The 121,896-nt window shown below is 34.5% G+C and overlaps 8 protein-coding genes across 19 annotated transcripts; 4 read left to right on the top strand and 4 right to left on the bottom strand.

Annotated features, from left to right (window-relative positions):
- Positions 1–228: 228 nt before the first annotated feature.
- LOC143919579 (uncharacterized) lies at positions 229–6,874 on the bottom strand. The gene is made up of 6 exons (XM_077441960.1): positions 6,585–6,874; positions 5,418–5,729; positions 4,945–5,341; positions 4,743–4,872; positions 1,496–4,662; positions 229–829 (listed from the first exon to the last, which is right to left on the bottom strand). Exons 1-5 carry the CDS (start codon positions 6,801–6,803, stop codon positions 4,413–4,415), a joined length of 1,308 nt encoding a protein of 435 aa, XP_077298086.1. The 5' UTR covers positions 6,804–6,874; the 3' UTR covers positions 229–829; positions 1,496–4,412.
- Positions 6,875–11,251: 4,377 nt separating this feature from the next.
- Positions 11,252–16,694, top strand: LOC143920259 (integrin beta-PS-like). Its single transcript, XM_077443052.1, has 7 exons — positions 11,252–11,503; positions 11,681–11,837; positions 11,927–12,100; positions 12,321–12,586; positions 14,216–14,735; positions 14,919–16,023; positions 16,264–16,694. Exons 2-7 carry the CDS (start codon positions 11,688–11,690, stop codon positions 16,473–16,475), a joined length of 2,427 nt encoding a protein of 808 aa, XP_077299178.1. The 5' UTR covers positions 11,252–11,503; positions 11,681–11,687; the 3' UTR covers positions 16,476–16,694.
- On the bottom strand, positions 16,573–66,300 carry GckIII (Germinal centre kinase III). 8 transcript variants are annotated; one of them, XM_077443059.1, is made up of 12 exons: positions 65,907–66,051; positions 58,932–59,019; positions 38,014–38,235; positions 22,649–22,865; positions 22,287–22,579; positions 22,006–22,151; positions 21,610–21,919; positions 21,368–21,514; positions 20,660–20,764; positions 20,403–20,575; positions 20,265–20,321; positions 16,573–16,972 (listed from the first exon to the last, which is right to left on the bottom strand). In XM_077443059.1, exons 2-11 carry the CDS (start codon positions 58,950–58,952, stop codon positions 20,309–20,311), a joined length of 1,647 nt encoding a protein of 548 aa, XP_077299185.1. In that variant the 5' UTR covers positions 58,953–59,019; positions 65,907–66,051; the 3' UTR covers positions 16,573–16,972; positions 20,265–20,308. The 8 variants fall into 8 exon arrangements, with proteins under 8 accessions (XP_077299185.1, XP_077299181.1, XP_077299182.1 ...); XM_077443055.1 differs by having other exon boundaries at positions 38,014–38,238; positions 65,907–66,022; XM_077443056.1 differs by having other exon boundaries at positions 38,014–38,238; positions 65,774–66,002.
- A 1,966-nt stretch (positions 66,301–68,266) lies between these two features.
- On the top strand, positions 68,267–73,343 carry LOC143920258 (tubulin glycylase 3A-like). Of its 2 annotated transcripts, XM_077443051.1 has the most exons (8): positions 68,267–69,031; positions 69,107–69,512; positions 69,585–70,025; positions 70,097–70,311; positions 70,386–70,476; positions 70,546–70,716; positions 70,789–71,042; positions 71,119–73,343. In XM_077443051.1, the coding sequence occupies exons 1-8, from the start codon at positions 68,887–68,889 to the stop codon at positions 72,105–72,107; spliced, it is 2,712 nt and encodes a 903-aa protein (XP_077299177.1). In that variant the 5' UTR covers positions 68,267–68,886; the 3' UTR covers positions 72,108–73,343. The 2 variants fall into 2 exon arrangements, with proteins under 2 accessions (XP_077299177.1, XP_077299176.1); XM_077443050.1 differs by having other exon boundaries at positions 68,787–69,512.
- A 282-nt stretch (positions 73,344–73,625) lies between these two features.
- On the top strand, positions 73,626–76,500 carry LOC143920419 (tubulin glycylase 3A-like). Its single transcript, XM_077443304.1, has 3 exons — positions 73,626–74,610; positions 75,251–75,766; positions 76,226–76,500. Exons 1-3 carry the CDS (start codon positions 73,626–73,628, stop codon positions 76,483–76,485), a joined length of 1,761 nt encoding a protein of 586 aa, XP_077299430.1. The 3' UTR covers positions 76,486–76,500.
- Positions 76,474–81,318, bottom strand: Arglu1 (Arginine and glutamate rich 1). Its single transcript, XM_077443062.1, has 5 exons — positions 80,809–81,318; positions 79,285–79,459; positions 79,008–79,208; positions 77,543–77,626; positions 76,474–77,464 (listed from the first exon to the last, which is right to left on the bottom strand). The coding sequence occupies exons 1-5, from the start codon at positions 81,012–81,014 to the stop codon at positions 77,300–77,302; spliced, it is 831 nt and encodes a 276-aa protein (XP_077299188.1). The 5' UTR covers positions 81,015–81,318; the 3' UTR covers positions 76,474–77,299.
- A 799-nt stretch (positions 81,319–82,117) lies between these two features.
- Positions 82,118–85,957, top strand: LOC143920262 (mannose-P-dolichol utilization defect 1 protein homolog). 2 transcript variants are annotated; one of them, XR_013261323.1, is made up of 6 exons: positions 82,118–82,854; positions 83,168–83,285; positions 83,384–83,582; positions 84,596–84,800; positions 84,874–85,263; positions 85,330–85,957. XR_013261323.1 is itself a non-coding variant. In XM_077443064.1 (5 exons), exons 2-5 carry the CDS (start codon positions 83,198–83,200, stop codon positions 85,114–85,116), a joined length of 735 nt encoding a protein of 244 aa, XP_077299190.1. In that variant the 5' UTR covers positions 82,118–82,854; positions 83,168–83,197; the 3' UTR covers positions 85,117–85,457. The 2 variants fall into 2 exon arrangements, 1 of the variants encoding a protein (XP_077299190.1); XM_077443064.1 differs by having other exon boundaries at positions 84,874–85,457.
- LOC143920256 (uncharacterized) lies at positions 85,447–97,170 on the bottom strand. Of its 3 annotated transcripts, XM_077443047.1 has the most exons (17): positions 96,995–97,170; positions 92,401–92,700; positions 92,251–92,327; positions 92,047–92,169; positions 91,745–91,965; positions 89,894–90,034; positions 89,091–89,773; positions 88,736–88,980; positions 88,496–88,665; positions 88,260–88,412; positions 87,697–87,798; positions 87,418–87,627; positions 87,106–87,340; positions 86,551–87,008; positions 86,251–86,478; positions 86,046–86,177; positions 85,447–85,955 (listed from the first exon to the last, which is right to left on the bottom strand). In XM_077443047.1, the coding sequence occupies exons 2-17, from the start codon at positions 92,696–92,698 to the stop codon at positions 85,787–85,789; spliced, it is 3,645 nt and encodes a 1,214-aa protein (XP_077299173.1). In that variant the 5' UTR covers positions 92,699–92,700; positions 96,995–97,170; the 3' UTR covers positions 85,447–85,786. The 3 variants fall into 3 exon arrangements, with proteins under 3 accessions (XP_077299173.1, XP_077299175.1, XP_077299174.1); XM_077443049.1 differs by lacking the exons at positions 91,745–91,965; positions 92,047–92,169; positions 92,251–92,327; positions 92,401–92,700; positions 96,995–97,170 and adding exons at positions 90,378–90,775; positions 91,195–91,508 and having other exon boundaries at positions 87,097–87,340; XM_077443048.1 differs by lacking the exons at positions 91,745–91,965; positions 92,047–92,169; positions 92,251–92,327; positions 92,401–92,700; positions 96,995–97,170 and adding an exon at positions 90,378–91,499 and having other exon boundaries at positions 87,097–87,340.
- Positions 97,171–121,896: the final 24,726 nt, after the last annotated feature.

Below are 121,896 nucleotides of genomic sequence, written 5' to 3'. Positions count from 1 at the left end.
TGAAAGGTTTGTTTTTATTGTGATTCGGCAAATGTCTATTCAGTTTGCTTTTATATAGAAAAGATTTCGAACAAATTTCACATTTATATGGCATTTTGATTTGTACATGTGATGCTACATGAATCGTGAAATATGTTTTGTGACTGTATACTTTTCCACAATAGTCGCATTCAAATGAATGATTTAAATGCCTTTCATTACTATTTGCAACTAATTTAGAAGAAATATCACACTGATAAATTTTATTTTCCAAATTGTGATGCTCTTCCGTAATATAAGGGATTATAATATTTTCCTTAAAATAAATAAAAATGTTAATATAATACAATATACACATTTTACATCATTTCTAAGCAGGTTAAAACATGGAAAACACTATAAAATTACCTATTTTAAAGGAAGTATATCATTAATTTTGAGTCTATTATCAATTCTGACAAATTAGGTTTGCTTTCAAAACTATCTAAATCACTTTTCATATAGGCATCAATGAAGTTATTATCAACATATTCATCATGAACTGAATTAAAAGGAGACTCAGGATTACTACAGTTTTCAAAGCTTTACGTCTTCAGTAATACATTGCTCCACTTTAGTGTTGGCATTTTGTGTCAATCGAAGTCTTCGAAAAGGGTATTTTTTTCCATCTACAAAACATCAATAACTCAATAATATACAAAATAATAATAGTTCAAAATGTTAACATATAACCATCATGTTTGATAGTATTTAATAATATTTTTAAAAGTTAAAAGTTTAACATTTTTTCAATATTTTAAATTCTCCATAGATGAAATAGAGTGGTACATGATGTATAATAATTTTATATCTATATAATTGTAGGCGGGGTACAATGTGTTGACCGTATCCCGGCCTAACGAAACACTGTTGTGCTAGTTTTATAAAGTTTTATTGTTTGCCTATGGTTGTACAAAGGTATGGTATTTGTGGGCAAAAGTATGTCGTTCAGCGGTCTCTGGATATGGTAGAGTGTCGCTGGCTCGGCATTCAGCTATGTTCAGAAGGTCTCTGGATGCGGCAGTGTGTTGCTGGCTCGTTGTTCGGCTATGTTCGGAAGGTCTCTGGATACGGCAGTGTGTTGCTGGCTCGTCCGGCTGGTTGATCTTCCAAGTCCGCGTAGTGTAGTGGTGGCTGGTCAGGAGCTGTATGTTGACTGGTCTGCTGTTGTGTGTCGACGCTTGCTGCTGTGGGTCGACTGGCGTTGTTTGGGTTGTACCTCCTTTTATAGTGTTTCTGGAATCGCCTGACCGATGGTGGTGGTTTGTTGATGCGTAAGAAAGGAATGCACTGTTGTCGAGGCGTAGAATTTTCTGGAACGCTTGATGGAAGTGGTTATTGATGCGTACGAGAGGAATTTGCTTTCGTCGAGGCGTAGTATTTTCTGGAATGCTTGATGCTGTTCCGCTCGATGTATTTTGTTGTTGCGGAATATTCTCGAAGGTTTCGATGACGATGACGACGACGAGATTCCTACATAATAAATCCCATATATACAAAAAAAGTACCAAATATAGGATTTATATTAATCTATTCACATATGTACATACATACATGCATATAACATGAAATGTAAAAAAAGAATCTCTAACCTGCAGTTGACAATTCCAGATACGTTCATGCAACGTATCTAAAGGTCCCAAATACATAAGAAAGCCTCTGAACATAAACACAATCGAAACTCCATTTCAAACGTCTACACTTAGTCAGGTGAAAGACAGGGCTACCAATGATATGTGGAAATGTCATTTGTCAAGTGTTACCAATGACATTTTTACCTAAAAATAACGAATTCTAAAAGTATCTAATCCAAAGTAACTAAACGTTTCGATTGAGAAACGAATACCGATGCGCCCCATAAACATAAAAACAAAAACGTCGAGCATATTTGAAGATTTAAAATCAAAGCAATCCGAGAATTGCGACCAAACTTTTAATGATAGCAACAGAGAAATTTTATTATAAAATTTCTCTGACTAGTAATGGATGTTTCACATTCAAAGATTCAAAAGTAGGGCCAATTATCATAATGTGAAAGATCTTGAAACTCAAATGTTTGCGGAAAAGCAAATTGACGAAAATTAATCAAATGTATCTGCGGAACCATCGCAAAAATTCGTGTTGAAAGAAATGGCTGCTGCTTTCAATTGATTAATCAAGGAATACAAAAATTTGAAGAAATGGACCCAGACGATGAAAGATTTTTAAATGTGAACCGCCGGATTCAAGAAAATCTTGCATGGTACCAAAAAAAATATAGAGAAAATAAACAGGATACGGTTCATTCAAAATTAGTTACATATTTAAAAAAAAATTAGCACTACTTTACCTGAAATTAAAGATGACTGATTGTATTTTATGTAATAAGTACGGATGAAGAGGATGTTAAATTTTTTTAAATTAAAATATCGATTTATTTGGATTATTGTGTTAATAAAAAATAAAATAAATATAATTTTAAAGTATTTTTTGCATGGATTCGACTTAAGACCGAGGTTCAGGAACGTATCTCCATCATAAGTCGAGGAATACCTGTATTACTAGCAATAAGTCAAATGTACATACATAAATATATAAAATACTATGTATATTGCTAACTTATTTTCAAATCTTATTTATTTGTAAAAAAAATTCAATCACTCCACAAAAAAACATTACAAAACATACACATAGTATCACAAACAAACGACTAATTATTATTGATATACTTGAAATGTAAAATCAAGCTTTTTCCAGATTTTAAATAATAAAATTCATAGTATTAACATTACAAATTCAAAGGGAAAAATGTAGATACATACATAAGAATGATATTATTAAGCTTTTAAAAGGAAATAAAAGAAATTCTAATTATACAAAGTATGAAAGGTTCGTATTATTTTTTCCAAGTATGAAACAAAATAAGTTTGAATTACATATGCAATAGTTTAATATATATTGCAATGTGTAAGATTTGGTTGACATTTTAGATTATTTAAAAGTTATAAATACATATTCAACACATCACATTCTCTGAAAGGTCCCACTTATGTTGAGATCTGTAACGATACATATACCGATACAAGTGGTGACACAACTCAGTTGTACCATTTATCAATAATGTTCGCATATAATGTTAATTAAGATTTATGTCGCATAAGAAAATATGCGACATGCATCCAATACATGTCTCACCGTGTGCAGGACCATTATATAAAAATACGAGATTATTTCACATACCAATATCTAAAATATATTCTCATTTTATTTGAGCATTCCATAAGTCGGAAAATCAATCAATCTCTCTCATAAAAATATGACAATTTCTTATATTACGTACACATCAGAAAATATGTATATATTATTATAGATTTTTGCAATGATATTGTAGAATAAAAATTAGGTGATTGGCGCTCGTCAACCGCTGGTGTACCACCTCATCACCTCATCTTGCGTTCGCGCCAAAAAGGCCTTGATGTCTGAACAAGCTGTATACAATAAGCCAATAAGGTCCCGCGATCCATTGACCAATGACCTCTCTGAGTACCCGATGGGTATAAATATTATGGGCGTTTTTGATCCATGCTTTATTCAGAGCTGGCAGGCCGACGGATCAAGAACAATAAACTACCTCTACCACAACTGCTGCGTCTTTCAATCCCATCTCGGAAACCCCTCTACATGTCCACGCTACAATTTTATCGAACTTAATTGACAGCCATAGAAAATTGTTTAAGAAAATAGACAATACTGTTTCTGTTACAAAAATAGTTTCAATCGAAGCTCAAATGTTTACTTATTACCTAAAATATCACAAAATCACAACAATTACTTAATAATGAGATAAAAAAATATGACACATTTGCAAGAAAATTTCGATATAAAAATACAAAGTTCACATCTAAAATTGGCACATTTTCGTATCAATAATTTTTTGGTATTGACCAAAATTAATTTCATAAAATTGACTTCTCACCTTGTAATATATTATCAATCAGTTAAAATTAGCATCTTCAAAAATATTTTTAAATTCATTCTCAATATTCAAATTCTTTTTTCTTGGACCCCTTACAGTACATCAAAATATTATTTTAATACAAATTCCAAAATGTTAGACCTACATACAAAAATAGTATTATTTTCTGATAAATTGCCATCTTGCTATGGAATGATAAGTAATACTGAAATGAATGGTAAACGGATTATTCCGCAAAAAGCGACCTCGCGCAAGTCACTGAAATCTCGATCTCGGAACATCACTCACTCGAGTTCTCGTTAGTACAATATTTCGCTCGATTGATGGAGTTTTTGGGTGCCAGATGTTCCGTGATCGAGATTATAGTGCCGTTTTGCAGAATAATCACCGAACCCTTAAATGGATACATAATAACGAATTGATATAAATTTTTTCACACTTAAGTTCCCAATTCATTCTGATCACAACCATAATTCTGCGTGCAATCGATTGAGATATTATCGAGTTGTAAATGATGTAGCATAGTGACAGGACTAGGTGGCGATGAACATGACAAAACAGTGTGCGCCTCTACCATGATAATAAGCGAATCTCTAGCTTGCGAATAAGATATTCCATGATTGTTAACGACGTGTTCAAACCAGGCAGTCTCTGAATCTAAGGCGATCAAACACCATTTGCACGACAGTCTGAAATTCATTTTATAACCATGTTAAATCAAAAAAAATATTTAAAAATACATCATAAAATATTGCAATAGAATACATACGAGTTAGGTTCATGTCTTGCTTTAACATGTCGTCTGCGATATCCCCAACTGAAGTATATTCGGTTACAAAATGGACATGGGAAGTTGGGCCGCATATCATTTTCATTTAGGTTTATGTCTTTATTTATACCTAAAAATAAGTTAAATGAAGTATTACGCACATCAGACTCAAATAGATGAAAGACAACATCAGCTATAATACCTGAATTTAAACAACAAGTATCTTCTGTATCAAAATTGTTTATAAGAGCACTGGTTAAAGCTGTACTTTGTAATACTGACTCAATTTCGTTTTCAAAATTAGACAAAACATTCTCTTTGTGTTCATGGTCTACATTTTCATTTTCAACAGTAGACAAATTCTCATTTTCTTTATCAATCTTTGGAAAATTCTTAGACTTCAATGCAGTTGACTTATCTATACATTCATCTCTAACTTTATTGCGCTTTGTTTTGGAAATCCTTTTAATTTTACCGTTTGTACGTTTCTTTTTCATCACAACATCTTTGGTCACTAACTTTGAGTTACCTTCATTGGAATTATTACAATTATTTTCATCTTGAATATTACCATCAACGAGTTCTGTTTTCGGAACAACCTATATGTGATGAAAAATAAATATTTAATTTATTCAGATAGAAATTATCGTATCGAGCTAAAAATTTTATATTTACCTCATCCAATATTACATCGACATTCCCGATGCAGCAATTTTCATCATCAGATACAACCTCTTGTTTAATAATTATGGTTTCTATGGTACTTTCAAGTTTATCACAATGCATACTTTCACTTTCAATTTCATCGTCGACATTGTCCGCCATTGATAGACCTCGTATTTGTAGACATTCAGCTGTTTTCACCAAAATCGGGAGATATTCTTCAGTAACGCTCACCTCTCCATTGTACATATATGAAATAATGGCACTCAATGCAGTGAAACTCACATCTTGCAACACAATTATAGGATTTTCAAATGGATTCTCCTGTAAGAATAGAAAAGTTATCAAACACTATATTTTATTTTTCCTTATTCTATAATATAATATAATTCCGGACCCTATGATAAACTAAAAGAAGATCTTATAGATTATGAATATTTTTCCACATTACATATTTATGGAATGTATACATTTAAGTCTGTCACATTAAGTCACATTATATGAAAACTTTCCAACAAAAGCTTTCTTTGTGGTCAAAAGGTATTAGTCAAAGATGCATGGAGATATTTTCGTGTTTGAATGATGTAACTCTTATTCCTTTCGCGACTACGTACCTATGCGAAACAGCATTTTCGTCATTACTTATATTAAAAAACAAGCAAAGGTCATGCCTTTCCATGGAGACTTTAGAAGATACTTTGCGAGTTAGCATTTCTGACATTAAACCCGATTTGTTATGTAAAAACATGCGACCTCATCTATCGTATTAAATTGTTTCATGTGTATAGTTTTTATTTAAAAAAAAAAGTTTTTAAGCAAGTTCCTATAATTTTGTGCTGACTATAAATATGTGTATTATAATTGTAATAATTACTCCCAAATAAACCTTTTAACTAGAAAAAAAAAATTTTTAGGTGCCGGGAATTAATTCTTTCAGATTTAGGGGGTAGTGACATGAAAGTAATTGGGAAGCACTGCGCTAGACCAATCAATCAGGATATTTTTGCGATAGCCCTTCGTATGAAAAAATCACAATCGACTATGTACTAAAGCGAGCGTTAGTATTACTTATTGCACAACATAATGCAATACGCATGTAAGAGAAAGAGTAAGAGCAGCTGTTGTTGCGAATAAAGGTTAGCACTAGTTTTAATTTAGAATTTAGAATAGAAATTGAACCTGGAAGATGGAGGCGAAGAGTGGACTGCAGGCGGCGAGGACGAATTTGTGGGCGCGCAACTGACGACCGGCTGCCGAGATGGTGACGTCTGGAGCCAGCGGAGAGCATTCCAGGGGGGCGTCGGGAGGACCACCGGAGAGTCTGCGCACACACCTGGAGAGCGCGGCTGCCAATCCTGACCATCGCACCACCACTCGCTCTCCACCGCCTCCGAACATCGTTACCGACACCGACACCTCGCACGCACCCCACAACACAACACAACATTCGTTGACACGTGACCTAGCACCGCAATATACGGCCATACACAACATTTCTCACTCTTCTTTTTTTTACATATTTTTTACATAATAAGCGAATACAGATTCCAAAAATAGTCGCATTATGCATAGAATGAACCTCAGCTTGAAATTGGAATGAGCCGGTTGGATCCCACACACAAAATTTTCTAAATTCAAAATGTCATATTCTCAGGCCTGTAGAGTTGGAGTCGGAGTCGTAGAGTGGTGGTTTTTTGGGTTCAGTGATTATTGGTCACAAAGCGCTCGCCCAAAAGTCACTATCTATAACGGAACATCTGGCAGCAGAAAAGTCCATCATACTAACGATAACTATCATGCTAACGAGAACTCGAGTGCCGAATATTCCGTATTCGCGATTTTAATGGCAAAAATTGTCTTTAGGGCGATCGCAATGTGAAATATAGCTACATTCTTGAAATTGAAAAAAGTCCTAACCACACGTGATCTCAGTATAGCACTCCGACTGAGACTTCTACGATGCTACGTTTTCAGCATCCTTCTGTATGGAACAGAAGCATGGACCCTGATGGATGCCACATGTAAGAAACTAGAGGCATTTGAGATGTGGACATACAGAAGGATGCTGAGAATCTCATGAATGGCGCGTCGTACCAATGCCGAGGTGCTTGCCCTGATGGGAAAACATGTCGAAGTGCTCAAAGTGTGAAAAGGCGTAAATTGAAGTACTTCGGACATGTGATGCGGAACGAAAAATACGATCTCCTGCGCCTTATAATCCAGGGGAAAATCGTAGGCCAACGCAGTCGGGGCAGGCGGAAAACATCATGGCTAAAGAATCTTCGGCAGTGGTACGGCCTCAGCACCCGAGCACTATTCCGAGCAGCAATGGACAAAATAAGAATGGGACATCTAGTTGCCGACGTTTTTGGAGGACATGGCACATGAAGAAGAATGTGACTAATAATCCAATTACCGGCTTTTCGGCCGGATTCAGAGTCGTTAAAAATCGAGTGATTTTTAACTCTTTTTCAAAATTTCAAAAATATTTCAATTTCAAAAATATTTGTTACACATTTCTGGTCAAGATTGTGCATCGATTGCGTAACCTACAGGGGCGTTATTGGAGAGGGGCTCGGGTGGGTAGCCCCTCAGACAAAAATTGTCGTTTGCGCGATCGCAATGTGCGTAATAATCCATTTAACGCTTATTATATGTACATATATGCACCACTCTGTATTAATACGTCAGAGATATTCGAAAATGAGCTCATTTGTCGCACGGGTGATGAAATTACGATACCTGGAAATCAATATATTACTCATGGAAAAAAATTACTTAACAAGTCGCAGTCGGATAGTAGAAAAATTTTGGAGTCCGCTTCGTGTTTTTTGTTACCGAATAAATATCATAGAACAGGGAAAACTTAGAAAACATTAGAAAACATTAGAGACCAATTTATACTCGCTCTTTGCTTGAAATATGAATAAAATGTATATAAACAATATATGTATGTATATATGTACATACAGGGCCGGTGCTTCATATTTTTTTTTGTATGTGCGGTTAAATTTTTGGCGCCTTTTCAAAAAAACTTAAAAATGATAGTAATTAAATTTTACCAAAATCGTACATTTATTTATCCTTTGCCAAAATGTTTTCGTCTGGCTTTCATTTTAGCAAAATCCTGCCGGAGGACATCAATGTTAAGGGATTGAGCAATATTATTTTCAACCGATAAATTGCCAAACCATTCAATTTTTCTTCACTCATTGTATATCGCAAATAATTCCTGATTAGTTTTAATTTTGAAAAGATTCTCTCTCACCTTACAAATTATGTATCGTTTTTTGGTTTTTAATTTGCTCCTTCAACCTCTTTAACGTATAGACTTTTTTTTTCACAAAAGTTTTTGAGCTAGTTTTGGCCTTTGATCCTTATATACATATGTATACTCACAGAATTTTATAAAATAGCATTGTTTCTAACTAAATATATGTACATATGTACGTATATAAACAATATTCAATATTCAATGTACGTATATAAACAATATATTTAATATAAAAAAAATAAATAAACAATTTCTGAATTTCCTTCAATAACGTTTTCGTCATTCATGTATACATATGTCTCTCAAATTGTTTTTCCGCGAGTAAGTAATTTTAAAGTAAATTTTCTAACTTTGATAAAAATATTGATTTCAAACGATTCATATCGTACATATGTACATAATATGTTCACAAGGCCAACGCGAGGGTGGGGGGGGAGCTGGGGTAAATTTCCAAGGCTCGGATTTTTTGAGGGGCCCATATTGAGACGTCTAACTGACTTATATTTATATTTTATATTATGCTAAATGTTTATTATTTTTCAATCCACGCATTCTTTGGGTCCATATGAAATCGTACTTGTTATATCATACTTACTTATTCAATTATTTTAAAAAGTAACAAACTACATATTATACGTATTTTTCTAATAGTTCTGTTAGATTTTTCGCATATTAAAAATATATCCATAAGATATTTTTTTGTCATAGGGGCTGAAATTATTTTTCCCAGGGCCCGAGATTCCTCTCGGCGGCCCTGTTTGTTCACGATATTCGCTGAACGAGACCTTTTCTCGTTAACGTATCAGCAAAAGCCAGAAAAACTTTTATTTGAAATATTTTATTGTTATATGTTTATATTACTACTTAAATATTATATTATACTACATATATTGTAAAAGTTTAAAAATCAAAATAAAATGGAATGAAAGATAGTTTCTAAATTTAATTTTATGCACATATTTTCTAACATATTGTTACGTACGCCGCGGATTGAGCGAATTGTACTTAGACCAACGGATATCTGTTATCGGTTAACTAAATGCATGCACTTACTTCCAAAGATTATATCTGGACTCTAAGTGCATTTAGGCTAAACAATGACCGTTATTAGTTATTTCTCAGAATCGATACGGGAAGACCCAATCTCTTGTAGATACATATCCGAATACGTGACTATACAACAGATAAACAGATTAGGCGTCCTGAGAGATCTACCCTTTATAAGGCGGTACGTAGGCGATATAATTCATTCTGGACTTAGCAGTGACACTGCGTGTATCTCCTGAATCATCAATAAATGCTGTGAAACGACTGTTGGCCTTTTACTTGGATCCTCCACCCACCCCTACGCAACAATATATACATATGTACATATGTTCCACTTTTACAAATTTTATTTTATTCACTTTTATGAATAATGAACATAAAACGTGACTATTTTGAATAAAAATTTGTAAATTTAATTTAATTTAACTTTTTATAAAATATATTATTTAAAAAAATTAAGGTGGGGGGGGGGGGGTCTGAAAACAAATCTGCCCATGGACGCCATATATGAGTAATTTATGTGTATTTATGTGTTTATATGTATATGCATGTATAATGTGTGTATGTATATGGATGTATGTATATGGATGTATGTATATGGATGTATGTATATGGATGTATGTATATGGATGTATGTATATGGATGTATGTATATGGATGTATGTATATGGATGTATGTATATGGATGTATGTATATGGATGTATGTATATGGATGTATATATATGGATGTATGTATATGGATGTATGTATTTGTATGTATGTATTTGTATGTGTATGTATTTGTATGTGTATGTATTTGTATGTGTATGTATGTGTATGTATGTATGTGTATATGTATATGTATATGTATATATATATATATATATATATGTATATATATATGTATATATATATATATATATATATATATATATATATATATATATATATATGTATGTGTATATATGTGTATATATGTGTATTTATATATATATTTATGTATGTATGTGTATTTGTGTATGCGTGTAAGTATTTGTGTATATATGGATGGTGTACATATATGTTTATATGTATTTGGTGTACATATATGTTTATATGTCTTTGGCCAGGAAGGCGCATTGGGTTTACCTGTTAGGCCTTCCTGGTATAAATTAAATAAAAATAAAATATACCCTCGGGCCGGGCCTGTATATATGCTATGTAGTTTTGCAAAAGAATCCTATAATAATGCATATTTTTTTGCATACATACCTAATTTAATGAAATTTTGGTACAATTTAAAGGTAAGCTTATGAAATAAATACTCGTGAACATATTTTTAATTACAATAAAACGAAGTCAACGGTTGTATTGTAATCAAAATTATGTTCACACTCGCAGTTCAAATGATATTATATTGCCGACCTTTACATAAATTTGTACATTATAATTAGATTCCATTTGATTAAACCGTCACATTTATAATACAAACAATATATAAATGTATATAATATATTTATAATGCGAGTGTAATGTTTGAGATACTGTGAATTCTTATGACTAACCACTTCCTTTCGATAACTGAGTGACCGACCATACTGACCATACGCGATAAACTTTCAGTGTCCAGGATATTCAGTGGTGATTGTCACATTTTATATATACTTCGTCGTTAATGACTGTGTTTTGTGTTAATAAAACATAAAATTGTATAAATTTTAATAAAATGGTTTGCGGTGAATCTTCAACTTTACACTGAGGAAACTATTCGTTAGCAATTGAAGAAATATTCTTTCATCGTCTAATTCACTATATAAGGCAAGTACTGAATACAACATATTACATTATTAATTGATGATTTTTACGTCGTAATTATTGATCAAAGATAGATCGATGGCAAATTTTCAAATGAAAGAGAACACTCGTAGAAGTTCTGACTCACGTGAAAGGTGCACGTCGCTATAATGAATATAAATTATATTTAATTTTATACAGGATAACAATGCATTGTATTAAAAATATTTCAATGGTTGCGTTGATGGTATGGTGTTTGACAACGCCCATTTTAGCCGATTCAAATGCCGAATGTTCTCTCAAAGAAACTTGTTCGTCCTGTATTCGTACGCCAGGATGTGCTTGGTGTGCCGTTCCGGTAAAATTCTCTTAATTTAATTTATATCTGAACATTTCAAGGCAATTCGTCTTGATAAATTGTATACTTTTATGTTATTGTTATATTAGATTGATCTGAAAATGTCAACGTCTAACGAACCGAACATGCCGAGATGCGCAAATCTGTTGTTTAAGGATGACAATTGGTGTCCACAGGAGCATGTGGTGAATATGAAAATGAAAATGGATATCCTTGAAGACAAAGCTATGACGGCAGGAACTACAACTACTGATGCTGTTCAAGTAAGTGACATATAATTTTACATGCTCAATGCGTATTACATAGGTAAGTATTATGATTGCTTGCTAAGAATAACAAATTTGTTGGCGATAAGCAAAATTCATTGTTTCCTCTTGTGGTTACAAATTAGACCGCTTATATGCAAAGGTAAACTGAATTGTGTTAGGTTTCCGTTTTGCAACCATAGTCGCATCACAACTTTAAATTTAACTTTTTTCACAGATTAGACCACAGCGTTTGAAGGTGTCGTTGAGACAAGGCCAAGAAATATCAATTCCGGTGATGTTCCAACAAGCTAAAGACTATCCGATAGATTTGTACTATTTGATGGATTTGTCAGCGTCAATGAAAGACGATCGCGATAAGCTTTCTGTTCTTGGCAACAAATTGGCCAGTGTTCTTAAGAACATCACGAACAACGTCAGAATGGGTTTTGGCAGCTTCGTCGACAAGCCAGAAATGCCTTTCGTCAACACAATACCGCACAAGTAAGTATTATCATTGTGAGAATTTCACCATCGATCATTTGATGACGACTTCTCCTTATCAAGTTCTGCCTTCATCTCCTGTAGTCCAAGCAATCTCTAACCACCGATTCAATATCCATACGTGTAGCGTTTTTTGATTCCATCTTCATCCTCTTAGGTGTTATTTCAACACTTTTTCTGTTCATACATTGTACATGGGTTTGGTGCAAACGATCGACAAGCGCCAGACAGACTGAACCACAGATTAACTGGATGGCTGCTTTAAACGCAATTCTCGACTTCACGAATGATAGATTGCACATCAGATGACGAGTAACCTTTCGATGGGCACAGATGCAATTATTAAAATGGTAATTATTAAAATTGAGTTGGATCTTTTTGGCGAGTTTTTAATAATTTAATAAGGCAAAATTCGGAACTAAAGTATCAAAAGCACAGAACGTATACAGGGTAGGTATGTCGGGACTTCGGATAGATTTCGCTTAGTGTAAGTGCGAGCAGTGCGCACGCATAAGGTATACGTGTCGTTAATCTGTGGTTCAGTCTGTCTGGCGCTTGTCGATCGTTTGCACCGCATCGTATTATAAGATATACTAGTGTTGTACCCGATGAAATATCATCGCATGGGTGATGGCATATTAATTTATTAAATAATAAAAAATTAAAAGAAATGTATCGGTCCTGTGTTCGATCCGCACGCGGTCGAATTTTTTTCAAATACCTTTTAAACGTATTTAATTTAATATTTATATTTATTTGTTTAATAAGAAAAAAACGGTATAAACTACCTACCTACCTACACATAAACAATATAAAACACCTAGATGGCGCTAAATGCTCAGACACTAATTTGCCTAGAGGAAATATCGGCAGCAAACAGTATATATAGAAGTTTTTTTCTTTCGTAATTATATTGGTACATTTTGTTGGCAGTGGTTTAGTTGTGACGTACACGTACATATGTATGTCGAATCGAAACGACTATTATAGTATGGCGAGAGTCATCGCAGATACACAGACACGGTTCGGTGATTACTAGTCAAATGTGAACCGGTCACAGGACAACTGGTCGCTCTAGATCGGTCACACGTGATCACCCGTCACAATAAAACTGGTCACGAGAATACTGGTCACACCCTAAAATCGGTCAACCAGTTTTCTCGTGACCAGTTTTAGTGTGACGGGTGATCACATGTGACCGATCCAGAGCGACCGGTTGTCCTGTGACTGGTTCACATATGACTAGTAGTCCGTTTACCCACAGACACATAAAATAGCGATATTATATATATGATGATCTAAACATCCCTGGATGACTCGATTTTTTTTATGGATTATGTTCGATGGCTTTCTCATTGGATCCAATTAATCTTAATGACAAATGTATGTGTACATATATGGCCACCAAGTCCGTTATGATTTGAAAACACATTTAACATCAGAAAATTTTTAATTTTCAACAAAGTCTTTCCGGAAACTCCCGAAACCCATTGGATGACAGCACTAGTATACTAAACAATTTCCAACCCAACTTGTAACACTTACACGATACTCCTTTCTTACAATGCACCATTACTGATGAAATACATTGATTAAAAATATATAACATGTTGCATTGCTAATTTTAAGATTGCAAAGTCCGTGCCTGAACTGTGTTAGATCGTACGGTTTCAAAAATCATATGCCTCTGACGGCAGACACCGCATCTTTTTCGGCAAAAGTAAAAGAAACCTCAGTATCAGGCAACATGGATTTCCCTGAAGGGGGTTTCGACGGTTTAATGCAAGCTATTGTGTGCACTAAGGAGATAGGATGGCGCGACAAGGCAAGGAAGCTTCTGGTATTTTCCACAGATGCTACTTCTCACATAGCTGGAGATGGGAAACTAGCTGGGATCGTGGTGCCAAATGATGAAGAATGCCATTTGGATAAATATGGTCTCTACACTCACACATTGGAAACAGATTATCCTTCAGTGTCACAATTGGACAAACAGGCACAGGAACACAATATAAACATCATATTCGCCGTCACCAAAGGCCAACAAGAGATATACAAAACATTGAAAGACAGCATACACGGAGCGGCGTTTGGAGTTTTATCAAAGGATTCCTCTAATATTGTTGATCTAGTGAAATCTGAATATGAGGTAAGGATACTCATGCGAATGACCATTTTAAAATATTGAAAATGGAATCAAAAAAAAATATTGAAAATGGAATTTTTTTCAGTACATTTAATTATTCTAGGATGTTTTTATTATTTTACGTTTTCATTTGTTATAATGTAGTATTATTTAAGATACTTTTTTTTAATTCAGTGGTATTTTCAGAAACTAGTCGATTCCGTTGTATTGAGTGACAATTCAAGTGGATCTGTTGAAATTCAATATTACACTAAATGCGTTGGTAAAACGGTACATAACACAAATGAATGTGGAGGATTGCGAGGTAGACCATTAATCGAATTCAACGCTGTGATAAAAGCTCTGGATTGTTCAAACGACAGACAGCAATGGAACAAAGTCATTCAAATAAAACCGGGAGCACTTAGTGAAAGCTTGACAATAGAACTAGAACTCTTGTGTGAATGTCCATGCGAACAGAAAGGACATCAGGGATTCGAATCCAACTCTCAAAATTGCAACCACAATGGCAATTTAGAGTGTGGAGTATGCAGCTGTGCGTCTGGACGATATGGAAGATATTGCGAATGTGACGGTGACGATGCCAAAACAATGTCAACGAACACTAGCAGCTGCCGACCTGACAATGTAACTACCGAAGATTGCTCTTCTTTTGGGTTCTGCAAGTGTGGAAAATGCGATTGCTTCAAAAGAACATCGGTAGAAGAAGTAATTTATGGAACATACTGCGAATGTGATAACTTTTCGTGTAAGCGAAATGGAGGTCTTCTCTGTTCCGGTCCTGAAAAGGGTAGATGCGATTGTGGTAATTGCGTCTGCCAATCAGGATGGAGCGGTATATCGTGTGAGTGTAGAGAAAATAATGCAACGTGTATTGCACCAGATTCTACCGACGTGTGTTCCAATCATGGCACATGTGCTTGTGGCGTGTGTCAGTGTCAAATGCTAGACAATTTCAGATACTCGGGAAGGTATTGTGAGGAGTGTCCTTCCTGTTCGGAGAATAAATGCGATGAACTGCGGCACTGTGTCGAATGCCAAGTTCACAATACCGGAAAGTACGATAACAACGATTGTAAGATCAAGTGCACCGAATTCCAGACTGAAGTTGTTGAAAGCATTATTGATCCTGATGATGACAAAAACGAGGTCAATGATGAAAAGATTTGCACAGTGCCTGATGACGGAGGTTGTACTATTCTTTTTAAATATAAATATGAAGATGATAATATTTCACTAAAAGTTACAGGACAGAAAACGAAGGACTGCGCTAAGGAAGTGGATATTTTTGGTAAGTTTTTAACTTATTTTTTACCTTTACAATATTTGAACATGTTATATATGCATTTTTATCAATTCTATTTGGTAGTTACACTAGTTTAAGTAGAAGTTTTGTTCAATAAAATCTCAGAATTAACCAAGTAGGACCAAAAATTAAGTAAATTTCATTGAACTTAATAATAGATTATCTATCTATTAACAAGTATGAAATATACATGAAATTATAGTGTTTTTTCTTATACATTTTCAGCTGTAATATGTGGGGTAGTTGGAGGAACAGTTTTTGCTGGATTGGTCATGTTGATAATATGGAAAGTTTGTACGACAATGCACGACAGACGAGAATATGTAAATTTTGAAAAAGAAATGAAAATGGCAAAATTCGACAGAGGAGACAATCCACTATACAAGCCATCGACGTCGACATTTAACAATCCAACTTTCAGAAATACGCAATCTTAAATTATTGTTAAAGTATAAAATAAAATAATATATCAGTAAATAAATTACTTATTGTTGGAGTCAATTTAAAACACTATTAATTTTCATTTTATTTATTAAGTAAGTATAGCTCTGTATAACCAGATATCTATACCAAAGAATATAATAACCTTTTTTAAATTTAAACATACATTAGTTACTATTAAAAATTATAATTTACAAATAAATGATCCATTATCATAACATAATCCTTCAAAGTCATACAAATCTGCAATACTTAACCACATTATCCATATGCTATATTATCAACAATTAAATTCAACAAGATATATTTCCAATTAACATTGAAAAAAAATCAACTATAGTTTTTAAAAGGCAACTCCAAACATAATCAAATAAAATATTTTAAGAACTTTTTAAACATAATGTGAATTCATTAGTAAAAAATTTATATTTGATTTCAATTTACATGCGACATCGATTTCCTGCACTGGTTGTATAAATTTCTTGCGCACATTCTAAAAAAATAAATAATAAATTTTCAATATTGTGTTTTAAGATTTCAAAGCGGGCGTTTCAAGCGTTTTAAAAAAATACTCCCACATATATTTTTGCTTAAAAAAATATAACAGTGTTTTAACAACACAGTGATTTTTGTACACGTTAAAAGCATAACACAAGTGAGAATAATAATTACAACGCAACATAAAACAAGAGTATACTCAAATATAACAAACGTGGAAGAACACATCACTTATTTCAACACATTATATAAAGATAAAACATAAAAAAAAGTAAAATATGACTGTGTTCAAACTCATTTTGTGACCTGGATTCAATTATTATTTCATGCAACAGATTTGAAGAGAAAAGAAATATACATATGGGTCTAAGGAAAATAAAAATATCGATTGTTTTTTATGTACTTACAAAATAAAATGAAATATTAACACTGCAAAAACTCTATATAGCAGTCTTAAAAATCTTTCTTAGGATCGTGCTAATAATTTAGCCGCATCTTATTCGCATTCAGAGTCAGCTATATTATCAAAATTTTCTTAGAATGGAATTTGACATATTTACCTAACATTGTTTATATATGTATATATGTATATACATATACACACACAATTAAAAAAATACTATTTATATTCTGATTTGAAAAAAATATTATATTTTACTTGTATTTCATGCCTAGTAACAAGTATTTGTGATGTAACAAAATACATATTAAAGATACAATACTTATATCGTATTATAAACAAACAAAAATGGCACACAATGTTTATAAGTATAATAAATGTGTTAATTTCACATATTATATTACTGTCACGTTTAACATCATGAATATAGAGAAATTAAGAAAAAATTCCATCAATATGATCAGAATTTAAGCCGAATGTAATACAAAATCTTAGCTGGAGTATTCAAAATATAAAATAATAGAGAAATATGTATATGTATGTATTATAAATGAAAAAAAGTTACATCACAAAATCAAGTTACGTTGAAATCAAGTTGACATCACTGATCTTAAAATAAGTATAATACATATAAGTAAATAACATCCCTATTAATTTCTCTGTTTCAATTAAAATAATATTGATAAAACACTATTAATATAAATTACATATATACAAAGTCAGTTAACTACATAGCAAAACCACTATCAACTCATGCAATATATTGGCAAACTTTGTTTAGTGAGAAATTCTATCAAGAGGATTATAACTACACTTATAAGGAATGGCTAATTTCATAAGAATTGAAACATCAACACAAGTCGAACTACAAAATTATTTAAGTGTTTTGATGCGAAGGCTTACACGCATTAGAGATAGGAATATTTAAAAATAAGTAGTGCAAGAACAAATTCAGAGGGATTTCGATGAATGAATTCATGACTTATTTCAGATATATTATGTACACACGAAAATAATGGAAAATCATATTTCACAAATCTTTGTAATTTAGTAAAACTTTTAACTAATTCGAGGTCATAAACGCACAATTGCGCTCATGGTTACCGTACATACTGTGACTACGCGTCACCTATATTGTAAAATTTGCGAATATTTATTAGTCTCAAACGTTTTATTATTTGATAAAATCAATATTCATAAACATCTACTAGCATTAGAATATTTTATCTTTTCTATAAATGTTTACAAATTTAGATCACAATCTAAAAAATATGGTCTTGTTAAAAAAATATGCTATGTTACCTAAACATTTTTAGCATTTCATTTTCAGTTCTCACAAATTATGAAAAACTATATTTTATGCAAAATAATGATAAAACTATGGAGCAAAACTAAAATTCTAAATTTTTCCCCAAACAGTGAACGAACCAAAATACTGCTGAAACTAGGCGAGAGCAATGATATGGCACCGAAGCTTTATGTGCTTTCCTATGGTGCTTAAAATTGCAATTAACACTAATGAAAAACATTACATTATAATTTATTATTTTTAATGAAAAATTACTAGTGGATATCTAGAAACAAAATTAACAATAATAAAAAATAAATCTAAACATCTGAATGGCAATCTAATAAATATATATGATATTTTCATATTAAAAACAACTGATAAATTCGGGAATCACAAAGGCAGACAAATATACATCTGCCAAAAAAGTATTGTCTTTATTTTATCAGTAGAGTATGATAACATGTATTTTCAATTAGTCAATTGACTATATTGTAGCATACCTGTAAAAATACTGCATTTATAAATATTAAATATATATATTTATAGTTTATATAAGTTCATTGGTAAATTTTTGATTCATCAAATTGAAATAAATTAAATATGTATTAGTACGATAAAGAAAAAAAATAAAGTACTACACAAATTGTTATCAATTATACACTTTCCTCTCAACAAAATTGGAATTGATAATAAAATACATATGTATACCAAAAAAGTACTGCGACTGAACATTACATTGATAACTCCAAAAAATGTTAGCTTGAATTAATTGATGCATATTTTAAGTGATTCATAAACTCTCATGTCTATTATGGTTGTAGTGTCGGCTATCATTATGACCAGAAAAAAATGTGAAATATGTAACTATCCAAAATAAGTTATAGGAAAAATTCATAAAAATACCATATGTAAAATAGTCTAATTAGGTGTAAACACTACCTAAAAACTTATCAACCATATTCAGATGTACACATTAACATGTAAAATTGCAGTCTATGCATGGTATAATCTATAAATATTAAATAATTTTTTGCCAGTTGATGGTTTTGAATATGTATTAAAAAAGTATATCATCTGAATATGCATTAAAAGTATAAAAAAGAATTAATTAGAACAGATCATAAATGTGTGCATACAAAGAATTTTTAAAATAAAAACAAAATTTAAGAAATTTTAGTCAAATACATACATACATAATTCCAATGACAAAAAATAACTAACCTAAGCTGAGGTAGAGGAAGATGAAGTGCATACATAATAGATGAGAATATAATCATCCACTTTGTAATTGTAGAAGGATTTCGAAAATTTAAATTGAAGCGGTGTATACAAACAAATGTATGAATGTATCACACGTATGCACATCTCACAAGACGGTAGCGAAAACAATAAAATGAAATACCAATACATATTTGAGTAGACTGGACTGTCAAAATGACTATAAATTGTAGTACATAATATGTATAAATTATTAACCAATTATATAAACAAAATCATCTTACTGATAAGAAATTGAGAGATATAATAAAAAACAGTCACAAATAACGAAAATTAATTAATAATTTATAATGGTCACATTATTTTGGGACTCATTACCATGGCTTTATAAAACGTGATCTACAAGTCTAGTTGCCACAGTTTTATGAAAGGTCTCTGGAAAATAAAGATAATATTGAATTATACACTGTTGAAATTGTACTATGAGAAAATGCAATTAAAGTAACAAATCAAAACCTTAATAAATGGTGTGTCGAATGAGGTGTTGCCAGCCGTTGTAAAAGATGGTGAACAAAGGTTTGCGTGATATGTGGAGCGCCTCTTTCGGCAGCTTCAAAAGCACGTCGTAACTCTGTGACGGCTGCTTCTCCTGCACCATTACTAGTGTTTCCTCGATGTTTCTTCTGAAGCTATTTATTTACACAATATAATCAATATACGACAATACCGATAAAAATTATATTTTAAATTGAAAATTCAGTTAAAAGAAATACCTCTTGTAATAATGGACAAATAAGTTGTGTGAGATAAGGACTTGGCTGTCGTTCTGGTCCCGTCCCTCCACCCGTTGGAGGTCCTCTGTGATCCAGTGGTGAAATCTACAAAGATAAATGTTATTTATAATAAAGAAATTATTAATCATACAATGGTATTTAGCATCGTCACATTGTGACGAAAATTCAACAATATAAACGATAACAATCTACAAGTACAGAAAGCATTGATACAATAACTGTCTCAAAAGTGAAATGAAAAGATGAAAACTGGAAAACTCTGATAGGAAACGGTCGATTTGGATTTTATATTCATCCCAAGGGGTCCACTTTACGGCACAAACTCTTTTGAAAAAGATTTGAAAAATGGACTCGTACCAAAGTATTAAGATTAGGAGTGGGGGTAGACTTTTTATGGGACTAGTACTGACGAAACTGTCTACTTTCACTCCTAATCTTAATGCCTTGGTACGAGTTCATTTTTCGGTTCTTCATCAACTCAGAGTTCATGCCATAAGGGCCGCCGCATCCCAAATTATCCGGCAGATACTAGAATATTCTAAATATAATAAGATTTATTTTAATTTCGGCCAGGGTTTATATATCTGAGACCTCTTAATTGGTAGGAACACATGTTACCCACCAAGCTATACTGTGGCGTGTGAATAATAAGAAGAATATTATTATTTAAAATATATACGTATGTACCTCTTTACTAATTCTTTTATCTCTATGTTGGTCACTTTTTCTATCTCTATCATCTCTTTCACTGTCGCGATCTCTTTCCCACTCTCTGTCTCTAAATCGATGTTCTTTATTCCTTTCATTGGATGGAACTGTTGGCGGTGGACGGGGCTGTAATTTTATATAGGATTTATAAATAACGTTAAATTGGGTTTATATATCAGGTTAGATTCTCGACGGATATCTTTTTAAACCAAAATGCTTACTCTATCACTTTTTTCGTGAATATTATTAGCTGGTACGTGCTGTTGGTATTTGTGATTGAGCTGCTCTTCGGATGACTGTTGTGGCCTACCAAGTGAACCATTTTGCTTTCTTTGATGCAGGGCTTGAGGTGGATGTTGTTGGTGGGAAACTGGCTGAGACGGTAGAGATATTACACCAGAAGGCAGGGGAATGTTTGCATTATCGTTTTCTTCAGCTGCCATCAATAAAGCAGCTTTAACACTGGGTATACCCTTCACAGTCATAATCCATGGCTCGTCTAAATCACTATCTTGTCGATTAGATTCTTCACTATAATGATAAATAGTAATAGGTTAGCTAATATTTTAAAATTTTACAAAGTAATCGTTTCACAGTTAATATAAAAAAATACTCACGAATCTGAATTCTCTGATTCTGTTTCACTTTCCTCACTTCTTTGTGATTTCCACTTTTTATATCTATCAATCAAGTCCATTAAATAAGAATTTTTCTTAGCTTTGCGAATAAATGGGAATTTGAGAAGTTCCTTAGCTGTAGGTCTCTAGAATAAAAAAAAAAACATTTAAAAATAATTTTTAAATATAATGAATTAACCGAAACAACTAGTTTTACAATTGCTATCCATAATAAAATAAGATTCATTCGGATTAAACAAAATCTAAGTAGAAAAACTTACATTTTGAGGATCTTTATTTAAACATGCTTCGACGAATTCTTTGAACTGTTTTGAGTAGTTACCGGTCAACTGGGGTGGGTTATTTTTCGGTATGAGAAAGAGCACCTTCATAGGATGTAATTCAGAATTGGGTGGTTCACCCTTGGCAAGTTCAATAGCTGTAATTCCTAAGGACCAAATGTCTGCCTTTGAGTCATAACATGACTGCTTTATGACTTCCGGTGCCATCCAAAATGGAGTACCGACAAACGTATTCCGTTTATTAGTTGTATTTGTTAATTGACCGGCAACACCTGAAAATGAAACGATAAATAACCACCATACAATATTTTGCATTTATTTATATGTTTATGGAAACTTACCAAAGTCAGCTAGTTTCACGTCTCCCATTTCACTGAGTAAAACGTTGGCCGCTTTTATGTCACGATGCAACTTCCTTTCAGAGTGCAAATAATCTAACCCTCTCAATACTTCCCGTAAGATTACAGCTATGTGCATTTCTTCAAAGCTTCCCGCCTTCATCAAGTCGAGGGCAGAGCCTCCTCCCAAATACTCCATGATAATCCATAGCTTCGTGCCCTAAAATAACAAAAAACAGACGAACTTATTATAACTGCTTTCCAAGTTATTCAATGAAGTAATAAAACTATAAAAAATTAATAAATGGATTAGTTCTAAAAGATAACATGAAAATTTTGTTTTTTGATCAAAATTGGATTTACAAGGTAGTGTTTATACGTGTATGTCTGTTTAAATTTTCAAATTCTTTAGTTTAGGGCACCAAAAAAATTGAGCTACATTTGGCTTGGATCAATGCACAAAGTAATAAATTTTTCAATGCCTCTTTATTAAATTACAAATTTCTATGATCAACCAAGTTCTGTTAATATTTTATTTTATTCAATAAATCATGCACACCCGTCTTACAGATCGCTCCAATGCGACGAGTGTACATATTATCCAGATCAAGAAATATTAATTATAAATACATAATTACTATATATTTTACATTAAACACGACATATATGGTCAAACATTGTACAGAAGCATTGTAAGCATTATACAAGGCAAACACGATCAACATCTACACAGACATCTACGGAGAAATTTGCAGCATTTATACAAACGAGCAAAAAATTGAGGTGCTGAATAGCTCAAATTTTGCGAGAGAGAGATAGGACAGGGATGCCAATTGGCAGGAACTGTTTCAATGAAAATCAGATAAACTGGCAAAATTTGATAGGAAACGATCGACCTGGAGTCACAAATACAAGGTCTGCCCAGCAGCAACCAGTGGAAAACGAACCCACTCCGTTCGGAAATATCATATACTAACCACTAGTTCATGCTGCTGATTTAATTTGAATTAAACCATTAAATTTTAATTTGACATACCATAGACCAGAGCATCGCAACCTGGTGGCCACGGCCCTTTTGTATCGTACGCGCCACTTTGATCTAACGCGTGCGAGCGAGATCGTGTGTGAGGGAGAAAACCGACGTTTTGTCACCTATGTATGTAGGGACTAGCTAGCGACTGCCGATAAAGTACATATGTATGTACGTGGCTGACAAATTCTACGAGTCGTAAACAACGTGTTCCGCGAATACCAAAAGGTTGCGAGGCTCTGCCATAGACTATGTAAACTTTACTTCATAGAACATTTTTTAGTTATATTGGAAATACTTCTCCTTTCTACAAGCATTTTTATACGAGAAACTACATCCATACATATGTAGGATCAAAGCCCAACCCAAATGGTTAATTATGTAATAATATTAAATCCATAAATGGCGTTGTTCCACTTGTGTATTAATATTTATAAATTATACGAATTAAAAGATGATGAATCGGTGTTTACTTTGCAGTAATACGGACATCCACCTACGTTTTCCTGATGAAGCCATGTTGATATTTAAATATATATGAATCGACTATTCAATACACAGCAATCTAATTGATATACATCCCGTACTGAATCACTGTTTATACCAACAAAATGGCCATATGTAAACCTTCCATCAAGTAAAAAAAAAAAAAGATAGATATTTTCAAATTATTCTGGCGTTTTGTGCCAGATCGGAAAACACCACACATACATAAGTGTGCTACAAAGAAAATTAAGCATATGCCGAGTTGCCTAGTCACGATACTGCGATCTTGCAATATTTCACTAAGTACTCTTAAACGATGATACGAGTTTTGAGACGATGCCTTCGCAATTTTTTCCTCTCCTCGAGCGTGATTTCTAATTTTCCGACGCAAATTACGTTTGATGATACTCGCAAAGTGTGTTTGTGTACTCACTAAATCTTGAACGAAAATAATAATAAAAAAGCTACAAAATCGAACGATAAACGACCGACACACGAATAACGAATAGAAATTGGGTTATTAAAGGGCACGAGGGTCAACGGATATCGGAGCTATTTACGATTGCGCCGGTACCTATACAAATGTAACACAATACAACATTTGTTCTTGATCACGGTGCGTAGAAATGCACATAAATATAGCTTTAATTGAACATTAGATAGAACAGCGTGCATATCATACTTTGAAACCGTTCCCGTGTTACATATAAGCGAAAAAACGTGTAAAGTGAGCGATTTAGCCGACGCTGTAAAAGTACCGTTGTCTTCGAATTTATCGCAAATTATCCGACAGTTTGGTAATGTGTGTAGTACGTAATGTTGTATTATGTACATTCGCCAGTGGCGTACGACTTATGATATAATAATAATTTTTGATGGCCGCATGCCACAGGAGGCTCGTTCGAAAGCAGTCACGTCGTAAAAATTCGCGTTGGTGAATATAAAACGACAATAAACAATAAATAAAAATAATATTGCTTTCGTATACAAACAAGTGTTTAGACGCCTCACCTGTCCGACTCGTTCACATTTTTACGATCGAACAAGTTCCTTATAGGTGATAAATAAAAACCAGAATCCGAATTAATTTGGCGCCATCGTTGCCTCCGTAACGAGTCGGTGAAAATTAACCACTTTTCAGAACAACATAAATTTCTTCTAATAGAATAAACAAAAAAACCTCATAAGTCAACTTATACAAAAATCACTATAAATATTATACAAAAACTAAAAAATAAAAATAAAAATAGAGGACACGTACAAGGGGAGGTACAATTTCCGGTCAACTTAAAAATTTACGTCGTATCGATAAGAATTTCAGTAGCCGATATTGAGTTTCAGTTCGATAGAACGAACGGTGTTCAAAAAAAACCCCAAAAAACATTGACACAGACACATTTTTTATAGATCATGAAAACGTGATCAGTGATCGATTCTGAGTTCGAATCGGTCAAAATGTCTAGTTCGAATTTTCGCATGATCACAAAACTTCATATAATGTTACTACGTACATACATTACATAGGTAAAGTAAATAAAAAATAAGGTCACATGAAACGAAAAATCTTCGAATACGAGTTTGTGTTATTTATTCATATGAAGGATGAAAAAAATATTATTTGAGGGTTGCTATAGCACGAGCGTATCGACTTTTTGGTGAAAAAGTTCCGACATTTAATTTCATGAAAAGGCGAAGGCTGTAATGGCTTTCGCCCTTTATTGTGCTAAAAAAAACCTTTTATCAATTTGTCGACGTACTATTTATTGTAGAGCCGAGTCGGTCGGCAATCAGCGAATCTGTCAACCGAGATACATAAATTTACCACGTTCAATATTTATAACAGAGTGGAAAACCGTGAGACTTGAAAGTACGACTTTCAAAATATCATATTCGGAATTGAAATCTGATGGCTCTAATTAGTTATACGGTAATTATGATTGCACGCCGATAGAATTAGTTCTGGTTTCGAGCGGTAAATTTTAACAACCTTCAAAATTAGACTATAATTAACTATCCAAACTAAAACTTTCCCTACTCTATAAATATTATATTATTGAAAGCTCATATGTATGTATTATGTTATGAACGACCCACACTGAAAACTGGAACAACACAGCTTGGTGGTTACGTTGATACTAACAACCGAGAGGTTGCCGGATTTGATCCCGTGGGTTTACCTCGATTGCAAAGAATTTATTTCAAGTATTCTTGTAGTGCTGCTGATTAGACTTGGATATTTGTGACTCCAAGTCGGTCTTTTCCTATCAGATTTTGCCAATTTATCTGATTTCATTGTTTAAATAGTTCCTCGTCAAATTGGCAAAAACCATCCTACCCATTATGTTATCACTATTTGAATATGATTTCAAAAATTTATAATTTATATATGTACAAGTTTAATACCATAGATATATAGCTCAGGAGCGACCCGAAAATGACATAATGAGAAAATAAAAGAAACGGAACGGAACGGAAACTTTTCAACTTTCTGACTTTGAATCACATCTGCTCAATCACGCTATTTATTGCAAGCGAATGGAATTGGGAGATGCGGCATTATGCGATGAACCCAAGGGGTTTTTCAATTATAATATCAAAAAAATGAACAAGAAAAAAAAACAAAGACGGGAAGAAATAATAAAAAAAACCAAAGCAAGAAATACAAAAAACAAGTCAATTTAAAGGAATTCGTCAAGTTTATTATTAAAGAGGTTACGTTTACTAGAAATTACGAATTCATTAGGTAGATTATTTGAAATTTAACCACTCTAGTTTTTTGTAAGAAATATCTTTTAGGAGTCTGATAGTACGACTTCTGAGATGAGGGCTTTTTTATGGGGAATATATGTATGTATAATTGAACTTTATTTTAGATAGTATTAGGGTTTCTGACCCGGGTCGACCAGGGACAGACATTCCCGGGAATTCATGGAATTTTTGTTGTCCCGTATCCCGGGAATTCTTATGTCGAATCCCGGGTATTGGATTTAAAAAATTTTGAAAATATACAACATTTTCACGTCTGAAATAATAAATCAAATACACAAAGGATTGTAAAATATTCTCAAAAGGTTTGTTGTTTAGCACCAAGTACAGCGCATTCCCCGAATGTGGAAGTTTTATGAGCATAAAGGCCAAAATCGTTTCATATAATTCTATTTTTGGAAACTCTCAATACCGAAGGACTTGACCTTACCGATGAATTATTCCGAGAATTGAAAATTAAAATCGAAGAAAGAGGAAACCTGAAACTTATTTTTTTAACACAAATTTTAAATAATTCTAATTTTATACCGAACAAAACATTCTTGAGTGTTGTAATTAAAGCAAATGTGTATCCTACAGTGAAACTATTATGAAGCGAGTATATCCTTCTTGTATTGACAATTCCACAATGGTAGAAACTCTTTTAGATTCGGATGAAGATGAAACAATTGTGTGTTTGACGATGAATGAAGAATTAAATAAGGAGTTATCAAAGACAAATATACAAAATAACGTAAATAAAAATAACGTCGACTTTAAAAAAGAAATTAAAATATACATACTGACAGGAGAAATAACCGATAATTAAAAAAAAATCATCCCTTTTAACAATAAAACCAAGTTAATAGTTTTTTTCCAGTTAATAGATGTATCATGTATTATTTACTTTTTTTTATATTTTGTAAATACATAATTATTTTTTTAGTAATAAAATATATATTAAATTGAAAAAAAAGTTTTTTACACGTGTCCCGGGATCCCGGGAACGATCCCAGGCTCCGTCCCGTGTCCCGGGAATTGAAATAGTCCGGGAAATCAGAAACCCTAGATAGTATTCACAAAATACACTGAACTTGAATTCGTCTACTTTACACATAAAATTACATACTTTTCACTTGGAATACATCTTTATTTCGAATACTTTTGATAAATTAACACCCTTTTTTATTAGCTTCATTTCTAAGCGTTGTTAACGCAGGTTAATCATAGAACAATTGTAGGAGTTATTAATAATTTTGTGAATTTCGATTAGATTGCCATTTTCCTCGTATGGAATGTGAAGAGATTGATTATTTCCAATCTCATATTGTATGAAACTGTTGTAAGTTCGGTAGTACTGTGCTTTCATTTTTATTTTTACTAAATTTTTATTAGTTTCACTTCGCCAATCAGTCTGACGAACTTCCTACATTATTCCGATTGCTTTGAAACTTTGCCATTTTGCGAGGTTTGGCCGCCGATAGAGATTTCAATTGCTTTCGCTAATTTGATGGTGAAATATAATCGTAATAAACACGTTTAATAATCCAAAAAATTTGGGGACGGTGATAGCTAACCCTTTGCCTGTAGCCTTATACATATATTTGACTTTCCGACACCAGTTCGTTTTGTCAGATTTTAATTATTTAAATGTCTGGAACTTAAATCTTATAAAATTTGTATTATAGGCTCTCATTACCTCCCATATATTTTTTTACATATATACCAGGAAGACCTAACAGGTAAACCCCAATGCGCCTTCTTGGCCAATTACAAACAATGCAGCATTTTTATTACACAAGTCGCTGAATTACCAGACACTGAAAACTCGAAATTAACGAGACATCTATAATTGTACATTAATCATACTCAAATTGTGGTGACATAGTAGGTAGGAAAGTTTTTTGCCAATTTAATCGGGAACCGTTTCAACAATAAAATCAGAAAAAATGGGAAACTTCGATCGACCTGGAGTCCACAAATATCCAAGTCTGACCAGCAGCACTACAGATATACTCAGAAATTTTCAATCGAGGTCAGTTCATGGGATCGAACCCAGCGCCTCTCGGTGCTGGGCAGAAGCTTAACGACCGAGCTATGCTGCTGGCTATGTATTTTTCATTTTTTTTTCAATCTCATATTTATTTTTACTTCACTAATAGGTAATTTTAAATCGATACCCCTCTCACTTATCAGTCCGAATAATTAAGATATCTTTATTGTATGTATTCCTACGAAGTGCCTTTTTTGTCCATTTTTACTTTATCTATGAATGAACGTAGTAACAACAGATGAAGTTTTGTGATCATGCGAAAATTCGAACTCGAGATTTTGACTGATTCGAACTCAGAATCGATTACTGATCACGTTTTAATGATCTAGAAAAATGTGTGTGTGTGTGTGTGTGTGTGTGTGTGTATGTGTCTGTGTATTTTGGGGAGTTTTTGAACACCGTTAGCCCTATCGTACTGAAACATAGTATCGGTTACTGAAATTCTTATCGACACGACGTTAATTTTTTTCAAAATTTTAAGTTGACCGGAAATGGTACCTCCCCTTATAGGTGTCCTCTTTTTTGTAAGTTTTTTAATTCAATTATCTCCCAAACCACTAACTGGATCAGACTGAAATTTTTTTTACATGTAATAGAAATAACAATTTTTATAACTTTATATTTTTATCTGAACCGGAAGTAGTACTTTTACTCTAGAGAATCGAGGTTTTTTTATGTTTTTCTCAAAAACCTTTCGGTTTATTTAATTGAAATTTCATATCTAGTTTTTTACAAATTTGCAATAATGAAATTTGTATAGGTCTATGAGGTTCATCACGCGTCAATAGAGACACGCGTGAAATAAAATACGAGGGTCCTTATGGAAATTTAGGTACAGTTCTAATCAACAACGATATTAAATCAACGATATCAACGCGTCACGATAACGAATAAATAATAAAATAAAAAAAAGAAACTCGTCAACTTTATCAACACACCTATATGTATGTATATGCCAATCACAATAGACTATTTATAACGGGCTACGTACACATACATACACACAACCGAGATGTTTTTCATCCAAAAACGTCGCGGATGACCGACGATTTGAAAATGCACGTTTTTTTTTTATTATTTTTGTTTTGCATCGTTTCAGTTACGGTCGAGACGACGCAACCGCAGCAGCAGCAGCAGCATCATCATCAGCATCAACGGCAGATACGAGAGGCCGAAAATAAAACGAACGGTGTAAATTAAAAAGGAACGAGAGTAATAAAAACAACGAGAGGAGGATAAAAAAAAGCACATCTCGGAAGGTCGACGAGTAGTGGGAGGTTGTTAGCCTGGAGCCGAGCAGGTTTGGAACAATACCAAACTGCGAGAGGGCGTGGGCTGCTGTGACCCCGCTTTGCGCTCATTCTCTCGCATTGCGCCCTCCGTTCTGCACGACTCTTTCCTGGTTTGTCGTGCAAAAGCAAAGGCGACTCGCACTATCGATTTGCATATGCATTTCCGAAAACAAATTACAACTTGGCAAGTGACGACAGCCAAAAGCAAGAGGCGACGAATATATGTAGGTCGGGGTGTACAATATATAATAATATTATGTATCTAGTGTGAGTGGTGCTTCATTCACTTGGACGTGTCTTTGGCTGCCGTTCTGTGCACACGAGACGTGTATCAAATATGACGAGCAACGATTTTCTCAATATACATGATAATAAAGTCGTATTACATGAATAAAATTAGCATAAAATCCGACATTGTATAATTAAATTCTGATAGACAGTGTCGTGTCGTGTCGTATTCGCGCAATTTACACACGGGACAATGGTAATGCAGCGATTTATAAACTCCCGTACAATCTAAAAATAGAGAAATTCTATAGCTGATAGTAGCAAAAAATGTATTTATCATTTATTGCTTATTTTGATACTGCATCGATAAGTTCTCCAATTTACATTTAAAGATCGGGTGGCAATTAGGGCATATATAAAAAAAAGGTCACTCCAGAGACCGAATTGGGCAAATGCTTTATATTTTTTAAGGAATTGATATAATTTAAATTATTTATATATATATATATATATATATATATATATATATATATATATATATATATATATATATATATATATATATAAATAAATAAAACGCGGCATATAATAATAATATTAAAAATTTAATTATTTTTTTTTAAATTCGCATTTTTAATTTATGTCGGCCGGTCAAATAGAATGCAAAAGTATGTGCACACAGGCCACTAGAACAATAAAACTAAAACAAGTATGAGCACTAGGCCACTAAAACACTAGTGCATAATATTAGCGTTGAATATTTTATTTGAAACGCGAGAACCAAGATTCTCCCTCAGACTAATTAAAACATAGATAAAGTAAAAATAGTGCATTTTCCAAGGATGTTAAAGTGGATAGTGGAAGAAGAGGATATTGTTTGTTATATATATTTCCGGTAGCCTTTAGATATCATTCAATTTACATAATGCGTTACCAATACGGACCATTAGCAACTTGCCCAGCCCCAAAGGGATATTGTCCTGGTCAAAATCCGATGTTTATTCATAACTGCGCGCCTTTCAAGTACCAAATAATATATCATATCGATATATTCCATATTTATTACATATCAGTGGACATAAACGGTAGGTTATGACCAGAGAGAGGCGCGAAAATGCGCTGAAACGGGATCCTATTGTTAATTTCTATTGTTAGAATAAATAGAAATACAAAAGAAACCCATTTTTTTCGAGCTGGCGCATCCTAGCGCAGCTCACTGGTTATGAGTAGAGGTAGGATAGCCAAGGGGCCGCTCATTATTCCATTGTTGTAAATCCTTTGTAAAAAAGGTTCGGCAAACCTTTAACAATAATTTAACAATTTAACAAACCTTTAACCTTCTGGGTCCGGGCTTTAGTTATGAGTAGTGGCCGGAGAGACAGCGCGCCTTTTATTGTTCAATTGTTGTAAAAGGTTCGCTCAACCTTTTTTTTTTGTACTCTAGCTTTGTAAATAGAGCCAAGCCGCCCCGATTCCTCGAAAAAGCACGGTGTCTATCCGCAGTCTAGTTATGAGTCATAACTTATGACAATACACATAATGTGACACAATAAATGCGTTTAGATTATCACAATTAACAATCAATCGTTTAATTTAGATTTAGCGCATCAATGCTTTTAAGTAGTACGCAGAATTGGTACTTCGATTGCCCTTGTTATCAACAATGAGAGTTTGATGAAGACACATAGTAGAATATTTACCCACATATGTACACATACATATGTGTATATAGTACATATGTATAACAAGAGCAAATAAATCAAATTCAATATTTAATGAATATATAAATTTGAATTTTTAATGTAAAATATTTGTATGGAATAATTTTCCAACAAAATAAGCAATATATACAACAATTTACATAAAATTTAAATTTATTAATTTATGTAAATTAAACGCCCCTAGTAATAGAAACCTTAAAACACGAAAATATACACACTACACAAGGTTTATTTTGTTAAAATTTCATAATATAATTAATTGAAAATATAATAGGTAATATAAATTTTTCTTTCAAGCCAAAATAATGTTTAGCGAGGGGGAAAAAAGCTAATTTGAACGTTGTGAATATACATATATATGAATATGACGGGAAAAAGTGTGATGATTGATGTGCGTAACGGAAACTAACGAAAATAAAACCCCGTACAAAAAAGGCCTAAACGATTTGATAGTTGTTACGAAATTGCACGCAAGTAATATTTAAAATAGCATAAATATTAAAAACTTTATTTTACAAGAATAATAAAGTATAGAATAGCAAAGAAAATGAATTCGTAATATTTTTTCGTAGTTTTCTCGCGAGCCCTTTTATCGCATTGTAAACACACTACTATAGAATACATAGCGTGACGTCAATTTAAAAACACGATGGTTTGTAAATTGAAAATATATCTAAATATACAAGGAAATTAAAGATTTGACCGAAATATAAGGTTTATACATAGAGAGACCTCTCGTCGAAAAAGGCATGCGACTGCGATGCACGCCACGTCATGTTCGTGATGATGTTTATTAACTAAGATATACTGAATAATTTCCTCTCGTTTCCCGTTTGATGGACGACAATGCAAAAAATAAAATCAAATAAATCCACACGCAATACACGTACATACATACTACATAACATACGCATACCAGTTACATCGCATGAGGGATATCGACTGGAACTGTTTGGAATTCGACGATTAAATTATTGCACAATTTAAAAGTTATATAAAAATAGAAACAGAAATATGAAGGAAAAAATGTGTACGCCACTGACTATTCGATTGTTCGTAGGAAAAATAAGCGTGCGAATCCAACGAAGAGAAATACTGCTTGTTATAATTGTTGAAATGTGAAAAAGGAAAATAATAGATTTCACTTTCGTTCATACACAGTCCGTGTCCGTGTACCGGCCGGCCCAACGAAATTGTGCTCTAAAACTTGCATTTAATTAAATGATAATAAAGTGAAGTTCTTGATTTTGTTTCGAGCGTCAAGTCACGCTAATCGCGAGGGCGTATCGTCTAAATACCTGCCTTTATTTGACATGATTAATTAGCAAAGGTACAAATCACGAAGGTCTTCGTGCGCATAGGTCACGAAAACCTAATATTAATCGCGTATTAGTGATGAACTGCCACGCAAAAATTATACAAAACAAATTGTGTTTTGACGTCGTTCAAAAACTGGAGACAGTGTTGAATTAGCACGATCATTAGAACACGAACTGTTAAAAGGCGAATTTATTCAAATAAATGAGACGCAAAAACGCTTCAAATTGTTATTTTATTCAAAAACTTTATGAATTTTAATCATTTAAGTATATTTTTTTTCCCAATTATACCATCAACATGAACATTAAAATAATATATGTATACATAATATATATAAATGATAACAAAAAAAAAGTATAAAATAGAAAAATGATCACTGGATCAGTAACTATTGAAATAAACAAGATATATTGTAAACGTAATATCATATATGGTAGAATTCGTTTTAAGTCAAATATTTTAATAAAAAGTTCTAAAATATCTTCAATTCGACTTACAGTAAAACTCTGGTCTGATAAACTCCATAACACCGAGCAACAAAACAATCATTTTTTTTTTAATTTATGAGATATTTCGAAATAAGTGTTTAAATAAAAAAATGTAACTGTTATAAATTTAATTTATTGAGTGTTTATATAAATAAAAATGCGCAATTTTTACAGATTTTTGGATTTTCAGCCATTAACTCAAAATCTAGCTTTGCCAAAAGTGAGTATTTTAATCAATACTAAGATGTTTTTTCTATTGCTTGTGATTTTTATTGCTTTAAAGTACGTATAATTCTTTATCTAGCAAATTTTAAGTCAAAAATATATAGTTTTTTACACATTTATGTATTAAGCTATTGTGTAACCATTGGGCAAGTTTTATATTCCACTAGATTTTTAAACATATCTCATAAACGAGAATAAACTAACAAAATTTATAATCATATTTGAAATCAGTGGGCCAAATTTAGTAAAGAAAATGATTTGTCTCCGCTCCGGTCATATTTTTGTTGCTCAGTATAATTAGCCTAGTATAACTGTCATTATGAAGATTACAAATGAACTATTTAACTGTTAAAAGCATATTCATTGATGCAGATCCTATACGATTTTCGTAAACACGAAATATGTATGTAATTTGTACTGATTATTAAAAAATCATACGAGATGATTATCAAAATATTACATTACTCCATGTTTACCTTTCCATATTACATATATGTATGTACACTTAAAGTTACACATAAGGCACTTGCCATATTAATTATATGTATAGAAACAATAAAACATAATTTGGAACGCGTACTTCCAATACGAGATAATCATTACTAATTTTGTTTGCGAATAGCAATTGTACAAACTCACCTCGAAATCTTGAACACACAAAAAATAAAATAAACCTTAATTATACATGGCTGTTTTGACAGAATTTCGTACTCGCGTATTTCCAAAATAAACTCAAATTTGAAAACAGCACGTGTGTACATCAATTTCGCTTGTTTGACCACTCTCGAACTCGCTGTTTATCGTGCATTTAAAACGAGTACAAAATTTCAATACCGTTTGTTATTACAATTATTAGTCATCGCGGTATTGCAATACCAGACATACGTAAACACGAATGCATTATATAAAGCGAGTTTAAAATATGAATACAATTGATTTTTCCAATGAAAAATAGTACACATAATGAAATGAAAAAAAAAATGTTAGAATGTTAGAATTACACCTAAAGAATTTTATCTTCTCTCAATGATTCACTGGACAATCTCACTATCAGTGAACAAGGTTTCATTCAAATTTATTCAAGATAAGAAAAATTATGTTTCTTCTAAGTGCTTGTTTATAACACGCGTGAAAACGGTATAATTGCGATACGAATGTAAAATGTAATATAGTAAAACCATTGTTTTTTAATATTGTTGATTAAAATATAAACACATGTACGATTTATTTGTATGCATGTTTGATTTAAAGAGCAACTCCGTCCAGTAATAATATAATAATTATTTTAATTTTTTTCAGAGAATTGGGAATCATTTGTCAACTGTCTTAGTTACGCATATTACCAAATAATCGGCCGAAATGACAAACATTTACTGTCGCGAACGAACGAGTATATTTCATACAAAGTTATAGAAAATGTACCTATACGCAATTCAGATATTTTACATGCATTACATTAGTATATTTATACTAGGGAACGGCGACATAGCCGATGAACTCAATTTTATATTTTCCCAAGATGCCTTTATCGGATTGCCCCTGAGCGACATCTATGGTATAAAACTTCTACATATACGAATTTAGATTATAAATTTTGAAATCATATTCAAATAGTGGCGACATAGTGGGTAGAATAGTTATTGCCGATTTGATGAGGAACCGTTTCATCAATGAAATCATATAAATCGCCAAACTCTGATAGGAAACGATCGGCTTGGAGTTACAAATATCCAAGTCTGACCAGCAGCACTACAGATAACACTTGGAATAAATTATCTTCAATCGAGGTAAACCCACGGGATCGAACCCGGCAACCTCTCCAAGCTATGCTGCTGTATGTATATCTAAATAAACCCAAATATAGACACATAATGTTTGAAATAGTCAAAATGATTAACTTTAATTTTAAAACCACCCGTTGAATGTCAACGGGTAAAACGCTAGTAAGTACATCATATTTTCACTCGTTTTATAATTAAGATATTATAATTTATTAAATACTAGCTGAACCAGGCATGCGTTGCAATGCCACTCATTCTTGTTTTCCCGTTCCCGTTTTTGAGATATTTTTTTACAGAAGCCATCGCGGGCATGCACACAATAACTCATGTTAGTTTCATCGTAATCGGTTGAATGATATAGATAAAGACAAAAAACATACGACACAGACAAACATTGATTTTTTATATATTACATATATAGGTACATATGTAGATAAAATAAGAAGAAACCGTTCTTTTAGTTTTCCGTGACCCCCCCCCCCCCCCCCCAGCATGCCCAATATTGATTTTTTCTAAACTTATTAACTTTAAATGTCGACACAATGCTGCTCACTGTGATAGGTTTTTATCCCTGACATGGATCCCCTGCAAGTCTATGTATTCCCAAAGTGGGGGGGGGTCCTCTTTGGGAACCTATGGTATAAATTAATTCGGGTATGCTTGCTAATATGTACATACATACGTACATATGTATTTCAAATCGTACGTTGACTCGCCTCAGAGGCGATACTGATAAACAGTGAATCATCCATCATTCATTATTTAAGAACTGCAGCAACAATGCAAATACAAAACACGCCGAATGAATCACAATGGAAAACCGTAAACACACGACGGCGAAATGGCATAATTCTATCACAGCTCATCATCTGCGACAATTGTGTGCTAATTACTACCAAATTAGAATGCTCGAGAAGATCTATCTACACACATATATAACGAAATGGCCAGCTTTGTGCTTTCGATCCGCACACATAATACGTATATAATAATATAATATATAAAATAGAGGCGATACGTTTTCTTGTGTGCATGTTTCGAAACTATAGATTTCAGGTCAGCACGTTGACTGCTCAACACAATAACACTGACAATAAGGTATTGCGAAAGTCAGCTCCGACACGCAACGACAATAAAAACGAGTAGTGGTAAATCCGTCAATGTGAAAATGTATGCACATGCAAAGTTGAGTTTTCTTCTGGAGTCACATTTTCATTCGTTAAAAAAAGCGACATGGTGATTCAAACACGGAAAAAAGACATACAAGTACTACCATGCATAAAGCAAACACTACATACTATTGTAAATTGTAAATCGCAACGTTACTGTTAAATTTTATGACTGACTTAATACTCCACTAAAAAAATGCAATGAAGATGCAGTGATCAAAATAACACTCCTATAGATTTAATGTTTTTTTTTGCAAAATTATGGAGTACGAAAAGAATGAACGGTGTTTGTCAACATGTAAAGTTCGAAACCAAAGGCGTCCATTCTTTTTATTGGTGCAAAAATGGGTCAATGCTACATACTACATAGGAGCGAAACATGTCAGTATCGGTTTCATCGAAGTGATGACCCCGAATCGAACAAACGAAGTGAATTGGGGTAATCGAACATTTTACGTCCTTAAGGGCACAGGCCACAGGAGATATCTCCGAAGGAGACCATTATTTCCTCACTTTATCAATACTTGAATGCACTGCTCTATCGATTTCATGGGAAATAAAAGAAAAAAATAAATCAAGAAGTATATACTAATGCTTTATCCACTTTTCGACACATTGCAAGTTGCTAGCGCTAAAGCCACTCAAACCGGAATATACAGTTATGTGAGAACGGAAAAAGGAGTAATTGCCGTTGCTTGACAACTCATTGATGTGAGGATAACGCGCATGTACTTTTTTTACAGCACACATTCGATTCGAATATCACACGAGAGTAATTTGGCTGAAACGTGATTTGAATGATAACGGATACGTCAAGAGGGTGTTCAAACCTTGAGATAAGAGCCGAAGTATTTGGTGACGAAGGGGCTGTCGCATTGCGACAGCACCATAATCTCCTGTTGAATATCTTCGATTTCATCTTCAGCTTCTTCAAGATCAATAATTTTGATGGCCACGACCTGCTGTGTGCGGTTGTCCACACCCTTGAACACCTCGCCGAAAGAGCCTTTGCCGATCTTCTCCTGCTTCGTGAAGATAAGCTCGGGATCGACCTTCTGAAACATACGAAAACAGCTTTTAATTATATTTATACATAAAATCGATTGCACTATTTTTGTTGTACGTCCTATATTTGTTCTTGGATTAAAAAATACAGTTTAGTTCTTTGGTACGAAAATTCGACTCAAACCACTAGTCAATAATTCTGATATGCCTGTTTATTTTCGTATTCAAGTAGTATAAACATGCGCTGATATGATGTTTGACTGACATACAACCGCCATAGTAGCGCTATATAGTAGTCACACTCAACTGTCAACGTGTGTAATAGCGTCATATCGAATAGCATAAGTTCGTACTTGAAAATTAGTTTGATATTTTCTAATCAGACAGCTCTAGGACCAGGCCTGTTTTATCTGTCAATAACATTATATGGTAAGGGAGCCCAACCTTTTTAAAGTCGGGGGCTATTTTATTTCATCTAAATTTTTATGGCGATCGACTTGTGATAAGAATCTTATAAGAAAAGTTAAAATATTCATTTTAAAAGGCAAAATATCGTTGAATAACTGCAGAAACAAATTCTATAAAATATATTCATAATTCTTTTTATAAAAACGTCATAGATTTCCTTTAAATATGAGTATTTTTTTGGATTCAATACATTTCAATTGTGTCAACGTAACGTCATTTTGTAATTCAATCAACTTTTATTCTAAAATTCCCACAACCATTGAAAAAATCATTACGATGATTTTTGCTAGACTTTGAATATTATTTTCATTCGTGTCAGTAACACTTTAGTTAAATTGATCCAATATTCCCATTCCTTGTTATGAAGATAGGTCGCATTATCACCCTTTCTCTCAATTAAACATGTTCTTATTTTACACAATAACTCTCAAAATACAAAAAAAACTTATCCTTCGCTCAACCACCTTACTTCATTGAGAATCATCAAATATTTTTATCTTAAGTTCTTCCGAAATAATTTTAAATTTTCTTCTCTGAAACGCTTTACTCTTAAATAAAAGTAATATTATTTTATATTCCATTTTAAAATATGGAAATCATTATTATTTTCAAAATTCCTAATATTGTGATCGACTAAATGTTATTTAGCGATCGACCGGTTGGAAACCCTTGTTTATATGGCATATACAAAAATAACAATTTGTATTATAGTTTTTTTTTTAAGACACTATCCAATACTTTTGGATAAAATCACGATGTTGATAAGTTTCCCGCTTTGACGCTGGAGCTCTTTTCCTCGACTAACATATTTTTAAATCGTTTAAACGAGTCACTTGAATTGAAAAAGTATTCCATCATGGATCAAATAGAAGTACGAATAGAAGTTAAAAGCATGTCTACGTAAAAGTGATTGTTGAGACGTGAGAAATCGAGGAATCGATCACGAGTCATCGTGGAGTTGAAAGCAAACAACGTAACCAATCTCGCTAAAAATCTTCGCAATTTTCTCTAAAAACCGAACTTCCCAACAAAGGTACACACCCGTTGCCAAACTAAACGTATAAAACAAAGTCCCTGAAATTACTCCAACTCAGAGCAAACTTTTATTAGAACAGACAAAAAGTAGATCACCACTGCTAAAAGCTAATTGCAAGTTGTTGATTTCATACGGAAAAATAATACAACTACAAAAACACGCCCGAGCTGACTTTTCAATTGAACTTTTTCCATTAATGCACACAAAAACGTATATGTAAGCGACTACAATACAATATGGACGTTTATTGTGAATCACTGCCGTGACAGTATATAGAAGGGTTAACACGTCGACTGGGTAGGAGAACTCAGGAAATGAACAGCAATGCATCAAAATAGCGCTGAGCCGATTACATCCTCATCTATTTTACGAATTGAAAGGGTCCACACGACATAGCATATTAACGTGGCAATTTCCAACTGCCGATACTCCGGGAACCGACAGACAGTCCTCGCCAGGTAAAACCAACCGACACGTACCGCGTATATACGTGTCAAAAGTTGACAATAATAGAACGACGCATTATTATAAACCATTCGGAGATAACAATTTGCATAATTAGCAGGAGAACAAAGAGCGACGTTAGGTATCTATTGTTTCGGTTCAACTATAAACGTTTTCCGCGTTGAACTGAGTCGCCGCCATTTTTACGCGTGTCTGTTATGTGTGTCGCAACTTTAACCCATTAGGAACAATTTCCTGCAGTGATAAACGTATGTACGCTGGGTATGTACGTACATACGTAGGAGGTTAGAACTTTCTCGGAAAATTTCAATTTCGTTATCGAACTGGGACACTGCGACAAAGCAAAGTGCAGGTCGGCATACAAAGTGCATGTGCAAGCTGGAAGCCCGTGTAAATGCATAACTGCTGTTATCTTCCCATGAAGGTGGTCGGTCTGTTGGCAGGTTCGAATAACGGTCATCCATTGATCAGGCCACAATAGTCACTTCCTAGGTGAGGTAAAGTGAGTTATTTCACGATGACCCAAAAAAAACCGACAATTACGATATGTAAACAAGTGGGGAAGTTTCATTTTTACTAGAATTAAAAATGTTTTAGATAATTGTAACCGGTGTTAGTGTGTTACGACAATCTGCATAAATTGGGCGTTATAAGCAGAAGGAAAAGACTAACGATTCATTTATATTTATTACATAAAAGATGAAACAAGACTGTAATTATTTTGTAAAATTGTGTAACGAGCTATAAACAAGCACGAATCAAGTTCTATTTTCGAAATAAATAATATTCATGACGTACATACATAATACATAAATACAAACGAAGAGCTTTCGAAAAACAAGCTTTATTTCTATTTTTGATATAAAGAACATTTTCTTTATTATTTATTCACATTTTCCGAGAAAGTTTTGTTTTTATCATTGCCTACACAAAATGGGAGAATAAAATGGCCTCGGAACCAACCTTTTTCGCAATAACTCAAAAAATATATGAGAAAATAAACTCACCCTGCATAATACATGTAAAATATATATAAAGAAAAACATTATTTTAACAATCATTCCAAAATTAAAATAGAATCATTCCGTCAGTTCATCATACGGTAACTACGAAATCACACCGACAAATTAATCGATTTAAATTATCGTATGATCAATTCGTTTATTATACGATCCCTAATGTGACAGCTCTCCAAGTAGGCCTGCCTAAATGCAAATACTTAAGGCTTTGAATGTAATAAGTATTATTTTATTTGCCAGTGATGACGAATTGAAATTTGGACGCCAAAATGTTTCACAAAATCCAATGCACGCTAAGAAGTATGGAATGCAATATGGTCGGCATAACGAGGAGAGATAGTTAATACGCGGGTAAGAAGTATGACAGGGGTAGTTGACATAGTTGAAAGATAAAAGATTGAAATGGCAATGGGCGGGTCCCGTAGCTAGAAGAATGGACAAAAGGTGGACAAGAGAAGTGCTGGAATGATCCCCGAGAGAATGTAAAAGGCTGCAAGGAAGGCCGCAAAGAAATTGGGTGGATGAATGAGAGTTGCGTAAAGCAGAAACGAATAGAAGTGTGTTGGGGACGCTTTCATCCAGCGATGGTTGGTGAATGGTTGTAAATGATCATGATTTAATTATTAGAATCAATTTAAATATCTTAAAAAATACAATAAAAACCATACCTCCAATGGCATACAGATTGCCTTGTACAAAATGACTAGACATATAAAAAAGATAAAAACATTTTGAAGGCTCCTCATAAATACAGAGAAGCTGACAATTTTCCAATTTACTTCAATTGAACGGAAAATTCCCTTTTATGAGCGGATAGTAATAGGTGTATTTATTTGTCTATAAACTTCAAAACACTACACATCCCACGTCTATATAGTCTGCGATTAGTAATGAATGCATCACGCCATAGTGGACTGCATCATGATGATACAATCATTGACGTCGGATCACCGTGTCGACCTCCAGCTCCACACAATTAGTACCGTTTTAGTAGTTATATATTAAAGCCAACAGATAAGCTCCTGTTGAATTTGATAAAAACAAATCAACCATAACATACACGTGTACAGAAATATACGTCGAGGAATATAAAAACGTTCGGTTCAAACCGATTGCGAAAAAAATAATTCAATGGCAATCAATCAAATGAAATTGACATCGATTGGGCAACAGATAACATTCCAATGCAATTAAATTATCAAATGTTATACGCAAAACATCAAAGAATAAAATTAAATCATCGACTGCTTCAACACGTTTGATAGTAGCACACACACACATATAAAATTCAAAGTGCATCCAATAATTATGAATGAACCAACCGGAACATATAGATTCACGATAAATATTAAGCAATCTAACATCATTCAATGTGACAATTTGCTGTACACACCCAAAGTTGTGAATTTTTAATTGGGTAAAATTTGAAATTATCTTGAATAAGGTTTTTCATCTCAAAAAACGACCATCTACGAAAATTTACCTAGACATACATACCTATATAAAACGCAGTTAGTATGTATGTACATACTATACGTTTCGAAATAAATTAACGGAACACCGAAATCCCGACATTTTAAACAGTGACCGTGTCGGATCAGTGCTAATTAAATTACGGTGTGTCAACGTCAAATTGTGTATACGTGCAAAGTACGAATATATAAAGATCGTCGATGCTAGTAGGCGTGTGCATGTACATATGAATATATGTATAGCAGTTGTTTAATTTATAATAATTATAGTGCGTTGGAGCACAATTTTTTTTCGATATAAAGCACGGGATTCAACTCTAAACTTTATATTACGTTTACTTCGGATTAGTTTTAAACTAGAAAACGATTCATTGAACATTCAGATTTTTTTTTAGTATGCAGTAAAGGTGATTCATCTGAAGATTAAAATGGGAAGACTACGTATAAATTGATTGGAAGATCCAAAAAAAATATTGGGAACATTACAAGTGCAGATATACATACAGCGGCATGCGGCACGTACATATCTTTTTTTTAGATAGTTTTCGCGTTTTCACGTATCTTTTTTATTCGCGTTTCTTCGCAACCTCATCTCATGGAGTGTTTTCGGTGATATTTGACCCTTATATTGATATAGGTTTGACTGTGATCGATAACAGAGATTCCCCTATTTGAATAAATTTAGGAGAAACTTATCAAAATAAAAAGATCGTACGAATTGACAATGACATGAAGATACACCCATCACAGTTGGAAATCATGAGAGTATCCCTTGCCACACTTTTGAGTGTTCTTACCGATTCGGTGATTATTCCGATCACGGAACATCTGGCACCCGAGAATTCCATCCATCGAGTTACATACGAGAACCATCATACTAACGAGAACTCAAGTGCCAGATATTCCGTATTTGCGATTTTCTTGTCATAAATTGTCGTGTGCGCGATCGTAATGTGCGAAATAATCCGTTTAGCATTAATACCATAACACTTGTTCGCATTCCAATAAGAAAACCAGCTACCTACTTATTTTTTCGTATACCCTTGTTAGTCCGGTTTGAATTATGGTTAATCCGGAAAAAGATCGAATAAATTTTCGACCCATGTCTGCAGATTCCATTTAATAAACATGTCACGAGTCCAGAGTTCAATCTTAATTACATACAAAATTGAATATTTAATCCATCCTTCAAACGGTCAGTGTGCAAAAATGGAACGGATCATATCATGAAGACGGACACGTAATCCGATGTAATTTCGCGAATTACGACAAAGCACAGCACACAAACTGCGCGGATTAAACCACTTTCACCGCAACGATTATGACACGAAATGATACGATGGATCAGATTCGAAACAAAAAAAAAATTGAAAAGAAAAGATAATAAGCGTTCGTTCAGTCGAAGGTGGGAGTGATCATTGCGGTTGACCACAAGCCACACAACCGGCAAAGCAAGGCAAGGGACCAGATGAAGAAGCATTGACACGCACGAGGTGAAGTTGCTTGACCTTGCCCGGGGGGAATATTTTCAAACTGACAGTATATCGAGTGGTATGCTACGACTAAAATGCACATACAAGACACTAAAAAAAAAGAGAAAGAGAATCTTCGACATAAGCGGTTTAAATCGAAGTGTGATCAAGTCTGCCGGGGAATGTGCAGATTATGAATCCCGTAATAGGATTAAAGGAAAAATCGAGCAAATTCTTGGGAACGTCGCAATTTTGTAATCGGCATTTTGAAAGGCTTCGGGTCGCCTGCCGTTTTTCCTCGTCGATAATTGGATTTTGTTCCGATGAAAAATAAAAATGTTGCGAACAATCCACACCTTAACATCCGATGCATAATTGAATTAACCACGGGAAATCTTGTGACGTCGAACATTTGAACTATAAAAAAAAATTAATAAATTCGACATTTCAATTATAGTTCCGGTTTAGTTTCAACTCAATTTCATTATATAAGCAAGTCAGATTGCACACTTAGAAAAATACACCTGGCATAGGAAGTGTAATGTAAAACATATGTATGTAGTTAGTTTGGCCTGAATAATTTCGCCCGACTCTAAAATTGTTTATATCTACATACATAATAGCGAAAATGAAAAGTATGCGCTATATTTCATTTCAGTCAACTTGACAGCAAAATCTCGATTATCATTGGTTTACGAGCTTAGTTATTAACCTGTAGCATTAGCAAATCTATAAATACGTAATTCCTACCGATCAGAACATCTTTTTTATTTATTATATACATATATACCAGGAAGGCCCAACAGGTAAACCCCAACGCGCCTTCCTGGCCAATTACAAACAATGCAGCATTTTTATTACATAAGTCGCTGAATAATGACACTGAAAATCTCAAAATTAACGAGATATCTATGAATTTTATTGTAAATTAATCATACTCAAATAATAGTGACATAGTAGGTAGGATTGACCAATTTAATGAAGAAAAATTTGGCAAACTCTGATAGGAAACGATCTACCTGGAATCACAAATATCCAAGTCTGACCAGCAGCATTACAGATATACTCAGAATAAATTCTTTTCAATCGAGGTCAACTCCCGGGATCGAACCCGGCGCCTCTCGGTGCTAGGCAAAAGCCAACTACCGACCCATGCTGCTCGCTGACTAATAGAGATCGCATATTAATCCAAGGCTAAGTAAACTGAAATGCCGATCATGCCTCACGAAGTATTTAATTTTGCTTCAAATTGTTAATTATAAAAGTTCAGACCATTGTGGAATATATTAAATTCGACAACAAAATGTACATCAAATACAATATCATTTAATATATAAAAGAAAGGGCACTACAAGATCCAAGTGGATGACTAACTTCCACATTAACTCATAGCGACGAGCTCAGACTGCCAAACAAATGAGATAACGCAATGTATATCAACTTACATACATTCACTAGTGAAAAAAATCGCACTCCGGTGTTACAGCAACGATTTCGTTAAAAAAATACCCACGGCTCCTGAAACATGAGCCGTCCGATAAAGCTCTGTGCGGGAAGAAGATCTAATTATGGTGTCGTACACGCACTTTATTATTTATTTCGGACAAAACAATTTAATGTATTACTACAACATATACCGCATTTAGATATTTAGCCTAAATGTTAATCAAAAACGATAAAAAGAATGAGGGACTTGCATATATAGGGTACTCTCGTTGGGTTGAATACTGCTTACGGGCCCGCACGTTGGGCATGCCTGGACTAGACGTCCATTATTATTATACACTTACATATATATGCATTGTATGTACTCGGAGAATAACATTTTGTAAATGTCAAGACTACAGTGAGCGAACGGTTACGATATTTCGCTCGGCGGTATCGAAAGTCGTGACAAAATATTGCGAAATATTTAATATAAAATACATACATACACACACACAGTGAACAATGCATTCGTCATCGATAAAAAAAATGCATCTAACGTGTGACCACCATTTATAGTTAAGATTGTGAGATAACAAAGGCGATTCGTATTTATTTTAAGCGGTAGCTGCGCTGCACTCAAGCTTAGGTTTTACAACTCGAAATAGTGCAATACTTTCTACCGGCTGATAAAATGTGTGGGCATTTCTTGGTCTGTTATCTATAGGTATGTATCAACCGTTCTTAAAGCTAGTTCAATATATTATAAGTCATTAAATTTAGTGATCATCAGTAATAATCGCCATATATGTAGATATACTTCTATTCTTCAATAATCTGACCTACAATTCTTCAATGTAACTCGACATTTTTCACTGTGGCAAAAATTCTCTTGGGTACCATATTTCTTTCGTCCACTTAGCTGTCAATTTTTCAACCGTTTCAATCTCTTTGCTCTTTGCAAAACGTATGCTACCTCCGTCATACTTCACACCCGTGTGTTTACTATGTCGCTTACTATTTCTTCTCATTATATCAACATACTAATCTGAATGCATCGGATTTGATGTAGAATTTCGACATTCAACGTTCAAGTTTTGCGTCCATGCAAGAAATTACAAAAAAAAGAGAAAAACCTTATCAGATTATTCTGTTGAATTGCTACACCAAAATTTTCACATGCACAAAAAATAGCATCGGTACAAGCAAAATTTAAAATAATAAGACTAATACCGTACATTTTCCTACTGACAATAAACAATTATAATAAAAATCTTAAATGAGATAAGTTCCATTATATGTAAATACGACGTATCATCCAAAGTAAATGTTTAGATAGTAAGTCGGTATACATATACGCATCTACAAAGGAACTTACTGGAATTGGGTCAGAGCAATACAGCTATGTATTTTGTAAAATTTATCTTTTGATTCCGATTTCCGTTACGAATATCAAATAACCGTTCTCTAAATGACCTGTTTGTATAACAAATAAGAAAGGGCACTAAATTAAGTTACATATATACGAATCAAACTTATTCTTTATTATCATGAGGACCAACAAATAAAGCAGGACAATAATATTCAGATAATGCACTTCGAAGCCTCGGAGTAAATAGTCTCATCTAAAATTGGGACATATATATGTATGTACTTAAGAGGGCTGTACACCTGAAACCTTAATTTTGTTACCGTTCCTTTCTTCGATATATATATTGAGTGTATGTATATATTGAGTGAATGCGACATTATATATCAATATATATATATTGAGTGAATGCGACAGTTGCGCTTCGACCAGATAAAACGTATTTTAAATTGACAAAATCGAGGTTTTGTATTCTACTATTTTCTCCTCCAAAACTGGACCAATTTTAAAAAAAATTTCATCATCGGTATGAGAAAGATACTTTCTGTGCATCTATCGGCGTATTTTTTTTTAAATCGACCGTTAAATAAGCACACTGGACTCGTTGCGTAGGTGTAAAAAAGAGGTGATTTTATAGATGTTTGGCGGCTCCTAGCTCATATAAAAAATAATTAATCAAAAAAATAAAACGATAGGTGCAACCCAATGGTAGATATCCATAGCATATTAAAAAATAATTTATCTAGTGCCATAATTGAGGAAGGGAGAAGTATAGTACGTTTGTATGGACAAGGCGCTGCTGTCCAGCCCTCTTAAATACGCCATAAAACATTTCATCATTTCGAGAGTAAAATGTGCTAATGCTTATTACACGGAAACTTGCTCTATCTATATTTGACGGTAAAACACATACATAGATACTCAGCTCAGACCCAACACCTCCCGATAATGAACGATCGAGGAAAACTCGCTGGGTTCAGACCCAACAGAATGGATCTGATCTAACGACCACATTGCACTTTCACTAGCCGGTGCGAGCAATATGAAATATGTTAGTCTGAACGGCGGGCGAAATGGTTTTCTTTTCACTTTTCGAAAGCGCCGCCACATTCCGAAAACGAAGCTGTGGAAAACCAGTCGCCTGTTTTCACGCTCCGTCGGATAAGTGACGTTTTCCCCCCCAGACTTGTGCGATGTTGGCAGATTATCCGCAAATCACGGGTGTCTTCGCATGGATGCGCGAAAAAGAATAATCGTCGAAAAAACACAATGGCCGGAAAACTTTTGACGTTTTTCCGAGATCGAGGTGGCTTTCGTTTGTTGGTGCCGATTCACCGTCGATTTGTTTTGCCGAAACGTCATCGAAGCCGGTCATCAGCTGTCAGTCCAATGAGCGGGGCAATAAATAGACCACGTACAAAAGCGCGTGCGCAATAAACGGTTTGGCAAACGGACACACGGATCGTAAACAAATTAGCGCTACAATAATAAACAAAGCATATTAAGCAGAATTTGAAAATTTTACTCGCGTACTAAATTTTCGAGTTACGATCAACCAGTCGAGACAAATTCGATTTTCTCGAATTAAATAGACCCAATCAAATAATTATCACAGCATTATTGGTTGCAAGGACAAGAACGATTTGAATTTACTATGAGACGAGTGAAATATGTATGTATTGTTAAAATTTGGCAGTCGAAGCATACTTTTAATTTTCTTTTCCTCCAAGTACCCATACAATGGGGTATACATAAATTACCTTGAAAGGAAAAACCTGAATTATTCCAGCATCTACAAACTTAAAATTCGATACAAATTCAAAAATGAACATACAATATTTGTGCACCAAGCCATCGATATGTACTATATATATAAATGTATATTATTATAAATTTGAAATTACAATCACATAATGGTCGCAAATTAAGATAGGTGGCCAATTAGATAGGAACCGTTTCAATAATGAAATCAGATAAATTGGCAAAATCTTGTAGGAAACAATCGACCTGGAGTCACATACAGGAAATAAAAAGGGATCTAAGTGCAATCTTTAAAATTTTAAAATATTATCGGTTTTTATCAATGCATTTTACAACATGGTGAGCAATACAAACTTGCTTTTGATATGCACATTGAAAAATCATTTTGGGGACTTGGACCATATTTTAAAACATTGGCATAAAACCGATTTCGGATTTTTTTGCCACTTAGGTCCTTCTTAGTTCCGATATTCGGAATATCCGATATCGGTGATCTGGCCAGCAACACTAAATCAGGGCTCGAAACCATGACCCCTCAGTTGTTAGCATTGTACGCTAACCACTAAACTATATTGCTGGTTAATGGAAACGGAATTCAAGTTTAGATTAAATTTTATTTTTCATACTGGAAAATACAGGTATCCACCAATTCGTCCAAAAAATTTAATCATTTTTTATATATACGTATATAAAAAAAACAAAAGGAACAATGGAAAGAAACTTTAATAAGAAAAATATATTATTAAAATATATATATATATATATATATATATATATATATATATATATATATATATATATATATATATATACATATATATATATATATAAAAATATATTCTTGATTAAACTCTTACGAAAAACTTTTGTCTGAGAAAAATATTATTTTGAACTTGCCTCTATCTATTGCTATTAATCTTCTCAATATATTGGTTGTGCTTTTATGCCAATTATGTTGAGATTAAGAATTTTCCGAGCTATATCGGATTCCCTATAACGATTTATTATAGTAATAAATAAAAAAAAAACATCAAAATTAGGTGTACGTTACTAAAAATACAAAATGCATTAAAAATTGAACAAGATAAGTTTATCAGCGCTCCAGCAGTTAGATTATTTTAATAAAACTATTAGTACTGAAATTTTTTTAATAATATAGTGATACGAGCCTATATATAGCAACGGTCAAAATTATATATAATTTTATTAATTTACTAAAAAAAAAATAATTTAATTTATAACTAATAAAAAATTTCTATTTTAATAATTTCTACTTTTTAAACCATGTAGCCCGTACCAGCTACACGGAATAAAACTCTACGTGCGGAATATTGCGAGGCATTCTCGTACGCCTCGGATCAATGTTAAGTGGCACATTTCAAATGGTAAATATTGAATCTACACGCGAATCAACATCGAGATAATGCAAACATTTCATCGGTAGCGGCTGGCGTGTCAACAGTTTAAATAGCGGCATTAGGCGTTTATCGATTACGCTTCGAAATTTAATAGAGCCCCGAGGTAATTTTCCACCAAAAGGGAAAACTTCTCCCGTCAATCTAAATTGGGCGGTGGTTTTATCGTCGAGTATAGTCCAAACAATTATCTAATCGATGGATGCAGTACGAAAGTGTATATGAACGCGGTGATACGGTGATATAATGAAGCGATATCGAAACCAATCACGCGTACTAATACTATGTAGGTACGTGCTACCACCAACACTTCTAACGGTACAGAACAATAACGAATATTTAATTCAATCGATGAATAATAATGGCCGGATAAATGCACAACAAAGTCTTTGCGATAGCATTTTTTTTTAGGTCCGACAATAAAACCGCAAACGTTGTTGACAAATCGCCAGCCGAGCCTTATTTCGCCCAAACGAGCCGTGAGTTATCTATGTAAGATCATCTTCGCATCGAAGTGTATCAGATCAGTAGTAACGTCAAACGCCTACGTTTATTCCGTTGAAAAAAAATCATTAATTAGTAATCGCGAGCTAATTAAAATCGACACCTATTGGCCTAATAATTAATCAGACATACCGTATTGGAAACTACATACATTGTAGTACTCACTAGCATTAATCTGCAAATATAACGTGTTGGTTGTATCTACTTATAAATAATATGGGCGAAAACACACTGAGTGGTACGTGTTACGTTTTTGTAAGATACTTTTAAACACGCGAAAAAAAAACGCAACACTCCAAACCCATATACACGGTACATATTCCCAAAAATCACCCCCCTGGAGTGTTTTCGGTGATATTTTATCCTTGCTTGACAGTGATCGATAACGGTAAATCCCATATTTGCATGTGGATATGCATACATGTGCGACCTCCCAAACATATGCATTCTGCACGTGCAACTACATCCGAATTCGGTTTGGGGAACACCCACTGTTTACAAGTCAAGGACGTGACGTTCCATACCACTCAGTGTGTTTTCACCATGTCTCTTCTCTCTCGCCTGCTCAATATTGTGCGTCGTGGTCATTGGTGTCATTTTGGATTTGATTGATGTTCCGCCTTCACTCCTCCCGGTTCTGTATCAAGTTAAAGGCAGCGTTAAGTAACGATCACGTCAGTTTTTTGATTTGGTCAAACCATCTCTTGGGAGATCGCCTTCCCCCCAGCGTTCCGGTGACTACTAGCCTCTCCATACTGTCCAAATTCTTCCTGACCATTCGGCAAAATTATGAAGGAACCCTTTTCCTACATATTGTGGAGAGTCTCCCTGAGACTGCTAGTTCTTTGAGGATGGAAATATTCATGCGTCTTGCGGTCCATGGTATGCGCAGCATGCGTCTCCAATACCATATTTCGAATGCATCTAGAATGTCCCTTTCTCTCTATTTCAGGGTCCATGACTCAACTCCACACAATGCAATGAGACGGATTTTCGTTCTTTTCATTATAGAGCTGTTCTTTCATATTTTTGACAAACTGCCCATCGTCGTTTTCGCCCCTCCTACTTTTCTGCGGATTTCCGATTGGCATCTTCCTTCCCTTGAGATCAAGGCACCTATGTACATAGGTAGATAAAGTCGTCAATTTCCTCATAGTCTTTCAGAGCGTTGGACTTCTCAAATCCTATTCGTTGAGCGTCTCAAAATCTGTCAACGAATAGAATTTTTGTTTATCTTCAAACCCAGGTGTCTACTCTCTATCTCTATTATACGAAGTAAATCAGCCATTTCAACCTCATTTCAAAAATAATATGTACTTCGGTAAAATACATAATCAATATTACGATTGTGCAAATGCAGAATATTTGAATTTCGAAAAAGGAAATGTTAAAGAAGGAAGGACTAAAAACACCCACTCTTTCCAAGTACCCACTGACTATGTCTTATTCACTGATTCAAGCGAACGGTGAATTGTCTACATTTTCATATTCTAAATCCAAAATATTAATATTCCATATTTTCACTGTCATATATTTTATTACATATATTTTATTTTATTTTACAAATTTTGCCACAGTAACATTACTATCGTCATGCTAAATTGCAATCTTGAAACATTAGAATAATTTGGTGAAATGCATCTCCCGTTTCATGCAAAAAGCAATATTTAGTCATTTTTTGAGATGAGGGTCTCCGAATTTATTTTCAATTGTGTTAATTTGATTTAGAGTATTCTAAAATATAAAAAAAAAATCTTTCAATGTCATATACTAACACTCAAGATTGACTTACCAACTTCAAGATCTCTGTATGAAGAGATAGTTTTCATTCCCTCGATTCACGATGTATAGTATATTTTGCATTTTTTAAGTTACATTAGATGCCACACTTTGTTTTCTTATTCTGTGGCTCGTACCAATTTGATGGTTTCGTCACCTGTTTGCAAGGGGCATCAAACTCCTCAACCAGATTTATGTTAACTTGGATTTGTTTAATAAAAATCAAATATGCTGATCTGGTTGAGAGATTGTTTAATTTGAGATCGTAACGTATGTTTATATTGTTTTATTTTCTTATTATTGTAATCTTTTTTTGTTTAGTCATAGTGACGAATTGGAACTACTCTAATCTAAATTACCGCTTGAGTTAGTACGTTTAGATAAAATATTGAGATACAAAACCAATCCTTATAAACGTAGTGAAATAAAAAAATTGCAAAATAAATGAAAAATAGCACGGAAAAAAAATCCGTAAAAAAATATATATTTTTGACTTTTAAAATTCGCTAGACAATTAATTGTAAGTATTTTAAAGCAATGAAATATCACAATCAATAGGAAAAACATCTGACTAATGATTCCAATACATTGAGCACAGCAATACTATATTTTGAGTTAAAGACCACCAAATCCAAAAAACTGTAAAAACCGCGAATTCTTTTAAACGCTCATATCTCGTAAACGATCACCAACCAACACAAATCATTATCATATTCGAATTCACTGGGTCAAAGTTAGTAAAGATTGGATAGTCTCCACTCTGGTAATTTTTTTTTTGTTGCTCAGTGTTATTAGTTAAATTGTAGACAATAAAAAGATGAATGACAATTTTGGGACGGCGTCTACATAGAGTCCGATAAACCGGTGAAATCCGGCTGAAAATGGCCAATTCGGATTTGAGTCGATAAAATTGGAATACGTACATTTTTCAATCTAACAGGGATTTGAACCCTTCAGTCCTAGGCTTACGATTTCAGTTTGCCCAACCGAATACGCTATACGTATGGAGGTGCACTTTTATTACGACCGTAAAATAAAATACAAAAAAAAAGAGAAAAATCATTTTCACATCGTGAAAATTGCAGCATGAAAACGACCGCAAAACTACGTAGAAAGTTAATAATAGTAGTTCGGGTACTTATCTTGCAAAAACGTGAACGATCACGTAAAATAGCGACCGAAATGTAGGTTAATTTATTATTGAAATCACTAAAATCGCTTCATCATTGCGATTAAACGTACGATTTGTCAACGCCAATTTGAACTATTAATTAGTGCCCGAGTTTCGGATTAATCAAGAGTTTTCCCAACTCATAATTACGCCAAAGTGTATTGTCATAATGACGAGGACTAAAATTACGAGCGTATTTTTTCCACGTGTTATTATTATTTATATATTTGCGTAAGAGTAAAAGTGTATGAAGTAAAAAATAATAATGAAAAAAAAAACTGAGGAGGAAATGAAACTTAGCAGTCACGGTGAAACAACTTCTTGAAATGTACAACGGAGTAAAAGTTAAACCGGACGTTCGTTTCGGGTAATCCAAATATCCGACTTACTGAATTATGCAGATGCTGTAGAACGATCGTTAATCATAAAAAAAAGCACGCGCGTGAAAGTACGCATGGAAAATGCGTAATTATTATTTCTTCATAAGAACACATACGTTTTTCATCGGAAAATTTCTTCTAATTGTGTATCGATTACACATCGGAATGTAGGCGATATCGTTTTTAGAGCGATATATCATTAGCTGACACACAGATGGAACCGAACAGAATTATGCGTCTAACATTCGATATAATCGAGCCAGATAAGAATATTCAATTTCCATTATAATAAACAGCGTCATTCGAACACACAAATAACCCACCAATTCAACTAAGACGACGACCAAGACGAAGAAGTCGCAATTGCACACACAAAAGTTTCGCGCAAGACTTTCGCTATACATATTTATGTCATTTTTATGTAAAATTTTACGTGAAAAATGCGAACGAATTAAACCTGCCGCGTCTAATTGAATTGTGATTGCTACGCTTCCGTAAAAACGAAAATCAATTATAAAAAAATAATAAAAACTAATTTCAGCCATTTCTCAACGCTTTCTTATTTATCATTGATCGTATTAACAAATGAGTATATGCGTCAATGATACACATCGTAAAAATAAGATAAATCAAATTAAGCAACGAATCTAAGATGATATCTGGACGATTTTCTTTTAGCGGAAAATCCTCGGAATGGAAGAATGCGGTCTCGGAAAGTGTTATAGGGAATCGTCATTAGGGTTCGATGACGCTTTGAGGTCGTAATTTGTATGGGTACGAGTCGTCGAAACGTCCTCTAACGGGACACGGGGGCCTAGTGTGAATCCAAAACGGATTTTAGGATTGAGACAAGGGGCCACAGCCCGGCCATTGGCCACAGATAGTGGTATGCGATAAATTTTAAAGCGAAAATTCCACATTAATCCGCGCAACGGCTGAGGAATGTGAGTTTGATATAACGTATTGTTCTATCGAGCCTGCAAAAAAGTCAAATTGCTAATGTTTCAACTGCGCAATTCTTCAAAATTGACTATATGTATCAAAATAAACGTTTTCTCGGACAATGTATATACATACATACATTGTGACAAATGCGTTTGTACAAAAATAACAAATGTTGCTTCTTATTATTAAATTTTATATTAAAAAAATTTAAAGTGTTTGTTACAATTATTTTTCACCGTCGAACTGTCAGAATCGATTTAAATTACCATCGTCGACCAAACCCGTTCAAAATGGCAAAGTTTCAAAACGATCGGAAGACTGTAAGAATAGATACTGAATCGTTTGCGAAGTAAAACATAGAAAAGCCTTGTAAAAATGACTCACAGAATGGTTTCCTTAGTGTGAACGACGATTAGATGTAATCAAAATTTGACTTACATACGTCGATGATAATCTACATATGTAAACTGGAATAGACTGTAAAAGTATTTGTTGAATAAATTACAACAATTCTTCGCTATTTGAGTAAACGCAAGAGCAGTTAACCAAGTATTTATCTAGCATGATTCAGTCAAATAAAAAAAATTATCTTCACAGCACTAACTTCACCGTTAACTGTCCGTTGTTTTTACACTCAAAACCACAAACGCACGTATGATAACGTTTCTTAACAAGTTTCAACAACATATCTCATTTTGATATATATGTATAAGTAGGCTTTTTTTTAATGTAAACTACTTATTTACATACATAGTTCAAGCCCCTCATATTGTTTGAGCGAATTATCATTTCATTATAAAAAGTACACGCAAAAAATAATGAACTTCGAAAATTACCATCCACGTTCCCACTCGTAATTAAATACGAGCTTTATCTATATAAAAACTGTTCAATTAAAATATTCAACTCGAGCCGAAACAAACCCAACACTGCATCCAGGAGGAACGTTTTCGAATTGAATAGGTATCTGATTCGAATCACAGCACAATAGCCATTCATTCACTGCACACAATTTGGCACGCACACTGATCGAGGGTGCTTACATTGGACATGGTGTGCCTATGCGGTCTCGTATTGTGAGAATTGAACGAAGGAGCTGGCCTCGAAGGCTGGGGCGGCAGTCGGGAGAGTCGCCTGTCCACGGAGGCTGGACCGGAAGTGTGCCAACGGGGCGGAGGCGCAGAGGGCGCAGGCCTAGGCAGGGACATGGCGCTGCCCACGACCCAGCCCCCCTGCCCCATGAGCACTTGGGTAGCACTACCAGAACTCCTCATGTCGAACGTCGCAGCAGTCAACCAACAACTCTGCAAAACTACCGAACTCGAACTAGCATCGCGCACAACTAACGACCACCAAGCACAGAGAGCTTATCGTACACCGACTTATCCACGCGGAGATTAAGCGGCGACTGTAATACTCTTAAGTATATATTGCAACTGCAAGGGAAGCCCACTAATTGTATATGCAAAACACAAACACACACATACACACACCTCTAACGGGAAAGCATCCGGTTGCTTTCGCTCTACGTTGACCGTAAGTGAATAGGATTGTTGCGCCCAAAGGAAAGAATCCCCCCCCCCCCCCCCAGCAGGTTTGACAAAAACTGTTTTGAGTTTGATCGCTTCCAGAAGTTTTCGGGTGAGCTGCTGCGGTGTTCTTATCGTGAATGGGTTTTTCGATTGGGGCGGTTGATCCAGTCGGATCGTATGTGTGGCGTGGTCGTATATAAGAACCGATATGGATTGTGTTCAGAGGCGTACTGAGCTCAGTGTTCTTGTTTTCCGGGCGGGTGCGCTCGACCGATGGTGGAAAGCAGCCATCGGCGTGGAAATTGCTGCTGATCGCTTTCCACTGCAGACCATCGCCGACGACCACGACGATAGCACATTTCGGAACATTAACACTCATCCATTCATTCTGTCGTAAGCGAGTGAATAATTCACGTACTAGCCTGCCGAGGTGGGTGGGCGGGCACTGTCGAGATGCCGATTCATACTCACACAGAGAAAAGATTTAATGCGTTATGCAATAGTGTCGAACTGGCGAGCGCAGAAGCTGTAGAATTGAACGTGATAAGAATAATGTGGTGTAGGTAGGACTGCATCAGAAATACGCTAGTGGGATGTTCAAATGTATCTATGTATGTATGTACATATAGTGGCAGCGTTATATATCATATTGGAGAGATTGAAACGATCGCAGCAAAGCGTGCCAAATTTGGCGCAAAAACCGATCGAAGAAACATCTATAGAAGCATGTATGTACCCATGAACTCGCACACACACCGCAAAAAGAAATATAATTCGAATTAATCCAATTAGCAAGCGCAACTGTAATCCATTGAAAGTTGTACAAGGTGTTTCAGATGGTAAAATTCAAATAAACATCATGAAATATGCATACGCGATCATTAAATTATTGCAGTATAATCGCAATTAACCAACCAACAACTGACAATTTTCAAACGTCAAACAAATGCGGAAGAATTTAGAAAATAACCAGGGCTGTGGATTGGGTTCAAAATTTACCTACTTTGACAGCAATTTAAATAGTTTTAGTAATTTAATAAAAAAAAATGTGAATAAAAAAGATAAGAGATATAAAAAAGTCCTCTTAATTGTAATAGTAAGTGAAACGTAAAGGAGGTTTGTAAAAAGTACCCGATGGAGGAAACAGTCGATTTTATTATTAAATATCAATTTTGTAGTAGATTTAATTCATTAAAATTGGAGACTAGTTGACACATACTGTAATACTATTAATTAAAGAAAATAATAAAAAAAAAGGAGTCAGAGTCGGTTGATTTTTTACGACTCCGACTTCGACTCCACATCCCTGAAAATAACTACATGTAATCGAGCCCTGAAGAAGTTCGCGAGTGCAAACAACACAGTTATTATTCGGAAAAATTGAAAAAATACTAAACAACAATAAAGGTTAGATACTTTTAGCACATTTTGTATAAAAAAAACGCTAGAACGCCTGATCTAAGTTATAGCACTCGACCCAAAAATCATCCCCTGGAGTGTTTTCGGTGATATTTTATATTTGTATCGACAGTGATCGATAACGGAGATTCCCATATTTGAAGAAATGTAGGAGAAACTTGTCGAAATAATAAGATCGTTCGAATTAATAATGACCTGAAGAAACGCCCATCCCAGCTGGAAACCACGAGCACATGCATGACGTACGATTCAGAGTGTTTACGCCTTAAAGGTTCGTGTATACTAGCACATTTAGTACATTCTATATATTCCATAATATGTACGTGGCGTATTCGTATCAGCGCAAACCGACATATTATACAGCAGTACATGTGATCGAAACGTATCAAGCAGAACCGGTTTTCTTCGGCCACTATGGAAATATACACGCATGACGTGACGAGTGGCGAGTGCACCCGTACCAAGCCGATTTTACCTTGCACTCGTCCAAAACAAGTATGAACGTACCGAAAACATGCGGTGCTGTATAGTATGACAAGAAGAGGTCTTTTCCGTGCAATTTTGTGCCGAGCTGTTGACGTACATTGCTGAATAATATAAACTAAATTGAATATAATTGAGTTATATAATAGTAATGTTATTAAGTATGTTCAATTGAATATTTATAATAATAAATATAATAGACTAAATATAAGTAGATATTTTGTACGACTGGGTTAGGCCGTTCATTGCAGTTGTTTCAGAAGTTTGACAATTGGCGGAATGATCAATTGTCCTCTTACTTTCAAGGTGACTGAAATACGAATACGTAATTAGGCATAACACATTTCTTTCTGAACAAACTGTATCTATTACGATAAGTAAACAAGCGAACCAAAGTCAAGTCGAACCTCACTACAGCTTGTACGCAATATACAGATCTATAGTTTCAAGTTTTCGAAAGTTAAAATTTTGAACGGTCCGTATAATAAAGCAAACGACATTCCAAATGCAATTGTGACAGAAACAGTCACTCGAATTTACACGAACATGCATACTTTCATCCAATAATTGTGCAACAAAATGAATAATGCAACACGAAAGAAAGCAATGCGTTCAAGTCTTTACTTACGTTATTGGAAAACAGAATCATTGTAACGATATGATGAATTTTTATAAATGCGAAGGCAGGCGACAGACTCTCACTCAATTCGACTTACCTGCAACAAAGAAAAATTCATACAAATTAACAAAGCAAAAAAAAAAAACACACAATATGCATATGTAATAATAATAAAAAGGATTTAATAATAAAAAAAGCCGTTCATTTTCATATATGGAAGAATTCGTCGGGGCAACGTAACAAGAGCCATTTCTCAAAGCACCTGTACAGATGTAATCGCTCTAATTTAGCACTCAGGCACGTAGCACAAAACTGGTCAAGGTCGAATCACACTCAAAATATACATACATATAATATACACACATCTCGAATCGGAAAAATTTTCAATATTCAACCTAATTTTATCGATTTCAAAACTTAAATGTTATAATCGGATTAAGCGAGTGTGTTCGAGACACAATCTGGCGGATTACACGAGTACGATACAATTGTGAACATTACATATATATATTATTATATATGAGTGGGTATATTTTTTGCAGTTTAGTCAATCGACATACATCAAAAAAGTATTTACACGATAAACTAATATCGATATTAATCATAATAATCATTTACAAGCGTTACACGAATATATACTTAATTAAAAATAACAATAATAAAAGAGAGATAATAGAGTCGAGCATGCGAGAGATAAGCGATGGCATGCCGGAGAGAGATTTCGGCAGCGAAACGAGAGCCTCGTTCATTCGGTACAATTCCATTCCGGAACATTACACGTTACTTAAGATTAGAGATGGGCACAAATCCCAGACCTTAATTTACCGGGATTAATTCGTTTCCAGCAGATAATTCCTTCCGAGCCGATCTTGCGGAGACTGGGTGTACGCATCCCGGTGCCGAATGCGTACATATCGATCGGAAGACTTTTACATTTGTTGCCTACATTCAGGCGAATGACGTTAAAGCCCAACACGGACATGGACCGAGATTGAAATAAATCTGCGTTCGACAGCGACGTGGGCGTGTGAAGTTTTCGTATTGTCATGCTAAACGCTGGCATACGTAGGTGAGCTTTATACGTCGACAAATCAGAGATCGTAGATCAAATACTATGAATAAAACTAGTTTATCTCATACATACATACTACATACAACGCACTGAATTTCGAATTCGTATGTATGTATGCATGTATTAGTTTATATAAGGTGATAATGTGGAAAGCAAAGCCGCCGAAAATAACAATACGAAACCGAATTAAAAACAACAACGAAACAGAAAAAGATACAACCGGCAATTAAATCTGCATTAGGGCCATTACTCTAATGACGCGACGCAAATGTTATAAAGACACGAATTTTATTAATTACAGTACGTATCGAGAATAAAAATACATACGTACAGTCGCGGACAAATGTGTTAGGCCACTTGCTTTTGACAAAAAATGCTTCTGACCGAAAATACCCGGGTATTTGAAACAACCACTACCTGCATCGCATCTTAGTTATTACTAATAACGAATATCGATAAGACGAATTCCTAATAACTTATTAGGAATTCGTCTATTGTTCAACCCTACTTTCTCTTCCTTGGGTTGCTTATTTTATTAATAAAATAATAAGTTATTATTTAAAAAATACGAAATTATCTTTTTTAACCAGGGCTGTGGAGTTGGTGTCGTTAATAAGCTTATTGTAAAAAACTAAATGTATGTAAGCTTATTGTAAATCATATTAACAATTAGATACAACATAACTTCTTATTGAATACTTAACTCGCAGATAAAACTCCGTGAAGAGATATACTTTTAAGCCGTGAAATGTCAGATTTGACATATTTGGCCATAAATCAATATATATCGTGTATTACCCTACAATAAGCTACATGCCAAATTTGAAATTTATATATACATATGAGAGTTAAAACTATAAATATTTATATATTATAGATAACGAGAACCAATAGAGCAAATTTCATAAAATATAGAGTGAATTATAGGCGTTTAAACAATTTAAATTGATAAGGCCGTGTCATGGCGAACAGTTTACGCCTTGTTAAACAACGCTTGTTAGGGCGGTTTCAGACTAGCGTTTTATACGCGCGTATAATCTCGTTTTTTGAAATGCACGTAGGCGCGTATAGGCGCGTCGTTTTCCATACGCGCAACTCGTACGAGCGTAGACGCGCTTATAAGCTCGTATTATCCATGTTGATACTAAATCACCACTACCGGTTGGAGCGAACACGCTGGAATAAGCCCGTGTACGCGAGTCCGGTTTTTTGAAGCGCGAAATGTAGCGCGCGTGTAAGCGCGTATGCCGAAACGACGATATACGCGCAGAAAAATACGCTAGTCTGAAACCGCCCTTAAACGTCAGCGAGATTTACTTTCCGCGTGTTTAAAACGCGTTGTATACGATATTTTATCTCCAACGTAATGGCAGACGATACATTAACGTGTATTGATGACCAAAATGAGCAATATGGCAAAGTATGAAAACGATCGGATAAGAGATAAAAATGACCACTGACAAGAAAGCCATGTGAAACGTAAAGGAGGTATGTAAAAATCGACCGACTCCGACTGCGTTTTTATTATTTCCTATAATTAATGGTATTACGGTATGTGTCAACTAAAATATCTAACTTTATTTAATTAAATCCACTAATACATTGAATTTTAAAAATTACTATGTAAAAATTGTGAATTTAAATTACATTATATACAAAATCGTTGAATTGTACTTTTGGTATACTTACTTTTTATTTATACCTACTCGTTTTCAAAATTCAAATTTTTAGTGATTTTTTAAATTTCTTTAATTTTTATATTTAAAAAATCGTCATTACTATACTAACAATTTTATACGTAGGCAAAAAAAATCATTCAAGTTGGAGTCGGAGTTGAATCATGAGATAATTATATCGAAGTCAGTAAATTTTTAACCGACTCCACAGCTCTAATTTTAACACAAATAGTCTTTAGAGAAGTGGTTTCGTGACTTTTTTTAAATTAAGTGCGCCTTATTTTATTGAGAAGTGAAAGGAACAGGGTTCAGATAGTTTTAATAAATTGTCAAGGGTCGGGATAGCAGTGGTGTGCTTTGAAAATCTCTTTTTTCTTATTTTTGTCGAACAGCTATACTACTTACGTGCAGGATACAAGGTAAATTGTCAGGATACGACAAAAACAGGGAGATTTCCACGGCACACCACTGCGGGATAGATAAAAATTTCCAAACGGTGCGGTCCAAACGACATTTGTAGAATACAGTGAGATTGATTCTATAAAAATCCATCAAAAACGGGAATAATAAGGAATAGAACACCGTGTCAAGATTTCCAACGTGTTATTTAAATAACCACGTATTTTAAAATCCCAAATGAACGGACCATCGGAGCAAGTTGGAAAAGTGGAAAGAGAATGAAATTTTAAATTTTCTTCGAAACCCGTGAAAAGACGTGTATCACTCGTCAGACTAGAAGCTGGATTATGGGGTTGTAGGGTCAGAAAGAAACCACTACCCTCCGAGGTCAAAAACATATTTTTAGAAGTGGCCTAACACATTTGTCTACAGCTGTACATACGTACGTGGATTAAAAGAATACAAATGGAACTGTTCAAATAATTTGATTACTCCTCCATCAAAAAAGTAATATTTCAGCCTATAGAAAATTCTCACTCAGATTAGACTTATTGATTACGAAAATGTTATTCAAATTTATTCATTTGGTAGAGTTTTCACGAATGGTTCAATCTTAATTTGAGTAAAAAGTAACTAATCATTTTTATAACAATAGGTTAATTGAAAATTTTTTAGAACTTTCATAAGAAATTTAAGGTGATTTTCGTCATCGTTAATATGTAATTCCATTTGAGCCGTTTGTGTGATCGAATTAATGATCTTCAATCAATAAATATTTCCCACCGCAAGGACTTTTATTACCCACGAGCAAAAAGCTATTTTAAAAGTGATGTTTTTTTTTTTTAATTTAAAATCGATAACATCATACAAAAATATGTACATTTCCATTTTAATGCCTCACCATATTCACAGCCGTGTATATTTTTTACCTCAATATTGGAAATGAAGTGTTAAGCAAATACCAAATACGAAAACACTATGACGCGTTCGTGCGTAATACGATAACTATGCATAATAAAAATTGCGCGTGTGAGAAGAGCACACTACCTGTGTATTTGAGACAGGTATTTGAAATTTGGCAAAATTTACGTACAAATTCGGCGCAGATGCGACACACAAAATACGTACAATATTTGAATAAAATTCGACACATTGTCAAGGTCGACGAGGCCATGACCTAGAAGAGTTCACGTACACGTTATTCTCCATTGGATTAAATTGGAACGTGAGTCGAATTTGAAAATTGACATGTTTAGAAGACACACAAAAAAAACACGTCGAGGGAGCGCCACGCTGACCGCCAGCATCCAGGTAAAATGAATAATAAAAACCACAATCAATCCAGGTAAAAACACCTTCGAGATCGTTCCTAGAAAGGTGATTGGGGAATTCACCTATGAATAATGCAGATCGTTAAAACGCCCAGTGAAACGAATTGACTCGATAGTACATGGGTATTTCAGGATGACGACCTCCTGGGGGACGTAGGATGAGAGCAGACGGTCTCCAGGTCCAGGGCGACGGCCTCTCAGACTCCTTTTTCTTTTATTTAGTTCTTAGCTAGACTTACGGGTTCAAATATGTGCGTATGTACTCGGAAATCGATTATATTGTTTGTTCTCTTTATTTTTTTATTTTTGTGTGCAATTTGAGGTCGACCGAGAGCGCAAATTTGCACGCAAATCGCATATTTGTACTAATAAAATAATGATTAACACGTTGAAGATTTAATAAATATCCGCAAGGCTGGCAAAACCGGTATGTCGTTTGGAATGTGCGTCTATTTTCATTTCGACTCAAAATCGATGGAAGGCTCATCAAAATGCTATCCAGTAATAAAAAAAAGTAACATTTTAAAAATAAATACAAAAATACATCCACGGAATGTGTCAATATGTTTCTACGACATTGATAAATTCGACTAAGACAACTTTCATTAGATATCAATTGGTACTATCCACGTTTGTAACTTTGAGTAGTTTGAAGGTTGAGCTCATTATATGTATGGAAAATAAAAAAAAGAAACTTGATATACATATCATACAATATAAACATATGCAATCAAAAGTTTGAATTTAATACTAGTGTAGTTTTTTTTTATTTATACCAGAAAGGCCCAACAGGTAGCCCCAATGCCCCTTCCTGACCAGAAATATTGTACATTTGATACTAGTATTATACAAAGTAAGTACACATCAATTAACATCCAAATAGACATTTATGGTCAAATTTGTAAATTTGCAGTATTTTATACAATTCAAGATCGAGAAAATGGGTAAGGATGCCAATTTGTTGGAACCGTTTCAATGAAAATCAGATAAACTGGCAAACTCTTACAGGAAACGATCAACCTGGAGTCAGAAATCCAAGGTCTGGCCAGTAGTAACTGGTGGGATTTGAACCCATGACCAATCTGTTCAAAGCATTACATATATGCTAACCACTAGTCTATTCTGCTGGTTAATGATATTATACATTTTTGGAATGGAATATCGAATATCTTTAGTACACGTTTATCATGTAGCTATGACTTGATGAAATCACTGGAGTTAAAACATATGTTTATTGTGTATGATAATTTATCGATAATATGCATTAATTTCATGTTTATTGATAGTAAATATAGTTCATTTGCGATAACAGTGTCACATCTAAAAATTCGGCAAAAGACATTTTGTAATCTAAGGATAAAAAAAAAATAATCACTTCTATTTATCATTTTATCAAAATTTATATTTTCAATTCTATCAAATTATACCAACATGGTGTGTTATAAAACGGCCAATGGAAAAATTCATAGCATTTTCAAATGTTTCATGAATAAAAAAAATCACATATTCATATGTCTACGTATGTTTGTAATATAGAATTTTATAGATTTCCAAGTATTCCTTCATATCTTATATTACAATCGATAACAAATGTGCGATATATGGAGGCAGATAATAGATAAAGAAAAATATAGTCAAACATGAAATATAAAATTTAAACAAATTAATTCATCATTCGGTGCAAAGTTTGAAGATCGACTTCAACCTGAATTGTATGGGGGGGGGGGGGGGGGTTAGGACAGAATGCAAACATTCGTCGTTATGGAAACAATTATTAACCACACGTGGAGGAAATGTGTGTATATATATATATATAGGAAACATTACAGATGTTAATTACAATGGTTTTTGATTTTATATTATCTGTAAATAATGAATGAATCGAGGACGTTTGTCATAACATCGATCATACTCGACTCCATATGTTACATGACGTTTATCTTTTGTTTCGATTTGGGTATATTATTTGAATTACGAAAGAAAATTTGAAATAAAATAAAACAAAATAGAGGCGATTTCAAATTTGACAGTTGGCGCGATGTACGAATTGACAGATGGAGGTGGACCAAGTTGATGACGATTGTAGAGTTCTCAGTCGGAGAGATGAATCGTCAGCGTCAGCGTCAGCTACGGCTACGGCCAGTCTCCGGTGTCGTAACACACCCATATCATAACGGTTCATCCGGATCTCGACAGACCGCAACTGCGCAACCGGCAGCCAACGCGCATTCCTACCACCGAACTGAACTGGTCTGATCTGATCTGAACGACCCGACCCGACTCGCAAGGTCGTATCGAGGGGGTAGAAAGAGTAGAGGGTAGAGGGTAGAGGGCAGGGACGAAGGGTCCACTCGCAAGTCGCAGGTCACACACGACTGACTGATGACTGCTGACCGCTGACGCACTTAGCACTCGGCGCGACAAACACACAATGAAAGTGCACGTCGGAAAATGCGAAACGCACGTATTGTTTTGCACTGAAACATTTTCCCACGCGTTCACTCACTCCTGTTGGCGCAGCAGTGCCCAGTGGCCAGTGGCCAGTGCTCAGTGACGCAGGCATCGAGAGTACCGGTCGACCGAGCATGCCCGTTACACTGACACCACATTCAGATTGACAAGACGTGCGGCGCGAGAGATGTCGCAGCGGTGGAGGGGCGGAGGCGGGCGGGGGGTAGGGGGTGGGGCGAGGGGCGAGGGGCGAGGGGCGACGGGACTGACCTCGTTGAAGGCCATCCCTCGTGGCTGCGAGGAGCGCTCGGCGGGCGGCGGGGGGCGGGGGGGCGGGCGAGGGGCGCAGCGGCCGCGTCACGTGGGGGCGGCGCGCCGGTCCACCGCCGCCATCTTGCTCCGATGTCAGCCGAGAACAACACTAGTGTTGCCAGTTGCCGCACCGACACATTCGGCTCCAACTCGGTCGCTTTACGGCCACCTTCGACTCTGCTATTTGACGTTTCAAATCTATATTTACTTGTGCGATTCGATCAAACTCGATTTTATTCTATATGCTTTTTGATTAGATTCGAGTCGAAATCGAAGGCTTATGATGGTAATCGAAATCTAACATATTTTTTTCATAATAAAATATGTTTTTCGACAATGAATGTTCTCGTATACAAATCAAGTTATCCATCGCCCACTTTGACACTACCATAACTACCTACATATTATGTATATTCAGGTTCGGTGATTATTCCGCAAAAAGCGATCCCATGCAAGACTTCACGATTACAGAACATCTGGCACCTAAAAGTTCCATCAATCTATATTGTATTAACGAGAACTCGAGTACCAGATGTTCCGAGATTTTAGTGACTTACGCGAGATCACTTTTTGCGGAATAGTCCGTTTATCGTATATTCAATGTATTTTTGTAGAAAAAATACCCCAGAGCTCAAATCTTATCAAATTTATTTTATTATTCATTCGAACATGGTTCGGTCATCATTGCCCACAAAGCTCTCGGCCAAAAGTCACTAAAATCTCTATAACGGAAAATCTGGCAGCCGAAAAGTCCTTCATACTAACGATAACTGGTTCGGTGATAACTGGTCACAAAGTCACTAAAATCTCTATAACGGAACATCTGGCAGCCGAAAAGTCCATCATACTAACGAGAACTTGAGTGCCAAATATTGCATATTCGTGATTTTAATGGCAAAAATTATCTTTGTGACCACCGCAATGTGACTAATAATCTAATTACCCGATAACTATCATACTTACGAAAACTCGAGTGCCAAATATTCCGTATTCGCGGTTTTCATGGTAAAAGTTGTGTTTTGGGCGATCACAATCCAATTACCTAAAACATCGAACAAATACTACGAGGTACTTTTTTTTTATTTTATTGCTTATGATGACTTATGGATTCATCAAGTATATGTAGATGAAACTATATATGTATGCAATTGGATCGAACGACTTCAGCACTTAATGCGTTTCGATTCATTTATGTATTTATATCTCAAATAGGTAAAATTTTATAAACGTACACAAAATATACATATGTACATGTAGTATCGAAAAACATGGTTCAGTGATTATTCCGCACAAGGCGATCTCGCACACGTGACTAAATTCTCGATCGCGAAACATCTGACATCCAAAATTTCCATCCATGCGAATTATCATACTTATGAGAACTCGAGTGCCAGATTTTGCCCTATCCTATTTGCGATTTTCCTATATCCTATTTGCGATTTTCGTGACAACGAAAATAATCCGTTTACCGATGACCGATTACAGCATTACAGATATACTCAGAAAAATTCTTTTCAATCGAGGTCAGCTCAAGGGATCGAACTCGGCGCCTCTCAGTGTTAAGCAGAAGCTTAACGACCGAGCCACGCTGCTGGCTATTATATAATAAGGAATAGAGATAAACATAGTTTTTATACTAGAAATAAGGACAAACTAGTTGTAAGTAGAGTAAGAAAGAATAAGACGGCTGGGGGTGTTTTTCACAGAGGTGTGCTCATGTATAATGCCCTCACTGAGTGCATCAGGTCTGCTAAAAACATGGATGCATTCCTGCGAGGTGCGAAGAGACACCTCTGTGAGGGACAGTACATATAAGTTAATTATAAATTTTAGAGTTAAGTATAATAATTAAGATGTATTTTTAAATTAGCTTGATAGCTAAAATATATATAAATAAATAAAATAAATAAATATCTTTTCTATATTTTTATTTTCTCTTAGTTATTATGTTACCGTGCCAGGCAATTTTATTTTTGTTCTTTTTTACCTTTATTTACTCTTACGTCATATTCTTTTTCGTGTTTACTTTTTTTATCATATTATTGTCATGATATGTATGTATGTGTGTATTTTGATTTCAGAATCTGAAACGGTGTTTAACTGAAGTGAAAACAGGAAATGACACTATTGAGCGAGTGACATCAAACAGACTTATTCTTATTCTTCCAAATCTTCTGTGCATGTTTATAATGATTCAATTATTTATTCTGAAATTGACGTATGACAAATGGACACGCTCGTGCGTAAGTTTGGATAACAGAACACTTTTGAGATTGGGGGCGGTTCTTCTTTTTTTATTAGGTCAGGCATCATCGCGATAACATCGTATACTACCTATATATGTACTCCAAAAACGGCGACTTCGAATGATCGTTGCAATGCTATCTGAAATTCCAAGCACGCGACTGAAATCGTGGAAATAGCCACACAATTATACTGAAATCCGCTGAAACAACGAAGGCTTCCGTCGGTAGTTCATAGGGATATGACGTCACGGTACCAGGTGGGGAAATGCACAAAACTTTCGTGTCGGGGGTGTGGGGAAATGCTTTCACCGGCTACCCTGAATTAAAACTGGGTTATTGCACTTTGGCGGACGTATTTTTAGAGCAGGGGCGCTCCAGTTTGGCGGCGATTCCTTCGCGAATATGTCGTGAGTCGGGTTGCTCCATGATTTTTGAGTCGCCATGATTTTTGCAAAGTGTATCGGAATACCATGACCGATGGACGTGGACGTGGTGAAGATTCACATGGCTATAACGTCCGCTATGCAAGATGACAAAAATGAACCAGCGAAAGAAAACGTCCAGAAGAGAAATGGCAGACCGCATAGTGCTCATTCTTTTTCGACGAGAAAACTCAGTCCAGGTAGAAGACTACGGGAAATTGTTAAAAAATACTTTTCATTAAAGAACAACCTCGTTGAAAAGAATACATTTTCAGAAACTAATCCTTCTGAGGGCCCGAAGCAGTACAAGCCATGGGTTAGTAGCGAACGTTGGAAAGAACTCAGAAAAATGGCGGAAACTGCAGGAAAAGAGAAGAAAGTATTTTTGATAAAAGGAGGAGGTTTTCCTGCCATAAGACACGCATTACTGGAAAGAGGCTGGGTGGAAAAAATCGACTCCTCAAAACCGCGCATACATCAAATGTATAATCTGAGCTCTGAGCTATCTACGAATGACACAACTTCAAAAAGTTTAAGTGAATCTGAAAAATTATTAAAGCTCAAATGTGAAAAAGCAATATTAAACAAGTTTTTGGATCACCAACCCGTGGACTTTTTGTGGACAACAAAAAGAGACAAATATGATTGGATGCTTGTAAAGAAGGATGTGATGATAAGCAGGTAATTTATTTAAATATATTTATAAATATATGTTTTTCAATTTGAAACTTTTGATGTAAAAGTTTCCATCAGGTTTTGCAGATCAAGTTTTACATCAAAGGAAGGTTTGTGTGCCGCTTTGAACCAAACGTACTGGTATAATGAACCCGGAGTGGCCAGTACTATGTTTCCTAGATGTTACATTCTCCACAATCAAGATCAATTGGACGAGTTTGTCGACGATTTTCGTTTGACTGCATGTTTAGGACTGCTCAAATGGTTGACGAACACATTTTCGAAAGGAGGTCCTGAAAGTGTAGCTTCAATAGAAGGCAAAGTTCCATGTACTGCTGTCGAGTTTGCGTTAAATCGAGTCAGTGAATATTTAACTTTCGTATACCACAACGATATTGACGAAGTCGAAGACCGAACTAAGCATATATGGGAACACGAGTGGGATCAATTCTTGACTCATCATTATTTATTGATTCATGAAAACGCAAAATTTTTGGATGAAAACTCAATGTGTTTCATGTAATTAATGTATAATTTAAAATTAATGCTTTTTATAATAAGCTTATTCTTCAGGAATGTGAATGTTTTAGTGCAACAGAGCGACGTGCATCAAAATTACTTTTGGCTATTGCCAAATATTGGCCGCAGATGGATTTAGATGGAATCATGAATATTTGGATAGTGAAACCTGGAAATAAATGCCGAGGCAGAGGCATTCAACTAATGAACAACTTAAAAGACATTGTTGGTATTGTAAATTTTCCTCTTGCTGCTAAAACGCGATACGTTGTACAAAAATACATTGGTAATGATTTCTTGAATAATTTAGGTAAGTTCATGTGAACAATAGAATTGAAAAGTAGTTACTATTTATTTTAGAAAATCCTTTAATTATCTACAATACAAAATTTGATATACGTCAATGGTTTTTGATTACAAGTTCCCAACCACTAACAATATGGATGTACAAGTGAGTATCGTTTGAATTTAAATAATTTTTATAGAAATGATGATGTATTATATAATATCAATGCTACAGGGATAGTTATTTGAGATTTAGTTCTCAACTCTTCAATTTAACAAATTATCATGAATCTGTTCATCTAACTAACAACGCAATCCAGTCAAAATATAAAAACCACAATCAACGAGATAAAGCACTACCGGATGAGAACATGTGGGATTGTCATACATTTAAAACTTATTTGAGGTAATTAGAAAATTATTACATATATAATATTATAGTCAGAAAATATGTATTAAATTTCTTTAAATGTATAAGGCAAATTGGTAAATCCGGTATTTGGGAAGACAAAATATACCCGGGAATGAGGGAATGTCTAATTGGCACCATGCTTGCTTGCCAAGATACTATGGATCGACGACTAAACAGTTTTGAATTATATGGGGCAGATTTTATGCTCACAGAAGATTTTACTCCCTGGTTAATAGAAATTAATTCCAGTCCAGATTTGGCACCGACTACAAGTGTAACAGCTAGATTGTGTCCGCAGTGCTTAGAGGACATAACAAAAGGTTTTTTTTCCAGCATTGATTTTATAAAAATTTTCAAGTTATAAATTGTCATTTTCATGGAAGATTTAAATTTCAGTTGTAATAGATAGAAAATCAAATCCTGATGCAAACACTGGCATGTTTGAATTGATATATAAGCAGGTGGTACCAAGAGCGCCTGCTTATCTTGGTTTATCACTCTCTGTTAGTGGTAAAAAGATATTTAAGAAAATCAAAGTTGAGAAACCCAAAACGGAAAGAGAACCTACACCAGTTGTACCAAAACAAAAACAAGAAGAAGAATCACGTGTTAATACACGACCTAATTCTGGTTACAACAGCTCGGTGATACCAGAATTAATGTCATGGCTTCAGCCATACAATGCAGACACAAATCAAAATACCACAAAGGAATTTGAAAGAAAGCCCACGCCAACAGTTCAACATGCTTTAACAGTAGTTAAATCGGGTTTACTTTTAAAAGCGTCAACTAAGAAACGAAAATCTAGCTCTAACACGTCATTGAGAAAACACAGTGCAAAAAAAGATAGAAATCAAAATATTAAAACGAAAAATCCCACAGCTGCAAATTATTGCTTCAGAAACGACAATGAATTGAAAATAGCTAATTCAAAAGATCCAAAAAAAGGCAATAAAGTCCCAAGTAAAAATATAGAGAAAATTTATTGGCACGATCCAAACATTATTAAATCTGTTGGGAATAAGCGATGTTATATTGAACCAGCTGCATGGGAACGAGATACTGCTAGTATATTAAGATCGTGTTCATCATCCGTATTACAAAGTGGTATTAAATCAGACGGTAAACAAACTCTACAAGTTACTCCGAGAGTATTCAGTCCAGGTATAATGGCATTTCATAAGATGTTGCGTAAAGGACCAAATGACACACTTGAAACTGATCCAACAAAATCATTCTCAACTGTGAGTTTAAATATCAAAAGGGTTAAACACTGTAAAAGGGACAACAAAAAGTTACAAGATATAGAGATTAAATTAAACAAAAGTGGTTCATGTTATAAACAATATAAAACAGAAGTAACGTTAGACAGCAATAACAACTGATTGCTATTGCATTGTCAAGAAGTAGAGGTTGTGATGATAGTTCAATTACAAATCAGTGGATTAATCAAGAGTGCATTAATCATAATGCAGTTTTAATCAGAAGTATCAGCAATAGTGATAAGTCTATGAAGTATTAAAAACACGGAAGTCAATACACTAACAGTCATCTGATTACTGACAACTCACAATTAAAATCATTATTATGCCCTCGCTATTACCACTGTACAACATTATATTTATGTTTATTGTTAGTATCAATTGTAAAAATGTTCAATTTTATCAGCAAGAGCGAGAGCTGCATCAAGCAATCTTTATATAGGATATGTAACAAATAAGGATACGTATCATTTCAAGGAAGAGAACAAAAACTGACGAGCAATGAGATCACCACTGTACAATATTATATTTTTATTTATTGTTAGTATCAATTGTAAAAATATTCAATTCTATCAGCAAGAGTGAGAACTGCATCAAGCAATCTTTATATAGAATATGTAACAAATAATGGTACGTATCATTTCAAGGAAGAGAACAAAAACTGACGGGCAATGAGATCACCACTGTACAGTATTATATTTATGTTTATTGTAAGTATCAATTATAAAAATATTCAATTCTATCAGCAAGAGTGAGAACTGCATCAACAATCTTTATATAGACTATGTAACAAATAATGATACGTATCATTTCAAGTAAGAGAACAAAAACTGATGGGCTATGAGATCACCACTGTACAGTATTATATTTATGTTTATTGTAAGTATCAATTATAAAAATATTCAATTCTATCAGTAAGAGTGAGAACTGCATCAAGCAATCTTTATATAGAATATGTAACAAATAATGATACGTATCATTTCAAAGAAAAGAACAAAAACTGACGGGCAATGAGATCACCACTGTACAGTATTATATTTATATTTATTGAAAGTATCAATTATAAAAATATTCAATTCTATCAGCAAGAGTGAGAGCTGCATTAAGCAATCTTTATATAGAATATGTAACAAATAATGATACGTATCATTTCAAGTAAAAGAACAAAAACTGAAGGGCTATGAGATCATCAATTTCTAAAAATAAAAAGATAAGAGAAATGTACACTGTTTGCATTCGTTTATCTCAATATGTATATGTAAACATGGCATCAAATTGTCACAACACACCACAAAACATACATAGATAAATGATATTTTACTATAAATTTGTTGTTAAATTGAAGCGAATAAAATAAATGTATTCAAATATTATTGTTTTTGTAAGTGATTATTTTATCATATAATTGTTTTAGATTATATTATTATTATTATACAACCAAAACAATCATATTTATTTTTTTCGACTTTGTTTTACTTACATAAATTAATTACCCTTGAAATAATAATTAAACAAATATCGCTAATGAATATTAAAAAAAAAAAAAACAATTGAAATTTAAGCTTTCATTATTGGAACCTAAATTGTAGAAAGTGGGACTAAAATTACTTTGCAAAAAATATTTCTATTTTTAAATTAAAAATGGCTGAAGATAAACAAATATCGATTGAAAAACTGTTGTCAAAATTACGTAGGAACCGAGTTAAGTATCAGCATTTGAAGCAGCTTGCAAATAATGCGATTGCTGTTAAAAAAGTTTTCAGTCTACAAGGGCAGTGTGCTGCAATAAAAGATTCATTAATAGAACGGAATTGGGTGCAAAAATTAACCGTAGATCAATCAACAAGGTTGAGGCAATGTCAAATCACGGATGAAAATGAACTGAATTCAACGTTAGAATCGATACTAATATCGGAGATACTTCACAACACGTCACCAAATTTACTTTGGTATTCAGTTTTCAGAAACTTTTCAAACATCTTCCACAGTGATCAAACAATAAACAGAATTTGTATGAGCGATTACGATTTTTCAACAAAGAGTGGTCTTTGCAAATCGTTCGAAAACAAACAATGGTGCTGTGTAAAAGGAATATCCAACATCAATATTCCTAGATCGTACATTTTAGACAATGATAGCGTAGAAGAATTCGAATACGATTATAAATTTACAGCATGCACCAGTTTGCTGAAGTGGTTTGCAGGTGAACATGTACATTATACTGAAGGCATGACAATTGTTCCTTTTGATAACCTACAATTTGCAATGGATAAGTGTATATGTTATTTGAATTCTAAAGAACATTTTGATATAGATAAAAGTGATGAGTTTGAATTGGGTGACTGGTCGACGTTCCTTGAGAATTTTAACGATTTAACTCATGGAATTAAGCAATTGAATATGGAAAATATTAACTATTTACATTATAAAATCTTGATATACAAGATTTTGAATAAAATTAAAAAATATAATCCTCAACATTACTGTGAAGGCATATTCAACTTGTGGATTGTAAAACCAGAATATGGCAGTCTAGGAAGAGGAATAACGATAAAATCTAATTTGAATGAAATTTTCGAGAATATTAAGACAAGTGCATATAAATATGTCGTGCAAAAGTATATAGGTAAGGGTATGAAATGATAATGAATTGTTAAATGGATGAAGTTCTGAAAAAAACATTCACCACGTGACTAATATTTTAACCACCAAACTACATAAAGGTTTTTCATTCCAAATTGATCCTTTTCATTTTAAAATGACCCTTTCTCATTTCAAATTCAACCTTTTTCAATTCAAATTGACCTCTTTTCAATGTCAATTTGAAATTAAATAAAAAGGGTCAATTTGGAATGAAAAACCTATATATCTGACTTTTTTGTACAATAAAATTAAACTGGTGATAATATGAATCAAAACATTGTTTTTGTGGGAAGGTTTCATTTTCAGAAATACATACATCCCAATGTGATAATTCAACTTACCTAGAATAACTGTTGAGCTCTTATTTAATACAAAACCATTGTATTATTTATATATACATAAATAAATGCAGGGTTTTTTTTCTCATTTCTTGTCAAGATTTTATTGGAAAAGATTATATTCAAATTATATTATAATATATATGTAGAATATTCGTTTGAAACATAAAAAATGTTAACACAAAAAGGTGCCAGAACGCCATTTCACCGCGTTACATGGGAAAAAAGCCCTGCATATACGTATATTAGACTTTTGCTGTCATTAATATTTAATATTATTTTTAGAAGCACCTTTACTGATATATAAAACTAAGTTTGACATTCGTCAATATTACCTAATTACCAAAACATACCCCCTCACGATATGGATGTACAGAAACTGCTACTTGCGATTTAGTTCTAAAGTGTACGATCTGTACAACTACCACGAATCCATTCACCTAACTAATCATGCAGTGCAAAAAAATTACGAAGTCGGTGACGATAGAGATACAAATTTGCCACAGTGCAATATGTGGTCGTTGTTGCAGTTCAAGGAATATTTGTGCAAAATCGGACATCCAAGGGTTTGGAGAAATATCATATATCCAGGGATGAAAGAGAATATAATCGGCACAATGCTGTGCAGCCAGTCAGGAATGATATATAGGAAGAACGACTTTGCATTTTATGGTTGTGATTTTGTATTGGATGAAAAATTTAAACCGTGGTTGATTGAAATCAACAGTCGCCCGGACATGACACCAACGACACCAGTCACTAGAGAAATGTGTCCGGAAGCTCTGAAAGATTCTATGAAAGGTATTTTATACGGTTAACTTTTATATACATATAGTTACTTCGGATGCAGTGCATCCGCTCTAAAATCGTCAGACAAATTGAACGACAGATTAACGGACGGCTGCTTTAAATGCAATTCTCGTCTTCTCGAATGATACATTGCACATCAGATGACGGGTAACCTTTCGATGTGCACAGATGCAATTATTAAAATTGAGTTGGATCTTTCAGGCGAGTTTAATAAGGCAAGATTCGATAAGTTCCGAATCTTGCCTTATTAAACTCACCAGAAAGACCCAACTCAATTTTAATAATTGCATCTGTGCACATCGAAAGGTTAATCGTCATCTGATGTGCAATCTATCATTCGAGAAAACGAGAATTACGTTTAAAGCTGCCGTTCGTTTATCTGGCGATTTTAGAGCGGATGCACCAAACCCAGTTACTTCGTAATTATTTACATCTTGATTTATTTTACAGTTATTTTAGACTACCCAAACGATCATGGAGCTAATACGGGAAACTTTGAACGCATTTATTGCCAAACGACAACTCCGTCAAGATACGCCATGAATAAACAGAACATGAACAAACTTTGTGTAACAGGAACACAAATTTTGAAAGAAAAAGGAAAACATGTTAGCATCAAAAGTATTCCTAGACGAAATACATTAAAAATAAATCTATACGATGTAAAAAAAATCAAGCCTTATAAAATCAAAGAAAAAAAACATTTTTGAACTGCTTTATTGGATAACAAAAATCATCATAATTCATTATGAAAATCATCATTATACATTCACTATAAATTACAATGAAATACAATTGTAATATTTCTATAATATTATGACTGTAAAATCGTTTATTAAATTGTGTAAATTCATTGTGTAAATTTGTAAACTACGATGGCGGAGTCGCATTTTAAGTAATTTAACCACTCAAGCCTGAAGAGATTGATGAACACAAGATTGATGTATCACAAAAATGTCACCAAAACAATCTTTTTTTTTTAAATAAACCAAACAAAATGAAACAATAAACATTTATTTTAAAACATTCATTTTTAGAAAAAAACCGCAAAGATTATGTTATATAAAAAAAAAGTATTTTAAACAGTATAAATGTAAAGTTTTACTATACAACGTCAAAATCTATAAATTATCGAAATAATAACAAGATATACACAGAAAACATATTATACATATGTACATGCACACACAACCAAGAAAATATGGAAATGTGAATTGTATAATTAATTAAATTGAAACGATGAGATTGTGATTGATGCAACCTATCGTATTAAAAAATGTATTTATAAATATGTATAAAAAAAAATTATACAACAATTAAAACATGAATTATTGCAAGGTATGATGATCAGGCATGAGGGGTTAATAACAATGAACTTTCGAATGTAAAAACCTATGACTAACAATATATTTGTTATAGTGTAATAAATGTGTGATCAAATATTCAGCGGTATTGAACTGAACTAAATGACACACATTTTTCACAAAATAAAAAAAAATTAAATCTAAATAACAATAATGTAACTCAGGAAGAGGGCTTTAACGAAAAGGATAACTTAGGTCTGGAATTATTTTTACCAAGAATTTTTTTCTGTTCCTCTTTAACGCGCTTCTCTTGTTCTTTCTTGAGTTTTTGTCTTTCTTCGTCCATCTTTCGTTGCTCTTCGATCATGGCTAGCCGGTCTTCAGCCTTGAATGCGAAATAAGACATTTTGCATGACAATACACTAAAGCAACAGTAAAACAATGAAAACAATGCCAAAATTACCAATTTCTTTTGGGCTTCCTCAATTTTACGGTTATTTTCAGCCATGATCGCTTCTAGAGCTTGTCTTTTGCGGGCCTCCTCCTCCTGTATAATAAGATGAACAATTAAGACATAAAACAATAACGAATTAAATAAAATAACTACTTTCAAACATTCCCTTCACTGATGCATGTTTTCAAACATCAAATAAATAATAATAAAATGTGCCCATTTTTATAATAAGGCTTGTCAACAGTGCATGTTTGTCCACAAAATATAACACATAATAAAACTTGTCATACAATATAATCATTCTTTCTTAGTTGCACATACTTGAGTGCAGTCATTGCACTCAATTTCATATAACATCAAATATACAAACATACATGCACGTTTTGATAATCTGTCAACGTGTGGTAACTGTTTAAGAAAACTTTTCTTGTAAAATTTTAAATGAAATAGTATTCATTGATGAAAAAGTGGTGCTCGAATATTGTATTCCAAAAGTGACGATAATCTGGTGCGAAAATAAAAACATATACAATATAACACTTTTTAAAATCGAACCCGATATTGAAAAGAGCCGTATTGTTCAATTTAGAGCACTTTTTTAAAAGAAAAAATCTTTTAAAAATCATGTACAATATAAGGTCCAAGAAAAATATCTCCAAAAGGCAGAACGACTCACCACTTGGACAAACCCTTGAAGAAGTCTTATGAAACAGTCACGCTGAAAACACTGTCATCACACAACTGCAGACCACTGAGATGAAAAAATTAATAAAGTAATAAGATGTCAAAGAATACCTTGTGAGGATCGGCCACTACCGTCAAAGCAGCCAACAGCCAAAATGAGACCATGGGTGTTCAGTTCGCGTACGGTTCTGTCTTCATACCTGATTTAGCTACTACAAGACTGGTCACAGCCAGTACTTACGACTCATAGCTCAACTTAATCCCTCCCCATATAATTATTAAGCTTTACATTATGATATGTACATTAATAGATCACAAGAAACTGTATTCGAAATATTCGATTTCAAAATTAAAATTTGTAAGTCAACAGCACAAGGCTATCTATCAATATGCATGGATGAAAAAATAATAGTGATAGTGAAAATTTTATAATAAAATAAAAATATTGTCATTTAAAATATATATTTATATATATGTAATTATATACCCAATCGCTTAAAGTGTGCAGCAAAAAAAAAAACCCAAACAGAAATAAATCAAAAACCCATCGCGTGAAGTTGATTTTCCACATATATGTGAACTAAACTGTCAAGATTATAACTGTAAATTATTGGTTAACTGCTGTTTAATTTGTTATAGAAAACTTTCAAACTGTTCACGTTTGAATTCATAAATTAGACATAATTCTGAATGAAATAGAACAGCAGTTAGCAAGTATACAATGCGTAATTACACTGAACAGTTATTGCGCATTGTACCTTTTTCACAAATTACATAGAAACATTATTACCTCACGGAATTTTTCCTCTAGACGTTGCTTCTCCCTTTGTCGCTCCATTTCTGCCATCATTTCTTTTTCCATTAACCTTTTTGCCTCCTCCACTCTTTTGGCCACCTCCATTTCAATTTCATCTTTACGTTTTTCTAATTCTTCATCCACCCGCTTTTTAACGAGCAATTCTATTCTTTTAGCAGCTTCTTCTTCAACAACCTACACACACATATAACAAATATATACAAAAACCTAAACATTGTTTTCAATCATAACCAAAAACATACAAACAAACCTTTTGTTCAGCTTCTCTGAGCCGTCTCTGTCGTTCCATGTCAGCGAGTCTATCCACTTCATCCATGTGCGTACGGGGAGTGCGAGGCGGTCGAGTTCTCTGACGCCGTGAACGAGAACGGCCATCGTTAGACCCCACACTACTAACACTCGATGAAGCTGAATGTGAACGTTTTCTGCAAAAATATAGTGAACATCAATCAAGTTTTCTACCCGTTTAAGTGTTATGTGGGTTTTGTTTATATAAAATTAAATGCTTTAATTTATAATATATATAAAAACGGACGCGATGTATGTATGCATGTTTGTGGGTATGTGGCGGACGCGTCAACTAACAACCAACTCCTGATATTGAGCGCCAAGCATCAGATACACTGCATAGGAGCGTACACACAATCAGTAGAATATACTAGTGGTTATTGTATAATGCTTTGAACAGAGTGGTCACGGGGTTTAAATCCCACTGGTGGGAAAATCCTTCTGCTGGCCAGATCTATCAGAGTTTGTCAATTTATTTGATTTTCATTGAAACGGTTCCAACAAATTGGCAACCTTGCCCATTTTCTCGCAAAATCTCGAGTTTTCAGCAATTTCAAATTTCGCTGAATTGTTTAAAATGCTGTTAAATGTACACATTTTACCATAGATGTCTCTGTGGATATTAATTGATATGTATTCATGTACTTTGTATAATATTAATAATACTTGTGTAACGTAGAGATTAGGTGAATGGCGCTCGTGGACTGATGGTTTACTAGCGCAGATCACCTGATCTCTCGTTCCCGCCAAAATGGCCTCTACGAATGAATGAGCCATATGCAACGGCCAATGGGATCATCTGACTCATTGACCAATAGTTGTTGAGCCCAAACATGTATAAATATGGGGCGCTCTCGAATTGGAAACCATTCCAAGTTCTACCAAACGACTTCTACAACCCTTCTGCGTCTTTCTCTCCGATTCTGGAAGCCCCCTCTTCACGTCCACGCAACACTTGTATCAAATGTACAATGTTTCTGGCCAGGAAGGCGCATTTGGTTTACCTGTTTGGCCTTCCTGGTATAAATTAAAAAAAAAATACACATCCATGAAGACACACATTTATTCATCATTTATCGTGTAATGCGCGCATTCAACTTTTTCTATTAATACGTGCGCGTACATAAATTACCTTACATTATATTGATATATAACATAACTTTATTTTAATTCGTGTATCAATTCTTTTCCGAAACCACCCATTGAAATCAACGGGCACAACACTATATTGATGGTAAATATAATAAATGAAAAAAAAATCAGGCATGCCCGAAAACGTATCTGTTTTGGCAAATATTATTTGACAGTTCACCATAGACAAAATGCAACTGCTGAATATGTACATCGCTTAATATAAATTTAACAATTTTTGGTCGAGAACTTGTTGGTAAACATGAGCACGTTTCAAGCACATTCGACCGATAGTCAGGTATTGAAATGTCAAAATGAAGATAGGGCAAAGCACAAAGCACGTAGAATATAGTACCTCGTCTTGTTGCGAGTGGGATCTCGCTCCCGTTCTCGATCCCTGTCCCGATGCGGATGAGGATGCGGATGTTGATGCGGTTCTCTGTCCCTGTCCCTGTCCCTTTCGCGTTCGTGCTTCGGCCGCGACCGTTTGCGCTTATGGCGAGCGGGCGTGCGAGAATGCGAGCGAGACCGCGAGCGCGATCCCGAACGAGACCGACCCATGCTCGGTGACAGCTCGCTTCTCAGGGGATGCGACCGAAGCTCAGCTCGTCGGCGTTCGCACCGCACTCTCCGTTCCCTCCGCTCTGTGCTCCGTGCTCTGCGATCTCCAATCTGCAATCTGCAATCTGCAATCTGCAATCTGCAATCTGCAATCTGCAATCTGCAATCTGCAATCTCCTATGCCGAGTCTCCGGTCCGCTGGCCGCAACGCTTATCGAGCGGCGGAGGTTGTCGTATATCGGCGGTGCTGCCACCCGCGCCGCATCACGCACTGCGCCAGCCACTATTCACGGCTGCCAACCGTAGCACCTACAGCTGTCACCCTGTTAATTCGAAATTCGTCAAGCAACACTTCTCTGTAGTAAGTGTGATATTGATTGATTAAATTTCAACTAGTGGCCTGCCGCACTTGATAAAAAGTGAATTTTTGCAATCTATCAATTGAAAAAATCACTCAGCCTAAGCTAATATCTCTTTTTTTATTTCATCTCTGACCAAACGCAAACTCGAAAAATGAACAGCCCAATATAGTAGCGTTGAAGATAAATACAAAAAGAAAAGAACAAATAAAATAATACGTCATGATAGCATATTTACGCAGCAAATGGGATATGCACATTGGCTGTCAGTGTGTGACAACATTGTTAAACAATCACCGAGCAATGGGCGTGTGTGACGAAATAAGCGAAATAATAAATTTTATATTTTATGTATATGTAGATATATAAGATATATAAATTATCGTATTATGGGGGATGAACGAATGAGACAACTGGCATGTTGATGCGGTTCGGTGATTACTAGTCAAATGTGAACTGGTCACAGGACAACCGGTCACACATGACCACCCGTTACACTAAAACTGGTCACGAGAAAACTGGTCACACCCTAAAATCTGTTAACCAGTTTTCTCGTGACCGATTTTAGGGTGTGACCAGTATTAGTGTGACGGGTGATCACGTGTGACCGATCTAGAGCGACCGGTTGTCCTGTGACTGGTTCACATATGACTAGTAGTCCGTTTACCGTGTGACGAAATAAGCCAAATAATAAATTTTATATTTTATGTATATGTAGATATATAAATTATCGTATCATAAAATATATTACCGATGTGACAATGAAACTTATCTCGCGTTTTGCACAAGCAGAGCTGCTAAAATAAAGCCATAAAAATGAAAATAACCCCGCAATTTGCGGAGCCACAAATTATTATTTTTTGCGTATTCATGGAAAACGGATTATTGTGCAAATTGCGACACGACAATCGTTGCCTTGAAAAATCGCGAATACGGAATATCTGGCACTCGAGATCTCGTTAGTACAATATTTCACATTTTTGATTAAAAGAGCTTTTGGGTGTCAGATGTTCCGTGATCGAATAATAATTACTGAACCGTATTTATATCTACGTATTCAATACAATTTATTTTGATTTCTAGTTTGATTTAATTTTTCATAAAACTCAAACTACAAGGTATCAAGTTTTATTGAAAGAAATGTAGAAATTGATTCCTTTGCAATTTTTTTTCCTTGAGTAGAATAATTTGATAATTTGAGTAGAACTAAAACAGTTGTTTTAAAATTCAATTCTCAGTGGTATTGTAAAAATCATGCAATAGTTTACAATTTTTTAAAAAGCCTAGAATAGGATTTTTGTCTTAAAACGACTGGTTTTTGAAAATTAACTTCATAAATTATAAATAAAAAATAAATTTCAATGAAAATTGAGATTTTCCGGCGAGTTTATCGTCTTATAAATGTCAACGTCAGTGTGTTTCGTCTGTCAGTCGAGTGATGCCATTCAGCGTGTGACGTAGCGATTGGCTTATCTTTTCTGGTAAATCAATGATTTTTCACACAATTTTGTAAAATCATGACCTTATAATTATTTAATGGTTTATGAAAGTGTTGTAGTTATATATTCTTATATTATTGTATTGCGTTATTTCACGCATACATTGATTTATCCATATCTAATATTGGTTTATGTGTCTATGCAATTATTCAATTTGCAATAGTTTTTATTGTAATAAATCTGAATATACGAGTCAGATAATTTTTCACAAGTTTACTTTTCCTTTATGAAATAACATTTCTGTGAAAAATGCACAGCTATATGGTATATGAGAGGTTATATTTTTTCTTTACAGGTGTATTTTCTTTAATCAAAATCAAGTACAATGGCAGGAGCAATAAAAAGTATTTTATTTGTATTACTATCGGAGCAGTGCTACGATGAATATTTTGTTAAATTTAATTTTCTTGATGGTTAGTCCTTCGAATTTATTTATCTGTTTACAATGTACATATGTAAATACACTTATCAATTTCACACTTCAATTGCATGTATGTATTTAATTTTCCAGAGTCGTGCCTTAAAAGCACAATTAGTAAAGGCCTAGGTATGTCCATCATCGCTGGGTCAGTTATGGTAAAAGTACCTCAAATTTTGAAAATTTTTCAAAACAAGAGCGCCGAGGGAATCAACTTGTACGGAGTGTGTTTAGAACTTTTCGCCATGTCTGCGACTATATCATACAGCTTCATCAACGGCTTCCCGTTCAGGTATATATGTAGAGAATTACATACAAATTTGATATAGTCTGATGAACGCAAATTATTTTTATATATATTTAGGTGGTATTGCATTCAATGGCTTATCATCTACAGTTCCATGAACTATTTTATTGTTATTTAATGCATTAAAGTTTTCATATATGTATGTTAAATCTCGAATATTGTAAACCGTTTATCTTATAGACCCATACTGTTGGTCTTGTGCAATTGATTGTGCTGCAAACTTAGTACAATGATATGCTATCAACTTGATATAATATTTCATTGCACTTTAGTCAAGTTTTACAGCTTCATCTCATGGAAAATCATAGCAGTTGTTTTTAAAATGTACCATGAGAAGTTTTTAATGAGGAATAAGTAATTTCAATAAACAATTCTCGAAAAATGTAGTACACACAAGCAATTGCCGAATTTCTTTTTAAGTTTCGTATTACTTACATAACGTTTCCCAAGATTAGCACAAAGTTCAATGTGTCTGTATCGCGTCGTAATATTGCTTTTCTTCTTTGAACCAAGTTCTGATTGATGATTTGGTTATTTCTATGTAATTTCACATTATTTGAATTTCATATAATTCTATTTTCATAGAAGACAAAAAAAACTATAAGTCAATGTAAAATTTTGTCACAGTTTGGGACTTTGGTCATGGTTTGCTTAGCCTTGGTGTACGTGTTAATTAATTTAAAATCAATATTGGAAATATTCTATTATTAATGTCTAAATTTTCAATCAGTGAATTGTAATTTATCAACTGACTGATCATCAATTTATCAACTGACTGGTCATTGGTTTTTTCTTCACCGATTACACAGCTTCGTTGTTTTTTTTTCTCAAGTACAAAATGGGCTGTTTAAAGTTACGACGCAATAGTCATGGCACTTAATTCTATTTAAACACGGTATCAGAACTAGTCCAGATACAGATAACACAAATTGTCCGTCGAACTGTCATTTAAATTCAAATTTGAACATGATTTTAATTGCGTTTGTATTTACTTTCAGTGCTTGGGGTGATGGCATATTTCTAGCAATTCAAACGGCAATAATAGCAGCTAGTGTTTTATTCTACAATGGTAGAGAGAGCGGAGCCAAATGGTTCATCATAGGCTACAGCGCCATGATGGTGATGCTGATGGGAGGCTTCACTCCACTGTCAGTTCTTTGGGTATTGCAAGCTAGTAACATTCCAGTGGTATTTTTCGGCAAGGTACGAAATCTTACATAGATGTAACAACATATGGTAGGATGATTTAAAGTTAATTATTTTATCGGTTTTGCAGATGGTGCAGGCTTACACCAATTACAAGAACGGAAGTACAGGTCAATTATCTGCAATCACGTGTGGCATGCTTCTTTTTGGTTCAGTGGCACGCATATTCACATCCATTCAAGAGACTGGAGATTTCATCCTCATTTTGACGTTCTGCATTGCTAGTTTCTCCAATTGTTTGCTCGCTGGACAGTTTATGTGGTACTGGAATGTGAAGCCAGTGAAGAAACCAAAGCATTCCAAGAAAGACTGATAAATCAATCAATTACCTTGTTGACTTTTAATTGTTTAAGTCTAGTTATTCTTGTATTATAATTTGTAAAATGAGAATATATTGATGAAAGTCTTTTGATTAGTTGAAGTTGTATAATTTCATTAGACTGCTTTTTACTTTATCTATGTACGTAGTAACAATAGATGAAGTTTTGTGATCATGCGAAAATTCGAACTCGAGATTTTGATTAAGTATGCGGAGTATACTTTTACTGACCATTTAAATATTAAAACAAGAAGGCTATCAAATGTTCTTGGTTAAACATTTGATTTGTTGTGGCATACAAGTGTGAAATGAAACTGAAAGTTTGTTTGAATGATTTAATGACAATGTACACATACAGAATAATTCAGGTGTACATGGATATTTTAATCAATGATAAGAATTGAATTTAAGAACTAACAAAGTTACAATATACTACACAATTTTTAAGTAAAGACTTAAGATAGAAGCAATGAAAGACATCCTTTATTTTCACAAGTAAGAGAACCTGACAAAACTAGTTATTTTTTGGGAATTTCATATGCTAAATAAGAGTTAACTAGATAATCTAAGAAAGGCATGTTAAATTATTACAGCATATATTTCAAACTGTAATTATAAAATAGAACTCGGAACACATTCTTAGCTAAATATGTATTATATAATTTTAGTTGTCCACTTTTGACGGCATGGGCTCGACGACTTTTTCTTGTTCTCCTACCACTGGATGTTCACCATTGTCTGCCCATTTACCATCATATTCTTTGCGGTCAACATAGCGCGTCTCCTCTTCGTATTCTCCTTCACTCCTTCCTACATCACGTTCAGGGTATCTACTAAAAAAAAAAGAAAAAGCATACAAATAACACCAGCAAATATGAATATTAAATTTAAAATTGTTATAGACATGAAAATGCAACACATACTTGTCGACCTTCTCTTTTTCTTGATGCCTGCGGGCGTTTTCTTCAGGCGAATAGCTCCGGCTATGTCTTCTTTCGGGAGAGCGAGATCGGGAAAATCTCATACGACGGTCTCGATAATCACGATAACCACCCCTGAAAAAATCATGAAATAAGTGAAATTTGTTTTAAACGATGTACATTCTGAAGATTTTTAGTTTGTAAATACCTGAATGGTCTTCCACGATTGTTTCCACGTTGTCTTGGACGGAATGGTCTTGAACGACCACCACGGTTATCGCGCCAATCAAATCGTCTATCATCTCGTCGGAAATTGTCCGATCCTCGTATTCCACGGCCTCCCCGTTGTCCATAAGGTTGGAAGCGAGGTTTGTAGTATGTGCCACGTTCATAGCCTCTACCTCGCCAACCTCCACGTCTATTTACCCGACGGAATCTAACAAAAAAAAATATCATAAACAAAAGATGCTACAATTTACTTAAAAAATTCAAAGATTTTTAGGCAAACCTGTCTCTGGAAAGTGAGCGAGAGCGAGAACGTGATCTGGAACGACTTCTGCTTCCTGGAGATCGACTTCCTTCCGAGCGAGAACCAGGTGAACGAGATCCCATTGATCTGCTGCGACGATTACGTCTTCTCGAACCAGAGGATGAACTCCGTGAAGCAGAAGAACGCGAACGGTACTTTCTTGGTCTGGAGCGGCTTCGTGAATTTCTCTTTCGAGGAGACTTTTTATCACGTCTGTCATCATCACCACCAGATGATTCCCGAGAACGGCTTCGAGCCGGTGGAGATCTTGGTCGTCTGCGTGGATCTGGTAGTCTAGATCTATTGCCAGAAGGCTGTCCAGGTGGTAGAGGAACTGACATTGGTAGAGGTCCACCACTACCCGTTTCACCTTCTTGTACAAGACGGAATGATCCAAATTTATCCAGTACAACATTTTTGACTGGTGGTCTGATTGGCTGCAAAGAAAAATATGAATTTATATTGGCATATGGTCTCTTTTAAAAAGTACTACACATGCATGAATAAAATATTAAAAATTATTACAATTGTTACCTCCTCCGTTCCTGGTGGTTCTGGTTCATTGCTATGTTTCAAGGGTGTGGTTTCTTTGAGTGCCATTGCTCGCCTAACACTTATGTTTTTATCATCAGGAGACAAAACAGGCTTTTTCATTTTATTTCCGTCATTTGCAGCAGATTCTGAGTCATCAGAGCTTTCATCAAATGCATACGTTTTGTTTTCATTCTTGTAGTTACTCGATTTAGGAACAGAATCCTTTTTCTTTGTTCTAATAATAAAAAAGGTAGGTGAGATAATTACATTTTAAAAGTAAAAATATATTTTAAACAGAGTCATCGAATTTACTTGTCCTTCGAAGAATTCATATGCATTTTCCACTTTGGTTTGTCATTTGATCCATCATCTGGACTAGCTGATCTAGAGTGAATGAAAGAATCATTTTGGTGTCCATTATCTGGACGTTTGTTTGCCAAACCAGTATTTTTCTCAACATTCGCATAATATGCGTTTAACTTCGATTCTAGCTCTTCTAAATCAGGAATATCTTCCAAAATTCTACAAAAAATAAAGCTTGTTACAAAAAATGCAATCTACACAAATAAAGTAAAAGTTTATTGGGCTTACCTCTTTTCTGAGCCATGTTTTTTATCATAGTCTTCATTATCCGGACTCATATCTTTTTTGCTACGTCTCTTTTCTTCTCCAGGTTTGTGAGATAGTTCCTTTCTGTAAGTTTCAATTCTAAAATATAATTTGAGTCAAAAAACAATTTTTTATTATAGAATTAATTTTTCAAATGATATTAACAAATAATTTGTTATATACAGTTTTCACGGTTATGTAATGCCTTATAGCAGTCATACAGTCTTGTATTTGTCTAAACCACTAAAACGACGCCTAAAATAACGTATCAAAATCTATACAATACACAATAGGGATTTTGTGTGCATCAAGGAGGCAATCCAGTTATTTTTAGGCTAAGCTATAAGAAAAATATATAAAATATCAAAACATTATAATCATTGATTTAAATGTCACAACAAATATATACGAATCATCATAAATATTTAATAGTGAGTGAAGTTCAAAAAATTTTCATGTCAACATGGTCCTGGTATCGAAAGAGAACAAATCCACAATTAAAACTATTAACTTTATTAAATATAATTTGGATATAAATAAATTACCTCAGAGCATCTCGGAATTTTTTGTCACTCATATTTTGGTCAAAATCACGTAAATAGTCACCGCTGGTGCCTGAGTTACGTGCCAGTTTAGCTTTGCGACGTTCGTCTCTTTCTCGCTCCTTGCGTTTTCTTTTCGATTCTTTCTTGTTTTTTCTAATATACGAAAAATAAAGAATAGTTACAGCAAAGTGTCCATAAAAATAATGATTAATCAATAAAAAAACAGCAAAACTCACTTGGATTCCTTTTTGGCCTTCCTTCGAGCTTTGCTACTCTTTTCATGTTCTTGCGTTCCCAATTCTTGCATTTTTCTGTCACGTTTGTAACGAGCTGTTTCTTCCAGGAAACTTCTTACCTTGTCTTCATAATCAGAATCTTCTTTTGTCATATCCAAAAATTTGCGAACCTACACAAATAATAAGTAGAAGATTTATTTTTAAACTATCATACACAGATACAAAATGAAAAATAATTACCTTCAACTCATAATCTAATTCTTGGGTTACAGATGGCACGGGAACCGGTTGGGGTTCAACGGGTTGTGGTAGTGCACCAGTTTGTTGAGCTGCCCAACCATATGGATGATTGAACTGTGAATTGTGACTTTTGTCCAACGAAGAATCAATCATTGCCATTCTCTTACTTAATGGAGAGAGAGAGCGTTGCTTTTTTGCTGTTGAACGAGATCTACGCTTCTTCTTATGATGTGGGCCTTCAGTGTCTGACAGAAAAAAATTAAACATCAAAAATAATATATGTGGTAAATGCAATAGAATAAAATAATGCACGAGATTATAATTAATTTGTCAAGTGTTATAATTGCACACTAACCACTAGATTCAGATGAAGAACTCGAAGATTCAGAGCTGGAACAAGAGCTTGACGATTCACTTGAACTGCTGCTGGAACTACTGGATCGATGTTTCTTTTTACCCTTTCCCTTTTTTTTCTTTTTTGCTTTTTTATCCTTTTTTTCGGTCAGATTCAATAGTTGTTTAAGAGTTTCCTTCATTTCATAGCTTTTACTACCAGCCAATCCCGGCAAGAGTAATTCATCAGGTTCAATTAGGGGTTTTGACGAATTCGTTTTATTTTTTAAGAATTCCAAGGAACTTTTAGCTTCTTCGTGAAATGGAATAATGGCAAGGCAATCTTCATATGCCTTTTGGGCTTCAAACATTTTATTTTCTTCTTCGTAGCTTCTTCCAAGTGCAACTAAAGTTTCACCCATATACTTTCTGGCATTTGCATGACTAGGATTTAACTTCAAAGAAGTTTCAAAATCTTCAATAGCTTTTTTGAATGTACCACTGTTTGCGTAAAGTGCTCCCCTTGCTACCAGTCCTTCGACATTACGGGGATCGATACTCAATGCTTTATTCAAACATTGGAAAGCTTCAGAATGTCTCCCAGCCTTGAAATGTTCTATTCCTTCTGCCACAGATCGGAAAGCCCATTTACTTGCTTGCGCCTGTCGTAATTCATCTGCATACTCTTGGGGTGCGAAACCTCCCCTGCAAAGATTGGAAAATATATGTTATATACACATTTAATTGTAAATTTATACAGAATATCCCAAAGGTCGATCGAACAAGAACTTGGAACTTTGATTCACAAAAAGATATTTGAAATACCTTAATGATAGAAAATTGGTGCAATGCATTGTCGCCAATCCTAAAGCTTCAGATAGGTAAGCAACCGAGTTGGGATTGTTAAATCCTGGGCTCTTCTCCAGAACGGCTTCATAACTCTCGCCTTTCATATCCACAGTTTTTCTGTGAACCATAGATAATATAAATACAATGAAATATTATAAATCGAAAAAGAAAACAAGTGGTGATTAACCTGAAATCAATTGGAATGGAAATGATAGCACAGGACAACATCTAATATGTTAATTTAATTTCAAAAGAAATATTATTTAGAAAAATTATATGAAATGACATGAAAGTTAAATTTTATGAGTCTCATTAATTTTTTTAAAAATATAGTTTAATGAGCGCATATGATTAATGTACAAATAAGTTGTAAATAACGCCAGAACAAAGAGGAAATGGAAAATTAAAAAAAAGACTATTAAAAACAATAGCAATAAATGTGACACCCTGCTTTTCTCACCTTTTTTTTTTCATATAGAATTGGAAAAAATATGGCAATCTATTCACGTTTATGGATCAATATTATTTTCCACAGATACAATTGCGTTTTCAAAACGGAGTTCCAAAAACAATTAAAACGGTAAAATAACGGACTGTCAATAATTTGTCAGCAAACAGTGTGTGTTATATATATAGCCACTGTCAATGTTGGAACACCTGGAAAAAAAGGTCCCTATGCAAAATATCTCGCCACCGTGACCAATGTCATATTTCACTCTTCCTGTTGGAGTAATGGAAATCTTCCAGAGGGCAGCATTTAAAAAGATAAGTTGTAATATGACTGCTATAAACGAGAGCTTCCATTTTCACTTTTTAAAAGATTATATATTAGTCAGGTAACATTGATTTCATTGATCACTGAAATGTTAAATCGAAATTTAATCATAGTTCCAAGATATATATTCTCAAATAATTTATACCACCCCCACAAAGAGGCCCTTGTGCATTCTTTTATATAAATAAATAAGCAACTAAGTATGAAATAATAAATAAATTTAAAATAAGATTCTTTCATCATTTAGCTTCATTATTTGCACAAAGGGTACTGATAAGTTCTAAGAGTGCTCATGTAGAAAATTTAAAGGATAGAAATAAAGAAAAATCATGAAAGTTAGGTAGCTAAAAATATAAATATTGAAAATGCTTTAACTTTAAAGGATACCACAAATTATAAGCAGAAATGAATGACATATATAATTCCACTCATTTATAATCATTATGGTAAATTGTCATGAATTTATATAACTTATAATTAATCACTTATAAAAATTATTCACCTAAATCTGTCTCCCAACAATATATCGGTTTCATCATAGACCAAAAAGATTTTTTAAGTTACAAAGCAGTACATCATCCAAGTATTTTTTTTATCGTGAAATATGTTTAATATCCCAAATCGCAGATGATAGTAAATTGTGTGCATAAAAGTCCATTTGATGATATTTCAAAATTCAGTTCTCTCATTTGCAAACAAATTAGGGAGAATAATGCATTATATTCCATTTGTCTTTTATATTCACTTCGGATTACATGAAAGTCACATTTATGGCATTATTCCATGAATCAGCTGCATTTTGAATTCCTGGTACAACTTTCAGAAAACTATAGTGAGATTCCGTATTCATTTTTAATAACATAATGGTTCATAGTAATAATTATTGAACGAAAATAAGCAAAGCATAAACAATACTCAACTCACATTTATTAAAAATGCAAGCAATTAAAAGTTACTATTTTCAATAAAATCATATAGTGGAAATGCGATTTAGAAATTTATATTATTAAAAATTTTCATTTTTTAAGTTTTACAATATCAAAGTTACTCACTTGTATATCTGTGGAAAATCATCGGCACTGACAAGACCAAGTGGAGGTTTTGGGGTCGGATCATCTGGTTTTCTGGTAACACCTTTCATGCCACAAGATATTTTGTCTGTGTCAGGAATAACTTCCAAAACTTCACAGCACACAGTGTCATTCAATAAGTAATTCCGAGAAGAATTTTTCTTGTCCACGGCAGGAATGATATTAGACACAGGTAGAAATGCCTATTAAAAAAATTGTTTTTCGAGTATTATTTTTTCGATTACTAATCGAAACACACAATAACGAAAAAACTTCGAATTTACCTTGACGTTGATATCAGCAACATAGCGGAAATTAGGCGACGTTGAACAAAGTACTTTAAGCATCATGCCAGAAGTATTCCGGTTAATAACTGTGCCAATGATCAATTCACCAGCTTGAACATTCTGTCAATAAATAAAATATGGTTCAACATATTGTACAGTACATTAATAATAAAAAAAAGGAGCGAAAAACGCTCAAATTACCTGAAAGAAGTGACGCAACCTCGCTGTTTTGTCAACATTGAGAAATGTCTCAAAAGGGGGCATGATTGCATATATATCTATAAAATTATTTAAAATGGGTTAGTTGAATTTTTAACAAAACAAACACAAGCAGTCAAATGAAAAACTTACTATCTTCGGGTATCGTAGTATCCATGACAGTCGTAGAAGAGGATGCTTCTGCAAGGAGTGTGGCATCGAATAGAGCAGGTGCTTCTTTGGCGATAAATTGATGCAACATAACACGTTTACCCCTATCTTGAAAACTCAAGTGCTTTTGGCGAGATTGATATGTCGCAAAATCTAGTTGGCTCACGCCTATCTTGGGAATGTCGTTATCTCCGCGCTCGCCCTCCCACATTTTTTGCAATTGTTGCCCATGAAAGTTCAGGGATTTGGAGACGAGGGACGGATCCATCGTCGGCTCCATACCTAAAAATAAAAAAAAAATCAACAATGATATAAAAAAAAGAGGTATGTAACAATACATAGCTTCATGTAAATACCAAGATGTATTCTATATATGTATATTATATAGAGAAATATGAGAATTTTGATATATTTTCGGTGAGTTATGGGCAGTAGTGGCTCATGAGAATTCATAGGGGGGGCTGCAGGATTAATCGGGCTGTAGTAGCTTGTTGACCATACCGGTGATCAAATGCAGACAAACATAGCATGCATATGTACTATATTGGGAGGTCTGCAGCCTGCAGCCCATATGAACGACAAAAATAGCATGCATTTGTACTATACTGGGAGGGCTGTAGCCCCGCAGCCCATATAGACAAGCTGCCACTGGTTACGAGTCAAATTGAAATAATTATTTGAAAGTTTTCTATAAATGCTTCAAATCTTTGTTTTTTCCAGGGTAGTGGAGTCTGATCAAAATTTATCGACTCCAATCCCGGCTTTATTTTATGATTTGACTACCACTCTAATCTGGTACGATTTTAGTAAGATGGATTTTTCTTGCCAACGTATAAAATTATTAGTAGTAAAAATAGTAGCGGTCTTTGAGATATAATAAATTAAAGGAATTGAAAAAATCACTTAAAAATGACATGTAACCCAATTTATTGAATTATTGGTAATGAAATAGGTATTAATAAAAAGTACGTATATTCATAATGTACATACATATGTATGTGTTCATAGTATGTATATGTGTATGAATTACATACAGAAACAAATCAATTAAATGATGAGACGGACAAAACATCAGTTTTGACCACAACACAAATTTGTGCAATTCAACGATTTTATTTATAATGTAATAAAAATTCACGATTTTTATAAAGAAATTATTAAACTTTTTTACTCGATTTATTACAATAAAATTTGAGACCAGTTTACGCATACCATAATACTATTAATTAAAAAAATAATAATAAAAAGGAGCCAGAGTCGGTGGATTTTGTACGACTATGGTTGAAATGGTTCCAACCTCACAACCCTGGTTTTTTTTCATATAAATATACTGCATATTTAAGTTACTTTAGTACAAATTTTGAGGTCTATGTGACGAGACAGAATGTTAAATTACAGAAAACACAAATATCGCAAGGCAAAGATCGAAAGATCTCAAGTCGAAAGATAAAAAAAAAAATGGTGCATGGTAAACGGTACATACTCACTTAATTTGCGCGAGCAGGATACAACAGGAACAAGAGAAACAGGCTTTTCCACCCGTATTCTGCGCGCGCACATTAATACGGGAGGAAAAGCCTGTTCCTCTTGTATCCTGCTCGCGCAAATTAAGTGAGTATGTACCGTTTACCATGCACCATGCACCATTTTTTATTGATCTTTCGATTTTCGATCTTTGCGTTTTCTGTAATTTAACATTCTGTCTCGTCACGGAGACCGCAAATTTTGTCCCCATACATATGTATTCAACTTTTTTTAAGTGAACAATAGTTAGGTGCATGATTTTTGCCAAACGTTTGCCTAATTATATTCTCCCTTCTACGTAATTGTGCAATTCAGACAAAGGAACGGCTAATTTTAATCAATTTGAAGACGGCGAGAGGATTCATCTAGTCGCTCTTGGGTAATTAAGCTGCCCAAGAATATCTTGGAATAGAGTAACCAGCAGAATAGACTAGTGGTTAGCATATAATGCTTTGAACAAAGTGGTCATGGGTTCAAATCCTACTGGTTTCTGCTGGTCAGACCTTGGTTTGTGACTCCAGGTATCTCTCTCATTGAAACGGCTCCAACAAATAGGCAATTTTCTAGCAAATCCCGAGTTTTCACCCAGCAGTATTGCGTTTATGTTTAGCACCGAGAGATTACTGGGTTCGATCCCGTGCTAAACTTAAATACTGCTGGTTAGACTTGGATATTTGTGACTCCAAGTCAATCGTTTCCTACCAGAGTTTGCCAATTTATCCAATTTTCATTGTTGAAACGGTTCCTCAAACTAGGCAAAAATCATCCCACTTGCTGTCGCAAATATCTGAATTTGATTTATGCACAATGTGTAAAAAATTATGTACAAAGCTAAATCCATAGACGTTTCAATGGATTAATTAATTGTTAATTTGGTGTTCTTCAGCCTCTTGAAATACAGCATTGATTTATGTTATAAAAGTTGTACAATGTTTGCAATTAATTGTCTTGGTGCTCGATGTATGTCCGATAAAAACTTCCCTGTTTGTTTATATTACTCGCATGATGGGCAAGCATCGGTAAAAATTGCACAATACATTCAAAAACACACAATAAACACCGTGGGATACATTTTTATAAGTAAATTGATCCGATTGTAGCGTATTTATAGAGACGTACGGCGTAAAATTGACAACAATTATTTATTCTTATTACATCTCTCTGGGTCTACCTATCAGGCCTTCCTGGTATATATCTAAGTAAAAAATAAAAAAAATCACTGAATTGTATAAAATGCTTCAAATTTACAAATTTGAACATAGATGTCGTTGTGGGTGTTAATTGATATGTATTTACTTTGTATAATGGTGCTTACGGACTAAACCAACGACGATTTTGGGCCAACTTTTTAACCAGCAGTAGCGTACAAAATATCGAAATAAAAATTAAATTAAATATCAAAATCAAGCTAAAGAGCGAGATTGAGCTAAAATTAGATCATCGTTGATGTTTTGAATTACAACAATGTTTTGAATTATGACGATACCGCATTTAAAACCAGAGAAATATTATAATTTCTCTGCGTACGAGCGAAAAAAAATATTGTTAAAGTCGTCACGAGATGTTACTGTATTTCCACGTGGATGATCGATAAAAAAAAAAAACAATCCAATCCGGTGTCGGATGTGATTTGTCAAAGGGTTTTTTTTCTTTCGTCGAAATGAAATTAATAATCACACATTATCCGATAAATTTTACCTCTGAAATGATTTAATTACTTGATTTATTTCGACGAGAGAAAAAATTGAAGAATAAAAAAATCCGTTTGATGTGACCGACAACACCCCGGGTTAGCTTCCATCGTTGGATCACCCATACTAATACATGATATATTCTCAGTAACTGCGCATTACGGGGAAGTAAAAATAATAATTCTTTGATTTTTTTTCGATCTTAGTGCGTATCTTCGTAGGTCAAAACATCTTCGACAAACAAAAGTCGAGGATTACCTGTATGTGATTGTTGATGATCTAATTTTAGGTCAATCTCGAAAATTTATTTAAATTGTGCATGTTCTGTTTTAACTTTCAATATTTAATTTTAATTTTAATATAATGATTATAATTTTATTTTGATACTTGAATTTAATTTTAATATAATAATAATAGTTTTAATTTTGATATTTAATTTCAATTTTTAAATTTAATTTTTATTTCGATATTTTGTACGCTACTGGTTTTAAAAGTTGGCCTGTGGGCCGTTCGTTGGCTTGGTGCGTACGCACCATAATACTAATAGTACTTGCATCAAATGTACAATGTTTCTGGCCAGTAAGGTGCATTGCAGTTACCTGTTGGATACATTAAATAATATAAATAAAATCCTCTTGAATGGACGGCCAAGAGCAGAAGCCGTTCAAAGTCCCTTCTTCAAATATAATATCGGCTGGAAAGGATCAACCGTCGAATAACGATAGCCACGTCGTTTCACAGAATTGAGTGTGTATTATAAGAATTCTCGATGTATCTACCATAACATGATGTAGACAGATGTCAAGTTGAATTGGAAAAATAGTGAAGGAAAACGGCTCGGCCTAAAATGAATATGAATGAATCGATTTCGAAGGCATAGCATTTGTTGCTAAGTGATGAAACTACAATTCACATCAACATAATAAGGTGGTCAGTATCGAACAAACAAGTGTCGAGCAAGGGCTATCTATTGATTAGAACGAGGAGGAAACAGGACGAGTGGCTTATCACGGATTCCATTATCATCGGTCGGAGCGAGAAGCGCGTTTGAACTTTGCACTATGACGGGTATGGCCAAAAAAACACTCGTGTTATGGTGAAAACGTGCAACCTTCAAACGAGTGAACGAGGCTAGGATGTGCAGGATGAGGAAGGAGTCAGGTCAGGAGTTGGAGGCAGTCGCGTATTGTGGAAGTGGACTCTGCTTGTAGTCAGTGCAAGGAATGATCAATTTGACAAGAAAGCGCATCGTACTAGCCGGCCGGAAAACAAGATGGCGGCGACATGCGACATGCGACATGCGACAAGCGACAAGCTACGATTGGTCGTTTTCGAGAGCAATGAGCAGTGAAGGGACTGACCTGTCGGTGGTAGCGGAGGCCGTAGCCTCAGCCTTCTTCGCCGCTAAGGTATGGCAACAGTCGAGCCGGTGGACGAGAGGAGCGACAGACGAGAAGCGAACACTCGTTGGCGACGCGTCCACAAGCAAACTGAAGCTCGTCGGCTAGCCCAGCCACGCTTGCCACTACACGATCCTGTTCAAACCTTTTCGCCGCATCGAATATTTGGTAATTGGACTATTCGTCACATTGGGGTGTCACAATTGTCACAAAGACAATTTTTGTCATGAAAATCGCGAATACACAATATTTAGCACTCAAGTTCTCGTTAGTATGATGGACTTTTCGGCTGCCAGATGTTCCGTTATAGAGATTTTAGTGACTTTGTGACAAGTAATTTGTGACCAGTAATCACCGAACCGAATATTTTAATCCATGAACACATTTTCTATTTCTAAATTTCAGAGGTGTAGAGGTATTGGAAAAATGCGACTCCAAGTCCGACTTCGATCTTGATTTTAAAAATGTCAAATTGAATGTTTTTTTCTCATTTTGTTCTCGTTTTCGGATAAAGTCGTAATTTCGGTAAAAGTTGGAATTCTCGACAGGGTGGACCCTCTAGGCTCGGAAGCGAGGCTCGGTTGATCCGCTCCTTCCTGTGATTGGCTACTCTTTGCAATGCCAATAATATTGCCGTGCTCTGAATTAACTCGACTGTTCAGACTATTTGTCTGATGGTCGGCTTTCGTGGCCTTACGATATATTTTTGTGCTGGCCACCCTGACACGCAACGGCCAGCGGGCAGTTGTTTGATAACGGTTGGCGCGTAAACATTGGGGTGTTTACGTGGCCCTTCGCTTATTGCTCGAGACTGGTGGGGTTGTGACGATACTTGGAGACCAGCTCCAGTATCCGTCCGGTGTGCACCTGAGGAAGCCTGGTCTGTCGTCGTACAGAAGGCAGACAACTGAGCTACGCGTGGCTAACCTCAAAATCACGCGTGATTTCTTTGTTTACTCTCCCCCCCTTGCCCCCCTGCTTGATCTCTGTATAACTTATACAAAATACAGTCGCAATACATAAACAGATTTACGCCATGTTTTCATTGGTTTACAATTTCCCGCCCTTGTCCCGTATCACACTCACTTACGCACACTGTACGAGAGGGAGATGGAGCAGAGCCGACATCAGCAGAGACCAGACCGCAAACGACGACCTGCAGATCCCGTGGAGGAGACAACGCGCCGCGCTTTACCACTGAGCAACATCACAAAACCGACGCAGGCGGCGTCTCGATTGAGAACCCCTTGGCGTCCGTACATCGACTTTTACCTGATGAAATACTCCGACATATACTGCCTGGTTTGCATATAATTTCGGACGATTGGGCAGCTTACGGAAATATTCCGAATTCCACTAAAAGTGGTTAACCAGGATAGTTTCGTGGATCCAAATGATAGTGAAATACATACGCAAAATGTGGAAAATATGTGGATGCGTGTGAAAAGAAAGATGAAACGTCAATTTGGCACAACGCGTGCCCGTTTTGATTCACATAAAGATGAATTTGTATTGAACCACAAACGAATGGGTGTATATTTCATTTGCAATATGTAGAATATTTCCGTACGCTGCCCAACCTTCCGAAATTATATGCGAACCAGGCAGTACATATATGTATGTCGGAGTATTTCATCAGGTAAAAGTAGAGTTAATTCAGGGCACGGCAATACTATTGGCATCGCAAAGAGTAGCCAATTACAGGAAGGAGCGGGTCGACCGAGCCTCGCTTTCGAGCCTAGAGGGTCCACCCTGTCGAGAATTCCGACTTTTACCATAATTTCAACATCTAATAGGCTTATTTTCAAATATTTCTGATGTACTATTATAGGGTGGGGCATATTATATGGAATCCTACCCATATAACTCATTCATTGAAGATTGAGAGAATCCAAAAACGGTTTCTCAGATATCTTTATTTGAAACAGTATGGTTATTATCCTTGGCTATATCCTAGTGCATTCCTATTAGGGGCGTTAGGTTTCAACTCATTGGAGTCTCGTCGGAATATGTTACTGGGAAGGCACTTTTTTAAGCTGTTGAATGGGATAATTCACAATCCTCAGGTTCTAAATGAATTTAGGTTTAATGCACCTAGCAAATTCAGGGACTTGAGATATCGTGATTTGTTTGTTCCTCCTGTGGCTCGCACAAATATGTTGACAACGGCTCCTATATCTAGGGCTATATATCTGCTCAACCGGATTTCTGGTGAAATTGACCTCTTCAATATAAAATATACTAATCTGGTTGAGTGGTTGTTGAGGAATGCCAGTGGTTGATTTTGCCTATTATAAATATGAATGATTGTTATTACTTTATCTATGTTTTTTTTTTTTATGATTTTATGATTTTAATGATGTTGTGTCAATATTGTTATTTTTATAAGTTATTATTACTGTTATGATGTTATTATTACTGAATGACCGGCCACAGTGACGCGTTGGAGATCTCTGTAATGTCACTTTGGCTAATATGTTAAATAAATAAATAAATAAATAAATATTAAGTAAGCTGATGTAAATCATCAACCTGTAATTAAAAAAAAAAATTGTTTAAAATTTACTATTTTATAACTCCACAACACAAACCTGAAAAATCCGTTTTATTATAAGTCAATGATTTTCTTTTTGTGTGTAATATATGAAAAAAAAAAACGAGTGCGTCAACCCATTACTTTATCTACAGGTCTGTTACTGAGAGTTGGCGCGTTCTCGTACTCACACAGAAACGTGCGAAAGAGACGGAGCCTCTTTTTTTTACATACCTCCTTTACGTTTCACATGGCTTTCGTGTTAGTGGTCATTTTTATCTCTTATCCGATCGTTATCATACTTTGCCATATTGCTCATTTTGGTCATCAATACACGTTAATGTATCGTCTGCCATTACGTTGGAGATAAAATATCGTATACAACGCGTTTTAATTCTAACCACTTCTTAGTTCAGAATCGATTTTGTCGTCTTATGAAGTTTGGGTTCTTATTATTATTGAATGCAGTGTGACAGCATGATATACACCTATTCACCGACACAACACAAGCGCATTTGTTCACGACAACTCTCGGTAGCAGACCTGTACATATGTATTTGGGGAATACAAAAAAAAAATACAAAATTCGATAATGATAATGATAATGTAAATGACGAACATATATCGGCTATGACAACGTTTTGGTTTATGCACCAATGTAGAGAAAATCTCTCATTTTGGATTTTCAGTAAGACAAAAGTCTTACTTTCGGCTGTCAGATTTTATTCAAATGTTTTATATCAGAAGTTTTAATATACTATATAATATAGAATCTCACTCGTATTAGACCCCAAACGCATTTGCGATTTTCTGTCGCGCGATCATTTTATCGCGCGACAGATACTATTGCACAAAAATATTACGGTGCACGCACTTGCAACTAAACAGTCGCAACTTTATCAATTTTAAAATTGATTTTACAGAAACGCGTTGTGTTGTGGCTCTGTTGTTGCGCTTAAAAGCAAAAGAAAGGCGTAAACAACAATATTAGGTACATCCCCTTATTAGTCAGGGGCATCTAAAAGGACTATTTCATAAAATTCATCTCGATTTGATAAGTCATCCCAAGAAAATTTTCAAATCAATGGTTCGACACTCTTCGTTACGTACTCAAATGCGACTAAGCGACAAAACTATTACGCATTTTATTTTGTGACAAACACGTTGCTCGTAGAGGCCAGTTGCATCTTTTTAGTAGCTGCGACTTTTTGGTCGCATGTGCGTGCGGTCGTACTTAAAACTGTATGTTCCATTTTTGCGACTAATTGATCGCGCGACAAAAAATAGCAAATGCGTTTGGGGCCTTATGCTATTATTATATACGATTTGTGCCATTATTATTTGTATTATTTCTCAAAAACAATTGAAAAGTTTATCGATTCCTATAAATTGGGTACCTACTTGGTACTTACACGTACACTCGTTGATAAATTTTTGAGTGAAAATAAGGTTCGTCGGCCATTTTTTCCATTTCTAAATAATGCGAACGTTAGAGAGTTGTATATATTTGTGCTGGATAATCAAACTCACCTATTGACAGGCGGCGTTGGAGTGCTGGAGTCGAAGCATTGTGTTTCGTGTATTCAGTATTGTTCACTATTGTCACAGCGCCACACCGCCATTACCAGTGCGTCGACGTATAAAATAATATATTTAAATATATATTTTTTCCAATAGGGAAAAAAGTAAAAGAAGTTAAAAATAAATTATAGTACGAACAATAAATAATAAAAAGTTAGTTAGGCATAAAATTTTAATTAGAAAAGAAATTCAATTATATCTCTAAAATTGTTTTATTTATTGATATTTGTCGTTGAAAATATTTAAGGAAAAAAAATATGTCAAAAAATAGTATTTGCACAATCGACGTGTACAACTTTGTGGGAACAAAACGGTGGGCGGCGCAGATATCACAGTGGCGGTCCTTCGGTATATCGATGGCGGCTTTTATATCGAACTTTACACAATGTATAGGCCGATGAGATTAAACAGTGAGCAGCCATTGTAACCGGCCCATGGGTGTCTCATTCACGGCGTGTCGACACAATGGCGGAGTTGTCGCACCAAGAGATGGTGCGTGGTAGACGACCTTAGGACAATACAATAGATAGATTGCCTAAAATTTCTATGACTGAAACTTAAAAAAGTGATTTGAGTTTCACAGAACATACATAAAGTTCCATAGAAGTCAACAGACTTTTTAAAAGTTTTCTATAAGATTCCAATTGGAATTATAATATACATATATGTTACAGTCGAAGTGTATTTTCAGTTGTAATGTATTCCAACTGGCGTTTTAGGTCATTTATATTCTAATATAATTAAACTGGTAAAAAATAACTACAAAGGCAATTAAACTTTCAACAATGTTACAGTGAAATTGTTATTGTCAGTGAAATTATAATTTCACCGACTTAAATAGTGAGTGCGGATGTAACAATAAAATTACAAATTCACTTCTCAATGTCAGCGAATTTGTAAATTGAACGTTAATGCACCATGCGATAGTGCACGTCGTACTAACAACCCTGATATGATAAAATTTGATTATCAAGAAAGTCGTGTACTTTATGAAATACATACCTACAATTATTTCGAGCATAGTATATGTGTTTCATTCAGTTTGGGGTGAATATAAAATCGTTATTCTGGTCGTGGTAATCAGAAATTTTATTTTCACAGATCGTAATATCAATTAATTATTGAATAGTAACGCATTCTATAAAATAATCTTTTAAAAAAATCTATAAAATAATAATAGCCAAATAGGGCCCAGTAAATATGTAATTACTGTAGTGAAAATTTAATTATACTCAGTGAAAAGTAATTGGAAATAATTTCACTGAAACGTCAGTGTAATTAGAATTTCACTGATATTATAATCTCACTGTAACATATATACGTACATACATATTATGATAAGATGGTAATATAAAGGCTAATGTCAGGGCAAATGAGCCTTGAAGTAAAAGTTGATGTTGATGTAAGAAAAAAAACTATCAGAACTTTCATTTTTGAAATGGACTATTTCAAAAAAGTTATTATTTCAATTAGAATTAAAATCTGACAAAACGAGAGGGTGGCGGAATGTCAAACATATAAGGTTACTGACCACTAAACGTCAAGATGTCCAAAATGTTTACATTTTTAACCGTGTCTATTACGATTATTTTTCACCATCGTATTGGCGGAATTGATTTAAATATCTACCGTTGACCAAACCGCGCAAAATGGCAAAGTTTCAAAACGATCGGAAGAATCTACATATACATATGTATATAATAAGAAGAGGTATGTAAAAGTAAATGTTTGTTTGTTTGTCTGTCACATATGCGTTCCTATACCATTCATTGTGATAAAACTAACAGGAGTTATCGTGTGTATGCCCGCGATGGTTTCTGTAAAAAAAATCGCCAAAAAATGGGAACAGAAACGGGAATGAGTGGCATTGCAACGCAATAATTTCAAATGTTTTCGCGTCTCCACCTGCGTTGTTAGGGTAAAATAAACAAACAATTGAATAATTTCACATGTGTTCGCTGCCTGCGTTTAACGAGAACGGGAACGACAACTGGAACGGGAACGGGAACGGGAATTGCATGCGTTATTGTGGCATTGCAACGCATGCAGGGTTCAGCTAGTGTAGGATATATGTACATACATAATATAATATGTTGTAAGACCAATGAGCAAAGTGAAATATAGAACAAAACTAGGTTATTGTAACCTTGTAACAAAAATAGGTTATTTTTTTATTCAAATAGCCATTAACTATTGATGAAAACTTGAGAAGAAATATTATGATTTTTTATAAATTAGTAGCTGAACCCGGCATGCGTTGCAATGCCACAATAACGCATGCAATTCCCTTTCCCATTTGTCGGAAAAACGCAACACATTTGAAATTATTGCGTTGCAATGACACTCATTCCCGTTTTTGCATACAACAAACCCTGAAAGTTCCATCGTAATCGGTTCAGTGGTTTAAGAGCCCATTTGAGACACACATACAGACAGACATTCATTTTTATATATATAGATTTAATACATATATGTTATTTTATATGGATCGATCAGAAAAGGAAGGATTACCTAGAAAATTACTGTCATCATTAGAGTACACAGAGAGGTAGAAAGACATAATTATTTAATAAGTGATGCAACCATCAAAATCAATTTTTATTATTCATTTACACATCTATAAATATATGTACGTATTTTTAGAAGAGACGAGATTAATATCATGCATGTGTTTGCTAAGTCGAGACAATTTTACAAATAATGTATCTTGATCAGTCTCGGACGCCATTGCAACACAAATAATATTTCTCCGTTGTGCTCACCATTACTAGTCCTCTGCGGCGCTTTTGTGTTCAACATCCATTGAGGCCGGGCCATTATTGTCGGTAGGTATTTCAGTACCACTATTTGGACCATCACGCAAAATATAATGTATGCGGGAGGGATGCCATCACCACCCCTCCATCCCACTTCTAGTTCACCCCTTCGCCCCCGCGATAACCACACACCCAGATGAGGGTGTCTTACACTCGCATGATGAATACCAGTTCCATGATTGTACAGAAAGTGGTAATTTTCGAGCGTCTTCGTCTAAGTCGTCACGTCGTGATTGAATATATCCATTCTTTTCACAATAGACGGCATCTAAATAGAGTTATTCCTTTTGCTTACATAAATCTCCCTCTTGAGACGTTGTTTCGTGAAAATCGTCGCAACTTAATAATCGCATCACACCAAAGAGATCGATCGCCTAAGTGTGGGTTGATTCAAGTGGTCAACTTTATGTGAAGATATGGAATGAAAAAGTTTTGACCAAACAAATAAGTATATTATTATTTAAGTGGGTCTAAAGTTTACGGACTTTTTTAAGAATAAGTTAAATGTTATGGATCTCTTACAATCTAAATATTATAAAAATAGCATATATTTTATTTTATTTTTAATCAATCATGCACACTCGTCATTACATTACATTGCTCTAATGCGACAAGTGTACTATACAGGTCAAGAAATATAAATCAATTATTATATTTTTTACATGAAATACGACATCTATGGTCAAACATTGTACAGAAGCATTGTAAACATTATACACGACAAATACAATAAACATCCACAGAGTCATCTATGGAGAAATTTGTAGCATTTATATAAATCATCGAAAATTAAAGATAATGAATAACTAGATAGGACAGGAAATGCTAATTTGTAGGAACCGTTTCAATGAAACTCAGATAATTTGGCAAACTATGATAGGAAACGATCGACCTGGAGTCACATGTTCAAGGTTTAGCCAGCAGTAACCAGTGGGAATCAAACCTGCGATCAATTTGTTCGATAGAATTATGTACATATACATATACTAACCATTACTTCATGCTATGTATGTACATATGAAGCATCTAAATCAATCAAAAAATATTTAAAATTAACAATATATTTTTATTTCAAAATTAAAAAAAAATTAAAGATCACAGTGACTTAACAGGTTGCCCCGGTGCGTCAGTATGGCCGAAAACATACATATATAATATGTACATATTCTTATGTAAGAATAAATTACAAAAAATACATAGTAATAACCTGAGTTAGTATATTAAAAATGAAAAAATAATGTTGACGATAATCATATCATCCATACGGATGGAAAACAAGTCAACATTGATTGCTTTCTCATTGGGAAGGCGAAAGTATGTTTATGTTTAAATAAACTATAAATTATGATTTCAAACTGTTAAATTAAACTGGCAGTTTATTCAGTGTTGGAGGATTTCGTTCAAAAGCTTTTGTATTATGAATGTAACATTTTTATTATGTAGTCAAAATATGCAATAATACACAATGCAATATATATGCGAAAATTCTTAATGGCTTTCCTTAAAATAATTATGTTCTTTTATCAATTTATGTAATTTAATAAACTGTTAATTTTCCAAACAAAATAAATAAAATAAAATATGTAATAGTGAGTTGATATCCAACGATAAATTGATATTAACCCTTTGGATGCTGACTAACGCTGATCGGCGTTTTGTCAACAAGTCCATGGGTCTGAAAAACGCCAATAGGCTTTGTATTTTGAGCATGTATGTACAAAGTAAACAAAAATACTACCCCCTAAGCCTTTCCAGGTAGCATTGAAAAAAAATGCATTGAATATGGTTCGTGTAGTCCGAGTCATTCATTTGTCAACGTTTATAAAGACTGGTTTACATCGGAATCTCTGAATTTATAACCATAACAGAATTTCCCGATGGAAATCCCTAACTGCGGAGTATTTTAGATTGTGGCTTGCCATGTGAGCATTACATTTTAACAACAGTGAAGTACATAGATGGGACTAGTTTTGGAAAAATACATTTATTAAGAGACTTATTTTATATTGTTGCAAGATATATTAGAGAGTCTAAGCACATCTTTACAAAACTCGAAATCCTCGGCGTTAGTTATCTAGGGTTTGTTTGGATTAGCTTCAATTCTTATACCTGCTTTCTAAATAATTCTAGTTGGAAATGTTGGCGATATTTTCAGCGTGGCGGGCTTTCATCAGAAAAGACGTCAGCACTCAAAGGGTTAAGTGTGAGTATATAAGATCAAATTTATAATACAATATTTTTCAATGGAATTTAAAGAGAATTTTGACAATGGTATTATTTTATCTTATCGGATTCTATTATGAATGTTGCATTTTGTAGACAGGCTGAATATTTTCTATTAAAAGACTACGCATGACGTGTTGCAGTTACCTATACAAATTCAATTCATATACGAATTGAATTTTAAACTTGCTATAGATAAAATGTCTCGTTATGGACATTATAACACAGTGTTTTGATCCATTTTGAGGCGTCAAAATAATCCTCCGAGATTGCATCACACGAAGAAATCCAACAGATCGGTCGAATTTTTAACATTTCAAATGAAAAATACATTTTTTATGTTTGTTCAGAGTATTGAGGATATATTTTAAACTATTTATGGATGTTTTGATTGGTTTTAGTGTGTAAAATCTTCGGAAGAATTTTTCTAAATCGTAATGCTTCCTCGTGGCGAGCGCGCCGTGCGTCAGTTGTCTACCAGCCGCAGTCGGGGTATGACGTCGCTCGTGCTGCTCTCATTCGCGAAAAGTTTGACGTGAAACTCGTGCATTTTCGAAAACGAACCCTTAAAAGTGTTAAAAAGTGCAGTGAACCCATCTCAAACAGCCCTCACAGTGTGTTCGAATAGTGAAAAATTCAAAATTTCACATCGCAATATATTCAAATGCTTTCACGGAAAAGTCGGTTCGTTTGTTTCGAGTGGGCATGCATGAAATAAAACGGTCGAATTGATTGCTAAATCTAATGGTGCGTTTAAATAGAGTCGAAATTTTTTGAAAAGCTTCGCTCACCGTGCGCGCGTGGGAGTCGTCTCCATTCAAACGTCTTTTAAAAGTGAAAATGTTCGTCGATTAGTTAGCGCGCGTTTGTATTATAATATTTTAACAAACAAAAGGAGCCGTTGTGTCACTAGTGTTTTGTGTGGTTCGCAAATTATTTAGCGAGTGTGTCGTTTTAAAAATAATGCAATTTGTATTTTAAACGAGAGTGCTCAGTATATGTGCGCGTGTGTGTGTGTGTGCGTCTTACGAGATGTCCAAAAGGAGGCGGTTTCTGATTCACAGGTGGGTACATTGTATTAAAATATATATGTCTATAAAAACAACTTGAATTGATGCCAATTATATTTATTATAATTCAACTAAGCATTGTGTCATAAATACCTACATCATTTTTTATTGCCTACCAATGAGCACACGCTAGATACAATATTTTTTATTTTATTTATTTTTTACATAGATATAAACCAGGAAGGCCTGACAGGTAGACCCTAAAGCGCCTTCCTAGACAATTAATTACAAACATTGCAGCATTTTTATTAGATAATTCACTGTATTTACATAAACACGAAATTAACAATTAATTAATCCATTGAAACATATATGGATTTAGACTTGTACATACATTTTTACATATTGTACATAAATCAAATTCAGATATTTGTGACAGCGGTAGGATGATTTTTGCCAATTTGAGGAACCGTTTCAACAATGAAAATCAGATAAATTGGCAAATTCTTATAAGAAACGATCGACTCGGAGTCACAAATATCCAAGCCTAACCAGCGGTATTAAAGATTAACACGGGATCGAACCCAGTAATCTCTTGGTGCTAAATATAAACTCCCATACTGCTGGCTACATATTTATTTATTTAACATATTAGCCACAGTGACATTACAGAGATCTCCAACGCGTCGCTGTGGCCGGTCATTCAGTAATAATAACATGATAACAGTAATAATAACTTATAATAATAACAATATTAACACAACATCATTAAAATCATAAAATCATAAAAAAAAAGAAAAAAACATAGATAAAGTAATAACAATCATTAATATTTATAATAGGCAAAATCAACCACTGGCATTCCTCAACAACCACTCAACCAGATTAGTATATTTTATATTGAAGAGGTCAATTTCACCAGAAATCCTGTTAAGCAGATATATCGCTCTAGATATAGGAGCCGTTGACAACATATTTGTGCGAGCCACAGGAGGAACAAACAAATCACGATTTCTCAAGTCCCTGAATTTACAAGGTGCATTAAACCTAAATTCCTTTAGAACCTGACGATTGTGTATTATCCCATTCAACAGCTTAAAAAAGTGTCTTCCCAGTAACATATTCCGACGAGACTCCAATGAGTTGAAACCTAACGCCCCTAATAGGAATGCACTAGGATGCACTAATGCACTAATGTATGTATGTACCTACGTAGTGCTGTAAATAAATAAATAAGAATTATGTGCTTTTATGCGTATACAATCCGCGGATTAACGATAATATATATTAGATTCAAATTATATTATTTAAATTATAAAATATATTAGATTCAAAAAATTGAATTTGTTTTATATATGTATTTTTATTTGAGCGTTCATTTGTTTGCTGTTCTTTCTTCAAATGTATAGCTTGTTACTGAAGCAGTGGCATATGTATGTCAAATAAGCATTTTATATGCGAATTTTCATTTCAGTAGTCTTAGCGCAGTTTGACGTGTGCCATCACGCGTGCCACGCATTTTATTGCAGTTGACTTTTCCGAGGGGCATATTGCAATTTTAGCGTATTTATATAGACGCATTTATACGTATGAATGCTACATGAAAATTTGTGGTGTTTTGATTGTACGTGCTGTTTGTTGTCTTCATGTTAAATTGCCGCCTAGTGATGGTGGGTAAACAAGTGTTAGTGTGATGAACATTTCAACATTTATATAGCCTTCTTGTGTATACTTTAAAAGAGAGCAATTAATTTTTTTTTACTTGTAGTACCAATATAGATTTTGTGCGATGGTGAAAATGTAAGGAACGCTCTTGAGGGGTTTTAAGTGGTATTGTGAGCAAAGGAAATAATAAATTCGTATTTTATTTGATCGATAAAGTGTATGGGAAATTAAAATTATGCTTCTTGATCGGTTTGCTGTAGTTTACCCAAAGGATTTAAGGATTTAGCAATATAGACATTCGTTTTCAAATGCATATATGTATATGTACATATGTACATAATGATTCGCAATTTTTTTGACGCTTTTTGAACTCAATATTTGTTTTTTCTTATGATCCCGCAATCAGTAAATAATTAGTTCTTAAATTAGATTCTATGACATTTCATCGCACGATCATCTTATCGCGGAGATTAACTCGCCGACAGATTTCATGCAACTATGAATAAATATTTGATTTATTGTTATGATTATAAAAGAAAGCTAGAAAGTTTTCAGTTAATTTTATTAAAAAAGAGTGACATACACACATACATGCAGATGTATGTATGTATGATTAGAAAAACAATTGCTCCTAATATTTGTATAACGGTTTCAATATACATACATACATTCATTTCAAAAAGAAATATTTCATTGCTTATTGCGTTTTATTTATACGTAATATTACTTACTTTAAAAAGAATAATGCAAACAAGATATTTGTCATATAAATTATTACAATTTTGACAAGAAGATTGTCAAAATTTACAAACGCTAAACTATTAAATGGTTTAAATTGATTTATATTTTGTGTAAATACAATAAATCAAAATTGTTATTTTATAATTTTTACAAGATTGTTATAAGCTTCACTCTGTTAGTTGTGACATATGTACCTGCCCGTCAAAAAGTTGTGATCTGATTTTGAACCACTTCCACTCTTCGGGTCGCTTTGATATCTTACAAACTAGCTAGCCCCCGTAGGTTAGCTAACATTAGTAAGCTTATGTTTCTGATATAAAGGTAAATGAGCTTAATAATTAACGGATTCATTAAAATTTACATCAGAATCTTATGTCAGATTAGAGAGATGACAGCTAGCTATCCATATGCCTCTTTCTACCATCCCTTTGCAACTTATTAAACAGCGGTAAAGCTACTTTTTTCACTCTCATTTACTTTTTTAACTTATATATGTAATTAAGGTTGATTTGGTGCAATATATTATATGCAGTTGGACGACCGTCTCGTTTTCTCAGACTCATTGGGGGTAGACCTTATATTGAGAGTTTTTTAGGTTGACTTCATTGAAACGGCTTTAATGAAGTATATAGTATACTAGTGTTTTTACCCGGCTTCGCTCGGTATTTTAAATATAAACCGCTTAAACATGGCCAATCTATCTAATAGTAAATATTTTATTAAATTTATTTGAATATTCATTTCTTTTTTTATTAAATTGAACGTCACGGATTTTACGACCCAAACAAACATACATACATACATACAAAGTCTCTTTCGAAATTATATATTAGATACATGTATGGTATAGATCGGTGGTTGCGTTAATGCCAACCACTTAGAGGTGGACGGGTTCGATACCTGGGTTCACCTCGATTGAAAATAATCTATTCCGAGTATTTCTGTAGTGCTGCTGGTTAAATTTGGATATTTGTGACTCGATCGTTTGTTGTCAGAGTTTGCCAATTTATTTGATTTCATTATTGAGACGGTTCTTCATCAAATTGGGAAAAACCATTCTGCCTACTCTGTCACCACTATTTGAATATTTCAAAATTTATAATCTATATTTTTTATTTTCCATATTTACTCAGGAGCCCTCTTGCTGTTTTAACATTACGTCAATATTAATTCATTCTGATGTCGATTTTAATATGGATTTTTCCCGGAAAATTATGGAAAATCGCCTGTCGCGTCAACTCTCCGAGCGGTAGTGGTACAATACATACATACATAATGGTATGTTGATGCCCGAGGTGTTGGTTTTGCTAAATGAACCGGGAGAATTGGTCTCATGCGCCGATCACTAGAGATAGGCGTTCGATTGTATTACAGGGCTATAGAATCACGGGGCCATTGCCTGTAATGGCCAACACGAGACAATTCACGGCCTCCGATACGGTTATTCAGTGTGTTAAAAGGGCCAATAAAGGGATACGTAGCCATTCGATCGCCACATTTAACGTTGATAGAACTTAAAAACCACTTTCGCGCGATGAAAATTCGTGTACCCACACATGTACATATGTACAGCATATTCTATTTTAAAGAATTTGTTTTATTCGAAATTATTATCACCATTCATTTACAGACATAATTTCATCAATAGTAGTACCGAGCACTTTTGTCGACCGAATTAGGGACGCAGTTTTTCATTGCGCGTCATATTATTATTGCCGGTATTGTTTTATGCTAAAATAAAGCAGCGACCCCACGAATTAATGGGATCGAATTAATCGCTTAATTGATTTGTGTAATTATTCGTCTATGTATGTATGTATATCTGACGAACGAAAAAAATGATGTATTTCGACAAAGGCCGCGGAATTGTCCGATCCGGCACGATTTTCTTTCATTTTTGTTCTGTGAAATCAAATTATAAGTCGAGTTAACTGAAGGATAATACAGGAAGTCATTTCGTGTTCAATGGAGAGTAATTTTGGCGAGGCAGGGGTAGGGGGTGGGGGGGGGGTGGAAGGGAAGAGAGCTGGGGTAGAGGACTACATCCATAGGTGGTTTTCACCCATGAGAGGAGTTCTACAATGAAGAGCAACTAGCGTCCCAGTCGGGCTCAACTATCACCGAGCCTTTCAAACTTTTGTCACCCAGAATATTTTTAGTGACATTTAAATTAATAATCAATTCTAGTACACATGTATATTATACATAAATACATTTCCATTTACATATTTGTATGTGTAACATTATAGAATTGTACATATATGCAAGCTTTCGGTTAAATTTTAGCAATATGTAAGCAGAATTCAATAGATTTTTTTAAATAAGAAATTGACTCATTACCTCTGCATATATGTACATATATATATATATATATATATATATATATATATATATATATATATATATATATATATATATATATATATATATATATATATATATATATATGAATATGTACATGTGTACCTATATATGTTATGTATAATTGGGCATATTCTCTATGGTGGTAGCAAGGTGTATTACAGTTATCTCACAGTATTACGATTAATTTCTACAATTAATTAATTTGCCAATTGTTAATTAATAGCTAATTCTGAATTCGTATCCGTTTGTAACGTAGTAGATAAGTCTTGAGTATATATGTATGTATGTATGTACATACATTCATATATGTACATATGTACATAGGTGGGTATTGTGTACAATTTTCTATGATTGGAATATTTTATTTTGGATTGTAATGGTCTTGAGGGTATGGGTGGAAGGTTTTCGCGATGTGTAATATCGAATACACTATGATGGAATACAATTGAGGTTTAAGGGGTGCTCCAACTGTGGTGACAGGGCCCGCGCCCTCCTTTGCGGGCCGCTGGGCTGCGCCCCCGAGCTCCGGCGTCGCTCTTTGTCGTGGCATCTTTAAATTTCTTCGTTTTAGGTTTCTTTTGTGTCGGCCCATGATTCTATTTATTATTATTCTCGTCTGGCGGAATGGGTCGGCCCGGGCCGGGGTTAATAGTTCGCCATTCTGTCAGATGGGGTTCATTGTGCCCCTCTTCCGTCCCTTTATTCTTCTACCCCAGAGCGCCGGTTCATATCATATCTTCTCCGCTCTCGGCTTTCTCTCTCCCTCTCCCCCTCTGTGCCCACTCCCTCGGAGGCCATTGTGCCCGGTTTTCTTTTATTGGTGAAGTGATCGTCGATATGTCGTCGTTATCTCACATTCAATAAACATGTACCGGCGCCATTATTAGGGAAATGGATGTTCACCGCAAAACGACGACCGAAGGCTTGAGAATATTCCGTTCCTATCTGAACGGAAAATAGACGCGGTGGTCTGGTTGTGCGCGTGAATCATTGACGAACAGATTGAGAAGCCGGCGGCGTTTTATTTGCTTTGGAAATTAATTGAAGTTTGTCTCGTGAATGGGTTTCATTAACACGTTCAAAGTAGCACCATTTTGATAAGCTCTTCATCAATACATAATATGCAACGCTACTGTAAAGTCTTATTTGTATCGGAAACACGTTTGAAAATTTTAGTACGTTTTATTTTCATCATAGATATGCATATGTTATGTAAATAATATCGCTATTCTGTCTGTCTGAAATAACGCTCGCCGTACTGTAATAGTCGTTTCGATTCGGCATACATATGTACGTCACAGCTAAACCACTGCCAACAAAACGTATACGAATATATAAGTATATATTGAGTTAAATTGTAACTGTTGAGTTAGTTTGATCAGTTAAGAATTTTTATGTCATGTTTATTTATTTTTATTTTCTTCTATTTATGTATTTTTCTTGTATTTCATGTACTTTTTTCCTTTCTTAATATTTTTAGTACACTCGTCGGTTTGGAGCAATCTGTTAATCAAGACGATTGTGCTTGATTAATTGATAAAATAAAATAAAATATACATATACTGTTCGATACTAATGTTTCCTATAGGTATTTTTAGATTGATACGGGACATTTAAGTGCTACATAAATAAAACATGGAAAAGTAGGTAGGTAATAGTTTATTTTAAAAAAATTTTTTAGCCCAATCGTATTTTAACGATGATTTAACTTTTTTTAATTAAATCGTTTTCCTCTTTTACATGATGATAAAATTGGGCGCAAGTCATTTTAAAATTATACCGGCAAACCAAAATTGCCTCAACTGTCTCAACCGCCAGCTTATTTCTTTCATCCGACGATTGTGTTGACATCAGGGAAAATATTCTCTCCACATTGATATTGTGGGCTGGAATGGCAAATATATACTCACATAGTTTTATTAAACATGACTTCTGTTCAATATGCTTGGTATGTCTAAAAAAACTTCAGCCATTTCTCTTCCATACTCAATTTCAGCGTTGTCTCCCAGTTTTCGTTGGCATTATTTTTATTTAAATAATCTTTTAAATATACGAACTGGTTGAAAAGAAGCTCATTGTTTCCAACATCGATGTTCCTTACTTGCAAGTATTCAACGGTTCATTCTATTTCCCCCCATTCAGTTTTTTGAGAACTTGCTTGAGAGTCATCCAATCGAAAGCATTAAATTTTTTGAATAATTGGGACCACTTATCAATGTATTCCACAGCAGTGTTAAAGAAATCGAAAGTCTGTTTTTGGAGAAAAATTTAGGGAGAAAATGGGACAAATTGTAATATGGGACCGAGTAGTGAAATACGGGACATGTCCTGTATATACGGGACGTATGGCAACACTACGTATAGGCAGAGAATTTACTGCCATCTATTGAAAATTTATTTAATTACGTACACACATATTCGGATATACTCTTCACACTCGCACATCGTCGTATTACATTACGAACTGGGGGGTATGAGGGGAGATTCGTTGACTCCACCCATTACTCCACCCATCTTTTTCATCTTTCGACTTTTCCTTCAGTAACTCAGACCCACAAAGTATGGAAAGCTGTATGCTTGGCATAACGATAAGAGATAGAAAACGGAATGCGTAAGTGAGAAGTATGGCAAAAGTGGTTAATATAATGATGAGAGTAAATAGATAGAAATAGCAATGGGTGGTTCGTGTAGTTAGAAGAACGAACGATAGATGTGCTGGAATGGTACCCGATAGAATGTATGAGAGTGCAAGGAAGACAGTGAACATGGGTGGATGAAATCGGAAAAAAATGTGTGGGATGAGATGAATGATAGTTTCCCAAAACAAAGACGAATGGAAGCGTGTTGGAGAGCTCCTCCACCCAGCAGTGGATGGCGAATAGCTTTAATTGTTGATAATATATTTGTAAAAACTAGTTGAAATGTCCGGCTTTGGTCAGGTATGATTCGCGTAAAGATAATATGTAGGGATCAGGGTGGGGTTATTAAACGGTGGTTTGTTAATTACACTTGTTCTCCAAATATAAAAACATATAAATGTATTTAAGTAAAGCGCAGAGCCCACGATATATGTATATAATAATAGCAATGATTTCGATTGGATCAAAAATCTGTCGTGTGATTTATAGCCTTTGCGTGTATGTGAGTGTTTATATAAATAAATAATGAAGCGAATTTTTTTTAATGTATCAATCGAGTATTTCAAGAATGAAAAAAAATGAAAGCGAAGTTTTCATAGGTTTCTGAATAAATTATAACACGCGTTGAATGAGATAATATCGCAGCCGCGCTTTAAATGGATATCCATCGCTGAAAGCGGGCGATGTCTTTGTTGGGAAAACTTGAAAGAATTTCTTTTTTCAGCGGGCACAAAGCCCGAAATTTTCAATAAACAGTGGCGGGGGTGGCACACGACTTTCAATACCTTAAATACTTTCTTACTTTCAAATGTTTCCATTCTTGTGTCTCCCATTTAGGTGTCGGGGGCGGCCGGGGCCGGGGCCGGGTCGGAATTGTAAAGGGCGGTGGGCGCGCGGGGGCCAGATCATAAAAGATCGTATGTGTCTATTTGAAAAACATAAAAGCGAGGGGCTTTTATGTTTCTCAAACATTGGTTAAAGGAGCCCCGAAACGAAAAGGGAAAAAACGTATAATGACAAAGAAACAGGCGGCCGCCATCAGGTGTGGGGGACATTTTCCTCACCTTTTCACCGCCTCGACTGTGGAAATCGACCGTGGAAAAATATCATAACTCCACCACTGGACAAAAGGGAACACCTTTCTGACGATTTCTTACTTTCCACATTACTATGTATATTTCGTTTTCTTTCTATTCGTAGGTAAGTATTTGCTTTTATTACGTACATATGTACATATGAGTATGTATTGGCACATGTGGAAAATTGCGTTTTCTCTTGTGCAAGCTCGCCGGTGTGCAGTCTAATTTAATTCTTTACAAATCATCGGCGATATTAATCATTTTAATGCTATTGATTATAAACGATGTAAGTTGTAACTGCTGTACTTTCATTTGAATTACATAGATACAATCATTTATGGGTCACATATTCAAGGTATGCTCACTGTGTGACCGTTTGAATGACGATGTTTTGACAGGGCCGTATGAGTTTTTTTTTAGTATGCTAGTTTTTTTGTTGTTGATTATATAGTCGTGAAGTGTGTGTGTGTAATTAATCGACTAAAGTGATACACTGACCTGGGGTGGATTGGGTCGTTGAGGAGACGAAGTCTACCTTAGCAGTGATGCGGTGGGCTGAAGATTGTAGTGGGTATGTTTTATCGATGATATTGTATGTACATCTCAGGTTTTGTTTCCTACCGCATGCGCGCTTTATGTGTTCATGCGTTGTTGTTAATTTTGTACTTGGTTATGTACAGTGTGGTTTTTTTTATTAGAACAGTGATGTGCGGTTGTTCTTGTGCGATATTCATGAACAACCGTCTCGTTCTCCGACGAAAGGGTCTCTTGGACTGTATTCGTCGGGGAGGTGGTGGCCTCATGTTGAGGGCTTTAAGGGTCAAATTCCGTGACCTTTAAAGCGGGCTTAGTATATTGTATGTATATATTTTTGGCGGATCAATTACCGATTGATATTTAAGTTTAGGTTGGTTAAATTATATGATCCGTTATATTTGAAATTGGCGTAGGTCCACGCGTCTTCATTTGGCAAAACATTAATTATAATGTTTTACAATATTTAAAAATACTGGTGGCCTGTAATAAGTTTATTCTGCCTTTCCGAGATTCTGGACATATCGAATTTAAACTAGTGGTAACAATTTGTGAATTAAGTCAAACTGCAATAATGTTTTTGTAACTGAAAATTGGACTTCCGCCACTTTCAAATGTTACGGCTCATATTGTCTAAAATATTTTCAAATTAAAGCATAATTCAAGGTAATAATAAAATTTTCAATCGAGTCAAATGTATTATACATCTATGTATTATATATCTATGTATTATATGTATATTACAAATTATATACATATACAGGGTATTTGGAAGCTAAGTGCAAAGCCTTAAAGGGTTGATAGTTCATATCATTTAGAACATTTTGAGCCACACATACAAGCTCAATCCAAAGTCTTGCGGTTTTTTTTTAAATTTAATTTTTAAAGATTTTTAGTAAAAACATCAGTTAATTGCTAATACTGCCCAGGTTAAAAGTGGTATGTTAATAAAACAATTTATTTTCGTTTTCCTAATGTTTATTCAATCAAATAAAAACAAATACAACCATCTGTATCAACACAATAAGTTTTCAAAAATTTGTCAAGTAGGAAAAAACTGATATTTTTTTGATAAAAAAAAAAAAATACTTAAATAATTGTTTTTAAAAGGTAAAACCTTTTTAAAAACATGCCTGCTTATTGCCGTTTCTGTTGAAGTATCGCTCGTGCAGATGCTTTGCCAGTTCACAAAGTTGGAATATAAAAACCTAAATGAAGGAGCGCGCCAAACCCCTTTAAGACTTTGTAGCTTCCAAACACCCTCTATTGTTTAATTTAATATAATTTTATTTTAGTGTGTAATATATTTCTCCCATTCATATGATATTTCAATCCTCCGATATTTCAGGCGGCCAAATTTCAACCCTCCAATTAAACATGTGAGTTTGTTTTAATTGCTAAAAACGGATTTTATTCATGTTACATCATTAAAATACTGCCAATTTTCTTCTAAAAATAATCTGTTTCTACAAAAAGTAATTTCGATTTAATTTTCAGTGTACATATACTTTTTTATGTTCTTTTATGAGATTTCGTAATATGATTATCTGTTTTTAATTTGTCAATTCTATTTGATCTTTCCTTCTAACCCTTTTTCCCCTTCTATATTTCCCCGAAGCAATGTAAAGTTCTAGAGAGTATATTTGACGGGGTAGATCAATCTTGCGACGTTTCGATCATTTCGATATCCACCTGCGCCACGATCTAAAAAAAGCCAAATAGTGGTAGCACCCCTTAACAAAAGCGGCAGACAATTCGGACAAAGTCGTCCACCGACCATGGAATATTTTCATTAGACAACCGCAGTCTATCTTCCTATCTATCTATCTATCCCGGGCGCCGCCGATACACTTGTACGGGTACACTATACCCATATACATACACCACACACACACACACACACATACACATACATAGGGTCCCGGTATTTGAATACGCTCCCTCCATTTGTTTGCGAGTGTTCGGTACGCCCCTGTTGATTAGAACACAGTGGGTATTAGGCGTTCGCATTGTGAGGCGAACTTTTGTTCCCATTGTGCTAACCGTTGGAAGTAACACAAAGACGCTCGCCGCAACTACGGACATAAAATCGAAATTCATCACCACCCGTCGATTGTTTGATATCATAATAGCCGAGGGGGCGGCCGTTGGGCGCTCGACCCACCCCCCCTAAATTCGCCCGCCTATTCCGCCTATCGCCCCCCGCCGGCCGGTCCGACGCGTCAGTCGGGACCGTTTTTAAAATAAATATTAAGATGTCGATTTTTTATGACGTAACCTTGCGTGCGAATTCCACCTGTCGCTTTTGAATTGATTTTTGACTTGCTTTTCGTTTGCACGGGTTTGTGTGTGTGTGTGTGTACGTGGGTTGTGGGGTGAGTTTCCTCTGTATGAAGTTTCATGGTCAATTGTGGTTGGTGCGGAAGTCGAGTGTTGTGGCCGATTCTAACAATGTCACGGTCGATACAGTCGGTGCATACCTTTCGATCAATTTTCATTTTTTTTTTAAATTATATTTTGTCTTGAGTCTGTCGAATCGTTCGTGTTTTAATTTTCCAGATGAATATAATTGTAAATTTTGTGTAGAGAAAAATTCGTTCGTTCAGATTCGTTTTTCAATAACAATATGCATATCTGAATACCTATGTAAGGTGCAGAATCAGGTGAAATTCTTTTAATTAAGTTAACTTTAACTAATTAGGTTGTTTAACGTCCCGTGTTTTTATTACGTGATTTGCGTTCGTTCCGTCGTTTTCGTGACATTTTTTGATTTGTCCCGTTTTGTCTTTGTTTTTCCTAATATTTTTTTTCCCAAAAGCAAATATTATTATATAAATATAAATTTTTAAATAACTTAAAAATTCGATATTATACATACTATACTTTATTTTTCTTCTTGTTGCATTTTCTTCTTTTAAAGAAATGGAAGTTCTGGTAAAAACTACATATATCACTAAAGAGGGCTGTACACCCGAAACCTTAATTTTGTTACCGTTCCTTTCTTCGATAGATATATTGAGTGAATGCGACAATATATATCAATATATATATATTGAGTGATTGCGACAGTTGCGCTTCGACCAGATAAAACGTATTTTAAATTGACAAAATCGAGGTTTCGTATTCTCCTATTTTCTTCTCCAAAACTGGACCAATTTAAAAAAAAAATCATCATCGGCATGAGAAAGATACTTTCTGTGCATCTATCGGCGTATTTTTTTTTTAAATCGACCGTTAAATAAGCACGCTGGACTCGTTTCGTGGGTGTAAAAAAGAGGCGATTTTATATATGTTTGGCGGCTCCTAGCTCCTATAAAAAATAATTAATCAAAAAAATAAAACGATAGATGCACCCCAATGGTGGATATCCATAGCATATTAAAAAATAATTTCTCTAGTGCCATAACTGAGGAAGGGAGAAGTATAGTACGTTTGTATGGACAAGTCGCTGCTGTCCAGCCCTCTTAACAAAAGAAATGAAAAATAAAAAAAAAAAAATTTCAGTTGCACATAATTTTTACAATTAAAAGAAACAAAAATCATCTTTTTGGAAAATTTTATAGCTATTTTATTTTTTAATTTTACACTTTTCAGAATAAAAACATATATTTATATATTTCTTATCTTGTTTCTATTTTCTTTGTACATATTGAAAAAAAAAATCCTTGACAATATTATTGGTTATTTGAGGGAAAAGTTAGAAAACTTTTTGACATGGAACACTTTTTATAGGGGGGACAATTTTTTAAAGGAACGTCCCATTCTTGTCGAGTCTTGGGAAATATGGTCACTCTAGTTCTAATGCCAATCGGAATTAAAAATGTTGATTCAATTTTCTCGCTGATTATGAGTAATTTTATTGCTACAGGAAACATCTGGATGATCTGAGCTAATAAAAAAAATCCAGATCGGCTGTTTCCAGTTCAAGTTGGTCAATTTATCTAACTAAAGGTGCAGACACACATAGTGGTACGCGGCACACGATTTTTTTTCGTAGATAGTTTTGCATATGCAAAAAAATACCACTGACATGACAAAAATACCACTATGACAATAAAAATCTGACTATGACAAAAATACCATTGTCTGCACCGTCGTGATCTTTCCCAAAACTCATATTTTATCCTTGTATTGATATTTTATCCTTGTATTGAAATTAGTTTAGCAGTGATTGATAGCGGTGATTCTTATATTTGAAGAAATGTAGGAGAAACTTGTTGAAGTTATAAAATCGTACGAATTAATAATTTCATGAAGTCACGCCTAACACAGCTGCAGTCTACCTAGGCATGCCGTGCTGCATTTTTGAGTGTGTTATTACTAGTCACCGGAGCCTGAGGGGGCCGTGTATTGTTCAAAGGTTGTAAATGCATTGCTAAAGGTTTGCCGAACAATGGATAGCACTGTGACTATCCTACCTCTAGTTATTACCATTATCGTTGTGGTGGTTCAAACCCTCCCCTCTTTCTGTCTCTCTCTCTCTCTCTGTAACATTTAGTTAGTCTACATGTATTGATTTATTCTTATAGCTATTAGTAATATTTGGATTCTGCATATTCCAGATCAATCATTACTTATTGCAATTTGCTGATTTTTTCTAAATTTGAAATACAAGTTTCGTTTCTTCCTTATTCCTATTTATATACTTATTTCATAAAAAAAAGAATGAAAAAATACCATTTAGAGGACATTTCACTATTTGCAATTTAAAATATGTATACAAAGAGTCATACATATATACATACATAATGATGTTCCTATAGTTGGCAATATAAATATAAGTACTCTTAGCGGCTTTCACATGAAATAAATTTGACTTTGGAACTTTGAATAAGAGAAACTCTCCCTGAGCGTTTATATAGGTAGATACTCCGTGATGTGTATGACTTTACATTTAAATCGTTCACGTCACTTTATTCGGTCAAAACAAAGCTTGTTGTATGAGTATACGTGTGTGTATGTATGTGACAGAGAGTTTTCTTCCCCTATTTTCCGCGCGCACTGACGGTGGAATGAAATTTTCGCAGATGGAATTCGCATTGTCGTAGCAGCTTTGACGAGGTCGAAAATTGCTCGTCCAATCCGCTCTTGCTGGAACCCGCAAAAAGAAACCTCTACTCATCCACGACAATGAATTTCGTCGTACAAAACATACATACATCGGCACCGAGCCCATTGTCCTCCGTTGTGTAGCGCCCTTTGACTCCTCTCTCCCCTCCCGCTCTTATTCCGTCCTATGAATAAGCTTTTGATGTTGGCGGGAATCAGGCGCGATGCACCAGAGATGATGTGGCTGTATTGCAACATGACATTTCCCCAGCAACCCCTTTCATTCATCCCTCCAATATCATATTTGTTCTATGGGCTTTGGTTGCATATAATGGATAATGAGTACAATATTCGTCTCGTCGTGTAAAAATTATTGATGTGTGGGGGTGAATATTATGGCGCAGTGGTTGAAATTGAGGTTTCTGTCATCCATCAGTTATCTCTGGATGTGGCGGATGCACTATTGTGCATCGGCGGCTGGAACAATGCACCTCTCACTCCTCCATTAAAACCTCTCGTGCTCTCGCTCCCGTCGAGTTCAAAGGATTTTGACGTTACTGATGGACCTTCAAACACCATTGGTCCTATCTATTATGTCATACATATATGCACGATATAATATGCTGAAT

This window comes from Arctopsyche grandis, chromosome 12, assembly GCF_051622035.1.
Source record: "Arctopsyche grandis isolate Sample6627 chromosome 12, ASM5162203v2, whole genome shotgun sequence".
In the NCBI taxonomy this organism is placed as follows: Eukaryota; Metazoa; Arthropoda; class Insecta; order Trichoptera; family Hydropsychidae; genus Arctopsyche; species Arctopsyche grandis.
The sequence above is the reverse complement of the archived record's forward strand: the minus strand, read 5'-3'. Positions and strand labels throughout refer to the sequence as shown.

Excerpts from the sequence above, each read along its gene's own strand:
- LOC143919579 (XM_077441960.1), bottom strand. The coding sequence starts at position 6,803 with ATGTTCGGAGGCGGTGGAGAGCGAGTGGTGGTGCGATGGTCAGGATTG. Across the intron at positions 5,730-6,584 it reads TCTTCGCCTCCATCTTCCAG|GAGAATCCATTTGAAAATCC; the intron begins GTTCAATTTCTA and ends CTATTCTTACAG. Across the intron at positions 5,342-5,417 it reads TCGATGTAATATTGGATGAG|GTTGTTCCGAAAACAGAACT; the intron begins GTAAATATAAAA and ends CATCACATATAG.
- LOC143920259 (XM_077443052.1), top strand. The coding sequence starts at position 11,688 with ATGCATTGTATTAAAAATATTTCAATGGTTGCGTTGATGGTATGGTGT. Across the intron at positions 12,101-12,320 it reads CAACTACTGATGCTGTTCAA|ATTAGACCACAGCGTTTGAA; the intron begins GTAAGTGACATA and ends CTTTTTTCACAG. Across the intron at positions 16,024-16,263 it reads TAAGGAAGTGGATATTTTTG|CTGTAATATGTGGGGTAGTT; the intron begins GTAAGTTTTTAA and ends ATACATTTTCAG.
- GckIII (XM_077443054.1), bottom strand. The coding sequence starts at position 56,143 with ATGAGGAGTTCTGGTAGTGCTACCCAAGTGCTCATGGGGCAGGGGGGC. Across the intron at positions 22,866-38,013 it reads ACTTCGGCTCTTATCTCAAG|GGCACGAAGCTATGGATTAT; the intron begins GTTTGAACACCC and ends TTGTTATTTTAG. Across the intron at positions 20,765-21,367 it reads ATAAAAGAATTAGTAAAGAG|ATTTCACCACTGGATCACAG; the intron begins GTACATACGTAT and ends TTATCTTTGTAG.
- LOC143920258 (XM_077443050.1), top strand. The coding sequence starts at position 68,887 with ATGGACGTGGACGTGGTGAAGATTCACATGGCTATAACGTCCGCTATG. Across the intron at positions 70,026-70,096 it reads GAAAACTCAATGTGTTTCAT|TGCAACAGAGCGACGTGCAT; the intron begins GTAATTAATGTA and ends TGAATGTTTTAG. Across the intron at positions 71,043-71,118 it reads CTTAGAGGACATAACAAAAG|TTGTAATAGATAGAAAATCA; the intron begins GTTTTTTTTCCA and ends TTTAAATTTCAG.
- LOC143920419 (XM_077443304.1), top strand. The coding sequence starts at position 73,626 with ATGGCTGAAGATAAACAAATATCGATTGAAAAACTGTTGTCAAAATTA. Across the intron at positions 74,611-75,250 it reads TGTCGTGCAAAAGTATATAG|AAGCACCTTTACTGATATAT; the intron begins GTAAGGGTATGA and ends TATTATTTTTAG. Across the intron at positions 75,767-76,225 it reads TCTGAAAGATTCTATGAAAG|TTATTTTAGACTACCCAAAC; the intron begins GTATTTTATACG and ends TTTATTTTACAG.
- Arglu1 (XM_077443062.1), bottom strand. The coding sequence starts at position 81,014 with ATGGGTCGGTCTCGTTCGGGATCGCGCTCGCGGTCTCGCTCGCATTCT. Across the intron at positions 79,460-80,808 it reads CCCACTCGCAACAAGACGAG|AAAACGTTCACATTCAGCTT; the intron begins GTACTATATTCT and ends ATATTTTTGCAG. Across the intron at positions 79,209-79,284 it reads TCAGAGAAGCTGAACAAAAG|GTTGTTGAAGAAGAAGCTGC; the intron begins GTTTGTTTGTAT and ends ATGTGTGTGTAG.
- LOC143920262 (XM_077443064.1), top strand. The coding sequence starts at position 83,198 with ATGGCAGGAGCAATAAAAAGTATTTTATTTGTATTACTATCGGAGCAG. Across the intron at positions 83,583-84,595 it reads ATCAACGGCTTCCCGTTCAG|TGCTTGGGGTGATGGCATAT; the intron begins GTATATATGTAG and ends ATTTACTTTCAG. Across the intron at positions 84,801-84,873 it reads CAGTGGTATTTTTCGGCAAG|ATGGTGCAGGCTTACACCAA; the intron begins GTACGAAATCTT and ends TCGGTTTTGCAG.
- LOC143920256 (XM_077443047.1), bottom strand. The coding sequence starts at position 92,698 with ATGGAGCCGACGATGGATCCGTCCCTCGTCTCCAAATCCCTGAACTTT. Across the intron at positions 89,774-89,893 it reads ACCAATTTTCTATCATTAAG|GGGAGGTTTCGCACCCCAAG; the intron begins GTATTTCAAATA and ends CAATCTTTGCAG. Across the intron at positions 87,009-87,105 it reads AACCACCAGGAACGGAGGAG|CCAATCAGACCACCAGTCAA; the intron begins GTAACAATTGTA and ends TTTTCTTTGCAG.